This window comes from Sceloporus undulatus, chromosome 6 (genome assembly GCF_019175285.1).
Source record: "Sceloporus undulatus isolate JIND9_A2432 ecotype Alabama chromosome 6, SceUnd_v1.1, whole genome shotgun sequence".
NCBI classification, from domain to species: Eukaryota; Metazoa; Chordata; class Lepidosauria; order Squamata; family Phrynosomatidae; genus Sceloporus; species Sceloporus undulatus.
Genome location: NC_056527.1, coordinates 107,952,834 through 108,063,353, shown reverse-complemented (window position 1 = coordinate 108,063,353; position 110,520 = coordinate 107,952,834). Strand labels below are relative to the sequence as shown.

General features: G+C 42.0%; 7 protein-coding genes and 2 long non-coding RNA genes across 13 annotated transcripts in view; 5 read left to right on the top strand and 4 right to left on the bottom strand.

Annotated features, from left to right (window-relative positions):
- Positions 1-478: 478 nt before the first annotated feature.
- On the top strand, positions 479-4,688 carry LOC121932763 (crk-like protein). The gene is made up of 3 exons (XM_042471731.1): positions 479-2,411; positions 2,584-3,039; positions 3,984-4,688. The coding sequence occupies exons 1-3, from the start codon at positions 2,238-2,240 to the stop codon at positions 4,107-4,109; spliced, it is 756 nt and encodes a 251-aa protein (XP_042327665.1). The 5' UTR covers positions 479-2,237; the 3' UTR covers positions 4,110-4,688.
- A 4,000-nt stretch (positions 4,689-8,688) lies between these two features.
- ALDOA (aldolase, fructose-bisphosphate A) lies at positions 8,689-23,939 on the top strand. Of its 2 annotated transcripts, none has more exons than XM_042471676.1 (9): positions 8,689-8,845; positions 17,717-17,842; positions 17,960-18,171; positions 19,975-20,029; positions 20,153-20,313; positions 21,468-21,551; positions 21,701-21,875; positions 22,691-22,890; positions 23,484-23,939. In XM_042471676.1, the coding sequence occupies exons 2-9, from the start codon at positions 17,731-17,733 to the stop codon at positions 23,574-23,576; spliced, it is 1,092 nt and encodes a 363-aa protein (XP_042327610.1). In that variant the 5' UTR covers positions 8,689-8,845; positions 17,717-17,730; the 3' UTR covers positions 23,577-23,939. The 2 variants fall into 2 exon arrangements, with proteins under 2 accessions (XP_042327610.1, XP_042327611.1); XM_042471677.1 differs by lacking the exon at positions 8,689-8,845 and adding an exon at positions 16,724-16,748.
- Positions 23,940-27,982: 4,043 nt separating this feature from the next.
- On the top strand, positions 27,983-35,687 carry PPP4C (protein phosphatase 4 catalytic subunit). Its single transcript, XM_042471698.1, has 9 exons — positions 27,983-28,270; positions 31,254-31,359; positions 31,469-31,520; positions 31,629-31,679; positions 31,766-31,867; positions 32,591-32,764; positions 32,966-33,092; positions 33,784-33,973; positions 34,177-35,687. Exons 2-9 carry the CDS (start codon positions 31,262-31,264, stop codon positions 34,304-34,306), a joined length of 924 nt encoding a protein of 307 aa, XP_042327632.1. The 5' UTR covers positions 27,983-28,270; positions 31,254-31,261; the 3' UTR covers positions 34,307-35,687.
- Positions 35,688-36,700: 1,013 nt separating this feature from the next.
- On the bottom strand, positions 36,701-48,959 carry TBX6 (T-box transcription factor 6). The gene is made up of 7 exons (XM_042471689.1): positions 48,873-48,959; positions 47,224-47,491; positions 46,069-46,212; positions 40,144-40,214; positions 39,831-39,898; positions 39,026-39,218; positions 36,701-37,110 (listed from the first exon to the last, which is right to left on the bottom strand). Exons 1-7 carry the CDS (start codon positions 48,893-48,895, stop codon positions 36,864-36,866), a joined length of 1,014 nt encoding a protein of 337 aa, XP_042327623.1. The 5' UTR covers positions 48,896-48,959; the 3' UTR covers positions 36,701-36,863.
- On the top strand, positions 38,825-46,211 carry LOC121932781. 2 transcript variants are annotated; one of them, XR_006104415.1, is made up of 5 exons: positions 38,825-38,919; positions 39,223-39,307; positions 39,747-39,816; positions 44,049-44,186; positions 46,085-46,211. It is a non-coding gene; the product is annotated as an uncharacterized LOC121932781 (long non-coding RNA). The 2 variants fall into 2 exon arrangements; XR_006104414.1 differs by lacking the exon at positions 38,825-38,919 and having other exon boundaries at positions 39,197-39,307.
- A 7,938-nt stretch (positions 48,960-56,897) lies between the features above and the next one.
- YPEL3 (yippee like 3) lies at positions 56,898-63,968 on the bottom strand. Its single transcript, XM_042471755.1, has 5 exons — positions 63,771-63,968; positions 60,205-60,389; positions 58,446-58,489; positions 57,820-57,928; positions 56,898-57,422 (listed from the first exon to the last, which is right to left on the bottom strand). Exons 2-5 carry the CDS (start codon positions 60,319-60,321, stop codon positions 57,333-57,335), a joined length of 360 nt encoding a protein of 119 aa, XP_042327689.1. The 5' UTR covers positions 60,322-60,389; positions 63,771-63,968; the 3' UTR covers positions 56,898-57,332.
- Positions 63,969-72,764: 8,796 nt separating this feature from the next.
- Positions 72,765-82,143, bottom strand: GDPD3 (glycerophosphodiester phosphodiesterase domain containing 3). Of its 3 annotated transcripts, none has more exons than XM_042471695.1 (12): positions 81,989-82,143; positions 81,709-81,810; positions 81,039-81,287; positions 80,681-80,723; positions 80,442-80,577; positions 80,057-80,102; positions 79,801-79,919; positions 78,502-78,591; positions 77,540-77,673; positions 75,927-75,986; positions 75,412-75,463; positions 72,765-73,058 (listed from the first exon to the last, which is right to left on the bottom strand). In XM_042471695.1, the coding sequence occupies exons 3-12, from the start codon at positions 81,178-81,180 to the stop codon at positions 72,924-72,926; spliced, it is 957 nt and encodes a 318-aa protein (XP_042327629.1). In that variant the 5' UTR covers positions 81,181-81,287; positions 81,709-81,810; positions 81,989-82,143; the 3' UTR covers positions 72,765-72,923. The 3 variants fall into 3 exon arrangements, with proteins under 3 accessions (XP_042327629.1, XP_042327630.1, XP_042327631.1); XM_042471696.1 differs by having other exon boundaries at positions 81,039-81,270; XM_042471697.1 differs by lacking the exon at positions 75,412-75,463 and having other exon boundaries at positions 81,039-81,810.
- Positions 82,144-93,192: 11,049 nt separating this feature from the next.
- On the bottom strand, positions 93,193-103,122 carry MAPK3 (mitogen-activated protein kinase 3). The gene is made up of 9 exons (XM_042471673.1): positions 102,862-103,122; positions 100,416-100,598; positions 99,418-99,607; positions 99,164-99,280; positions 98,303-98,417; positions 97,956-98,087; positions 96,111-96,220; positions 95,771-95,909; positions 93,193-94,964 (listed from the first exon to the last, which is right to left on the bottom strand). Exons 1-8 carry the CDS (start codon positions 103,023-103,025, stop codon positions 95,790-95,792), a joined length of 1,131 nt encoding a protein of 376 aa, XP_042327607.1. The 5' UTR covers positions 103,026-103,122; the 3' UTR covers positions 93,193-94,964; positions 95,771-95,789.
- Positions 103,123-108,446: 5,324 nt separating this feature from the next.
- Positions 108,447-110,520, top strand: part of LOC121932782 — a 4,267-nt gene continuing 2,193 nt past the window's right edge. The window contains exon 1 of the long non-coding RNA XR_006104416.1: positions 108,447-108,910. This is a non-coding gene — a long non-coding RNA (uncharacterized LOC121932782). The remainder of the gene's footprint in view (positions 108,911-110,520) is intronic.

Genomic DNA, 110,520 nt, shown 5'->3' with positions numbered 1-110,520 from the left:
CTAAACATCCTTTATGGATTGTGGTGCCCAGAACTGGACACAGGATTCTTCCAGGCGAGGCATGACCAAGGCAGAATAGAGTGGCACTATTACGTCCCTTGATCTAGAGACATTGATGCAGCATAGAATCACATTGGCCTCTTTAGCTGCGGCATCACACTGTTGACTCATGTCCAACTTGTGGTCTACTAGGACTCCTAGATCCCTTTCATATGTTAAGCCAAGTGCCCCCCTCCCTCCCTCCCTATATCTGTGCATTTCATTTTCTTCAGCCCTAATTGCGCTACTTTCTATTTCTCTTTGAACTTGCCCAAGGCACATTATCCACCACAAAAGCAGTGTTTTACCACAGCCACAGTATCCACCACAAAACCCAAAGCAGCTTTCACAGAGTGTGTGGGTGGTGGGGGGGGGGAGAAAGAGGTAAAAAGGCCTCCATCTTGGAAACTGGGCCCAGTGCCCACAACCAAGATGGCGCTGCCGGCTTCAGCGCGGCTTCACCGCCTATTGTGCCCGGGCTCAAAATGGCCGCCGCTCCTCCGTTTGAAGGAGGAGGGGTGCGTCGTCGTCACTTTCCCATCAACCCCGCCACCTCCGCCGCCGGAGCTGCAATCAGGATTGGGGCAGTGATTTGAGAGGACGGCGGCGGCGGCGGCGAAGGGGGGGGGGAGAAGGGGAAGGAGAAGGAGGCGCTGCCGGCCATAAGTCCGGGTTTCGGATGGGCTAGAGCCGGAGGAAGGGAGCCAGGATGCCCTGGTCCCTGAGGGAAGGAGCAGGGGCTCTCCTGACTGAGGAGGGGGGGCATGGGGCTGAGGGGCGTTGTTGTGGGGCTGGGGCACACTGGCCTCATGCTGGAGAGCGCTGCTGATTTGAGGAGGGGGCTTTGTGTTCTTATTGTGAGAGCCTTTCCCATGTTGCCTCGAAGGGGCTGCAATGCAGCATTGAGGCTTTGAGGGGGCTCTTCCTTCCTGAGGATGCTAGGAAGGAGTAAGGGGTGCACATGGGAAGGGAAGGTGGGGCAGGGATTTGCAGCATGGATGGTTAGGGCTCTGGGCTGCCTAGGTCTCCCCGGAAGGTTGTAGGGAGGCTGAGCTGAGCATTTGGGGGTCTTCGTTTGTGGAGGTGTCTTTATTATTATTATTATTATTATTATTATTATTATTATTGTGCTGCTTTTTTGGGTGGGGAGGTGTGAAAAGGTGCTAGGTTTTTCTTACCTGCCTCACAGGTTGTGTGTGGGTTTTATTTTTGGGTAGCTTTGAGGGAGCAGGTTTTATTGGGATACACTAAAGCTTTCTCCAGAGGACCATAGCCTTTTCATGGCAATAGGAATTAATGGCCTCCTCTGTTTCTGGGAGATGATCCCCTCTGATTATTTTGTAGGTTAAATCGGAGTTAGGCATTTTTCTGCAAGAGCGGTTATAATGCGCAGACCGGCTGTTCGTTTTACGGTTCTGGAAAGTGACTCTCGGTTAGGAGTAAAACAATTCCCTGTGTAAGGATTCTATCTCCCAATCTTATTCTGTTACGTTTTGTGAGGTGCTGATAACCTCTGTGGGGTATTGAAGAATTCTGAAGGTACAATCATATCATATCACTTCTGTGAGCTTCTATGGACACTTTCAATTTTTCAAATGTACTTAAGGAACGTAAGGAAATGCTCTTAATTTTGTATGGACACCAGAGAACCTAAAGATCCCATATATGTGTTGCATTGTACATAGGCCTCTTACGTGGCTGTGTTGTATATTGTATGCTGATGGTTTTTTTGGTAGAATTTGTCTTTGAGCAGATAATTAACTTCTAGAAGGGTGCATTAGTTAGGAAAGTGAGCTTTAATTCCCGAAAATTAAATTAGAGCTGGGAGGGATCCCATTTATGGCATCCCTTTTATACTAAGGATTTCAGTGTCAAAGCTTTATTTGCATTCCTAAAATACTACCTTCATTAAAATAGGTATTTGTAGGAGGAGTGGGGTATTCTGAAGGGAAATCAGATTTGGATGGTTCACACTACATGTGGAAGAAGCTTATTTCTCAGTGAGGGGGGGCTGCATATAATTATTTGAAGGTCACCCTAAATTTGAAAGAGGCAAGAGCTGCTAAATGAATCTACCACATAGATTTCTAATTGGGTAACTCCCCTGTAACAAAGGTGCTTTCAGACACCAGGGCAACCGTATCGGTTTTCTTGGGGATAATCATCAGTTGGGGGTTGGTGGGTTTGCCCACCCTCTGATGCTCCCCCAAGCCATGTCAGCTTTTGGGGATGCCCATGAGTGGTATATGGGGGCACTCAGCCGGCAAGAAGCAGCTGCCTGTCTGCAGGGCCACCGGCATGGAACGTTTCTGGTACGGGACAGCACCACCTGCCCTGGGGACTATGTGCTCTCAGTCAGTGAGAACTCCAAGGTGAGTTCCAATCTCTTAGATGTCTTGGGGGAGAAATATACAGGGTAGGAGGGTCTGTGTTGGAATAGCTGAAGAACTTGGGGGAGGCCTTGATTATACATAAGTGGTTGAATTTTGGGGACCATAGAGAGCTCTGGTTTGATGTTTTTCTTTGTCCTCTTGCCTCTCTCAGGTTTCTCACTACATCATAAACAGCCTCCCTGGGCGCCTACGGATTGGGGAGCATGAGTTTGATGGCTTCCCCGCTCTGCTAGATTTCTACCGCCTTCACTACCTGGACACCACCACTCTTGTAGCTCCTGTGGGTCGGGTTGTAGCCCCTGCCTCTGCCCAGCCACCTCCTGCAGGTGAATGGGTCCGTGCCCTCTACGACTTTGTAGGCCGTGATCAAGAAGACCTCCCTTTCACCAAAGGGGAACCATTGAGGGTATTGGCCAAGCCTGAAGAACAGTGGTGGACAGCGCAGCGTGCAGATGGGCGTGTGGGCATGATACCCGTGCCCTATGTCCAGCCATGTCCATATGCTCACCCCAGCAGCCATGGTGCCCCCTGCCATGCTCCAGTAATAGCAAGAGCAGTGCAGCGACGGGTGCCTGGTGCCAGTGACAAGACAGCACTGGCCTTTGAGGCAAGTTGTGAGATAGTCTTTATTGTGGGACAACGTGGAGAATAAATGCATGTCTGACTGTTATATGAGAAAAGCATGCCCAATTCTACCCCTAAACCAAAAACTATGCAATCGGAATAAGTTTTGCAAATTAAGGGGCAGGGAGTAGTGGTGCAGTTCTCTTTGGAGCAGCTGTGAGCAACTCTGGCCCTCCAAATAGTTTTCAACTGCAATTGTCCCTCACCATTGGTTATACTGACTAGGATTAATGGAAGTTGTAGGCCAAAAATTTCTGGAGAGCAATAGTTGACCACCTCTGTTCTGCAAGATTATATAGCCCAGGGGTAGGCTGAGTGTATGGCCCTCCAGATGTTACTGGATTGCAGCTCCCATCAGCCAGCATAGCCAGTGGTGAAGGATGAGTTGAGATGCAGTCAGCAGCATCTGATGGGTAACAGGTTCCTTGTTTGTGGCTTCGCAGAGCTTTAACTAATTGTGGAGAAGCATGAGTGATAGAAGGGAAGGAGGGGAAATATTGGGATATGGAAGGTTAAGATTAACAGTGATTTCCAAATGTTGGTCTTCAAGGCGTTTTGGACTTCAGCTCCTAGAAGCCCCAGCCAGCTTGGCCAACTGTCAAGAATTATGGGAGCTGAAACCCAAAACATCTGGAGGTCCAAACTTTGGGAATCACTGGTTTAGAAGCTGTGTGGGGTGCTAAACACAACTAATGCTTTCATGGGACTCCACTATCATTATCAAGCTATTCTTTGTGACCATGAGAACAGAGACATTTTTTTAAAGTAGAGATCAGAGGTACTTGGATTATGCCATATTCTGCCATCCAGTTATTTGACATAAATATGAGCAAGTTAAGGGGGCAAACTGTATACAGAGAGAGTACAAATGATCCTATTGTCTTTGTTCTGTTCTGAATTCTGTTTGTATTTTCTGATGCTCCACAGGTTGGTGACCTCATTGCTGTCACCAAGATGAACGTCAATGGCCAATGGGAGGGTGAGCTGAATGGACGCCGTGGGCACTTTCCTTTCACCCATGTCAAGGTCCTAGATCCTGAGGAAACAAGTTGAATGTCTGATGTAACCCTTGAACTTTGACGTTACCTGTAGGGGCCACAATCCCTGGACTTTGACTTGTGAGCTCCCGGCCATCTTGAACGTTATACCTCCTTTCATGAACCTTGAAACTTTAAGCTACCCAGTGGCTGTTACTGATCATCCACTTCATTGATAGTTCAACTCCTTGGATATGGACCTCTTCTTCCACCTTGAACTCCTTGACATATGAACGTTCTCCATGACTTGCTGTTCTTAAAATGCTGTGGTACTCAAACTGTGTCAACTTAGACCCTTTATGGGCTTGTTCATATTTGCTCCCTAAGAACACAGTAATCCTTTTGGCCTTGTGGTTTTCAATTTTGATTATGTGCTACTCTGCATCCTGTGACCTGTGACCCCAGAAGCTCTTGAGCTTTAATGGTTGACCCTCTTTAGCCTTGTGTATTATTCATTTGACCCTGCTGTCATTGGGGGCAGGAGCAGTGTTTGACTTTGACTGAGTGACCAGAGTCCTGCCACCCCTAATAGGAATCCCATTCCACTTGTTGTCTGTTCCAAACCACCTTGTTAATTAAAGTTTCCTGCTGATTATTCTTTACTGCTAATTGCTCCTTCTGGGCAGGGTCCAGACAGGGTGCATATGGGGAAAGAGTGGCAATGTTGCTAGGGTAACTAGCATCACAACCTGGGGTTTGCATGTTGTCATGGTGATATGGCTCATAGCCTATTGCTCTAGGAAGGAGGAGAATGCAGGAAATCTCACACATGTTGGCTGGAGCTTCTTGGTTTCCATCTGTTGCCCATCTTACCAATCCTACCATTTTGTGTGAGGATCAGTACTGACTTCCTATGCATACCAACAGCTTTAATAGGTACAGTCTCTTTTTCCTCCTATACTAATTTACTAAAGCCCATCATACCATTTGTATCTCTTTTTGATAAAAACAACCCTGGCTCTTCTGCTTTGGTACCTTCATTGATAGCATTATGGTACCATTATGGTTCCGTTTAGCCTAGCGTTTGGAGGATGAATTTGTATAGCACTCAAAAATCACACACACACCTTCACCTTGGATTAAGATGGAAAAACAGATTTTGGCAAGGGAGAACCTATGGCCCTCTATATGTTATTGATCTAGTAGCCAGCCTGCAAGATAGCAAAGCATGATGGAAGCTGTAGCAGTTTATTAACATCCAGAGGGTTGAATGTTTCCCTGGTTGAAGAAATGGTGACAAGTTAAAGCCAAACCAGTTTAAAAGCAGTTTAAGGCAATTTAAAACCATGAACATGTGCAGATTTAGATATAATCTATTAATCCCCAAAGGCTTTTGTAAAATGCAGCATAACACTAGTGTTGGTGCCAACAGGGCCTCTGAGGATATTCCATAACTGGGGTACCATAGCAAAGGAGGCCCTCTCTCACATGTTCCAGGAGTGTATTGCCCGAAATGATGGGTTACATTTCAACAGACTTCAAACCTCAGTCAGGCATATGTAGGGAGAAGTGCTTCTTTGGGTTTCAAGATCACAAGTTTGTTAGGACTTTGAATGTCCATCACCACCACCTTGAATTCATACTGGAAGTATATTGGCAGACTGTGCAACTGCATTAGCACCAGGATTATATGATGTTTGATATGATACTCTGATCAATCTAATTGCTGCATTTTGCACTAGCTGCAGCCTCCAAGTCATCTTCAAGGGCAGCCCCACATACAGCATATTGTACTAGTCTAATCAGAAAGTTACCAACGCATTAATTACTGGGTCTAGGCTATTGCTATCCAGTTATCTATCTATCTATCTATCTACCTATCTATCTATCATCTATCTATCTATCTATCTATCTATCTATCTATCTATAAACTGTGTCTTAACCTACATATCTAGATATCTAAACACAAAGTATATTCTGTGTAAGTGAATGGTAAAAGTCATTTAGTTCTAATTTTCTGCTTAATGCAGGAAATACAATGTGGGATGCTGCTCTGGCGTTTCTGGAAGCCTTACAACTAGCCTTCAACTAGACAGCTGAATGACCGCCTACTAACCTCCCAAGGTAGCTTTCTACTATCAAACAGCTCTCATAGTTGGGAAGGTTCTCCCAGTGTTTAGCCCAAATCTACTTTTCTCTCATTCATAGAGTCATCATAAGTCAGGACTTGACAAAAGTTAACAATGACTTCCTTGTAGGTTTCCCACTTTTGGTTTTAGGCTGGTCTTCTGGAACAACTGAGAACAAACAAATCTAGTTCATCTCTTGCATCATGACCTTCAGATATTTGAAGGTGGCTATGAGATCCCCCTTTAATCTTATCCCAGGCTAAACATACCCAGATTTTTCAATGATTTTGCAGAGGATTTGATTGCAGTTACCCAAATTTTGCTACTAATTTTGCTGCTAATTCCATCCATCTGCTACAAGGAAGTCTCTTGGTCAGGTCCACACTTGCTTTGCAACACCCTGAGGTGTTACTTACACCATGCAAAATGAGAACATCTTTTTCCATCCCAAAATATTGAAGTATGTTTTTCAGTCCACCTTAGAGAGCGGGGAACGCCCAACTGCTTTACAGCTGGTGCAGTCATTTTCTAATAATAATTATTATAATAATAGGGCATGAAATAATAAGTAGGGTAATGTTTGCCTGTGAATCTGATTGTGTGTGATCAGTGTTAGGTAAGGGCATATTATGTTTATATATATCAGAGTGGCAGGATAGTCTTCAAACCTGCCTATACTCTCCCTCGTATCTGTTTCCTACAAAAAATCTGCTCCAGAGCCATTTAGTTAAAAACTGGAGCAGAGACTACCAAGAAGGAGTCTTTGTGGCAACCTTAAAGATTTTAACAGGCTTAATTTGACACACTGTGTCTCTGATATCTGGATCTAAGAAAATGACCTGGAGTTGGTGAATACTTGCGGAGAGTAAAATTTTGCTAATCTCTAAAGTCAGAGCAAGTGTGGTGCAGTGGACTGAGTGCTGGAATAGGATTGAAGATTCAGCCATGGAAGCCCATTGGGTGACCTTGGGCAACTCACACTCAGCCTCAGAAGAAAGCAAAGGCAGACCCTCTCCAAACAAATCTTGCCAAGAAAACCTTGTGATAGGTTTTACCTTTGCCTTAGGGTTGCCATAAGTTGGAAACAACTCAAAGGCACACAGCAACAACAAGGCAAACCTATTCAGGTTTTTCTTGGCGTGATTTGTTCAGAGGAGGTTTGCCTTGGCCCTGGTTACTGTATTTTAAAACATTTCCCAATCTAGTCTCAGGATCTGGAAACTGTTGAGTGTTGGACTGTAGTTTCTTCTGGGCGACAGCAGATGGCATTGAGGGACAAGGCTCTGGGGCAGGGACAGGGAAGAAGGCAAATGGAGATTAAATGGAAGCCACAAATTGCAAGCTGTTTTGGGTAGAGAAGGGGCAACAGACAAGATGGAGGGGGAAAGTCACCTCATGGTGTCTTCTTACTGGGACTGTGGAGACTGCCAGGGAAGAAGGGGGGATGAATAACTTGGGCACTGAGTCCAAAGGGGCATCATAGGGGTAACCCCAAAACATTGGTGCAATTTAATCTCCAGTGGCAGAGGGGTCTAAATAAGAAGTGTTGGCAGATGCAAGGGGAGCATGTATGGGGAAGAGAACTGTTTGGGAATGAGCCACACTGTGGCGTGCATCCCTCACAAGGTGACCAAACCGCAAAGGAGGACAAGGAACCACAAAAAGTAGGACAGGGCCAAATAAAAGCTAAAAACACTCTCCTAGAAATATCATGTTTCTTCACCATGCTTATGAGCCAGCGTGGTGTTTGAGCATTGTGGACTATATGACTGGAGACCAGGGTTCGGACCCCAACTTGGCCATGTAAACCCACTGGGTGACTTTGGGCAAGTCACATTTTCTGTCTCAGAGGATAGCCATGACAAACCCTCTCTGAAGAAACCTGCCCAGAAAAGCCCATAATAGGGTTGCCATAAATCATAAATAAATGATCAGTTTTAGTATTGCAATAGTTTAATTCCATTTTAATGATCACTTCTGTAGGTTTTTAATTGTACTGTGTTTGTAGACTGTAAGCTGCTTCAGTCCTAATTTTGGGAACTCATCTATATATATTATATTGTATATTAGAGTATTATATTATAGAGTATTATATAGCGGATATATTATAGCGTATTATATATAGAAATTCCCCAAAGGTCAAATTATATAGAGGAACTGCCCCCTCCATTTTGAGCATGGCTTTGTTGTGGTGTGTGCCTTGGAGTCCTTTCCAACTTGTGGGTGACCCTTTCGTTGTGTTTTCTGACCACCTTTATGACTTTTATTATTCATTTAGTTTATCATAGAGGAAATACCCAAAGGCCCTCCATTTTGAGCATGGCTTTGCTCTGGTGCCTTGGAGCCATTTCCGACTTATGGGCAACAACTGTCTTCCATGTATGATCTCTCTGGTTCAGGCAGAGGGCCCCGCGGCCTCTCAGGCTCCTTCCCCGTGACCGCCTGCCTTGCTCTCCGGGGAATGTCAGCGCAGGGCCTGCTCCTCGCGTTTCACATTCCGAGACCCCGGCCTCTATTTTTAGCCTGGCCCGCGAAAGGCCAGGGGTCGCGGAGAAGGTTAGCGCGGCCCTTCCCTCCCGCCTCCGCCTTTTTATAGCCCCGGCGCCGGCTTGGCTTCTGCCAGTCAGTCACCCAGCAGCGCCTCCGGAGCAGCCAGCCTCGTCGTCTCCCTCCGCACCCAACGGTAACCTCCTGGGGATGATGGGGCCTGGAGTGGAGGAGGGAAGGAAGGAAGGAGGCAGGCCTGGGCCTCTGTCTGGGGCCTTGCCTTGGGTTTAGCATTAGGAAGAACTGGAGGGAGGTTCCCTGCAGAAAAGGAAAGGGGAAAGGCTGTTTGTACACACACACACCTCTGTGTTGTGTATGTTTGTTTGTGTGTGTGTGTGTGTGTGTGTGTGTGTGTATATATATATATATATATGTATGTATGTGTGTACATATATATCTCTGTGTTGTGTATATGTTTATTTGTGTGTATGTGTATACATATATATGTGTGTGTGTAGATATATATGTGTGTGTGTGTTTGATCTTTGTGTGTGTGTGTGTGTGTGTATGTATGTAATATTTCTGGAGACCACAGTTGCCTCCACACTGCAGACAGTTTGACACCACTTGAACTGCCACATCTCAATGCTGTGGAATCCTGGGATTTGTAGTCTGTTGTGGCCCCAGCACTCTCTCTGATAGACAGCAGAAATGATCCAGTTTGACACCACTTTGACTGCCCTGGCTCATGGGAATTGTAGTTTTGTTGAGGCACCAGAGTTTTCTTTGACAGAGAAGGCGAAATGTCTCACAAAACTACAGATCCCCAAATTCCCTAGCCTTGAGCCAGGGCAGTGAAAGCAGTGTCAAACTGGATTATTTCTGCAGTGTGTTTTCGCCCTTAAAGTCTCTTTCTCTCTGGCTGCATCTGGACTGCAGAAATAGCGCAGTTTGACACCGTTCAATGCCATGGAATCCTTGGATTTGTAGGTTTTTTTAAATTGCTTTATTTATTAGCTTTATGGTGCGTAATAGTCAGTGCTATGGAGTCCTGGGATTTGTAGTTTTGTCTCTTTTGTTTTTAATTGTTTTATGTATTAGCTTTATGGTCCTTAATACCATACAACATACTGTATATAATAAATCCATACTAAATATTACCATTGTTATAGCACATACCTTTCAGCCCTCCTTTTTTCTTCCTCCCCTTAGAGGACAATAACCAAGTAATTTAGTATCCAGTACTTATAATGTGGAATATATACTTACGATGTGGAATATTTTAACAGTTTCCCTAATTTCATTGTTGGGATTTTTAATTTTGAGAGATCTTTAGCCTTCACTGAGAGCGGAGATGCCGCAACAAGCTACAAACCCTTAGATCCCATAGTATTGAGGCCGGGGCAGTTAAACCAGTGTCAGACTGCATTATTTCTGCAGTGCAGGTGCAGCCCCTCTCTCCGAAGACTAGCTTGTATTTTTAGCAGATTCCTACATGGATGGTTACAGCAAGGTCTGCCCTTTCACTTTAAGCCTGGCTTAACAAGCAGCCCCACATCAAAACCCTGTGGAGCTTTAAATATTAGTGGGAATCCATCTCCCATTTCCCTCACACTCTTTCACTTTTATTAGTCTATTGCTCTCTGCTTGATAAGGCCAATTCTGTTTGCCAGTCTCAAGGATTTGTCCATTTAAGACCATAGAGACTGTTGACTCACAGTCTTTCCTCCCAACACTCAACTTGTATGATCTAATGCTGCTGTTTCCTCCTTTGTCTGCTGCAATGACTTGCAAATGTCTTGCACAGTTGCTCTAATTGTTTGAGGAAGTTCTGTTCACATAAATGTACTGTATCTGGAAAGCAGCAAAGAGAAGAAGGTGTGCCTCTCCCTTTGTGAGATATAGTTTCCAAGTACTGTACCTAGTTAACTTAGGACAAAACAGGTGATATATTAACTGAGGAAGTAGACTGAAGTCTGCAAAAGCTCATGCTGCCAATTTCTTTCTTTCCGCTAATCCCAAAGGTGCTACACAAGATCTCTCTGCGTACTATTTCTCTCACCTTCATTCTTCTTCTGTCGCTGCTGGTTGCTCAAATTGTCCTCCTAAAGCTTGGAGATTAATGCAGAAAAATAAATTTCTAGTATAAATTACATGGACATCTGTCCATTTCATCAGATGCAACTGATGCATCAGTTCCATCTGATGAAGTAATCTGGAGTTCACAAAAGATTCTGCTATTTCTGTTTCTCAGGCCGCATCTGAACTGCAGAAATAATACAGCTTGACACCACTTTAACTGCCATGGCATACTGCTGTGTAATTCTGGGAATTGTAGTCTAGAGCTGCAACAAACTACAGTTCCCAGAATTCCATAGCATTGAGCCATGGCAATTAAAGTAGAGCAAAAACGGATTATTTCTCTAAATTTTTAAAATTAAATTTACATTTCTTTATTAACAAAAGTAAATAGACATGAATAGACAAATCAAACCAAAACAAACAAACAAACACAAAACAAATACAGAAATCTACAGCCGTACACTGATCCTCTCCCCCCCACCCATCCTTAAAAACATAGAAAAACAAATACACAAAAATTAAACTTTAGACTTCCTGCTTCCCTCCATTTGCTTTCTAAATTAACACATATTTTCTCCTCCCTAATCTTTGTACTGGATTACTTCTGCAGTGCAGATGCAGCCTCAGTCTCCAACAATGTTACAGGATTTTTCTATCTCTCTTTATTCAGGAACAGATTCAGAGTGCTATACCTTGGAATACTGGATCTATTTTTCCTTCTAACTCATGTCCTAAAATTGGTAACTCGACCACATAGGGATCTCCTTTGCTGCTTAACTCATTTTTCTTCTCTTTACATCTCTTTCTTGCCTGCCTAAGACCTTTTTTATTTTTAAAAGCAGCTCTTGCATTCCCTGCAGAGGTAACTCAAATGCAAAATCTACAGTATTTCACTGTATTGTAATAATCAAGAGTTGTTTTGTGTAAGGACTTCGAATGAGCCATCTGTAACAGATTTACTGTACAGTAGTAGACTCAGGGATTACATGTGTGTAATGCATTGTATAAAATGAATTTTAGCTAATGAAAGCTTCTGGTGTAATAAATGTGCCCCAGGGCCCTTTGCTGGGGTGGGGTGGGTGAGAAAGCAGAGGGTTTCTCTGTCTTCATTAGTTCCATGCCATGCAGAAATTTAGGATAAAGTTTCCTTAGCATGCTAATGAAATGATGAGGAAAGGGCCTCACCACCTCCATTTCTTCACCATAAGCAACAAGAAAGGGCAACTTTTGCACCAATAAAATGGCAGTGTGGCCTCTTGTCAACTCTCCCCATTCTCATATTTTGGAACCAAGTAATTAATTTTATTACTTAAAATAAAATCAATATTTTATATTAAAATATAAAATATTTTCATTTTAATATACTGTATTAACATTTAAGTAATTTAAATTTGTTAAAATAATTTTAATAATTTAAGTAAAGCTATTATTAAAAGTTAAATACAAAATTTAAAGTAATGTTTAAACAAAGCATTGGGGCATTATTAAGATTGGCTGAACTGCAGCTATAGAGGATTTTTAGGGAGGGCAGGTATGTCTGTTGTGATCAAGAAGAGACAGTTCATCTTGCAGGCCCTGGGGCGATAGGTACATTTGCCATCCCTTCTCCTTCCTGCAAAACATATCCAGGAATATCAGTGTTGACCTTATAACAAAGTATAATTACATCCAAAATCCACAAAATAGTGATATCTTTAATTCCAAAATGCACAAAATGCATGATGCAAGCTTTCAACGCTCCACTGGCTTCTTCATCAGGCAAAAGTGTTAAGAATCATACAAGAGGGGAAAAATTATATAATGGCAGTATTAGTCAGAGGCTTGCATTTTCTCACATGGTTTTTGCTGTTACTTGGAGCCTTCTCCTTCCTATAATTTTAAAATAACCACCTGATATGCAGATATCTTCTCCTTCCTGTGATTTTAAAATAACCTCCTGATATGCAGAAATCTCAGAAGGCAGTGGAGGTGGATGCGTAGTTTAACCTGTTGAATGGCTATCTTTCCTGCAAATATTACAAACAAGGTGAAGGGGGTTGAGTGGAAGAGGAGAACTATGTGGGGTAGGGGAAACGGGGAAATTGGCAAGAAATTGGGGGCAGAGGGAAAGATGTGGAGGAAGCAGGCCGTGGGGAAGGATGGAACTCATTGCATCATGAAAAGCAGTGTCACTCTGATGGTGACCTTTCTGTCCTGCAAGCAGCAGGTTCTTGTAGGGCAGCCCCCAGCCAGACTGATCCTACTTAAGGGAGCAGGGAAGACTGGATAGGGGCAAAGTGGGGGGGGGGGGGGAAGGAACCAGAGGGCATCCCTCCTTCTTGGTGGTGCTACGTGCCTTCCTGCACAAAGACCAGTGACTCAGCTCCTACCGTAATCATCCCAAGAGAAGCCCCATTTGGATTCGGCTTCAGCTGGGCAATGGAGAAGATTCTTGTGGGGTCTGGATTGCTCAAAGGGGAGGAGGGGTGTTGCATTCCCATGTTACATTGACCCCACAGGTGCCTGGCCTTTTCTCTCCTCTCATAAATCAAACAGCAGCTGCCTCTCACCTCTCAGGCGTTGAGGTGTTATGCAACCCGCCTTGCTTTCCCACACCTCTTCTTACCCCCCCTTTCCATTTGCTCCTTCATCAAACAGCCCGGCTCTGTCCAAAATGGGTGGCCACAACCCTCTTGTCAGCTTAGCCCAACAGATGCTCCCTCGAGGCTAATGTTTACCCCATCCCACACAGTGATGCATCTAGGAATATATAAATTCACAAATGTTGCTCTGGACTGATTTATTAATTTGACTACAGTACATCCTGACTTTACAGTCTTTCCTTCACTGCAAACATGCACTAAAGAAAATGTGGAAGAGATATTGATTTTAACCACCTTCTTGCAGACCTTTCAAATGTGATTAAAATGCATATATTTTGGATCTGGAGAGAGTCTTCTCTCTTTGTTCCAACAATGGTTGAGTCCAGAGAAAATCAGATAGGAGAAGCCATTCAAAAATCAGCAAAAATCAACATGTCTGGCCTTTATTCCTACAAATGCAAAGCGTTCTAATGTCCATGCTTAAAAGCACTTCTTTTTAGCTTACATCGACTTTACAGGACCAAGACAGAATGAAAGGAGATTCTGGGAAGAAACCAGTATTCAAGTTAAGATCTGGACAGAATTCAAAGGAGTTCAGTTGATATCTTCTTCTTCTTCTTCTTTTTTTAATTGGGCAGCTGGATGGACAGGGTGACATGGTCTTGAGACATATTTTCCTCCAGGTGTGATCAAGGAGGAAAAAATTGCACAAGAATTACAGAACTGGGCACTTGGGGTAATAATAAAAAAATGCAACCCTTCAGGCTTCATGCCGATAAGCCACCAGTTCTGCCTTAGTTCAGATTTTGCAGGAATTTTCTTTCTTGGCCCTTGCTTCTCATTATCTTGCACTCTGGCCCTGCATATAATAACATGAAAACCCTTGTGGGTTAAACCAAATGTGGCTCTAGACCAGCCTTCTGTTTTTGGAGTGACCAATCTGAAACCTAGTGAAGAAACCCAGAAGTAGGGCATGAAGATACCACAGGACTGTAGGGTTGGAAGAGACCACAAAGGCCATTCAGTCCAATCCCCTTCAGACACGCAGGGAGATACAATCAAAGACAGATTGCCACTGCACCTCTGTTTGAAATTAAATTAAAAGAAAAGAAAAGAAAAGAAAAGGAGAGTCCACCGCCCTCCAAGGCAGCATTTTCACTGTCAACCAGCTCTTACCATCAGAAAGTTCTTCCTAATGTTTAGGTGGAATCTCTTTTTCAGTTTCTTCTGAAAAAATACTGTATCTTCAGTAGCTTATTTACCAGCCACACATATCCAATACGGTGCTGATAACTTTAATTAGCCAAAAAGAGCACCTCCCAAACTCTTAACTAGGTAATCCTTACAGCACATTAAAACTAATAATTAGCATATTTTTTTTAAAAAAAGGCAGGAATCCATATTTTCAGTCTTTTTCTTAAATATAAGTCAGACTATGCATAATGGCACCCTCTCTAGCATCAGAGGCACAGAGGCATAGTGCCTCTAGTACTGAAAGGGTGCTACATCTATGAGGACTAGTAGGACTATCTTCTATTAATGCATCTAGTCTCTTCTTTAAGCCATCGTTGGCTGCCATTGGCATCTCTTGTGGTAGCAAATTTCCATAGCTTGACTATTCACAACATGAAGGAAGTCATAAACCCTGGAGAGTGATTTCAAGCAGAAGGTCTTTGCCTGTAGTAAGGATCATCTATCCTCTTAGATGTGGCAGGCATCTTGGTGCGTATGCATGCCTTCTCCAGTTTGAAAATGAATCCCTTCCATGACCTTTTTTATTTTTTATTTGGCCACAAAGCTGCAGTCCCACTTTTATCACTCCGGTACCACTTTGCTTTACAGTTGGGTTTCCCTCTCCACACACTCCTGGGCCAGGGGGCATCCAGAAATAGCAAGTGTGTCCTTCAGAAAAGGACAGGGGAGCCAAAGGAGGAGGGATCGGGTGTCCCCTGGAAAGGTCAGCGGTGAAACTGGAGTCTAAGAGGCAAAGAGAGAAAAGGTCTGTGGAGCCACAGCGTTGGCTTATCCCCATCATCATTCTTACAATCCATCCAGGGGAGAGGGTGCAACTATATAAGTTATTATTTTTATCCCTAGCATGAACAAACCTGTGGTTGAAGTGTGGATTTTGCTACCCACTCTTTTCAAAGCATCTAAGGGTACATCTACACTGAAGAAATAATGCCCTTTAACACCACTTTAAGTAGCCCCATCCTATGGAATCCTGGGATTTGTAGTTTTACCAGGCCTTCGGCCTTCTCTGCCAAAGAGTGGTGGTGCCTCACCAAACTACAAAACCTAGGATTCTTTAGGATGGAGCCACGGCAGGTTAAGTAGTGTCAGGGTGACCAGGCATCCTCCTTTTTCAGGACATTTCAGCCTTCTGTTTAGGAGGAATTCCAAAATATCCTCACTTTAGAGCAGGACTGAGAGGCATGAATTTACATTTTTGTAAGCATGCTTTTATTTGGGAATGTCCTACATTTTTCTGGATGGCCCTACATTTTTTGCGATGTCTTGTCCTCCTTTGTGGTTAGAACATCTGGTCACCTTGGTCCAAATACACTGCTGAAAAAATCCAGTTGGAGACAGATTTAACTGCCCTGGCTCAGTGCTAGGGAATCTTGGGAATTGTAGTTTATTGTGGTTCCAGAGCTCTCTGAGAGAGAAGGCTACACCTGAGAAAAATTGAATACATCTGAGGTAGTAGGCTTTAGTCTAGGAAAGTTCATGTTGCCAACTTCTTTCTTTCAGTTAGTCTCAAAGGTGCTACAAGATTTTTCTATGTACAAGATATCATTTCCAGAATTCCCTAGTGTTGAGTTCAAGCAGTCTCAGACTGGATATTATTTCTGCAGTGTGTTTTGGACCCATGTGTCAAAACTCCATTATTTCTAGAGCACAGATGCACCTTAGGTCAGTGGCTCCCAAACTTTGGCCCTTCAGGTGTTTTGCATTTCAGCTCCCAGAAGCCCCAGCCAGCTTGGCTAATGGTCAAGAACTCCTGGGGGCTGAAATCCAAAACATTGGGAGGACCTCAAAATTTGGGAACCACTGAACTGAAAGATTCTTTTTTAAAAATCTCTTCTTTTCCTCCTGTTTGTAACACTGAGCACCCATTACACTGGAACAGAAATGCCACATGGATTCCAAGGAAAAAGGCAAAGCACTGGGGCCAGCCTTTTTGCTTTTCTCTCCCATACCATCCATCAGAGCCTTCCAGGCCCAGTTCAGTTTGAAGGGGGAGGAAATCCATCCTATGGTGTTCCCCTCTATTTAAATAAATACTTCCTTGCTATGTAGGGGGAGGGCTTGGTCCCTTTTAAAAGTCTCCTCCCTCCTCAGTGAGTCAAATCTCACTCCCTTTTCTCCATCGGAGCAGCTGCTTGAGAAGGTCTCCCTTCCTTTTTTCCCACATTCTCTGCAGAAAAAGAGGTGAGATCTCCATCTTGGGGTACATTTTTTTTTGGGGGGGGGGCGATTGGGGACCATGATAGATCCCGTTTTTTTAAGAGAAAGCAGGAATCTGCTTTGGCTGTATCCACACTGGAGAACTAATCCAGTTTGACACCACTTTGCCTGCCAGGGCTCAATGCTATGGAATTCTGGGCATGGTCGTTTGCTACCATGCCCAGAATTCCATAGCATTGAGCCCTGGCAGTCAAAGTGGTGCAAAACTGGATTAGTTCTCCAATGTGGATGAACCACTGGAGAGGGGTAAAAGAAGAACTGGAAACTATAATAAGAAATCTGAGATGGGCACTCAAGATGGAGGTTTTTTTTTGGGGGGGGGGAGACATTAGATGAACCCACGTGGCGAGAATGTTGAAATGTGCACAACTGTTGCCTACCTAAAGGAAGGAAGAAAATTTTTCTCTTCGCTCCCCGCCCTTTAACCGGAAGGAGAAGGGTTTATAGTCATTGATAGAGAGAAAATGCTGCATTTTTAGTATCCCCTCCCCTTGTAATTCCTCTACATCAGGTTGAGAAAAGAAATGGGAGGGAGAGAAATTTGGAATATCTCCAATGAAAAGGATCAGGAAAGATGGGGTGGGAAGATAGGTCATTTACGTCCTTGAAAATGCCCTTGATTTGGGTCTCTGTTCAGTAGGAACCATCATCCCTTGTTTGTTTTTCAAAATGCACCCTAGTTGTCTTATTTGGAGGATCCCTTTAGACCTTGATCAAAGATTCCTTTGAACACTGTGGCAACAGGGAGGGAATCAGTGGTGGATTTCTTTCCTCCCTTCTCCTCTTTTGCCCTGCCCTGCTTGTACAGACACATCAAGGTCGGTGGCCTGGCATGTGGGCAATGCCAGGAGAGGCAAGCAACAACAGTGGGAGGCGGAGGAGGAAGAGAGTCACCTGGCCCAGGATGTTAACGCTTTTCTTGCCTTTCCCAGTTTAGTCATTCAAGATGCCTCACCAATACCCAGCCTTGACTCCTGAGCAGAAGAAGGAGCTGGCAGAGAATGCTCTGCGTATTGTGGCACCTGGCAAGGGCATCCTCGCTGCCGATGAATCCACTGGTAAGAGTTGGGAAGGAAGAGGAGAATGAGTGATGAGAAAGTGGTGGTGGGTTGGTGCGTATGAGTAGAGTAGCCTGTCTGCCTAATATCCATTGTGTCCTCTCCTTCACCTCCTAGGCAGCATTGCCAAGCGCCTGCAATCCATTGGCACTGAGAACACTGAGGAGAACCGCCGTTTCTACAGGCAGCTGCTTTTCACTGCAGATGACCGTGTCAACCCTTGCATCGGTGGGGTCATCCTCTTCCATGAGACTATGTACCAGAAGGCCGATGATGGCCGTCAGTTCACCAAGGTCATTAAGGACAAAGGTGCCATTGTAGGCATCAAGGTAAGTGATAACACAATAAGGGCTGATACCTGTTAATGGTAGAGTCCCTTCTCTAAATTGCTGTTGTATATGATCCATAGGAAGCAGATATGTACTGTTCAGGAGGCCTACACAACCTTGTAAAACAGACCTGGGTGACTTGCAGCCTCCAGATGTTCTTGGGCTGCAACTCCCATTATCCTTTGCTCTAGGCTCTGCTGACTAAAGCCAATGCGAGTTGCTCTCCAAGAACCTCTAGAAGGCTAGACACTTTCTATCCCTTTTGTAGAAAGGTAATGCAAGCCTGGAAAAAGGAAGCATACTGTTTAAAATGAATTTGGAGCTTGGGGACGATCAGAGCTGAAGGTGTTTTAACTTGGCTAGTTTTGTCAGTAATAGAGATGTCACCTGCTTTAAGGAAATCTTGCTTGGATTTGCATATGAATAAAGTGATTGTGAAGAAACCCTCACACACTTCTTATATGCAGATAATGCATTCATGTACCCTGGTAGACACCCTTTTAGAAGAGGCCTTCCCTTCTGGGTGAGAAAGGAGAATGCCTCTTCTAAAATGCCTCTTGAAATCTGCAGTATTTTAATGAATGAATGAATGAATGAAAATTTATTTATATACCGCTATTCCTATATAGATCATAGCAGTTTACAACATAAATGATACAATTATAACAACATATAACCCCAACAGTGTAAAGAAACTTCCCATAACCAATTAAAAGCTATACAAAATACTCTAAAAGACGATTATATTACAACCATAAAACCATACCATTAAAACCATACAACAAAATAGCTGGATCGAACAATATACGAGAGGGGAGAAGAGGATAGTATTAAGGCACATTAAGAAATAGTGTACTATTAAGAAATAGTATAACCCTTCCTCAACATCTGACCAATTGTAAGCAGGCAACTTTTTAACCACCTTGAAGAACTGACTAAATACTGAAATCCCAAAGTCCTTGAAATGTCCTTAATTTTTATATGAATGAATGATATGAATGAAAAATGAGACTCTTGGGTTCTTTGGGGTTGGAAAAGAGAGGTTTCAGCATTGTGCTACATTTGCAAGAGAAACTCTCTGTTACCTTTTTCAGCAGAATTAACTATTTTCTCTTTTCAAAATCAGCGATCATGACAGCTTCACAAAACACATTTACTCTGTCAAGGCTGTTGGGGAAATAAACCTTTACTTTGTTGTTGTGTGCCTTCAAGTTGTTTTTGACTTACACTGACCCTATCACAGGGTTTTTCTGGCAAGATTTGTTCAAAGAAGGTTTGTCTTTCCTCTTCTCTGACTTGCCCAAGGTCACCAATGAGTTTCCATGGCCAAGCAGGGATTTGAACCCCGGTCTCCAGACCAGTCCAGCATTTAAACCGCTACACTGGCTCCAAAATATCTATTTAAGAGTATAAAAATTATATTGTTTGTGACCCAAAGGACTTTTGGGAATTAGGTGGAATTATGGTGAATTATAATGAAAAATGAAAAGTAGGAGTCACTATTTTAAGAAAAACACACACCTTAAGAGACTAACTGAAAGAAAGAAATTGGCAGCATGAACTTTCGTAGATTTCAGTCTACTTCAAAAAGTATCTGAGGAAGTAGACTTATGTCTATGAAATCTCATACTGCCAATTTCTTTCTTTCAGTTAGTCTATAAGGTGCTACAAGAGCTATCTACATACAAAACCCCTGTTTCCCTACTAGTGATTTTTTTTTAATTGGATGATAAGATGGGTGGCTCAAGCAGATAAAAGTGGCTGGGGTTTGGTTTGACAAACTTTACTCTTTCCTCCTCACAGGTTGACAAAGGTGTTGTGCCCCTTGCTGGGACAAATGGAGAGACCACCACCCAGGGTGAGTGACTGGGGGATGAAACAAGTTTTGGGCAGAATCAGAAGTAAAGAAAGAAACCCAAGACGAGGGAATAGTATGGCTGTTCAGAGAACTCTGGTCCTTAACCTTCTCATGCCTGTGTAGGTCTTGATGGATTGGCTGAACGCTGTGCCCAGTACAAGAAGGATGGTGCTGACTTTGCCAAGTGGCGTTGTGTCCTGAAGATCACTCCAACCACCCCTTCCCACCTGGCAATCATTGAGAATGCCAATGTACTTGCCCGTTATGCCAGCATCTGCCAGCAGGTGGGTACAAAATGATTTTTGGATGAAGGAAGGTAGTTAACTGGAGGGTGGCTAGTTCCTGGTGGAACTTTCTTATCAGGGAAATGATGTGATGACAGAGCATGTGTACAGTGCATAGAAAAACCCAGATTTAAGCTGTGATTTGGGTAGCAGGTTTGGGAAAGATCTTGTGATTATAGAGAGCAATTGCCATTTAGCATATATGGTACCAGGCTTGCTGGGCCAACAGACTGATTCTCAGCAAGGTAGCTCCTTAAATGCATGTTACAGTTGAGTTACAGACAGTGTTGAAATGGCGGTTTTGTATGCTTCACAGAAGACTACTCTGGGAAATTTCCCAAGGACTTTCAGTGTCATTATTTTGCTAGTGGGTGGAGGCTGTTTTCTCTAACTGTAGTACCCATTCTTGCTACAAGAGGGCACCAAGTAATTTAATAAGTTGTAACATGCAATTGCAAGAGTCCTACACTATATGGAATTTCCAGCTATTGTGTACTTGACCTGAGAAGGCGTTAAGACATACAGTTGGCCCCCCGTATCCACAGATTCAACCATTACACAGCTTGGAAATATTAAGCAAACAAAAAATCCAAAAAAGCAAATCTTGATTTTGCCATTTTATATAAGAGACACATTTTACCACACCATTGTGTATAATGGGACTTGAGCATCCATGGATTTTGCTGTCCACAGGAACCCTGGATCCAAATCCCTATGGATACCAAGGGCCCGCTCTACTTAGCTTTTGATTTGTGTCTGAAAACACTGGAGATTGCCACACGACACTCTTGTAGTGCTACTATTCCACTTTTACTGCTCTAGCGGCCTTCTGTTGCATTCCCCAGATGTTCAGTGAGGCCTAAGAGCTTTCTGGCTGGAATTCTAAATGTCTCTCCTTCAGTTGAAGTGGAATAGCAGCATTTGCAGCAATCTAGCAAATGTCTAGTGATTTAGACATTTGTCTAGTAATCTAGACATTTATAATCTAGCAAAAACACCTTATAGGTGTTTAAAATATATTTGGTCAGAGGAGTTAAATTTTAGTCATGCAATTTCAGTGTTTTTCTTGCAACTTTGAATTTTTTATTTTTTATTGTCTTCTCCACTACCTGCTTGGGATTCTGTTGATCATCTGCTATCCCTTTTAATTCCAGAATGGGATTGTTCCTATTGTGGAACCTGAAATCCTCCCTGATGGTGACCACGATCTCAAACGCTGCCAATATGTGACAGAAAAGGTGAGAGATGCTGAAAAGAGGAAGCTTATTAGTATATATAGGTGGAATCTCTGTCACAATAGTGGTCTTTGTTTCCAGTATGAACTTGAAGATATGATCCTGACACATACTTTACTAGCACTGACCTCTGCCCATTACACCATGGACAGGTTCTGGCTGCAGTGTACAAGGCCCTGAGTGACCATCACATCTATCTGGAGGGGACCCTGCTCAAGCCAAACATGGTGACAGGTGGCCATGCTTGCACCCACAAATACACTCCTGAGGAAATTGCCATGGCAACGGTTACTGCCCTGCGCCGCACTGTGCCCCCAGCTGTGCCTGGTAAGAAAAGAGGGGAGGGGTGTCAAGGAATGCCTGTTTACTTTCCTGTCCAAAATAAATGTGTGATCTTGCAGATTCCTGCACTTCTTTGGCAAAGTGGTAGCCTCCTTGAGTCTCTGTACCAGGAGGAAGGTGGGATATAAATAAATAAAATAACTAAAATAAAAAAGTAATAGTCCTGCAGAACTGTATATCTGTACCAGGGTTTCTATAAACCTAGCTGTTGATGATTCATGTTATGGAAGTGGGTTTATTGTGTGAGTGGTAATATATGAATCTGGTCAGAGGACTCAGAGGACTGACTCCAACATTGTTTTTTCCCTCCCTGCTGCTGCTTGCTACCTAGAGAGCATAGTCTGGTTGGGACGTTTCCTGTTCCACTTGCTTTTAAAAAATGGGGCACAAGTTATGCTCCATTCATGTACGTGTGTGTATATATCATTATTTTTATAAGGTTTTATTAGGCATGGAACACTCAGACTGACCCTGCTTAGTTTCCAAGATGAGATGGGATCTGGTGCCTCCTTTTCCACCTACTTACTTGGAACAACTTTCTAAAGTGATAAGGCAGTGATTCAGAAGTCAGAAGGAAAACATCCGTCTGATTTCGCTTCCAAATGTTCTCCCCCATAAAGTCTTCAGTGGAAACTCTACCCCATTTCAGATTTTAAATCCACCCTTTTCTTACTGCATTTCCTCTTCTACTTGCTTTTAAAAAAAATTGGGCACAAGTTGTGCTCCATTCATGTATGTGCATATGCATATATATATATATATATATATATATCATTCTTTGTTACCTTGTATGATCACAGGAATCACCTTCCTGTCTGGTGGTCAAAGTGAGGAAGAGGCTTCTATGAACCTGAATGCCATCAACAAATGCCCCCTGCACAAGCCATGGGCCCTGACCTTCTCCTATGGCCGTGCCCTGCAAGCCTCTGCCCTCAAGGCCTGGAGTGGAAAGAAGGAGAACCTCAAGAATGCCCAGGAGGAGTACATCAAGCGTGCATTGGTATGTTTTGCTTAGGCTACTTTATCCATGGTAGTGGGATCAAAGCAAGGCCCTGAGTAGTTTCAATTCCATATGAGCTCAGGGGTTGTGACAGATAAAGCTGAGGCGAGGTTAAAAGAGACTTCAGTTCCTAAATAGCGATCATCTTTGGGAGAAACTCGTTTTTGGGAGAAATTCAAACATTTTAAATATGCTGTCATATTTAGAAAAAGAGTAAATGCAAGCAATTTGGATGGCTAGAAAAATAGAACAGTTTTGGTGGGACCAGGAGAGTGGCCTGTTATACACAGGGCCACAGTCTCTTTGGGACCCAGGCTCCCCAGTTTCTGTACTTCCAGCCATTTTGGGAGGAGAGGGCAAAGGATGGATGGCAGATGGGAAAGCTTTATTTGTACTTCTTGGTTACTTGCATTCTCTGCCTTTCCAGACAGAGAGCAGGAGTTTAATATGCCTTCACTGAGGGGAGCTGGGAACTGAAATCTCAGTTTCTCTGCTGCCTAACAAGGGAAGATATGATGATACAGGCAATGTGTGGCATGCCTTTTCTTTTTTAAGATGAAACTGATTCCAACACCTATTAATTTTTTTTACAGGCCAACAGCCTTGCCTGCCAAGGCAAATACGTTTCATCTGGCAAAAGTGGAGCTGCTGCTGAGTCCCTCTTTGTAGCCAACCATGCCTATTAAAATCAGAGGCTTGGTTGCACTGTCTGCTCTTTTGTTGTAACGTTGTGCCTGAGCTACTGTGGTGTCTGTTGTTTTTTTCTTCACTTCTGCCTCTACCCTCCACCCCACCCCTTTTCTGCCTGCTTCTCTTGTGAGGGAGAATGGAAATCTTTGCCTTGCCATGAAAGAACCCAGAGGTCTTGGCTTCTTCCTTCCCCTCACTCACTCCCCTCCCCTAACCTCAGTATGCCTTTATGTGTGATGTCCAGCTTCTCCTGGTGACTGACGACACTCCTGGTCCGTGCCCAAAACATCAAAATGTCTCCGGAGCTGTGATACTTGACTCACGGACCTCTAGAAATAAAGAGAATCTATTTAAACATTGCAATTGCCTGTTTTCTTCTTCTAAACCTGGGATGAGCAGAACGTGCATCCTAAGGTGATTTCCAGCAGATCTGGAAGGATTTCCGTTGTTCACGAAGAGCAGCAATAACCCCCCTGCTCCACCAGCTCTGCATTATATTGCTCAAATGAAAAAAATAATTAGTACTTACCCAAACTGTTATCTGCCTTCTGTCTCATAATGGAGGAGGGCAGGATATATATCAGATAATACATAAATAGATTTTTATCTGGAAGGCTGAAAACTTTCCTCAGGCTCAGAACAGATTCTTGCATTCTGAATACTTTAATCTGAAGTAGAAGTAGTTTCCATTAAGCTCTGACTGGTGCATTTCTGGGTTCTAGCAAAAAACAGATATCATTAGACTGAAGTTTGCATTGTGCCTATTCTAAAGAAGTTAAGCTTTAGCTATAAGCCTTCAGCCCTGCCTGTGCCTTGAAGCTGAGAGTTATATACCAAAAGGTGTACAAGCTGCTGTTTGTGTTGATGGAAGCCAATGGATCCCCTTGCCCATGACTTCCTTCTCCAGCTTGTAGTAGCTCTGCAGGGCCACAGGCACATATTTGTTCTCACCTTGTGTGAGGCTATAGGACCTTGAACACATACCAACCCAATGGGCTATGATCCTTCCCCTTAACTCCAAGCTAAAGTTGGACTATCTGGAGAATGCTAAAAGGCTTCACAGATGTGCTTTGGAGAATACCGGCCTCCCAAATACTTAAAACAGTTAAAGCTGGTAGCCATTCTAACACAGTATTTGTTAGTAGCATTTTTGGTAAGCATGAGGTATAGAAGTACCTGTCAATTTGACAGTGCTTGTTACATTATCTTGGGTATTCAATACCAGCAATAAATTTGCAAAGAATGACAATGTAACTCCTTATCTGAAAGAACTGTCAGGTGGGTATATCACATAAACAGGAACCATATCCCATAGCAATTACAGGATAGGCCATGAATCGGAGAGAGAAGCAAGACCATCAGTAGTTGCTTTTCAAAACCAAAGTACTGGTGCTCAGGCAGATCTAGCATGCAGGATATGAGATGTTTCTAACATATTTCTAACATCTGTATTTTTAAGTATAGAATCATAGAGTTGGAAGAGACCGCAAGGGCCATCCAATCCAACCTCCTGCCATGCAGGAAATCTAAATCAAAGCATCCATGACAGATGTCCATCCAGCCTCTGTTTAAAGACCTCTAAGGAAGCAGACTCCAGTACACTCTGAGGGAGTACGCAGACTTTATGTGATTCTTATCCCTCTCAGGCCCACATGGTGTAACCTCTCAAACATGACACTAATTCAGGTCTGTCTGGCTGAGATAAGACCCACTTTTCTCCCTAATCCTAGTTCCTTCAACAGTTTCCACCCAATTGTTAATTGCCAAAAAACCTGTTACTTTGGATGTCTGAATGAGAGGCCTCCAAGACATCCTGTTACTAATAGCCACAATAAGGTTTGCATACCTTATTATAGAAGACCATAGCTTTCTTGACCAAGGGCCTGAGCAGATAGTTCCAACCCAGGTCAGTCCCTGAGGTGGTGCAGTGACAGACACACACCCCTCACCATGGAACTGCTGCCACTGCCGTTTCATCCATCCTGAGTTCCCTGTCACAACCCATAAGGGCAGAAATGGAGCACTTGGCAACCACTATATGGCCAGATGCCCTCTTCCAATGTCAAGAGGTTGTGATGGGGGACTTTGGGATGGATGCAATGGCAGCAGCAGGTATAGAGTGTATGGAATCCTTTTAGTTTGTGGGCTGTGTCTGCGGTTTCCTGGAAACCCCAGCAGTCAGTCTTTTTGGACTGGATTAAGGCTCCTGTGGGCCAGAATCGGTCCAGGATTGCCAAATCAATGTCCAGACCCCAGACCAGTGCTAATGGCCTGCATTATCTAGACAGGACAACATGAAGCATGGGGAAGCACTGCTCTTTTGGCCTGGAGTCTATCTACCTCTTCCCTTCCACTTTACCAAGCATTATTGTCTTTCCAATGAGTCACGTTTACCTTGTGGTGTCCAAAGTAAGACAGCCTAAATTTAGTCATTTTGGCTTCTAGGGAGAGTTCAGGCTTGATTTCCTCTGGAACCTACATTTATGTGGGCTTCCACCCACATCACATGGCATCATAATATACCCACAACCTCCTTCCTTCTTTTCCTCTTAGAGGTTTTCAATATGTTTTCATTCTATATTCCTGGCCACACACACAGCTGCAAAGTACTGTACATGATGCCAAATCTATAGGTCAATTTTGATAGCATACTGCCCTGAAATGGCAGGGCCAGTCCTCAGCAATAATCTGTCCTTCCATTTTTTCAACTGCTTCGAAAAAAATCCCATTTTCTCTTTCCTCTCTTATCCTCAGTTTACTTCAATTGCAGCAGCCTGAGTTCAAAGTGCAGAAGTAGTTTGCACTCAATTAAGGCAGCAGGCGGGAGAGGAGGTGGCAGAGCCTTGCCTTTGTCTGTAGGAGCAGGCAAAAGCAAACTGCAGCAGCCTATCCCAGCTTGTCTTTTCTTCCTCATCAATAACTTTTGCCATCTTGACCAAGCTTTGATGATGCTTGGCCTCCTGTCCCCAATTATCATGTGGGAAATGTTGGAGGGTTTGCCATTTGACATCATCCAGCCTGAGAGGGAGAGAAAAGCTGGCAAGCTCCACCAGGCCTGGCCTAAAGTAAGAAGAAGAGCCCTCTTTCCAGTTCATCTGGTCCAGGCCTCAGAGGGAGAGAAGAACCACTGGGCTTATTCCCCTTCCTCACTGCTATTCCCTTCTTTTGTGTCATGTCTTTTTTAGATTGTAATCCTGAGGGCAGGAAAAGGTCTAATTAACTATGGGCCTGAACAGACAGGCCAAAATAAAGCTGCTTCAGTCACTTTAGAGGTATGCTTTTTCAATTATGCATGCGTCCTAAGAGTCTGGAAGCCATGCAAAAGCCATGCTCCAGTCCTAAGGACTAGAGTGCACCTTTGGCACAGCTTCTGGCCTCTTGATGTGTGTGTCATTTAAACAACATATCTCCAAAGTGACCCGAAACAGCTTTATTTTGGTCTGTCTGTTTGGGCTCTATCTGTAAGCTGCTCTGAGAGCCTTTTGGGCTGAAGAGCGATGTATAAATGCAGTAAATGAATACATAAATAAGAGAGCCAGGGTAGCATTTGAGTGTTGGACTACAACTCTGGAGGCCAAAGTTCAATTTCCAGCTTGGCCATGATGAAACCCGCTGGGTGACCCTGGCCAAGTCACACTCTCTCAGCCTCAGGGGAAGGCAATGGCAAACCTCCTCTAGACAAATCTTGCCAAGAAAACTTCTTCATAGGGTAGCCTTAGGGTTGCTGTAAGTCAGAAACCACTTGGATGCAGAAAACAACCCCAAAACAACCAAGCAATGTTATTTGGGAGGGGGGAAGAGGAGCTTATGCCACCAGCTGATGCAAGAGACAGAAAAAACCTAGGACAGAAGCTACGTATTATTTAACTCAGTGGCCCCCCAAACTGTGCCCTTTAAGAGATTTTGGACTCCAGAGTCCCAGAATCCTGAGCCATGATGAGCAATACTCTGGGACTCTGGGAGCTGAAGTCCAAAATCCCTTAAAGATCAGACCACTGCCTTAACACATGTTTATTTAAATCAGTGGTTCCCCCTCAAAAACTGCCCTTTAAAAGATTTTGGACTTCAGCTCCCAGAATCCTCAGCCATGTTGGCCAATAGTCTGGGATTCTGGGAGTTGAAGTCCAAAATCCCATAAAGAGCTGTTTGGAGGGGAACCACTGATTTAAACCAAGGAACATGCGCCGTAGTCCTGAAACTGTGCTCTTTAAGGGACTTTGGACTTCAACTCCCAGAATCCCACATTATTGCCCAACGTGGCTGAGGCTTCTGGGAGCTGAAGTCCAAAATCGTTTAAAGGGCACAGTTTGGGGGCGACCACTGTGTCAGGAAAAAACTTCCGTCCTTTTCGTTACGTCACTTCCGCCACCACACCTTTAAACTCCCCCTTCGCTCACAGTTCCCCTACAGCAAAGCTTTTTTGGTTGTTGTTTTCCGCAATTGGAGTTAAAAGGGAAGAAAGAAGGGACGTCACTTCCGGCGAGTCCAGGGTCACCTCCTTTACAAAGGAGAGAGAGAGAGGGGGGGGGTCCTCGGGCCTTTGGTTGAAGAGGAAAGCGGAAGTGACGTCTAGTGAGCGGAGAGCCGGAAGCAGAGAGAGGGAGCGAGCGAAGGAGGGAGAGGGGGAAGGGCCGGGCCCGGGAGCCGGAGGGAGCTGCGGAGCCGCCTCTGCCTCTCTAAGGGACCCCAGGTAGGCGGCCAGGGGAGGCCTTGGTGTGCATGCGCCTCGCCTCTTTCGCCCCCCTCGAGTTGAGGGGGTTGGTTGCTATGGAGACAGAGGAGGAATGGCGGGGACACGAGGGGTCTATGGAGGAGCCTTGAGGGGAGAGAGAAGAGAAGCGGTGGGCCTCCTCCTCCTCATCGGGGTCCAAACGGAAGAGGAATGGGCGGCTATTGTGAGGAGGGGGCTGTGGGCCTTGCTAGAGGCCCGAAAAGCCGTAGTCCAGTATAGATTGTTAGGGTTGCATCCACACTGGGGAAATAATCCGGTTTGGCACCGCTTTAACTCTGTGTCTGGCTCAAGGCTTTGGAATTCTGGGAGTTGGAGTGTAAAGAGTCAGACAAAGAATTAAAGTGGTGCCAAACCGGATTATTTCCCCAATGTGGATGCAACTCTAATGTGTGAGAGGCTGGTAGCCTTTTAGCCTTCTCCAGATAGTCCAGCTTTACCTTGGAGTTAAGGGGGGAGGACCAGATAAGCCCCATTGGATTGCTATGTATTCAAGGTCCTATGCCTTCTTAGATCAAGAAGCTTGTTTGTGTGTATACTAATAATAATATGTTCCTCGGGTGCATTAGATGCAGGAAAACCTCATGCTAGGTTGCCTTAGGGCCATCGTAAGTAAGGAACGACTTGAAGGCACACAGACTTGAGCCTGGAGTCCGCTTCCTCAGATGCATGTTTGTTTGAAGAAATAGGCTCAACTCCATGAAAGTTCATGTTGCCAGCTTTTGTTTCAGTCAGTGCTACAAGATATACTGGCAGACTGGTTTTGAGTTCAGATCCAAATAGGCTTAGAGGAGCACCGTGGCTTAGTACATAGTTTGAGCATTGGACTGTGTTACATGCATCTGAGGAAGTAGACTGAAGTCTCTGAAAGCTCATGCTGCCAATTTCTTTCTTTCATTGAGGAAAGAAGGAAAGAGGAATTCCCAGGATGTCCTCCCATTTTGAGCATGACTTCATTGTGATGTGTTCCTTCAAGTCATTCCCGACTCATGGGTGACCCTATCACTGCGAAAGCTCGTGTTACCAGCTTCTTTCTTTCGGTTAGTCTCAAAGGTGCTACGAAACCCATTTGTGTCTGGAATTTGCTTCTCTGGGAACGCTGGGTTAAGGGGATCTGGTGGATGCATTGAGGGAACTGGTGGTAGCGCTCATAGAAGGAAGGAGGGTTGGATTCGATGCTAAAATTGGTACTGGTTAGAATAGTGGGGGAGTGTGTGTGTGTGTGAAGGAGACTGGGGTGTTGTTTTGGTAATGGGAGGGAATTGGTCATTACCTCTCTCATTTTTGGCTTGACCTTATCTGTCTGTCTTTCTCCACCCTTATTTCTTCCTCATTCTTTCTGTTAGATTTCATCATGTTACTAGAATTCAAAGACATAGCTGTGTTAGTCTGGATGATCAGTATACGGAGGCTCAAGTTTATAAAAGCTCATGCTGCCAACTTCTTTCTTTCAGTTAGTCTCAAAGGTGCTACAAGATCCCTTTTCATACACGTTGGCCTGTTACAGACTGCCAAAATAAAGCTGTTTCGGGTCTCTTTGGAGGTATGCTATTTAAATGATGCATGGGTCCTTAATGTCCTGAGGTCGCACCAAAGCCACGCTCCATTCCTAAGCACTGGAGTTCAGCTTTAGTGCAGCTTCCAGATTCTTAGGATGCATACATCTTTTAAACAGCATACCTTCAAAGAGACCCAAAGCAGCTTTATTTTGGCAGTATGTAACAGGCCGTTGTTAGGCAAATGAGATAAGCTGGAGTTGAGGCCTGGATTCCTGGATGGAATGGGGAATGTGAGGCCCTCCAGATGTTCCTGGGATGCAGTTCCCATTGCTCCTAGAAAATATAGCCGATAGTGAGGGGAATTGCCATTTAGTTCAGTGGTTCTCAGATGCTGGGGCAGATCCTTGGGGAGACCACAAGAGTTGCTCAAGGAACTTGGAGGCCCTGATCCCTTCTCCTTTTCCTAAACTTTTTAATGTGCAAAACTTACACATGTATTGAGTTAAATATTGAATTTTCTTAATTAAAACTGTTCCAATCTGACCAGTGCTGTTTCCTTATAAAATGTTAATATACATGAATGTGTGAATAAAAATACGCACACTAAATATACAAAATATTTTAACTCATGTGCTATGTTGCGGGGGCATGATGTCCACACATAGATGTAAAGGGGAGTTCCAAGTGTAGAGATATGAGAGCTGGACAGTAAAGAGCACAGATGGGAAGAAAAGCAACTCATTTGAGCTGTGGTGCTGGAGAAGAGTGCTGAGGATAATGTGGATGGCCAAAAAGACAAACAAATGAATCCTTAAACAGATCAAGCCTGAATTCTCCCTGGAGGCTAAGATGATGGAATTGAGGCTGTTGTACTTTGGCCACATCATGAGAAGGCACAACTCATTGGAAAAGACAATAATGCTGGGAAAGGTAAAGGCTAGTAAAAAAGGAGTAAGATCACATGTGAGGTGGCTAGACTCAATCAGGGAGGTCACAAGCAAGGTTTTGCAGGACCTAAGCAGAGCAGTGGAAGATAGGGAGGGTTGGAGATGTCTATCCACAGGGTTGATATGAGTCGTGGTCAGCTCAAGGGCAGTGAACAGCAACCCAGGGATACAATGTTTTAAGCTGGTACAATTTGAAGGGGCACACATTCTCCATCCCTTGTATAAAGGGATGTTGGCATTGAGCATCAGGCTTGCCTCTTTTGATATTCCTTTTGTTTCTTCAGAGTGATCAGGTAATACTGAATTCAAGATATAAGACTGTCATTTGGGGTTTATCTCAGCCTAATGGAGAGATTATTTGGAGGTGTCTTTTACTTGTATTATAGTTGTATATCTTTATTATTTGTTTAGGCTTTTAGTATAGGCTTTTACCTTGGAATCTTTTTATGAAAGGCAGCTAAAGAATGTTTTTAAAACGTAATTACATAAATTCTATAGGGGGCAAGATGGCTGAAATCAGTGACCTTGACCGTCAGATTGAACAACTGCGGCGCTGTGAACTTATTAAGGAGAGTGAGGTCAAAGCCCTCTGCGCCAAGGCCAGGTGAGCTCTTGCGGACATTTTTTTTGTGTGAAAAGTATTTATTTATTGGCTATCAGACCTCCAGGTGAGAAGTAGCTGAGTGCAATGTATCTTTTTTTTCCCCCAACAGAGAGATTTTGGTGGAAGAAAGCAATGTCCAGAGAGTAGATTCCCCAGTAACAGTAAGTCAGAGTTCGCTTGGGATGTCAAGTGGTATTTTGGGACTGAAATAACAGTAGTTGTGTGAATGCTTTTATTTCTTCCCATCTCTGCTGCATTTTTCTTTCCAGGTTTGTGGGGATATCCATGGCCAGTTTTATGACCTTAAAGAGCTTTTCAGGGTGAGTACTACTACCACCCAATTCCATAGTGCCCCTCTGTAACTTTCACAGGTGATTACTTTGTGTCCTTTGTCTTCCTACTACAGGTGGGAGGTGATGTGCCTGAGACCAACTATCTCTTCATGGGAGACTTTGTTGACCGTGGCTTCTACAGTGTTGAAACATTCTTGCTACTGCTAGCGCTCAAGGTTAGGAACCCCTCTGATTAAGAACCTAAAATTTAACTTTCTTACCTCTTCCAATATATGTGCATGCCTCTTGCAGATGTCATGGGATTTAAATATAGTGTCTTGATTGAAGGAAGTAATACTACCACTGTATTTTGTTTGGTCAGACCTCACCTGGAATACTGTGTCTAGTTCTGGGCACCACAATTTAAGAAGGCTGTTGACAAGCTGGAACATGTCCAGAGGAGGGTAACGGCTGAGAGCTGGGTATGTTTAGCCTGGGAAAGAGAAGGTTAAAAGGTGACATGATAGCTATGTTTAAATATTTGAAAGGGTGCCACATTGAAGATGGAGGTGTGTTTTGTTTTGTTTTGGCTGCTCCAGTGATTAGGACATGGAGCAGTAGATTCAAACTACAGGAAAAGAGATTCTGCCTAAATGTTAGGAAGAACTTTCTGATGGTAAGAGCTGTTCGACAATGGAATATGCTTCCTTGGATTGTGGTGGAGTCTTTGGAGGTTTTAAACAGGCTGGATGGCCATCTGTCGGGAGTGCTTTTATTGTGTATTCTTGCATGGCAGGAGATTGGACTGGATGGCCCTTGTGATCTCTTTCAGCTCTATGATTCTGTATTGGAGCTTGGAGAATTGCATTTTTAGACTGAAACTCCTAGGGGTTTCCAAGCTCTGGTTTTAAAATTTCATACTCAAAGCTAAACTTTGCTTGATCCTTTTCTCCTTACAGGTCCGCTACCCTGACCGAATCACCCTGATCCGTGGCAACCACGAGAGCAGACAAATCACCCAGGTATATGGGTTTTATGATGAGTGCCTGAGGAAATATGGCTCCGTCACTGTGTGGCGCTACTGCACTGAGATATTTGACTACCTCAGCCTCTCTGCTATCATTGATGGCAAGGTGAGTACAGGTGGGAGAATACTTATGTAGCCTGACCAGTGTGTCTGTAGTGCTTTATGAAGATGGAATTTAGTTCAGGGATTAAATTAAGTAAATTACTAAAAAAAATAACATTATCAATGTGTTGTGATGGGTAAGGAAGGAACAGTGGTCTTGTCTGAGGTGCTGGTTGTCTTTCATATGCAGCTTTTTCTGTTTCAGATTTTCTGTGTCCATGGTGGTTTATCCCCATCCATTCAAACACTGGATCAGATCCGAACGATAGACCGCAAACAGGAGGTGCCTCATGATGGTCCCATGTGTGATCTTCTCTGGTCTGACCCAGAAGGTATGACTTAGGACAGTATACATATGTGTGTAAAATCTGGGTATAGGGTGTGGTGGTGTTAAGGCAGTTACAGGTTGTTTTTTTTCAGGAGAAGTATAATAAACTTACAGTATGTGTTATGACTAAAATACTGTATAATGGACATGTGTGATGTCTTTAATTGTAATGCAGAATTTGAGCCTTAAGGAACAGTGGCTGTTGCACAGATATCTTTATCTATTTGAATCTAGTGTGTGAATTGTTTGTTCAATACTAGACAAAGATCACAAGGATATAATGCAGTTCTGATTATTTTGTGGTAGTTACCTAATAAATATGTTTTGGATTTTCAGTCCTCTCTCTTGTAAGGGCATTGATGGGGCCTTTGTTACTGTGGCACAGAGGACCATCTGACATTTATAGGCCCTGTGCTTCATCACTGATACAAATAAAAAATCCTATTCTGGGTCTTCTACTAAAAGCAACCAGGTGTTCTATGTCCCTTCTCCCACCACCTTCTTTCTTCCATCCTCCAGTTATGTTTAGACTTATCACAGAATCCTGTTGGTGTAACTTTTACAATTCATTCCTTCTTGATGACTGCTGAGGAGCTTTGATTTGCAAGCTTGGGAAGTGCAGACATTACCTTCCATTGAGCATGCTTGGCAGTTGATTTTCTTTTGTCATAAATTCTGCTCTTTTGTATCTGCAGACACTACAGGTTGGGGTGTGAGCCCTCGAGGTGCTGGCTATTTATTCGGCAGTGATGTGGTGGCACAATTCAACGCAGCAAATGATATCGACATGATTTGCAGGGCACATCAGCTGGTCATGGAGGGTTACAAATGGCACTTCAATGAGACAGTTCTTACTGTGTGGTCTGCTCCCAACTACTGCTACCGGTGAGGAGACAGTAGGGATGGATGTAGGAATAGTGAATGAGTTTTACCTGCCTTGAGCTACATTCTTAATTCAACTTAGTTTCAGTATAGAAAGAATCACAGGGGATCAGGTAGCTTTTAGGCTGATCTGGTTACCCAGAGATGTGGCAGTGATAAAAATGGTAACATCTTGTTTTTATCTGTTTTCTCTGCTTCACATGTAGATGTGGGAATGTGGCAGCCATCTTGGAGCTGGATGAACACCTTCAAAAGGAATTTATCATCTTTGAAGCAGCCCCTCAAGAAACTCGAGGGATCCCATCTAAGAAACCTGTTGCGGACTACTTCCTGTGAATGCTTCTCCCATCTCCCCCTGTGCGGCTTCTGTTTTCTCTCTTGGCTGGGGTGGGCAGCCCCTCTTTCAAGTTTTGGCGGGGTTCAGGTCTCTTCTCCCCTCCCTCTCTCCTCCCCATTGCCCAATAAATCCTCAGTTCTGGACCCCTTAGGCTGAAATGGGCATATTTTTCCTCACTACTGAATCCATGCCAGTCCCATTATGGTCTTTTCAGGATTTGTATTGTCCACCTAAAATGCTGCTTGGGACTTTTGGTCATTGGAAAAACCTGAAAACTCTTGCTCTCAGATCACTCCGTGGAAAAAGAAAATTCAAACCAGAAATGGGGAGTAGATCTGTAGATCTTCAGGGTTTTGTGGAGGAGTGGCTGACAGCTTCCTTGCCCAGCTCTCTCACTCATCTGCAGTGCTTCTCTACTCTTTAGAAGGACTGGAAATTATTAGTAGAGAATGTATCTGATGGAACTGGACTTGGAAATAAAGAGGAACCAGTGGCCAAAGCATATCTAAAGCTGTTTGGAGCACCGAATTTTAGGATTATTTCTCTAATTCTGTAACAGTGAGGTGCCTCTTGGTTTATTCTTTTCTGGTCAGCTGGCCTCGGAATGCTATGGTTTTGGTGCCATTCCATAACTCTTAAGCAGAGAACAAAAAGTGCTTCAAACCTTGCTGTGTCTGGTTGCTGGAAGACCTGACATACTGGTTTCTTGGCACTTTGATTTAAAATACATGGTGTAGAGTGATCTAGATTAGGAAGTGGTTCTTTTGTGTGCCGCCACCTCTCATTACCACTTTCCTCTTCAAAGTTCCTTTTTTTTTTTTTTTTTTTGCCAGTAGAATATTTGACTGTTTCCCAGTTTACAGTACAGTACTAGAAAGTCCTGATCTTTCAAAAACTGGTAGTCCTTCAGATTATTGGATGTTCCAAATGTTCTATAGAATTCATTCAATTCTGGAGAATTTATTAAATATTTTATTGGGAGATCTGTATACTGGTTTTCCTCCTTCCTGCCCCCTTCTCTGAATTGGGGAGACTGGGACCATATCACACAAATCAATTTGACCAATAAGATACATTCTCTATGTTTTCTCCTATTGATATCTAGCCCCCCTGTGGGGATGGTGTATCCAAATCCCATCCAACCCCAGGTTCAAATGTCCCTCCTCTCTTCTGTCTGTCCTTAAGAAAGGAATATTCAATCCAGATATTTTACAATTGAAAGGGGAGGGGGGACTTCCTGCCACTTTCCCTATGTCTAGGAGGGGCTTTTCCCTCTCAACTCTGATATGTCTCTTGCTCTAATTTTATTTTGTTTTATTTTGGTTTTTTCCTATTTACAATTTTAGATAAAAAATTCTAATAAAACTCAGAAAAAACAGATACATTTTGTATTGCATATTTCTCTTGCTATGTGGTTTCTTAGTGTTTTGAGTGCTACAGAAATATCTATTCTCATGTACATATATGTTCCTCTGCACTCTTCTAATTTCTTGTGGAATTCATAACCAACTTGGTTCCTGCAGATGTCTTCGCTCCCATATATTCAGTGAAAAGAAAAGTTTTATTTTCTCTAGACTTCTGTAGGAAATCTTTGGCCTTCAGTCATGGAATCAGTGTCTTACTGTGAAACTTGGCATCTGAAGTACAGTATTATCTCATAATCTTGCCACACTTTAAACTTTTTATTTCAGGGAAGTGGTTGCTACCACACATAACCACCAGCATCAGTGCTTCTAATACAAAATAATGTGTTCTGTAAAGATAATGGAAAGCACCAACTATGAGTTAATTTGGTAAAATGTAAAATCATCAGGGTCAATTTGTTTTAAAATCATGATAGAAATTGCTTCTGAAAGACTGAATTTAATTCTATTTAATCATTTTGTGTATTATTATTTACTGTAACCTTACTATTCAGAGATGCACTAGAATGGAGGTACACAACTAATTTTTGATTGTTTTGAGAGGAATTTTCAGTTTCTCCGTTTATATCAAGACTTCTACTTCTTTAGAGATTTAGAGAGTCCAGGCCTTGTTTGAGAGAAAGTGTGTGTTTGCAGTTCATGTATACCTTCTGCATAGTAGGACTGATCATGTTATCTCCTATCTCTATAAACTTTGCTTAACATAACTATGACATATAATTAGAAGTTGTATAATAATTGCTAAGAAAAAAAATTGAAATCTGATTTACGTAATCCAATTCAATTAGAAAAACTTTTTAAAACCACTGGTTTTTATCATTCCTAAAAGTGATTACTGAAGCTTTTTAAAGTTTAACTGAAACTCACCAAGCTTTGAAGTATTTTTTTTCTCTTATAGAGGAAGAAACTGAAGCAGAAATTTAGTGCTCTAACTTCCTTACATCTATAATAGAGGAGGAGAAATAAATGTACAGAATGATACAGAGATTTAATTATAAGATAAAGCAAGACACAAACAAGTTTACCTCTACCTGGAACAATATGAACAATAATAAAAAAGGGGAAAACACCATGAAACATTACAATCAATACCTGGAAGACAGGGTTCCAAGTTTTTGTGAAGGAAGAAGAGTTAAAGCATGGGGGGCTGTGAGCCAGGATAGCCAGAAGCAGGGCCATAGACACGAGGGGGTGGTGGGTAGGGTGTGAAGCTGAATTTGAAAGGAGGGAAAGAGGAGGCATCTGGTGGCTCTGTCCCTCCGAGAAAAGGAATAATATCTAAGCCATTCCAACTTGGGAGCATTGCTCTGAAATCCGATTGCTCAGGAGGTGATTTGGCAGTGGGAGAAGATGGAGGAGCTGCCATTTCTTGGCTTGGGCTGCGGAAAAAGATAGGGTAAATCAGACACTCAAAACAGAATTTTGCATTGATAGCTGGACATTCCTACCCTCTTGAGTTTGTATACACAACTGTGCTGTCAGCGTGTCAGTCCCAGTTTTTCAGTATATTTGGTCTAGTTTCCTCATGACAGATTCTGCATGTGCAAAATCAGTGCTTGGGTGGGGGAGGCTTCTTAGACTATAGTTCCCATAATTCTCCAACCACAATGGCCCATCTTGCATACATCTATTCATTCTTGTTTTTTTTAATTCAACTGAAAATAAATGACACACTTGTGTGTGATTTCATGGTTGGAGTAAACTATACATGGCTAATCTGACTTCAGAGCAGAATAGCTTTGGCAGGAACAGCTGTAAATCTATCAAGATATCCTTGCAGTATTCAAATGGAGGCCTGGATGTATTAATAGGATACAAGCTGTTCAAACAGGTTAAAGGATCATGGACTGAGTAAGATAGCTAGCTGTTAACTAATTTGGGAATTGCCCAGTGTGATGATGCAGAAGAACTTGCAAAAGTAATTTAAAAGATGGCACTTGTATCACAGAAGTGGAAATTGTCTTGTGCATAACTGGAACATTTGTCTTGAGATGCTAGACTAGCACATACAATTTGGAAATAATAGCATTGTCCTTTTATTTGTGGACTAAGTATGAGTGAAAGAAGGCAAACAACAATCTCTAAAGACTACAGATGACTTCTTTGTGACACTTCCCACTATTCTAGGGCCGTATATGTGTACATTTTAGTGTGTATCACAATGATTTTTTCATCTGTGAAGGATCTCTGGGTTTTCAATTTGCTCTCTAAATGTATCAGTATGCTAAATGCTGGATTCGTTAGCCCTCTTGACACCTTGCTTTGCACCCAAGGTGGGCAGATGCATTTTAAAATTTATTTTAAAATGGGAGAGGAAGAAAAGATCTGGTAACATTGCCTGTGTTAGCCAGTAACACACTGTATTCCAGAAGGGCAGCTGGCAACCTACAGACTACACAAAGTTAATTTCAAAAGATACTAAAACTTAATTGCAGATGTGTTCCAGATTCCTTGTCATACCTAATATTAAATTATACTATAACTGTTGCCAGATAGAAAACCCCCACAAAATATAATTTGGAAAGTGGGCAAGTGTTTTTAAATGGAAGTTATTTAACTGAACTGAATAACTGAAAGTTATTACTGCGGATAATACCATTTTTATTATGTATAACAGTACAAAGAGAAGGTTTAAGCAACCATTGTCTGAATTATACTTTCTGAGTTGTTTTAGTTTCTTCTGGCAAACATTTTCTTACTTTTAATACATTAGGTGTGACAAGAAATTCAAGCAAATCTGCAAATAAAGAATCTTTTAGCATCTGTTTGTGTGTGACTTTTGTTCTTGAAAACCTGGAGAACTGATACCTTCAGAATCTGGCTTGATGATAAAAATATAAATTTGTATGAAACGCAGTGAGAATATGATACCTGTTTTCACCCTAGGACTGGTTTCTTTAGCCATCAAAAGAAACACCATCTCAGTCCAGAAGGGATACTACAGTCAACTCTCCGTGTTCACAGACTCCTTATCCAAGGATTCAACCATCCATGGCTTGGAAATGTTCAACAAATATATAAATCCCAACAAGCAAGCTTTGATTTTACCAGTTTATGAATGGGACACCATTTTATTGCACCATTATATTTAATGGGAACTGAGCATCCATTGATTTTGACATCCATGTGAGGTTCTGAACCAAACCCCAGTGGATACCAAGGGCTCTGTGCAAGTCCATTTTATGAAGGTACAGTAGAAGGTTACCAATAGGTATATTGGCTGGCCTACTGATTGACTGGGAATTTGTGTGTATGGGGAGGGGGGGGGAAGCAGCTAGTTAATTCTGTGCTCACCTGCTGTAGGGTGATGATGCCCCTCGTAAACCATGGAATGCAGCTGGATGTTGCACATAAGCCTCAGCGCCACTGGGATTGGTCCCTGCAGGGGGGTAGAAGGAGCAGGAGGGTTGTGAAAGCCCAGGCGGGGGCTGTGAGTCCAGAGACGTCTCCTCTGTCAGAGTGGAATCACAAGGGCCTTTCTTGCTTTCTAGGTGGGAAAGGAGAGAAGACAGAATGTCAGAACTGGAAAGGGGAACAAAACAACTACATGTGGGATGTTTATGAGTCCAGCAATTGGTATGAAAAATGTGGGGCATATGGGAATGACCCTCTGGTAGAGTACACAGCTTTTAAAAAATCCACACTAACGGCTTCTCCGGTATGTTGTTTGAAATAAAAGGAGATTTCAGTATATGCAATTGTGACCTTTCCCAGGGTAACAGCCCTTTAGTAGCGTTATATGATGAGGGTACAGTGGAATGTGACTAGAATGAAGCAAACATAGCCTCTGAAATATTATGAAATGGTGTTGTAGGACTTGGGAAAGACTAATGGGAATATATGTAGAAGGCACAATAGTGGTAAAGAAGTCGAAGGAAACAAGAGCGTTGTTCGTATGTTTCGGATGACTTTAAAATGAAAGAGAGAATTCCATAAAGCTGTGAGTAGATACCCAGAAATAGTAATGTTGAGAGTTCCAATAAGTAATCTTCAGTATGTTCAATTATGTTTGCAGAGGAATTTCATTTCTTTTGGATGAATGAAGGAGAACAGACGGAATGAGAGGTTAAATTACAAAATAAAAGGTATGTGCTTTTACCGTTTTCTCCCACGTTGGCCTCGCATTCATTTGCTTTCATCTTCCTCTTGATTCGTGCCTCACGTTCCCTGTATTTTGTAATAAGGACTATGTTGAGAGTTGGTAAACAACTGTGGAAGCTCAGTCTGCTCATTAGTTTCACATGTTTCTCTAAGCTTTATTTTTCTAGTGAGTTTAACCTCATCTGTTTATGCTTTGCCACCCCCTTGTAACTTACTATTGTTCCGACTAGCCAATACTGGAAAGAGACAGTTTGATACCAGCCAAGGTGGAAACTACAATAAGTTCCCTTGTGGTATTGACCTCTTCCTACCTTTTGCTGTTCATGCCATTCTCCCGAAATCCTTTTGCAAAAGGATTGCTCTCTATCTTCATTTGGGTGATCTGAATGAGGAAGAGGAAAGTGTTAGGGGTTAAAATGCACAGATAGCAAAATATAAAATCTAGCAAAGAAATATAAGAGTAAGCAAAATTTAAGAAAAAGCCAAATATGGATAGAGATGGTTTCTTTTGTTTAATTGAGAAAAAGTATTTAACTGTATAGACATGAAAACATTTGAGAAACAATGCAGGAAAGGTCCTATGTAGGAATTATTCTATAATGAGATAAATGAGGTACGTAGGCGGGTTACAAACCGCCATAAAATACGTATTGACTACGTATTAGGGTTAGGAAGGGGCGGTGCTTCCGCACCCCCCAACCCTAGTACGTAGTCAATACGTATAATATGGTGGTGGCCATTCCACACGGCTGCCGCCATATTGACGTAGCGGACGCTGTGCATCCGCACGTCGCGCGGCGCTTATGACGTCGTGAGTGCGCCATTGGCACCTCACAGCGTCATAACCGCGCCGCAGGAAGAAGCTCCATTTTGGAGCTTCTTTTTTGCTCAGCGAGGGAGTCGCGCGGTTTGGCTGCTGCGGCTCCGTCGTGGAGCAAACAGCAGCGCCGGCAGACCGCCACAAAACGGCGGTCTGTAACGCTCCACAGATAGCCAAATTAGAACAAAAGACATCTGGGAAATTACAAACATTAGGAAGTTATTTTTAGTGCATGAGCAAAAATGTCTGATATTAATGCAGATACAGTATACATATTAATTGGACAAGTTGTATTGTTCTATGTTTTTAAAGTAGCTTGTAATAAAATGCTAATAAAAATTAAAATTAAAAATTGCACAGATGGAATTACTGTAGTTTTATGAGTTTTGTCTTTCAAGTGTGCACAAACAGGCATTTATTCAATTGCCTGAATATCTATCTTCCCAGTTTCTGTACTAAAAATGGTCAGAAATAGAATATTGCAAACATATTTACATACAACTTATTAAGTTTGTGGAATCTTAATTTTTTTGGGGGGGGGTGTATTCAGGTCCAAAATACATATAGCTGTATTGCAGTGGCAAATCTGTTTTGAATAAATTTGCCCCCCCAAAAAATTATACAAAGGGATGTTGTAGCACCTTTGAGACTAACTGTGCAAAAGAAATTGTAGCATAACCTTTTGTACACTTGGGCGCGTTACAGACCGCCCAGAAGGGGCAGTCTCGTGCCGCTGCCAGTTGCTGCGTCCGGGAACCGCAGCAGCCAAACGGTGTGGTTCCTGGACGCTGCAAAGAAGGAGCGTGAAAATCACGCTCCTTCCTGCAACCTGGAAGAGATGCCGCAAGTGCCGAAGTGCACACTCGCGGCGTCATTTCTGCGGCGCGATGTGCAGACGCAGTGCGTCCACTACGTCAAGATGGTGGCCGTGTGGAACGGCCGTCACCATTTCGTATGGACTCAGTCCGTGCTAGGATTAGGGGCTTCTGGAAGAGACGCCCCTTTCTAACCCTAGCATGGACTGAGTCTGTCCTAGGGTGCCCGTCTGTAACGGGCCCTGGTTTACTTCCTCAGGTGCATGAAATGAACTGGTGTTCTTTCCTGGGCATAGCATCTGAGTAAATAGACCAAGTCTATAAAAGGTTATGCTACAACTTCTGTCACTCAGGTGTTCATCACACAGGTGGAAATTAGGAATTTAAACAGTAATTAACTCTTGCAAACCATGCAATTGACATTAAAATGCAATTAAAATGAGATTACCACAAGAACCATTATCTCATGAATAATCAGGGAATAACGAGGCTATAAACAGCATAGTCATTCACAGGGAAATACTGTGAATGATTTGCTATTGTTTCTTGCCTGGTTATTCACGGGATAATGGCACTTTAATCACGTTTCATCTTGTTGTCGTCTGAAAACCATTAGCGCAATTGCAGGATTATCACAGGTTATTCACAGCATAATAGCACTTCGAACATGACATTGTGTGAAAACCAACTGCGATATTATCATGGGTTAATCACTGTTTATACTTCCAATTGTCCCCCGTGTGATAAATTTCTCAGTTAGTCTCAAAGATGCTAAAGATCTATTTGCATACTGATATTCAAGACTAACATGTCTATGTCTCTGAATTCTACATTATGATACAGTTGCTTTAAGTTGGAATCAACTCAAAGGCATATAAAAAACAACAATATTCCCTAGCACTGAACCAGGGCAGTTAAAGCGGTCTCAAACTGTATTATTTCTGCAGTGTGTTTTTGAACCTTGAAAGCCTGCCCTGCCCTGAACATTTTGACAATGCCTGTATTGCCATGACAAGAAATATGCTCATACTATATTTTTGCCTTCTAGCCTGTATTATTTATCTCTTCTTCCCTGCCCTGTCACCTAGCAACATTAACTTATGTAGCCCCAAAGGAGTGGAATAGTCTTGGTGCCTATGAAAAAACAATTTTTCCTTAGAGTACAGGGAGGAGTTCTTAAATTCTCTATTCTTGAGCACCTTTCTTTCAACCCTCGCTGATACTGGTTGGAACCAAGATAGAAGATCTTGTGTGTGTATGTATACAAATGAACAATCTGATGTGGGTTTGCTGCGGCTACGTCTGGATCGAAAAAAAAACAAATTACACAATGCATTTTTTCCTAATCGCAGAAGTAACTGGTGCACCAGACTAAGCCGCTGACGAAAGGACTTAATTATAAGGGTTGGCTTGTTGTAGTAATGTTGCATCAACTCTTGGGGATTTGTCCTTGCATTAAACCTGAGCAATGCTTGCCACTAATTATGCCTTGGCAAAACAGCTAAATTGAGCGGGGTTGTACATATCCAAAGGACAGCAAAGTAATCTTAATGCCCTTCCTAGTTTAAAAGACATGATGGGTTGAAATGGTACGGTGGGACTTTGGCATCTGCTAGAGTTTGGTTCTAGGACCTCCCAAAATCAGTGGATGCTCAAGTCGCATTATATGCAATGGCATAGTAAAATGGTGCCCCTTATATAAAATGGCAAAATCAAGGTTTGCTTTTTAGTATTTAAACTATGTGTGTGTGTGTGTGTATATATTTATTTATTTATTTATTTATTTATTTATTTATTTATATTCAAGCCATGGATGGTTGAATCCGTGGTTACAGAATCTGTGGATATGAAGAGACAACTGTATAAGTAAATGCTTGAAGGGTTATATAAAGGGAAGAAGGATATGGGTGGCTAAATAGCTAAAGAGCCAATGTGAGTCTATGTGAGAACAGATTAATTGTTTTGTTAAATTGTAATTGTTGTGGCTGGTAAGGACACAAAGGCTTGTGTTGCCATGGTTAAATAGCACAGAAACACATTTGAGGACAGAAATGTGTGAAGGGATGGAGTAAGAAATGGAACAGAAAAGGCTTGCATGATCCAAGTACAGCTTGTGACTGAACAGAGTAAGGATATTTGGGTGAGGAACATGCAGGGATATTTAAAAAGTTGAAAGACACATGGTAAAGAAAAATATGAAGAATAGGATATTTATAGGTATATAATATACATGCATGCTACAGGATCATATGGAGGTGAAGCGTGAAGGATATCATTAAACCTGAGGTGAAAGAATATTTAAGGGTTATGACCAGAGGAGAAGGCCTGAGGTAATTTAGAAGTGTAAGAGTATCACTGAGGAAGGAAATAATTGTAATGGGGAAAATATATAAAGCATATATGGATTTTCACTGTTCAGTTGGATGTGACGGCAAGTGAAAAATTGCTAGAATGTGGTACAAAGAGATGCCTAACATGGAGTTGGTTTAATTGACAAATAAGAAGTGGCACATTCCTAGGAAAGGACAATGCTACTAGTCCTCACAAAGGTAAACTAAATTTTATTTGCATAATTCTACAGATGTAGAGGAAGGTGGAAAGAGACTCCCTGACATGACAGGAATTAAAGTTCAAGGGCATCATGATGTTTTACTCTTGGAAGAGGCCACTGAATATGAGGATATAAAAGAGACATGGCCAGGAAAAAGCAAAAAATGAGGTAATGAGGACGTGAAGGAATACCGAGAGAAGCTATGATATTTTAATGTTTAGATGGTGTTTTTTAGGCTGTGTTTTGATTTCTGTATTGTAAATGCTATAAAAAAGAGCCAGTGTGGCATAGTGGCTTGAATGCTGGGCTGTGATTCTGAAGACCAGGGTTTGATTGCCCATTTGGCTATGAAACCACTGGGTGACCTTAGGCAAATCACACTCTCTCAGCCTCAGAAGAAAGCAATGGTAAACCTCCTCTGAACAAATCTTGCCAAGAAACCCCCATGATGGGGTTCGCCTTGGGGTCACTATAAGTCAGAAATGACTTGAAGGCACAGAGCAACAACAAACAACTAATGCTATAAAATGAAATGACATTTCATTTTGATGATCCAGTCCTAGACATGGGAGTGATAGGTTGCATAAGAACTGGGGTATAAGTGTTCAGGCAGAAGATACAACTGTGGGACTCTGACCCATTATGGGCAAGGGCTCTTTTTTTTAGTAAAAATTGTGGTATTTGTTCTGGAATATATTGGCAATTCAGAATTGGTGCATATTCCATGGTGTCTCCAGAAAAGTGAGAGGAAAGCAGCAGTTCTCTCTGGTGCTAGTCAGAGTAAGAAGAAAAGTGAGTGGATAGCAGCATCAGAACTTCCTTCACACATGCGTGTGAGCATACACACATGCACACATACATGACACAAAAGGGACAAGTTGGATTTCTGAGGCGGGGCTGAGCTTCATCCCACAATATGTTAGATTTTTGAAAGGTAATTAGCTTAATTTAATATTATTGCTAACCTGCCATTGTGATCACACTTTACGTTCCTGACATAAAGGTGCTAAGGATGGGAACAAGGACTGCTGAATTCTTAGATAATTTGGATAGGATAGGGTGGTGTGGTGTTTGTTGCTTTAGTTGTGGGGATATTTTAAATATCCAAATGACATATCTATTGTCCCAGATTATTTTCTGTCAGTTCCCAGCACCAGCTACAACATTTTATTCCCACCTTCAACTGGACTTCTTTTTAATTCCAAGACACATTGACACAATAAGTTCTCTTCTTCTTCTAATTGAGTTAATATAGTACTACAGTGCATCAGTGCACTAGAACTCTGTACCTCTTAAATTACTTTTTTTCTTTAGAAAGAAGAACATTGCCCTTTAAACCATAGGACCATGTCAGCAAACCATGTCTCTGTTTAAAACAAAAGTAAAACCTAAAGAGCATTAGTGCAGATTAAAGAAATAGGCACCAACAGCCCATGGAAAGAATGGAACGGCTGGACGTGGAGGTGAAGGCAAAAATAATACACAAGTTATATTCTGAGAACCTATATAGAGAGCCCTTATAGCACCTTTGAGACTAACTGAAATAAAGAAGTTGCCAGCATGAGCTTTCATAGACTTCAGTCTACTTCCTCAGATATATCTGAGGAAATAGACTGAAGTCTGCAAAAGCTCATGCTGCTTCTTTCTTTCATTTTGTTTCAAAGGTGCAATAAGATCTTTCTGCATACTGTTTCTACAGACTAATACAGCTATATATTTGAATTCTACTGTTCTGAGAATCTATGCTTCTTTAAACCAATCAGAAAGAGCCCAAAATCTGAAGGCAGCACTATGGATTCTTGAAAATAAATCTCACCAAAAAGCAGACTTGGAATTGCAGCTTGAAATATCCAGTTTTCTTAGGTGTATGTAAAAAATGCCTTTTAATCAACCCACAGGAGCAGATCAGTTTGGAGCATGAGATGGGGAGGGGGAAAGCTGTTGCTCAGGAAGGTGCTTTTCCTCATCATTCTTTCCCCGTGCCCACTAGCACCACCTATGAGAATGGGCTTTTTCAAAGGAAATCTTATAATGATGGTTTTGCTCTCACCTGTGGATTTTGGTAGGCTGTGACAGTCAGAAACTGGGTCTCAGGAAAGGTGAAGGAAGCACAACCGCCGCCTGCTCCACGACGCCCTCCAGCTCCAACCACATGGACCCGTGGCTGATATCGGTGCATGGAGTGAACAATTAGCTGAAAAGAGATGTGAGAAGCAGAAGTGAGTTATACCTTTGGTATCTGTTTATCTGTACATGCAATTCTTCCTGCCTAAGGTTTCTAGACTGAAAACTGGAGAGTGCTCCTGTATCTTTAAAGGTTGAGTGGAAGGCGGAATTTCAGCAGGTATTGCTTTTCATGCAACCAGGTAAGAAGCAACACCTGCTGAAATTTCTTTTTCTAAATAGTCATGAAAGGTACAGGAGCAGTTTTCAGTTTTCACTCTGGCAACCTTATTCCTGCCATATCTCATCTTTATCCATCTTAGGGTTAGGGTGATGTATTCTATATTCTATATTTCTGCATGAGGTGCAGATTTTGATGTTAGTTACAGGATCTGCTGCCATGATAATCTTGGCTTATATCCTTATACATTAAAAGGACAAGCAAGGCTTTAGTCCTTATGGCTACAAAGGTGAACTACTGTACACCAGTTGCTGAAATGTGCTGAGTAGATTTCTAGTAATCTAGATACTGGGATTAAGTGTGCATCACAGCTTTCTTGCCTTGCCTGATGGAAGTAAAGGCCTACATCTATTCGCTAATCTCAACTAGAGTACACACATTGCTCAATGATAAATCAATGCTTGTGTAGATAGCATTGATAAAGTGGGTCTGTTCTGGTTGGATTTAAGCCAAAACAAACTATGCATAATAAAACAGTAAGCATAAATCTACTTAGTTTATGCAATCTACCTATATTATGGAATGCAGTTTGTTTGTTTCTAATGTAGCCATGAATGATTTTTATTTTATTTTAAAGAGAGAATATAAAACACTACATAGGGCTCCACTCTATAATGCACCCTATATCCATCCCCATAGTCCCTCACAAAATTGTCAGACTAAAGAATCTTCTCATATATCTGTCTGTATCCTCTTACAAATATCTATATTGATCTTAGAGCCTTTCTATAGTCATATTTCTTTCAATTTACTGTCATTTGGCTTTCACAAAATACCCTTTCCCTGTCCCACCAGTCATACATGTCCATGGGGATCCAGTGTGTTGTTGGTGAGCTTGAGCCGGTGGAAGGACACAGGCTGACGCATCCAGTGGGCACCTGATGCAGGTGAGTCAGGGTGGATGTAGACTCGGTCTGGAGGAGGTAATTCAGCCTTGCCACTGGCCTTCCACCGTTTGCCTTGCCACTTGTAACGGGAGCCACCTACTGGGACTACATCCACTAGCAGCAGGTACTTTGCCTCAGGATCCAGTCCTGTTACTGAAACTTTCAACTGTGGAAACATCCGCCTGAGAAGTTAAAGCATTAAAAACATGGGCTAGAAAATTCTTCTTATGTGGGGAACTGGTCTATGAAACATAACATAGGGAATAAAGAGCTTGCAAAGACTTTTAATTAATCTAATGACACCTTGAAGCCATCCTTAACTGAGCAGGGTTCCAGACATTTGCTATGAATTTCCTTAGCATGTCACTTGGCCTGTTACAGACAGCCAAAATAAAGCTGCTTTGAGTCACAGTGGAGGTATGGTGTTTCAATGATGCATGCGTCCTAAGAGTCCAGAAGTCGCACCAAAGCCACGCTCCAGCCTCCAGTCCTAAGACGCATGCATCATTGAAACACCATACCTCCACTGTGACTCAAGCGCTTATTTGGCTGTCTGTAACAGGCTTATTTTATTAAATGCTTTCTTCTCAACAAGACTGTCTCTTTGGGTCCAGAAGTAACTTTTCTCTGGCCCATATTTGAGCTAAAAATTTTAGAAATAAAACAGCAGAATGAGTGAATTACATCCTCACTGTGCTGTCCAGGACAAAAAAACATTTGGCTCTTTGCAATACACATCTCATTTGCTTAAACTACTTACTCTGGATTCCTTGAGGCAATGGAAGAATGTTAGAATCCCCTTTATAGCACATGGTGGTAGTCCATGGAAAGTATTTTCCAAGAAGGCAAAACACCTAAATTGAATTAACGTTGGCTGACAAACTCCCATCATCTCCAAACAGCGTAGTCAGTTGTCAGTGATATTAATGGTTGTACTCCAGCAACATCTGGGGGTCAAAGGACTAGAGAGTCCAGCAACCTGTTTTCTACAGTGGCCTAGCTGTGTGTTCTATGAAGCTTACAAGCATATTATGGAATCAACAAGCCTCTCATTCTCTGTCTATCATGGATATAGTGGCAGATAGGTTCAGTCTGTCTGAATTTGTCTGATCACATCTAAACAACAAACCTCATTGCATTCATACAGTACTTCGAGTAGTCATACTAGGATTCCCCATCTTCTGGAGAGATGTTTTTAAGGGCCTCTACCCTCATTTTAGAATCATAGAGTTGGAAGAGACCGAAGGGTCATCCAGTCCAACCCCCTGCCATTCAAGAAATCTAAATCAAAGATCCCCAACAGATGGCCATCCAGCTCTGTTTAAAGACCTCTAAGGATGGAGACTCCACTACACTCCGAGGGAGTTTGTTCTTGTATAGGCAGTGCCTCACCTTCTCAAATGAAAGAGTGGATGCTGTCTCTTTATTTTGGGGAGAAAAATGCTTTCACATAAATTCAAAAACACTGGCTTCAAATATTCTGGAAGTGATGCATGGCTAGGGAAGGGTTCCAGAGTCTAGCTAAGGTAAGTTATTTTCTCCTTATTCCCATTTGGTTCTCACCTGCCTGCCTTGGTGATGATCATCTCTGTGCCAATGCCACTGAAACGTTTCCAAGCTCACCATTCTCCAGGTTCATCCGTATTCCAGGGGGTAGACGTGGTGTTGGTGGGAGGAGGGAACAGATGGGAGCCTGGCCTGACCCTAAGGATGGGCGTGGACCTGGTGGCAGAAGGCGGCCTGGAGGTCCAGGGCAGGGAAGAAACTATCCAGCTTGGGGGTAGCATCAAGGTCTAAGGGCAAGAGAATAAATCAGAGAAATGAGTGAGTGGCATTGAGAATTATTGACTGAGCTTAAGGGGTGGGGGAAGGAGAGGGCCACAGACAACACGAGGAGCATCGTCTAGGAATTTGTCACCCTCCTGCTGTTTTCTGCCGTTTTCTCTTCTCTATCCTATTCGCCTGACCAGTTGGTCTTGGGTGTAAAAATCCAACTGGTGGGGGTAGGGGTGGTTGAGGGAAGCAAGCAATGGAATTTATGTGAATTCTAAATTCTTTCCCCCCTTTTGCTATACAATTCCTGGCCTCCCACAGGCCTGTAGAAACAGCAACTGCTTTCTCTCCTCTGGGTACCCCTGTATTCACATCCATCCTTTCGTATGCTCTGATTTAGCCCCCTGTGAACTTTCTCTTACTTTTCAAATGTGCATTTCATTTTCTCCAAATGCAAGTGATCCTTGGCTTCCTTCAGCTCATCCTCCAACCCTCTGAGAATTCAGCAGTCTAGTTCCCAGTCCTAGCCTCTCTTCCTAGCTTCCTAACAATCCTAGAACTGGAATTTGTAATCCACCCCTTACTTTAATCAAGCAGACACCATTCCTATCCTCCTCCACTTCCAAATGCTTAGAAGTCTTGCATGATATTCCATCTGTAAAGGGATTTTGATCATCTTCCATCCCTCTTGTACACATCAATATAACCATTCCTATTCTAGAAAATCTCAGGAGTTATAGTTCTGAACCTTCTGCTTTCAATAGTAGAAATTTTAGACCTCATCTTCTTGTTTACTTTAATGTGTATATAACAAATTTGTATCTGACACTTCTTGCAAAGGGAAGAAGACATATACTGTATTTCCCACACTCTTTTACTTCACAACAAACTTGTGAAATAAGTTAGAGAAATGATGCCTACTTCAAGGTCAGCCACAGAGCTTAATGGTTATAGAATATACTTTGCCCAGTGAATGCTGAAAATAAAACATCCAACATTTTGGTGCATTCACTCACCCTTCTCTCTTGTTTCAGTTCTTCAATCCCCCCCCCCCCGCTCTCCCCCACCACCATTCCCAATTTCACCTGGGTATCTGAAGGCTTCATACTGGGGGCCTGATCTGGGGGTACCCAGTTCCAGGAGGTGGGGGTGGCCGCAGAGGGTAAGAGCCCCCATACTGTGAGAACATCTCTGAGGATGGTACATGGATGTTGAGGAGCCTGGGAGCCAGAACTCTTGGATTCTTTTGGAGGGGCTGGGGTCTAGTGGATTAGAACAGGTGAAGAAAGCCAGCTAAAACAGGAAGCCAAGGCCCGTGCCTTCGTCAGTAGGAGGCAGTTTGAGGGTTAGAAAAATGGTGGCAGGACGTATGGCCCGGGAAGGAATGGAATATGGTTTTTTTGGAATAGGAAGAAGGAAAGGGAAGCCTGCTGGTTGAGGGCTGGGAGCTAGGTTTCCTTGGTTCTGTCTCATGAGCAAGTCTAGGATGCGTCCACCTCCAGCTCCTTCTCTTCCTGAGGAGCCCCTGACTGGGGCTGTATTTATGATTCTGCCAAAGCTCTTTGAAGTGAGACCCCAAATGGCACATTCACAACCTCTAGAGGGGAGGGATTTGGGGCTGAAGGCAGGGGAGTTGGAGGAGAGAAGTAGCAGGGACATACATTCTAGCCCCAGGATGTCCCATCTTTACTCACCTTCTAGCTATTTCTAGCAGTGTCCCTCTATTTATCCAACTTCCTCCTTTGTTTTTATTTCATCCTAACCTGAGTGCCCTCATACAAGAAATTGTCTTCCATGTCTGATACATTCTATCTCGACTGCTCCTCAACTATATGATATGCCAGCCCTAGCCCACCTATCCCCCCCCCCCATGTCAGGCTCCTCAACTCCATCTCAAACTTCATTAGAGTGTTGGCTGAGTCCCTTTCTGTGCCCACTACTTGAATCTTCCTAATTGCCTAATAACACTCTGACTCCAAGTTTCCTGATTGATCCTGACCTATGGGATCCTTGGTTTTACAGTAGGGGGGGTGGTGGGTGCCATGGTCATTTATCATCCAGATGTTTTCACAGCTGGGCAGGACAGCTGCAAGGGCTGCCAAATCCTGGAAGTGGAGATGGGGGTCTAGGGAGTTATAGCCACATTTGCGTCATGAGGATACCTGGTTTTCTGTAATCTCATAATGCAACAATTTTAAATGTACTTCTAATTGGTCTGCTTAGTATAATCAAGAGGTTATATTATCATATACTTGAGTCGCTATTTTCAACAGAATAGATTAGTACTGTGGTGCTTGACAAGTGTTGTACCATCTATGGGAAGGACACAGCATCACATTGAACATGTACAGTATTAAATTGGATACCTCCCATCAACCTTTAAGGCAGTGTGGTCACAATAAAAATAACAAAGATTGCACGAGCCAGCACTATTTATTTTTTTATCTTGTTTTCATCTTGCCCTTCCTGTTTATTTGTGCATAATCACAACTTGCATGTGTTACTTGTGTGTGTTGTGTTGTGTGTGTGTGTAACTTACTTCCTCCTGCTGCATCTGATAAAGTAAACAAGTCTACAAAAGCTTATGATACAACTTCTTCTACACAATTAGTCTCAAATGTGTTGCAGGATCCGCTTGTATACTGTTCTTCTTCTACTTTTATGACGAAGAGCTAGAAACTAGGTGAGGTACTGAAATCCCATTCTTGATTAGTAATCTTTCAACTCTGCCTTGGGTAGTTCACCAGGAATTCCTCTGCTTCCAGTGTTATCTCAATGGTCTTAAGGTTAGAAATGTAAACAAGAATGAGAAATGTTGACCGTACCAGTTGCTACACCTGTAAATTTTATTGTGCATGATGTGTCAAGTATTCAGCGTTTCAACCAGCATCTCTTATCACCAGGGTATACCAACTGTTGTATAAGGAGGAGGGAAACCCAGAGCAGTTGTGGCACAGATCATGAAGTGCTATATAAAAAATTGGAGTAAATTTAAAAAAAGAACACCAAACTGACCATTGTGCCAACTACAGCCTGAAGAACATCACTGTAGATGTAAAGACTATGTAAAAACTAGGGTTGTACTATTAAGGCCTAATGTTCCAAGAGCCAATAGGCTCTGGACCAAAACAAGGGACATTGTCAGGGAAGAATACGAAGTCGTATCTGCATCCAAAATGAAGAGCCTTAATGAATGACAGAAAGAACTCTTTAAATGGTTAAGCCGGTGAAAGGCAAAATAAAGGATGCAGAATACAGTCAGAATTTGAATGCAGCTATTGGGTGACTTGTGCATTGGGGCAAGAGGAACTATAATAACAATCAATGCAAAGAAACAATGACAACAAAAAGGTGGAACAAGAGACCTTTTCTACAAGTTTAGAGAATCAGAGATAAATTTTAACCAAAGAGTGGGGATGCATGTGGTCAACAGGAGAATATATTATTTATATGATCAAGGAAAAAAAAGATGATAGAAGCACTTTTTAAGATATGCAGATAACATATGCTACTATCAGAAAGTTCATAGAGGTGGGATAACTACTGAGGAAAGTAAAAAAGTCAAAGGCAGTTGAACTAAAAGAAAGCAACATAACAACAGATCATTTGCATGCTGTATACCTTCAGTCATTTCTGATTATGGCAACTTTAAGGCCAACCTATCTGGTTCGGGTTTTTTTTTTGGCAGATTTGTTCAGAGGAGGTTTGTCATTGCCTTCCCCTGAACCTGAGAACATGTGACTTGCCCAAGGTCACTTAGTGTTTCATGGCCGATGGGAAATTGAAACCTGATCTCCAGAGTCAAATCGCTATGCCACAAATCCACTGTTGAAATCACTATGCCACAATAACTTAAGTGATTGTGCTGGAGCAAAATTCTGTGGACACCATGGACTGCCAAATAAATGGTTCCCAGAGCAAACTGACACTGTCACATTTTCCAATATCATGAGAAAACATGATTCACTAGAAAAAAATAATACAGTTGTCACTCCATATCCATAGATTCTTTATCCATGGATTCACCATCCATGGCTTGAAAATATTTTAAAATATATATACATTTCAAAAAGCAAACTGTGATTTTCAATTTTATGTAGGGACACCATTTTACAATGTCATTGTATTTTGGGTCTTGAACAGCCATGGATTTTGGTATCCATGGGGAGTCCTGGCATCAAACCTTATCAGATACCAAGGATCAATGTAATGCTTGGCAATGTAGAAGGCAGTAGAAAAAGAGGAAGACCGCATTCCGGATGAATAATCAAGGAAGCCATGGCCCTGAGTTGCAAGACCTGAGCAAGGATGTTGATGACAGGATGACTTCATGGTCCCTCATTCATAAGGTTACCATAAATCAGAGTACGTTGGCAGTTAACACACAACAACAGAGCAAATCAAACCTTAACTCTCCCTAGAAGCCAACATGACTAAAAAAGAGGCTATCATACATTGACATATCATGGGTTGACATGACTCCTTAGACAGACAATATGCTCAGTAAAGTGGAATGCAATTGGAAAGACAGAGAAGAGTGTAACAAGTGGATGATTCCATTAAGGAAGCTAGTGCCTTGAGTTGGCAAAGTTTTAACAGGACTGTCAATAACAGGTGTGCTTTGAGGTCTCTTAGGATCATAAAACAACCCAGTGACTTGACAGCAGTTAACACACACCACACATGTAATGATGGCAGTTTATGGTAACATAGCATACCCCCTACATACTTAGATTACAAGATGTCTAGGGATTTATTACAATTGAGGTTTGTATGGTTTTTATCCTGCCTTGAATATCTGTTCTTGGGGTCAGCTCTTAATGGAGCCAATCCATGCCTTGGATTGAAGTGGACAACTGTGGCTTCCAGATATTTTGGCTGCAGCTTTTATATTCCTCTTCATTGCTGAACCTCATTAGCTGAGCTAGGGCTGACAGGAGCTGTAGACCAAGAGTGTTAGGACAGACACAGTCAATGCTTATTTGTAATTAATTATTTCCAGTTGCCACTCTCACCAACTGAGTGCAGAACAATAGAAGAAAACAACTTTTACATCAGAGGGCTGTTAATGGTTTCACCTGCTGCTGCTCTCCAAAGGCAATTTCTGCATAGTGAGAAGAATGTTTACTTTTGGAATCTATGGGAAATAGAATGGAAAAAATCTCTCCCCTCTTCTTTGCCTGATAGGTAGGTGCAAGCAGTCGATCTTATGGAACAAACATGTTGGAAGAAAATGTGTGAAGGTGTGACAGAAAAGGCAAAATTGTTTCGAGCAATTTACCATAGACCTGGGAAGTTCCCTTTTTATTAATTTTGATTTAGAAACTTTGTGGTTATGAATCGTGCGCGGAGGTAAATAAAGTTGGTAAATAAAGTGACATGCCCACTTCTTTTCTGTGGGCAGCTACAGGTACTCCCCACCTATGTTAATATAGCTTGGTTATCTTGGTTATGGACATGAATGCCCTCTTGTGTTGCTTTGAAGGAATGCTCCCCTTCACTTTGCTAAGCATTATAGTCTTTTCTAGTGAGTCCTTTCTTCTCATGGTATGGCCAGAATATGACTTCAATTTAGTCATCTTTGCTTCCAGGGAGAGTTCAGGCCTGATCTGCTCTAGGACCCAACCATTGGTCTTTTTAGTGGCCCACAGTATTCTCAGAACTCTTCTCCATCACCATATCTCAAATGAGTTGTTGTTGTTTTCAATCAGTATTCTTCACTGTCCAGCTTTCACAACCATAGATAGAAATGGGAAATAGGATGGCCTAGGCAATCCTAATTTTGTGAAGTCAAAGGCTTTCATGGCCGGCATCCATAGTTTCTTGTAGGTTTTTCAGGCTATGTGACCATGTTCTAGAAGAGTTTCTTCCTGACGTTTTGCCAGCATCTGTGGCTGGCATCTGTGGTTCTCTGAAGATGCCAGCCACAGATGCTGCCGAAACGTCAGGAAGAAACTCTTCTAGAACATGGCCACATAGCCCAAAAAACCCACATAATCCTAATTTTGGTGTTTAATGATATATCTTCACACTTCAGTCCTAATCTTTTCCTGAAAATTAGTTTGAAATACTTCATTCCTGTTTGCTCTGAAGTAATTGGATGCCATGATAGATTTCCCTTTCTACCTGGGAGGGCAGGAAGCAATTTCCATTTGAGTTTCTTTCATGATTCTGTCTCTGTCTTCCACCTATTTCAAAATGCCTTGCCTGTTGCTACTCTCCTTGTGTCTCTAGGCTGCAACAAAACTGTGTATGTGTTGCAATTTTTAGTTTTAAAACTTTCAGTTAGTTCCCTGAATTGGTATTGCAGAATGAGTGCATAAAATGATGTGGCAACTAATTTATATTATGTGGCCATGAGGAGTCCCTTAAAACAAGAGTGGGAATGAAGTAGCTCACTAGATTTGGTTGGACTACAAGTCCCAAAAGGCTTAGCTAGCCAGAAAAGTGAATTTAAGGAATGCTGGAAGTTGTAGTCCACCAACATGAGTCCCAATTGTGCCTTAAAGTATGAAACCAGAATTCTGATCAGTGTTAGATTTATATGCATGCCACATAAACTGCAGTTCAGATTAGGAGGGGCCTCAACCCCTAAAATCCACCCACAAAATAAAACAAAGAAACACCATAAAATCTGCTAAAATAAATGTCTTTTGGTGGCACTATGGGCCTTCAAACATGAAATAGTTTAAGGCTCCAGCATGTCTTAATCCAATCTTGATTTTAATCCACGATTATAAGATCTGCACCAACAAGGGTAGCATATTATGTATGTGGGTTAATCCATAATTAGATCTCTAATTCTATCACTGGGCAGCAGGGGGAGCCCTTCAGCAGCCCAATTTGAGACAAAAGAATTCTGACTCACTGAGCTTTTGGGGGACAAAAATGGGAACAAGTGCTCTTGAGTGCCTGGAAAATGAAAATTTGAATTGCATGAGCTAGCTCCCTAGCTCCTTGCCCTCAGTATTCTTCTGTTGTTGAATTCTCTAGGACTCCAGAGTTCTACATTCCTTGAATTTACTGGAGTTATGGCTGTTGAAGATGGGGTAGATTAATTGATTGATAGTATTTCTATATTGCCTCCCAGCCCACAACATGCAAGATGGGAGAGGTATGATGTGAATATCATATAGCTGGAGCTAATTGTGTCTCACTGTAAGCTTGGGAAGCACTGGAATTTACATGAAAATATGGCTGAGGCAATAGCCACTGATGCTTGCTTTTAATGTATTTGTTTTGCCCTTGCTGTTGTGCCTTCAAGTCACTTCTGACTTGTGGCGACCCTAAAACAAACCTACAATTGGGTTTCCTTAGCAGAGGTTTGCCCTTGCCTTCCTCTGAGAGTGAGAAAGTGTGACTTGCCCAAGGACATCCAGTGGGTTTCCATGGCTGAGGGGGATTTGAACCTTGGTCTCCCAGGGTCCTAGTCCAGCACTCAAACCACTACACCATGCTGGTTCTCTCATATTTGTTTTGCTATTGCTCATATTTTCATCTAAAAAGTCTTGAATGTACCATTTAGAGATGGGTTTGAGTGTTGGACTACAACCAGGGTTCGATTCCCCAACCATGTAAGCCCACTGGGTGACCTTGGGCATATCACCTACATTGAGCCTCAGAAAATCCTGTGATATGGTCACCATAAGTCTGAAACGACTTCAATGCACAAAACAAGGAAATTCCAAAAATAATTAAAATGGTCACAGACAAGGCCCTGTTTGGACTACCCAAGGCTAGAGTAAACTTTACCTCCAATGTACACAGTCTACTCTCTTTCAACCTTCAGAGCCCCCACTGTAGGAAAATCTCAAATCACTTCATTGCTTTTATTTATATAATACATTTAGTCACACAAACTCACAAATACTGTACAACCCAACCCTTTCCCTCCCCTCTCCACTGTACATTTGCCCTCTTTTTTTTCCTTTTTTTTTTTTAATGCAGGCTCCCTCTATACAACACAACCCACACTGTTCCCCCCTCCCCTAAACCCTGCTTGCACACTGCCCCTGGCCTAGGTGTCTTCTTATGCACTGCCACATGGTGGTGACATATCTGAGCCATGGGTGTTGCCTCCTGGTAGAAGCTCTGCCTCCTCCTTCACAACTCAGATGCAACATCTAGAGGTGATTTGGATGGCAGACAGTTGGTTGGAAAGGCAGAGGCAGGTTTTGTGTAAATTGTCATTTCTTATGTGCCACCCCTACAGGTAGTGTCCAACGGTGGTGGGATTCCTTTGTGTTTGTTTCAATCCCAGCCATTATCTTTGATCATGTGGTTGAGTTCAATGATGTATTTTCCTTCCTTGTATTTCTGGCTGGTCTCAAAAGCTTGTTCCTGCAGAATGAAAGAAAACAAGGGGTTGTGGAGGAAGTGCTGTGAACCTGCTTAAAGCAATGCATTGTTTCAGGCAGGGATATGGGGAAGGTGTGACTTGTGGGCCATTTTGCAACCCTTGGAAATACCCCCCACCCGCCAAGACCACTGGTCTCCAAAACATTAAAAAACTGACCAAATAAATGGTTTCGCAGCCAACAAAAAAGACATAAACTGCCACAAAACATGGCTGTCTGGCTGTTCTTGCCTCCAATATACTGCCCCCACTATATGGAAATTGTCCATATTTTGGCATATTCTAGGAATAAGGAGTAGCTGTGCAATCTGATGGTGTGCGCTCCCATTCCCCTACAAATGCCATTTCTGCTAAGGAGAGGGAGACCAAGTAAAGACTCACATATTTCCATCCCAGCGTGGTCTTGCAGTTCTCACAGTATATGTCAGCTACAGCATGTAGACCTGTCAGCAGAACCCGTTCTTCTGCTGGACCACATCCAACATTCACTCTATATGAAACAAGAAAAAAGTGAATAGAGGAGACATGTATCACTTGCCTCTGACAATGTCCAGCATTTTTAATCCACAGCCTTGCTATTCTGAGTTCCATGCATGTAAATCATTTGAGTCGGTAGGTCTGGTGTTGTATGGTAATGTTCAGACATAGTATTACCACCTCAATGAGGACTAGGCTGTAGTTCTAATATCTAGAGCAGAAGTTCCTAGCCTGAGGATAATGGATTCCTGGGAGCCCCGGTCAGGCTTCAAGGGGCTCACAAACTAGATATAATACACACAGACACACACCTCTGATCACTCCTCTTTTAGTTTACTTGCTATTACTTTAAAAATTCTGTCTAAGTGTATTTTTCTGGGAAGGGAGCTTTCATCAGATTCCTGGGCCAAAAATGATTAAGAACCACTGAGCTAGAACTCACAGTGGGTTAGGATAGACTGCAGGTGCTGCAGTTTCAATCTGCTGTGTAAACAAAGTCTGACACCCCCAGCACCCCTTATGATACTCACACAGAGTTGAATAAATATGCCCGCCCTTGGCTTCCTTGAAAAGACTGTAATGATAAGGAGACAAGAAACAATTTTTTAAAGAAGAACCTTTTCAGAGCACTGTTAAGCTATCACAGCAAATACACAAAGAATCTTTGTGGCACTTTAAAGACAAATAGACCTATTGCAGCATAGCCACAAGGTGCCTCAAGAAAAAGAAACCAAATCTTGAATGCTTCCTTACCAAGAGTTTTTATCTCAGCTATAGGATTCCTTGTCTCATAACATCTTGACCAGATGAATTCAGTCCTATCCGAACACGTTTTCTTCTCTTTATTGACACCCCCTCTCGATCCTTTGCCCCAGATGATAGTCCTCATGCCCTGGCGTTTCAGCTGCCTTCTGCATTTCCTTGTTTATTCTCTGGCTCACTTTCAGACACACCCCATCTATACAAGCTGAACACTATTTAATGATTAATCAACTAGGAACTCTAACTTGTTGACCTTGCAGTATCTCTAACATCAGGGTGTAGATTGCAAGGCAAGAACTGGCAGGCCCCTTAAAAAGAAATATTGGGCCTCAGAAAGCTTGTTCACCAGAGGAGTATATATATATATATATATATGAGTAGTTATAGTAGATAAGGACATTCCCCCAAATAAGAATTTTATCACCCAAATGAAATTTTCTATCAGTTTCCAAATTTCTAGCATTGCAGAGAACGAGACCCTGAAAATTGTTCACCACTCCAATTCCCTTTTGCTGAGAAACCCTATGATAGTTCCTCTCTACTTAGTTGTAACCCCTCCTCTGAGTAACAAAGCCAGTTTTGTACTTTCCTTTCTTTTCTGAGCTTTGAACTTTGGCTGCATCCACACTGCAGAAATAATCTAGTCTGACCCTTTAACTGCCAAGGCTCAATGCTTTGGAAATCTGGGAATTGTAGTTTATTGTAGCACCAGAGCTCTCTGACAGAGAGCTACACAACTCACAAAACTACAGTTCCCAGAATTCCATAGCATTGAGTCCTGGATTATTTCTGCAGTGTGGCTGCAGCCTGAGTTTGTCATCAAGGGAAAACTCCCACGTCAGTATTATAGCCCACCTGGGACGTAAATCTTGATGATTTTCTTGATATACCCTGTCTTCCCCCAGTGATTTAAGCAGTGGCAAGGATGAGCTGGAGTTTAGGATTGAAATCCATCATGTAGAAATGGTGGCAATGCCAAAAATATTCAGGGACCCCATCCCATGTCACTTGGGTTTATGGATTTCTCACCTTTGCAGCCTCCTGGTCCTTCTAAAAACATTAATATTAATTTGTCTACATTTAAAACATTTTATTCTTGTCTTTTGATTATAGTCTTTAAAAGGTTATCAAGTGATTTGCCTGACAGGGTTGCAGTGAGTAAAGCAAAGGTTAAACATTGCAAAAGTGTACTGAAAATGCTAGCTACACAATAAGAATCTTATGAGTGAGGCTGGGTAAAATTCAGGAAAACAAGTACTGATTTGTGAAGTTGAAGGCTTTCATGGCCGGCATCCAGTTTTTTGTGGGTTTTTCAGGCTATGTGTTTCTGCTAGAACATGGCCACATAGCCCAAAAAACCCACAAAAACTAAGTACTGCTTTGTTTTGCTTCCTCTTTACACATTTTGCTTTTTCCTTCCCCTTTTTAAAAACCATCTGTGTAGGAAAAAGCATCAGCCTCTTCCCTCAAATGCCGTAAGCATCTCTACAGCAGTTTGCCTGGGACGTCCCATTCCCTGCCATTTACCTTGGAGATGAGATCGTCGTGGTTGGCCAGGTGGGCCCTGCAGTGCACGCAGCTATAGCGTCGATGGCAGTTGTCCAGATAGGCTTGGAAGGTTTTGGGTTTGGACAGCCTCACCATTGTGGTGGGGTTGCACAAGGGGGAGAAGCCACAGGACAAGTGTGAAGAACCAGACAGTCCCCAAAAACCTAAGAGAGAACAAGTCAAGAGAGAAGAGTTACCAAAGCATGGACAAGCTGGGAGGAGTGGGGGATGTTAGCATAGGAGTTAAGGGTTTTGTTTTTAGTCCTGGGAGCTAGCCAAGTTCTGTCTAACCGGTCTGGTATCTAAACAAAAACAGTGCCACGTGCTTTCCCTCCCTACGCAATTTCTCAGAGGTTCAACCTGTAATTAACCCCTAGATGTAGGTCAGGGCTGCTGGTCTTGTGATGAAGCAGCCTTACCAGGAATAGAACCCAAGCCTCCTAGCTCTTCCACAACATCCCTTCTGAAGAAGTTTCTGCCAATGACCTCTTCCCCTTTCTAACAGATCTGGAGCTGTGGACGCCATCTGTCACAACAGCTAGCTATTTATTATGGGAGAACACAGGAACTCTAGGCTTTCTATTATTTTCATTTCTCCCACTACCAAAGCATCCAAGAGGCTGTGGTAGATGGTCAACAATGTAAAAACAAAACATCTACTCATTGCCAGAGTTCCCTTTTGCCTGTATCTATTGTGTCTGTTTAGAACTAAATACCACCCACCTTGTCTAGTTGATCTCTCCTTAGCAGACAGGACTTAAATGCTATGATTTTAGGTTCAGAATGCCTTGGGTTGAAGATGGGGGGAAGGATGAATATGATAGGAGGTAAAAATGTGCATTAGGAATACTTAAGTTTGGGAGGGGAGAGAGATACAGCCGAACAATGAATGTTAGAGAGCACGCAGAGTTGTGGGAAGATGGCGGGAGTAACAGATGGATATAATGCAACGAAAATAGAAGTAGTGTAGGGAAATAGCTATTACAGGATGGATAAGTGGGATAGGGAGTGTTCAAAAAGGATTGAGAGCATAAAAGGGCATGCCTAAATGCAGACAGGAGGGAGTTGTGCAGTAGACGGCACATATGTGTGCAGATTTGAAGGCAAAGAAACCTGTACATGCCAGCTGGATGTGGAAGGAGGAGACAGACACAAAGCAGCCTGCAGATGAGCGGAGAGGGAAGACGGGAGGGGACAGAAACACTGCAGAGGAAATATAGTTGCTTCGACAAATGCACTAGGAAGGATTTCTTGTGGAGAGGGGGGTCGATACACAAATGGAGAGCCCTTGGCAAGGAAGGAGAGATGGAGCCTTGCTTTGTAAAAGGAAGTGCGGACAGTGGGGGAAGGGGGAAAACAGTGTCTTGAAAGGGAAACAAACCCGCCAGCCCTACAGGCAGGAGAGTGCTAGAGAAAATGGAGGCTGAGACTCCATACATCTGCAAATAAAAAATACAGGAAGCTGAATTTGGGGGGGGGGGGGGAGCATTTGAGGGTGCACTCTCATGCAAAATACCTAATACCCTACATATTTTATATGTTCTCATCCCTTTAAATATTTGCAGTATATTTTTTCCTGTAGACATTGGTAAGAGAGCACCAGCTGTAGGAAAGATAAAGGTTGAGAGGAAATTGGGGTGGGGGGGCATTTAACAGGAAAGGGGAAGGAAGGTGAGGAAGGACAAGTTAAAGGAGGTCAGGTAAAAAAAAGACGCTTTTGTAAAGATCTGTAATACAACAATCTTATTCCTCATTCCGGCAGCTTGAGCAAAATGATTGTGAAAAATGCCAGACAACTATTGAGCAATTCTATGACCAATAATGATCATCTCCTTATCAGACAACATCATTTTAGTGTGTATCCATGGCAACTTAGATCCACTTCTGTGCAAAATACAGGATTGCCTAACAGACAATGGAAACACACTGGCCACTAGCCTACTTAACATGGAGGCATTTTATTTATCAGAGAGATCATGGCTGCATAGTCTAGTGTATAATAAGCCTAAGAAATAAATCTAAATTCTTTCTGGACACTATATGCTTCAAGGCAAGAAGGAAGACACACCTTCCACAATAATGTGCTTTAAACACTAATTCCATGAGATGGTAGGGTCTTTCTTTCATATGATGGGAAATATACCAGATTGGCACCCCATAGTCCACAATGTGAGAAGGGATTCTGTTAAAATGCTTTTAACATTTGAGTGCTGTGCAATGGATATTCAATTCCATTGTGAGGCTGTGGAATATATTTTGACTTGAGCCTCTTGGTTTTTAGAACAAATATGGCTGTGCTCATATGAACATGCTGCAGAATTCATACTTTACACACAGCATGGCCCTATTTTACAGAAAACATGAATACAAGTTACCAGTCTGATTCTGCAGATTCTGTAGAAACTAAGAAATGACCATAGGGGGATAGGATATTTAAGAGACTTAGATTACAGATTGTTACTACAATTAGTTCTCAATAAAATACAGTATGGTCTACATTATGCTACTGTTTCTGTTGTCGTGTGATATGTATGTATATGGGTTAACAGATTGCTGGGGAAGGAGCCCCTGAGAGAGATGGATCATGAAAGAAAAGTAAGCTAAGCTACATAATACATCTTTGTTTTCTCCTCTTTTTGCAAAATTTATTGTGCATATTTCATAATCTCTAATCCTTAACTATTAAATATGAAACCTTTAGGGGGCCATTAGAGGAAAAGGAGGAGGATGTTAGATATTTGGTTGACATTCTTTTGAAAGATTTTTAAAGATTTTTGTAAATGTAGATTCTCTGTCAAATAAATAAGACTTGTTGGATACCAAAACTTGTAAACTAGAAAAACCACAATTATCTTCCATTAGCTCTAAGCACATAATCCTCAGTCCCTGGATTCTGGGAGATATAGTGGCTGTACGGTATTTATTGTCACAGACTATAAAGATATGGTCACCCTCCTTTTATAAGCCATAGTTATGATTCATGTGGTTTGGCTCAGTGCCTCCAATCCGTATTGAGACAAAACAACACTGGATACTCGAGACATAAGGAGCCCAATATTATTTTGAAGAAGAGGAACTGGAATTCACAGCCTTTGTCCAGATCTTTTCTTCTCTGGTGAAGTAAATGTGGGTTTTTCTGTGGGAAAGAGGAGCCCTGTGGAATCACATGAGAAGGAGCATATTGTTACATTTGGTGAAATATCCTGCCTTGAGCCTTAGACATTAAGGATCATGAATGTTGGTGGGTCCTAGTACATGCAAGCATTGCTTAAGCAGGGCATGGCTGTCAGAAAGAACAAAATAATTGCTGGGGCTGGAATGCATCCCATCCCTTGTTGTTCACCAAACCCATTGGTCACCTGGTGAGTAAATTGGATTATGTTTTGTGGCTACAATTAGCTACCCAGTTGCCCAATGCAGTCATTCCTTAATGTTGGAAATCTTACAAGAGGCATCCCTCCTCCTTCTTTAAGTCTTGTGACACTTTATAGACTATTTTGTGGCATGGATTTGAGCCCACTTCCTCACACCCCCCCTGCAATCTCACCTGGCAGAAGAGCAAGGTCGAAGGTGTGCCTCTTCTTAGGATGGAGTCTCTTAGCTCTCCTAAAACCCGAGGAGATGCCCTTCGTGGAGGTGGGGAGGCTCCCCACAGAGAGACTGCTGGTGGCCCCCCAGGAAAGCTCCAGCTGGGAGTCTAGACTGCCTCTTGTTTACAAACCAAAGCTGAGAAACAAAGGTGTCTCCACCCCTTTTTTCTCTCCCTCCTCCTTGCTGCAGGCTTTCCCTCTTTGCTCCTTCCTCTTTCTTGCCAGCCAATGAAGGGGCAGTATGCAAATAAACTGCAGAATTTTGGAAATGGGAGGGGGGAAGGGAGAGGAGGAGGAAGCACAGCATCATCATCTTCTGGCACGTGGGAAGGAGTCCTAGTGCACATGGGCAGCAGCAGGGCTCTCTGGGGCAGGCAAGGCTCAGCCCCAACAGGCACTTTGCAGACTGCTTGGCCCTCACTGGAGCAGAACAGGAGCTTAGGGCTCCCAGGTCAGAGGATGTGACAGCTAGAGAACTCTGCATTTTAAGACTGACTAAAGGAACAAGTTGGCAGCATGATCTTTTGTAGACTTAGGCTGCATCCACACTGGAGAAAATACCTGGTTTGGCACTGCTTTACCTTGTTGTCTGGCTCAAGACTATGGAATTCTGGGAGTTGGAGTTTGTTGTGGGGCTGGGCCCACAACAAACTCCAACTCCCAGAATTCCATAGCCTTGAGCCAGAAAGAGTTAAAGCAGTGCCAAACCAGGTTATTTCTCCAGTGTGGATGCAGCCTTAAATCTACTTCCTCAGATGCATTTGCAAACTACAGGCGGTTACGACTAGACATTCATGTCAAGGGATTACCTTTACCTTTAAAGAAAGAAACTGGCAGCATGAGCTTTTGTAGACTTATGTCTACTTCCTCAGATGTATTTGCAGACTAGTCAATTACAACTAGATATTCATTTCAAGGGACTACCTTTTACCTTTAAATAAGCTGGCAGCATGACTTTTTGTAGACGTAAGTCTACTTCCTCAGATGCATTTGCAAATGCATCTGAGGAAGTAGACTTAAGTCTATGAAAACTTATGCTGCCAACTTGTTTCTTTAGTTAGTTTAAAAGGTGCTACAAGATCTCTCTACATACTGATTTTGCAGACTAACATGGCTATATCTTTGAATTCTGCATTTCAAGTTTACAGAAGGTTAACCTTATTTTCTGTTTACAGAAAGTTAATCTGTTTGCAGAACGTTAACCACAAGTAGATGAAACACTGATGCTGTGGATAAGAATCTGTGTGTGTGTTTGTTGTGTGCCTTCAAGCCGTTTCTAACTTATGGTGACCCTAAGGCGAATCTCTCATGGGGTTTTCTTGGCAAGTTTTGTTCAGAGGAGGTTTGCCATTGCCTTCCCCTGAGGTTGAGAGCATGTGACTTGCCCAGTGGATAAGAATAGATGTATTTTAAAAGCAAGACTAGCTTTCATTGTAGGTTTGTGTGTCAGACAAAAATATCAAGCTCTGAACAAATACATCTCCTACTGTTAATCTTTCTATATACAGTATTTTTATTGTTACTATTACTACTAGGTTTTAATGTATCCTTCCTTCAGAGTGCTCAAGATAGTGCATGGGAACCCATGCTAAGAATGGGCAAAGTGCGGCCCACATGTCACATGGCACCCTCTGGAGGTGCATGATACAGCCCCAGAACCCCCCCTTGAAACCCTCAGACCCCTCAAAAATGTTAATATTTATCAAAAATGCAGTCCAAAATCGAACCTCCCCAAACTATTATAAAATGTGGTGGTTTGGGTCTCCTTGGCCACTGCTACCCCTCACAACCCCATACCCTTCAACTCTCCCAATGTGGCAGGGGCCTTTCCAATTAATCTTCTGTCGTCCCACTTTTTCTGCTGCTTTTAAAATGTCACAGCTTTTCTGTTCTACCACTTTCCCTCTTTTCCCTCAGCTTACATCAGTTCCTGCAAACTGAATTCAGGAGCAGGACAGAATTGTGCCCTTTCCTGTAGTCTCAGGCAAAAGCAAACTGTTGCAACATCTCCAGCATGTCTATTCTTCCGTATTAATAACTTCCACCATTTTGACCACACTTTGCCGTTGCTTACTAGCATGTGTCCTAGTTTTCATTTTTGAAATGCTAGAAGATCTGCAACCCACCCCCTAACACTTGAATCTGGCTGTATTTTGGCCATTTACCTGGAATCAGAGGTGACATAATGTCACTTTAGTGCACATTGGTAGCAACAGTGTTTGTGTGTGTGGCAACAGTGTTTGTGAGTGTGTGTAATGGCTCCCTCTGCAGTACCATCCGTCCCACACATATAGTTTATATTCTTGTTACGCACACATATAATGTGAGATCATATATTTTGTATGTGTGCAATGGATAACCAGATAAGTGTTTGTATTTTATAAGATGTCAAAAAATAAAAATAAAAAATATCCAAGCAATGTATGTAATAGAAATCATTGTGTCTCAGTACTGACCCACTCCCAATTCTTGACTGCTAGTGAAAGGATAACAAGGTTGATACTATATATAAATGTTTCAGAAAGAGCCGTTGCCTTATAATTCTCAGAACCTCCAAAAGAGTAGATTCTGTGGAGATGAATTTGCCAGTGAGTTCCAGTTACTTAGGTTTGACACTGATTATAGTTTTTCTTTGTCATTTTTGTTCTGTTTAGTTTATTGTAGAAAAAAGGCCGAGAATTCTGAAATATGTTGGAGCTTCACTGATTTCTTGTAGCAAGAGCTTTTGTGGACAGCTATGGGAAAATCTAATGTAAAAGATGATGCAATGGGGATATAATGGTAGCTGTACTGTATACTGTTATATGCCTACTGCATCATCTTTCATAACAGACTCTCAAATGAAGCTTATACCATATATGAGTCAAAATGCCCCAAAGACACCAGATCCTGTCTGATCTTGGAAGCTAAGCAGGATCAGTCCTGGTTAGTACTTGGATGGGAGACTGCCAACAAATGTTAGCTGCTGTAGTCCATATTTCAGAGGAAGGAGCTGGCAAAACCACTTCTGAGTATTCCTTGCCAAAGAAAACCCTATAAAATTCATGGAGTCGCCATAAGTCAACATGCGATTTGAAGGCACACACAAATCATATGCACTTGGGTAGAGTTAGAGTGATGAACAATTAATTTTGAGTTTAAGGCTGAACATATGACCCTATTTTGCATTGAATCAGATCATTTGTCTACTTAACCCATTATTGTCTACCCTTCATTGTTCCAAGAGACTTTCCAGATTCTTTTGCCTTCTCTTGTAATTTTTAAAAAAGTTATTATTATTATTATTATTATTATTATTAAGATTCATACATTGCATATTGAATATTATACAACACATAATTCTGTGTGTGTGTGTGTGTGTGTGTATATATATATATATATATATATATATATATTCCTACATTCTATTACAATTTGTCTAACTATCTTTAATATCCCACCTCTGTGCTCCCCTTCCCTGGAGCCATTATTTAACTCAGAGAAATGGGGGAAAAAGAAGAAAATGATTTGGTAACAAATTTGATTAAAGCAGCGAGATTAATTATAGCAAGATGTTGGAAAATGAAAATAACTGTAGAATTGGAGGACTGGTATAAAGAGGTATGGAAATTAGTGATTAATGATAAATTGACATGTACATTGAAAGTAAAAAAGGGAATATGGAAAAGAAGTGATTTTGGTTGAATTTGGAAATTCATGTGAAAGGGGGTGGGGGGGGTCTGTCATTTCCTATTCTCTGGGTTGTTAACTTTCTATATATTTTGGCAACATAGTATTGCTTGATAGGGCAATAAAATGTCTGTAAAGTATCTAGCAGAGCGCAGAAGGAGCAGCTAGAGAATATGCTTTGTATATTGAATTAATGACTAGCATATGTAGTGAAACAAATGAATAATGGTGACAGGTATGGGACGCTTTGGCCATTCCATTAATTAATTTGAATCAAGGCTTGGCTGGGGAAACCTCTTTTTCAGTGTTGGGATTGAGTACTGGAATATATAAACTCATAGAGGGTATCTTTGAGCTTATGTCAACTATACTACATTTTGTAATGGCAGCTGAGGCTTGCACATCTAGAACTAGAACCTGGGCCTTACAAATCAGAAGCTCTGACAGCTGGGCTGGCCACTAATTAAAATAGCATTGCTTGTGAGGATCATGCAGTCCTCCAGAAGCTGAAGGGCTGCAAGTCCTAGCAGCTCTTGGCAGCATAGCTAAATGTGGGGAGTGCTGAGTATTACAGTCCAACAATATCTAGAGGACCACATCATCATCTGTGATGTTTGTGACTCATACAAATAGGTTTGTGCCAGTACAGTGCCATATTTGGAACCTTCTAGTAGCTATTGACCAGGAACCCTACTCCCATCTTCTATTGCGTATACTCCAGTGTGCCAAGCTACTGTCCTCAGTTATCTTTCAGCTACAGTGAACCCTTGTTATACCCTGGAGTTTGGTTCCAAGATCCCCCGTGAATAACAAAATCGGTGGATGCTCAAGTCCCATTAAATATAATGACATAGAAAAATGGTGTCCCTTATAAAAAATGGAAAATCAAGGTTTGATATTTTAAATATTGGTTATTACCTATAAAGCCCTAAATGGCTTGGGCCCAGGATTTCTGAAGGACCGCCTCTCTCCGTACATTCCGCCTCGCACCCTCAGAACATCTGGGCAGCAACTCCTGAAGGTGCCTGGGGCCAGGTTAGCTTCTACTGTAAGAAGGACCCTTTCCACGGCTGCCCCAGCCCTTTGGAATACGCTGCCCATGGAACTCCGCTCATCTACCACCCTGGCCCAATTTAGGAAGGGTCTCAAAACCTTCCTATTCAATCAGGCATTCCCCGATTAAATATCCTGTGGGCCTCCCTCCTCTCTCGTGGCCGTGAGGTTGGGCTAAGGGGCTTTTTATTGTTTTTAAGATGTGATGTATCTGTTTGTTTTTAACCTTGTTTGTTATTTGCACACTGGTGCACTCTGTAAGCCGCCCTGATCGCTTGGAAGGGCGGGATACAAATAAAAATTTTATTTATTTATTTATTATTAAATGTATACCTTTTTTTTAACATTTTCAAACCGTGGATGCTTGAATCCGTGTATAAAAAAATCAGTGTATAAGAAGGGCCGATTGTACTGTGCAGGAATCAGCATTAGGAACCATTGCTTCCTCTGTCTTTGGAGCTGAACATCTCTTACTAATTTTTTCTTTGGTTTTTGCTTGCTATTAAGGTTAAAGCGGTTCTTTTGGATATTCAATTGATCTTTGTTTAAAGTATTTTTTCCTTTTTTTAATGGTCTCTTATTTTATTCATTTATTTATTTCATTTTTATGCCACCTTTCTCCCAGAAAAGGACCGAAGGCGGCTCACAGTTAAAAATATTTAGAAAAAAAACTTTACAATAAAAGTTTTAAAACAATAAAAGCATTGAAGTAAAAATTATATTATATATGTTAAAAACAAAAACAAAACCCAGTAATAAAATTAACACCCTGTCATGATTATCTATTGAAAGCCTGCCTGAATAAAAATGATTTTGCTTGTGGGTGAAAGGGACTGGGAAGAAGCCTTCCCCTGAGGATCTTAAGGCTCTGGCAGGTTTACATGGGGAGATGTGATGGGTCCGAACGAACAGGCCAAAATAAAGCTGCTTCAGGTCACTTTGGAGGTACAGTATACTGTTTAAATGACACACACATCTTAAGAGGCCAGAAGCTATGCCAAAGTTGTGCTCCAGTCCTTAGGACTGGAGCATGGCTTTAGCACGGTTTCTGGCCTCTTAGGACGCATGGATCATTTAAACAGCATACTTCCAAAGTGGCCCAACACAGCTCTATTTTGGCCTGTCTATTTGGGCCCATGGTCTCTCAAATAGTCTGGACCTAAGCCATATTTTGGATGTGTGTCAAAATTGCCCTTCCAGATGGGAATAGTTTTTTGACTTTTAAGAGGGTCACAAAACCCAATCTTGCTCCATCTGCAGAGTACTCCCACCTGTGAGATAGAATTTGAGATTAGACAAGGAGGCCATTTTTGAGAAAAAGAGCTGTAGAAATGGTTACTACTGTATACCTAATTTTTACTTTTTTCCAAATACAGCATATTGTTATGCCATATTAAAAAAACTAATAGAGGCCAGATGCTTTGTCAGTTTCAGTCCTAGGAACTTTTGTTTAAAATTATCTGGGAGAACCCATTCTAAGTTAGCGTTTTTCAGTATCACGAATATATTGATTTGTTGTATTAATGATCTAAATTCTGTAATCACCTGTTTGGAAACTAATTTTACCCATCCTTTTCTGACCTTAAAGATTTAAGACAGAAATTGATGGAACGTAGATTGGGATCTATTGCAATAAATTGGTATATTTCTGTCTCTTGGTTGCCTACAATTGCAACAGATAAGAAACTTTGCCTGTGAAATTAGATTGTTGGAAAAGGTTCTTTGCAGGAAGCCAGAAATGAATTTTGTTACGAAGACACTTGCTGTGAGCTTGGTTCCAGTGCTGACTGCAAATTCCTGGGCAGAGCAGAGGCACTCTATTCTTTAGCTTACAGGATGTGATGTCTGTCTGCCTTAACCACTGTTTTGCAGCTGGCTTTGTTTGGATTCTAATAAAAAAATTAAGTAGATTGTGCAATCCTCAAAGTTGCCTACATTATCCCAAGAGAGCATAGGAGTGAGAGCATAGTGATGTAAGAAATTCAGCACAGTATTTGGAAGCAAATGTACCTTGTGAACACTCTTCAAGGGAAGTCCCATTCATTTAATTTGTTTTATTTATATACCGCTATTCCAAAGATCATAGCGGTGAACAGCAAGTAAGCTAATTAGCAAGTAAGCTAATTTGCCCCCAACAGTCTGGGTACTCATTTTAGCGACCTCGGAAGGATGCAAGCCTGAGTCGAGCTTGGGCCCTTTTGCTGGTCTTGAACTCGCAACCTTGTGGTCTTGAGTAAATGGCTGCAGTACAGGCATTTAACCACTGCGCCACCAGGGCACAGTAATTCTCCTGTAATTACCATAATGATTAATTACCGTAATTTTGGATGTGAAGTTTTAGTGACATCATTTAGTCATAGGTGCCTTGGCATGAGGGCATCATGTTTGAGAGCAGCTTGCACAAGAATAATGCTTTAAAGTAGGCAATTATATAGAGACTGGGAGCAGCAAAGATAGGGGCCCAGATTATTTTGTAGAACAGAGATGTGCCAAGCTTCAGTTTCTGTTTCAGGCTGCTTCTGTACCATTGTTCTGTAAGAATCTAAGCATTCACTTGAGTTTCCTGGCTCTGTTTGCTTCTTACTTTGGGGGAGATGGTAATATAAACAAATGAAGATGAAACTCAACTCATGTTTGGAAACTTGTCTTATCATTTGTTGGTAGTGCCAAGAATGTGCTCAGGGAAGGGTGGAGACTACATACCTACCTGGGAAAACACATTGATTCCCTTCTCAATTGCATTCAGCCTCTGCTGACACCAAAAATCACGGAGGATGAAGAAAACAGGCCCTATGAATAACAGCTTAGGCTTCTGATATTGCCGCAAATAATTTATAGTTTGAATTTAATAGTGAAATTGGTCTGTAATTCTTTAATTCTGTTAAATCTTTTTCTTCCTTTGGTGTTAATATTATATTGGATTGAGTCCATGTTTGGGGTATTTTACAATTTGAGATCTCATTAATTGTTTGTAATAATGGGTCAATTAATTGTTCTTCACAAATTTTATAGTATTCATTACTAAATCCATCAGGGTCAGGGGATTTCCCTAGTTTACGTTTGGCTATTGCATCTGACAATTCCTTTTTTGTTATCGGGTTGTTTAATTGATCTTTCTGTTCTTTTGTTAATTTCGTTATTTTTTGCTTATCCAAATATTGTGCTATTTTCAAATTATCTATCATTGATTTTTGAAATAATTCTGTATAGTATTTTAAGAATGGTATTTAAATTTGATTCTGATTTGTAATTAATTTGTCTGCATCCTTAATTGCTGTTGAAATTGATATTTGTTTTTGCAAATGTTTTATATCCTGTAGAACCTCCTTCTTCCTTGTATCTCTCTTTAAAATATTCTCCTTCTTTTCCAATTCATTTTTCAGTTTTTCCAATTTCTCACTTCTTATTCTTTTTCTCTCTGGCTTTTCCTTTTTGACAAGTCACTTGAGAATGTTATTTCTTGGTGTTTCTTATTTGTTGTCAAAGGTTTCCTGTGGCTGAGGGTTGGAGATCTGTTCTTCTAAACTGTTTTGCTGTGGACTTGGAAAAACGTTTGAGAGAGCTGTACAATTTGGCTTGATGATCTTCAGCTGAACAGCACAAAGGAGAGTTAAATGCTAAATGAAGCTGTAGCACTCCCTTGACAACTGAAAGCCTCTGCCAGAGCAGTGGTGACAGCACCAACTCAGACCACTTTTTTCCCCTTTAGCTATAACCACTAAGGTCTACAAACCTAAGACTAAAGATAACATTTTCAGGATTTTAGAAGCAGGATTGTAACTGAATGTTGTGATTAAAGCATTGCTACTTAACATGGCGGCCCATCGATTGGTATCTGTCTGTGAACAATTGGCTGCTCTGGGCTGTGGAGAGTTTCTAGGAAGGAAAGAATCAGTTGTGCATAATGGGCACAAATATGATAATGGTCCCTGACACATTGCGGGGGGGAAACTCTGGTAGTCCCTTGCATCAGATAGCTGACAAAGCACTGATTTATCACATACGGCATCTCTTTCAAACTCTTTGCTTATAACAACTATCCAAGATACAGCTGTATCAAACTATTTTAGTATAAAAAAAGGAAGTTGTAAGACTAAGCTAATTATTTCAGCTTATTCAAAAATAAACAGGTTACTGTTAAAGATTTCACAAGACTCCTTTTGTCCTTCTTCCCATTTTTTAAATTATCAGTCGCAAAAAATGCTACTCAGTACTAGTAACAGTCAAGTTTATTTATTTCATAACATTACTATATCTTTTCACCATACAAAATGTAGCTCAGGGTTTCTTTCTTTTCCTTCTGATGCTACGCATCTCTCTTCTTTTCCCAGTCAGGTATCTAAATATTAAGCAGCTTCTCCCGCAGTGCATTCTCAGTCATGGTAATTATTCATTGAAAAGAGGTGGGTGAGTGTCTAGATATGTCCGGAGACGTGTGGGATAATCAGTCATGACTCCAGAAATCCCATAACTGAAGGCATCCTCAAAATCTTTATCCTCATTCAAGACCCAAAGAAGAACCTACATAAGAGAAAAGACAATGCTGAGTTAGTATTGACTCCTTGCAATTCTTCTGAAAACTAGATTTTTTTAATGGCTTTCTAGTGAGTGACTTATTTATTCAGGTATTAACTCAAACAGTGCAGAATGTTGCTGGAGGAAAAATCACAGTCACTACTTTACAATCACCATAATGTTGTTGCTGCTGGAAAAAAAGCACTTCCTGAAGATGAAAAGTCACTCTGATTGTGTTACAGATTGACATTTACAAGATAGATGCAGCTAGCACCACAGACACCTAGGAACCAATACAGAGCTTGAGACAGGAAGCTGTTGGTTTAGATTTCATCTCAGATATGAACTGAACATAGTGTTTGCATTAGTGTACTTACTCAGATGTAAGTACCGTTGAAATGAGGGCCAGTGCAAATGGACAAGAAGAAATGGCTCGATCCTGCTTTTTCCAAAAGTGAGCCGAAACCCCGCTGTCTGCATAGCTTACTCCCAAGGTGGGCTGAATCCGCATGGCCTGATCATTTGGTGCAGCATCAAGTTGTGATGCTGGGTAATTTTTTTGTTGCCTCCCCCCAACAATGCACACTGTTGCATAAACACACCACCTGCAACCTCCAAGTACCTCCCATGGCAGCCCAGATGCCATTCCATTGGATGGCTGCCCCTTTGATTGACCAGGACTTGAATCCTGCTGAGCCATGAAAACCCACTGGTTGACCCTGGGCAAGTCACACTCTCTCAGCATCAAAGGAAGACAAAAGCAAACTCCCTCTGAACAAATGTTGCCAAGAAAAAAAACATGATAGGTTTGCCTTTAGGTTGCAGTAAATCAGAAATGATTTGAAGGCACATCACCAGTGCAACAATACTGCAAAGGAGATCTATGTAGTGTCTATCAGGAAGTATAAATCTTATAATACTGAGAAGACTGGAAACTATTTTCTGGCAATGTTTTGTGGGTTAGACAAAAGAACTTTCCACACTAGCTCTTTTCTCTATTTTTGTCCTAGATTTGCTCTTAATGGGGGGGGGGATGCAAATCTCTTCCTTCAGTTTGGTAAGTGTGAATGACCCCTTATTGTGATGCATCTGGGCATTGTTGTTGCTAATCTATTCTGTTTCAATGTAATTTAACATCCTTTCAATATCCAACCCCTGATTTGTAGTAACTTAAAAAACCCCTTCTAATACAATTATAGGGCTGGCTGGTCCACTATGGGCAAGCAACTGATCTTTGTCGACATAGCTTTCAGATATGTCAGATATTGAGAGGTCTGCAACCAAGCCAGTTTAAAAAAAAGAAGTTGATTCTGTATCATTCACAATGTCATTTCTGAAATGTATGAGTTCTGGCCTCACAAAAGCTTATGTCACACTGTATTAGTTTAAGATGTTACGTTTTTTCATGAGGATGAGAGTGATACATTTAAATCTGACCCTTTCCTAAAGGCTTGAAGTCAAGAAGCAGCACTCAAACAATAGAATGAGGAAAGCTTGGAATTTCCTGGTTTACAAATTAACTAGTAATAAACATCCATATTCACACTCTCCTACCCTTTTCAAAAGGATTGAAAGGCCAGATAAAACTGAGAACAAACTTCTCTGCAGATTGTTCCAGGTTTGCATAAAGAAGTATGACTTCTCACACAGTTCCTGGGTTTTTACAGTGTTGTTAGCACTTCAATGTCCACTTGTTCCATTATTTGGTGAGGTGTGTGTGTGTGTCTTGGTACAATTTAATAGATCTGTTGAGGTTCCAAGGGATTTTTAAAATTAGAGAGTGGTTTGCTGAGGTGATCAGGTAGTTTGAAGAGCAAATGTTCTCCTCTCTAAAGTTGTTTTTTAAAAATGTCTCCAAGTTACAGAATTATATATAGTACAAAAGTGTCATTTTACTGGTGCACTGTGGCACTACAGTTCAGAAAGAAAGAAGCAATATAGTTTTTTGTTCTAATAACTTTTGTATGTTTTTAATCTTAATTTTAAACTGTTTTAACTAGATTATTTTATTTTTTTAATTTGTAGTTTTTAAAATGTTTGATCTTGTGAGCTGCCTTGGGTCCCTTTTTGGGAGAAAGGCATCATAAAAATGAAATAAATAAATAAACAAATAAATAAAATGCCTTGGCATTAAAAAGCAACCCACTCAAGAATGGGAATATTACGTTGGCAGCTGGTTCTGGGAAATGCCTGAAAATAGTTGAAGGCTGCAGAAACATTATGTGGGTAGTTTTAAAATACTGTAACCTAAGCATTATAGCAACAAATACGAACAATATTCACCAAGTTCCCAACACATTTGCACACTATAGAGGCTACAGTTGCCCAAGTCCTGACTTCTCAGCTGTCTCCAATTTACCTGTATTCCTCTGTCTTCCAGATGCTTGAAAAGATTTTTCCTCATTGTCACTCTGTTTGAGGGAGAATGGACAGGACAGGGAAGGTTACAAGATACTTATTATGGGCAGAAAATAAATAAATAAATAAATATTATTATTATTATTATTATTATTAACCTTTATTTATAAAGCACTGTTGTAAACTGCTCGGATTCCCAGTGATTGGGCGGTATATAAATAAATCCTATTATTATTATTATTATTATTATTATTATAAAAATAACAAGCCGAAAAAATACAGTGGGATGGAATAAAGCTGGGTAGTTCCATTGTGTTTAAATTTAAGGGGTGTGCTTTCGTGATGTTTAAATTGTTATTTTTAGAAGGCTACAGATGGGGGGGGGGTTTACACACATGATTTGGGTAAAACCCAGAGGAATCGAGTGATAAAATTTGCAGATTTTGTTAAGTCCACCCCATGGACTCTGTGTTGCCAAGAGCTGAGCAGATAAAGCTTTTGTTTGTTGTTACTCACTTGTAAGCAAATTTTGCCAGCAGTGCTCCAAACATGCCCTTTTCCACTGGAAAATATGTCCTATGGTTAGAAAAAACAAGCAAGCAGTGAGGATATATTACCAGTAAGAAAGTCACTTTCTGTCATTCTTCCTCTAAGCTGCTAGATTCTCTGTCTCTTTGAACAACCCTAAAGTCACCTTCCTCCCTTGCTACACAAACACAGGGCACAAAACTTTTCAGTTAATGAATTTTATGTCATTCCATTTCTCCACCCCCCAAAAATCTAAAGTTTTAGAAAGTACAAAATAAAACACATCAGGAGGGGCAGCACAACCATACCAGCAAAGACCTGTCTTGCTCACCTCTCATTGTGATTGTATACTTCGCTGTAGATTATTACAGTCACTAAAAGTTGCTTGGTCTATTTATTTATTCTTAATTTCACAATTGGTTTATTGCTTTATAATTGCAGTGGCAGCCTGAACAATACTCTTCACGTGTTCCCAGTACCTATTAAGCCAGTGTGAAACGGATGGTACTTTAGTGGCTCTCTCCAGTGTGGAGAAATATTTATCTTGGCAGTAGCAAGAAAATCTTGAGTCTCTTTTAAGTTTGAAAGAGGCACTAATTCTAGAGGGTTTATTTTTGTGCAGAGAATGTTTTTGAATAAAATAGCACAGTTATCACTGCATACTGAAGTGGTAACAACTCAAGAAGAGTTCTGAGAAGCCCTAGACTCTTATCTATGAATTCATCAGGGCCTTAGTTTTCTCTCACAGAAGTCATTCTTTCCCATAATTTCTTTCCCACAGTAGTAGTTCTTTCCTTTCCCAAAACTGCTAGTCCCAGTTGCAAAACTGCCTCTTTATAAATGATTACCAGCCTATGAAAGCCAATGTTCTATCACTCAATGAGATCAATTTAGCTTCATTTACAAATCTTTGCCAAGCGAATCCCATGATAGGATCACCATAAGTCAGAAATGACTTTAAGGTACAAAACAGCAACAAACTAGGTTGCATAAGAAAAATCAGATTAGATTAGGTGAGTGTTAGGGACAATGCAGCCCATAGGTTGCATGTATTCTGTGGGACTAATTTTTGCAGCCCCAAAGCCTCTAGTCCAACATCCCAGAAGCCAGTATGCAGAATTACACTACATTTCATTTTGTTTCTGATTATCAGATCTGTGTGCACTTATAATTATGAAGCCAAAGCAGTAGCACCCTTACAAATGGGTAGCAGCAGGCTTAGTGGAGCCTGGAGGTTTGCAGAGGTAAAAAGTGATCTAGTGGCTTCAGAAAGCTTCCTGGGTGATAGAAAACATGGATGGGAAGGAGACTGGTTTGGAATTTATTGGGGGAAGGCATGACTGACTGACCCACTCCAACATTTGTTGCCGGTTGCAGTTGTCATGGCTACTATCCATAGACAGACTGGTTGCTCATGAACTCTTACTCTTACCTACCTGCACCACCAGCCTAGAGTTCAAGGACTGGTCAGCAGAAAGAGCACATTGAGATTGAGGTAGAAGGTGGTTGGCCATTTCATTCATTTTTTACCCAGTGTGAACTGACAGTCACACTAGGAATAATGTATTACTTCCCATCCCATTTTGCTCATCCCTTGTCACCTGTTCATGATGGAGGGCAGCACAAACTCGAGGAAGGATTCCTTCAGAGGCAAAAAAGGCAGGAGTCCCACGTAATAAAGGAGGAGTATCATAATGCCACGTTTCAGAGAAAAGATATAGGGCATCTCTGTGTTCTATGGGATAGATAAGAAAGATAAAATAATTGCATGTCATATATAGTAAGGGCTGTCCAACTTCCAGATTTAACAGCTGGGAACCGGAATTGGTCCTGGTCATTCCACAGATCTCTGCAGGTCATTATTGCTTTCTGAGTGTTGTGAGGTCTGACTTTCAACCATAAGTATGATGGTGTCCCAGGAAAAAACAGGTCTCTGTGGTTGTTTTTTTCTTGTGGGGAGATCAAAGAGAGTCTTACATCTAGGTTACACATTTAAACCAGTTTGATAATTGTACTTTCCACAAATATACATAGAAATTGTAGGCATAGCTTGGAAGTATTATTTTTTCAGACTACCATTCCCAGACTCTCACAAACACTATGGATATTGTCAATGCTGGCTGGAGGATTCTGGGAACTGTAGTCCAAAAAGCAACACTTCCAAGGTCTTATGGGCTGGGCTGGGCTGTGCAAATTCTTTGTGGGACTTCCCTAATGCTTTCACACACAAAATTAGGTTGGAGAACATGACAGCTTAACAAGTTTGAAATTGTTAAATATGCAGTACAAATAAGGCTGAAGAAACCAACTGAAAGAGAGCAGGAAGCTTGGACATGTCTTAGTTTGTTGTTTGTAATAATAATAATAATTTTATTTGTAACCCGCTTTTCCAACTTGTATGATCAAAGCAGCATGCATCATCTTTTTTTTCCTACAAGAAGAGTCCTGTGTAGCCTGAAATCCTACATATTCTTCTACAGTCAAAAAGTTGGTCTGCTAAAATATTGCTTTGTTTATTAGACTCTTTTAACTGTGAAAGTAGTAAAAGATAATTGATACATACAGCTGCACAGCATTTCTTCAGTACTTCCCCTTCAAATGTAGCCCAAATACTTATGTGGCAGCGCTCATATTGCCGAACAAGATTGGCTACCTGTGTATAAGAGCAGAAGGTAAAGCAGGGCAGAGTCAGCATATTATTTTAACAGAAGGAGATGTGACTTTTCAGAGCCACCTAGGTTGTGTAAAAGGAGCAGAAACTTATCATCTGAAGGGATTCAACAGATGGTATCTGCACATTTGATGCAGGCCAACATTTTGTCCTCCTGTAGATTATCACATGAAGTGGAACCTTTTACAGTCAACATTTGAATTTCCACTAGACAGTGATTTTAAGTAACAACAGTGTTTGAATCTGTAAACCCTAGTTCATTTATTTCCCCTTCATTGTTGCCAGCTTCCTTCTCACAAAAACTCAAGAGTTGTGGATGCACTGAAGAGACATATAATGCCAAGTTAAAAGGTTTTTTAAGCATTGTGTATAGAATGTTCCGAAGTGAGATGATCAGTTTTTTAAAAGGCTTAGAATATGTGAGATGATTCTAGAAAGGGTGTTGGACCAAGGTGGGTGAAGAGACACATTTACCTAGCTCTTCTGGATCCTTGTGAATGTGGCTGCATTACATGAGGGAAAATCTGGGGGCTGGGGTAGTGGCCAAATTAGTTTGTTTCAGCAAAATGAAAAAGGAGCCTTATGCCACCTGAAACACTTGACAGATTTATTGTGGCATGTACTCTTGGATACCAGAGCCCACTTTATAATAGTCAGCCTTCCATATCCACAGATTTTTATCCATGGATTAAATCATCCATGACTTGAAAATATTTTTAAAATACAGTATATAAATTCCAAAAAGCAAATTTCCATTTTTCCATTTTATGTAAGGGACACTATTTTCCTATGCCTTTGTATTTAATGGGACTCAACATCCATGGATTTTGGTTTCCACAAGGAGACCTGCAACCAAACCCCAGCGGATACCAAAGCTCCATTGTATATTGGCCACATGTATCTAGTACTTCAAATCCATTACACCATCTGTTAGCTTTTTCAGTATCAAAAGATTCCTTTTTATTAGTGGGAGACTGGAAATGCAGAGGTGGAGGAGAAGCAATTCTGAGTGGTTAGAGTCCATTGCAAGATGCAAAAGTGGTTAGAATTCATTGTAGGTGCAAAAGAGAATCTCTGTATCTTATTATAGAAAGCAGCAATGTTGCTGGGGACTGAATGCTGAAAAGGGAAAGCAACTAACATCTAGATCTAGTATATTAATGAAATGGGCAAAAGAAAACTGACCCTTACCTTCTGTATGAGTTCATCATTGTCCTGTTTAATTTCAATATTGATAGGTACTCCAGGGAATTTCTGGAAGACTTCTTCCAGCCTTGGAATCCTATGGTCTTCACCATGGGAGAAAGAACCTGTTAGGAAGGAGTAGGTAGGAGAATCTGAGGAGGGCTTAGAGCATCCTTTGCCAGGGCAAAACATCTCCAAGTTTTTACACATATGCCATCCACCAGAGCACCCCTCACCCAGAACAGCTCTTGGTCCTACTTACCTGGTGAAAATGTCACCTCCAGAGAATCCTTATAGGGTGGCAGATCCTATGGGACACAATGAGGGTAAGGACTAAGCAGCCAGGACACTTTGGTTTTCTTGCAGAGATGTAGGTTTGAGTGGCTTGTAGGATGTATATGAGTCTGCGCGTATGCGTGTGTGTAGATGTTCAGATGGTTTAAAAAAAAGTATAGATGGATTTTAAAAAAGGGTAAGGACATTATGCAGCCCTCTTGCTGAAATCAACATCTTTGACCCTGGTCAGTGCCTGGATGTGAACTCCACATGCACTGAGTTCCATCACAGATGGAAAGCAAGGTATTACTGTAACCATAGATAATAACAGGAGCAAGTTGATTTGAGAGCTAGAATCCTAGAGTCCTTACCGCATAGTCTGTCTCACTGATCTTGATGTTGTGTCCTGTCTGGCGCTCAAGATTATTATCATGGGACACAACCACAACTCCATCTCTTGTCATATGGCAGTCAAGTTCCAGCAGGTTTGTCCCCTGGCTCAAGGCACTGCGAAAGTGGAGAGAGAGAGAGGTCACTGTTAGAAGCTGCATGGCATCAGTAGTGGTGCAAGCAAAGAGAGGACAAAGTAGGATGAGATGGCATCACTCACTGGCTAAAGGCTCCCAAAGTGTTCTCAATCCGTTCACCGGAGCCTGGGAAGGAAAGGGGGATGTTGAGAAAGTAGGCACTGAAACTCCGAATGTCTGATTTTACCCTACACCCTGCCCAGGGACACCAACTGCCTGTACTTTGGGCTTTAGGAATGTGGCAATACAAGTCTAGAGAACTGGAGCAGAAAGAAATGTGAACACCCCACCTGGCAGAAGGGAAGGAGGATCAGGTATTTGTGACTGATTTCTCCTCTGTGCTCTACTCTATCAGCTCTGAATTGCAGTACAGCACCCCTCTTTTCCAGGTTCTGCAAGTGCCCCCCAACCAAATTTCCAAATGGCTTGGCAAAAACTCACCACCCCTGTGGGAGACATGGCGGCATCGGACAGGAAACCTTTTTGCTTTGTGGAGCAGATGTGGCTTCTTTCTGAGGCAGTGAGATGCCAGGGCATAAATCCCAAGAGCAGGCAATCCAAAGAGAAGTAAATGGGAGCCCATGGTACTGGAGGAGGCAATGAAACTAGAGGTCCTGGGTTTGGTAGGTTAAAGCTGGAAAGCGTAGTGAAGAGCCCAGAATCCCTGGGTCCTCTGGAGAACAAGTGATGCTCATAGAGGAGGAAAAAGCAGGAAGAAGAAGAATTACTGGTGAATTAAGTAGTCTGAGATCCTCAAAATCCTAGGTCCCTGGTCAGGTACAGTGAGTGATGTTGGACATCATGGCCAAGAGTGGCTGGATCAGCAGGTTCATGTGGTTTTTAAGGCACAGTAGCAGGAAGAAGGGTGTGTGGAAGGGAGTAGAGGAGATAGGAACTTACCCCTCCCCTTGGTTTGCCAGAACCTCCCCAGTCTTCACCTTGCACCTGTTCCTTCACATGAATGACTATATATGTCACAGGCACACAGCAGTCATGCTCCTGCCCCTCCCCTCCTGCCAACCTGTACTCTTTGCAGTCTTGCCACTCCCAGGGATAAAGAGCAATTTTCTTGGCAGCAAAAAAACCCAGGGGTGAGTGCTCTCAGTCCTACCTGCTTTGAGCCATTTGACCTCATTCCTCTTCCAGAGAGACCTAGGACCTTAAACTGAATTCCAGAGTGCTCTTAAGGTCACCAAACCATCAGGTCTCATGCCTGAAATTAAATGAAAACCAAACCAGGTATCAGTACAGAATTTCCTTCCATTGCTAATAATAATCTCAGGAAGGGGACTTTCCTTTGGATAGCAGCTGGGGAAGAAAGGGTTAAATTCCTTCTGTGTCTGCTCTGATCCCACCTGGTATGACTAATAATAATAATAATAACAACTTACCTACAGTGCTGTCCTTTGGCCCCCAAAGAGATGGGATACTGTTTAGCTTTCGTAGCTTGTGATTGTGCCACCCGTTTGGTAGCACCCTGAGAAATATTTTAGTCTGTCAGACATAAGATAGAGAGAGATCCTTGTATCTGATTAATGGCCCAGGCTTTTTGCAGGCTCAGAAATAAATGACTTATTTCCCCCCCTCCCGCAACAGATCTTTTCCTGCCAAATCTATGTATATATGCGCATGTGCACTTAAGTGATCAATGCATCATTATCAGAAGGGCATGTACCTTCCTCCTTAAAGGAGGCGATGGTTGTCCATTTAAAATAAACTATTATTAGAGCCTGCTATAAGCCATTCTTGAGTTTGCAATGGGGGAGCAGGGTTAGTAAGATGGTGAAAAATTAGTAGCTGAAGATGCATTCACAGGCAAACCTGATTCCCACTGTCTGTTGCAGCTCACTTCCAGGCTTGGTTTGGAGACAGACAGTGTTCTGATGCTTTATGTATTAATTTCGTTTGTTTTATGCATATATATTTTGCTCTTTAGTAAATTGTTGCAAGGTTGGTTCACAGCAAGCTAAATAACTATGCGCGAAGCATCAGATCAGAAAAAAATAAAAATGGCCAGCTGTTAAACGTGGCAAATTATAGTCAGCCCTCCTTATCTACAGAATCATATTAATAGATTCAACCTTGTTTTTGTCAATTTATATAAGGGACACTATTTTACTATCCATCGTATTTAATGAGACTTGAACATCCATGGATTTTGGTATCCTTGCTGGTGGACACCAAGAACCCACTGTAATTCTTGTAAGGTTCCAAATGTAAAAGGCACAGCAGAACCAAAGGTGTTTGCCTGGTGTCAAGAAAAGCACCAACAAAGAAAGCACTAGGGAACAAACAAGAGAGAGAATAGTAGTGACTGCATGACCAAGTTGGCATCCCTCAACATCTTAGCCGTTTTTGAGACCATTTCAACTATTGGTGGTATTAATTTGGAGTGCCTCTCAAATTTGGGATGGAATTTGTGTATGTGTGTGTCACTTTCCACTTCCTCCTAATGGGGACTGCTATGCAATATGATCTTCCTGAGGGATCAGGTTTGTCTCTGATACTTTTAAACATCTAGATGAAACTCCTGGATGAGTTCACCTGAGAGTGATGCTGTGTGGAAACACATCAATGTGCTGATGACATCCAGTTTTCCCTTTGATCAGATGCAAATGAACTATGACTGAACTGATGACCAGTCTTCTGGATAAATATTCTTTTAGGGTGGAATTACACTCCCCAAAATGGTTAGGCCCACAGTTTAGGAATATTCAGCTCTGCTCCCAGAGCCCCAAAAGTGAAGAAAGTGTTATTTTCCAGCTTAGTTTGATTCTCCAACTGTGCCCTCTACTGAAAAGCAGATATTCATCTGATGCCTCTCATAAATTGGTAGCTTAAGTAGAGCTGCCACTGGAGACTCTTTAGAACAAAATGGTGCTTAGGGTACTATATTTAGGTGGATGTAAGTCAACCATTGAAAATGATCAATATACATTCCAATCCCCAAGAAAGGGGACACCAAAGAGTGCAGTAACCATAGCATTAGCATTAATCTCCCATGCAAGCACAGTGATGCTCACAATTCTACAACTAGACTTTTACCATGTATGGAGTGAGAAGTGCCAGATGCCCAAGCTGTGCTCAGGAAAAGAAGAGGCAATAGGGATTGTATTGCAGACACTGGATAATGAAGCACACCAAACAATTTCGGGGGGGGGGGATCACATTATGTTTTATAAACTATAACAAGCCTTTGATTGTGTAGATCATGAAAAGCCTCAGAAGAAACTTAAGAAATTGCTTAAAGAATGTCTGTGCCACAGCATTTAATTGTCCTGATATATAACCTGTACAGTACTCAGGACAAGAAGCTACCATCAGGACAGAATATGGAGAAACTGATCCTCTTTCCAATTGGAAAGGCTGCATTTAGCAACCTATGTTTAACTTGTACATTGAAAATATAATACATAAAGCAGGATTACACTTGGAGGAAGGAGGCATGAAAACCAGAGGAAGAAACATCAACAGTACAAGAGATGCAATGACACCATACAACTAGCAGAAAATAGCAAAGACTTGGAACCGCTACTGAAGAAAGTCAAGGAAGAAAGTGTAAAAGCAGATTTACAGCTGAACAGAAGATAAAAATAATGTCCACGGATAATTTAAAGTAAACAATGAAGAAATTGAAATAGTTAAATGTTTTCCATACTTTGGCTCAGTCATTATTCAAAATGGAAACTGCAGTCAAGAGATCAGAAGAGGAATGCAACTGGAAGGGCAGCTATAGATGAATTAGATAAGATCTTGAAGTATCACTGAATACTAAAGTTAGGATTGTCTATGTCTTCGTATTTCCATTTTCTATGTATGGTTGTGAAAGCTGGACAGTGAAGAAAGCTAATAGGAAGAACATCAACTCATTAAAAACATGGTAGTATGTCATTAGAAAAAACAATAATGTTTCGTAAGGTAGAAGACAAGAGGGAAAGAAGAACAACACATTCTGGATGGATAGATTCAATCAAGGAAGCCCTGGGGCTGCAGGTTGGTGCCAGGCTGGCTTGGAGGTCTGTCATTCATAGGGTCGCCATAATTTCAAAGGAAGGAACAAGCACAACCAGCTCTGAGTGGCATTTGCCCAAGAATACCCATGAAATTCATGGGCTCCCCCTATGTCAACAGGCTTCTTCAAAGCGTGCAACGCGCGCACGCACACACACACAAACACATGTGGAAGTTGTTTTTTTGACAGTTAACAAGTCTTGCATTTAGTGAGATCGAGACCTTGTCAGATAACCATCTCCATGCTGTGGATCATTCTCAGCCAGGATGTTTGTTTCTCCCCAACAACTGCTGAGAGATATGCTTGTTGTTGTTGTGTCAGGAGTTGGAAACTGAGCCCCTCCCTGCTTTCTTGAATTGTTTTAGATTACAGTCATTTTATTAATTTTAATGAATTGTGGTTTGTTTTTAATGTTCTGAACTGCATTGTAGATTAGTATGCAAGGGAGGAAAGCTCTTCTCCAAGTCTGTGTTTCAAGCTGTGCCCAAATGAAGAAAGGGCTATTCTTGTCCAGGTTTACATCTTGTAGTAAAAAATTCTAAACAGATTCTATTATCATCTCTCTCCTTCTGCAGCTCTTGTTACTCCCCACATATATATTAGCCACATATATATATATATATATAGGTGGTCAGGTGAATCCAGTTGTTTCTTAGATGCTCTTACCTAGCAACTGTGGCACACATACTTGCCTTCATCTACTTAACCTGGCCAAGCCCTGAGTGCCAGGGCTTCCCAGTGGCAATGGGAAAGGAACCAGTAATGGGTATACCCCAAACCAGTAGACATGTTGGCCTTATTCCTGTCAATCTTTGCAGATATACTGTCTGTCTGAGGTATGTGTGTATGTGTACATTTGCTTGTTTTCTTTGTCAAGCAACTTGTAATAGGCACAGGAGGAAGCGAAGTGTGAAGGAGATACTTGTTAGATATCTTGTTGCTGTGACATTTGTTGCTTGGCTACAGCTCCATTATCTGAATAGGCTGAGCTTTCCTAACAATGGAATACATTGGTGAAAACGTGTTCTTGTTATACACATTTTGTCAGCTATTTTAGATTGTGAGGAATCAGAAAATAATATTTTAGGAGAGCATAGCAATTGCTTTGCTTCATCCTTCACAGAAAAGCTTCACTTTAACTTTGTCTCCATGTTGTCCATATAGCAAATCCAATAACATCCAAACAATGATACCTTTATTTTGGTTGTCCCAATAAAGGTATCATTGTTTGGATGTTATTGGACTTGTCTCTTAATAACACCTTCCCAGTTACCCCAGGAACTATAGGAATAGGGCAAATTTGAGACAACTACCCCCTGTGGTTTAGATCAGCATTTGATATTTAAAAGCAAACAGCCTCTGGACATGGAAGCCCGATTTTTGTTGTTAAAGTCTAATTGTTTCTGCAATCCTTTTTTACAGGCCCTTCTGCAGCGATGCTTGTGATGTCGCTGCATCTTCTTTGTTATCTTACTATATCATGACAAAATAATTTATTTGGGGTTTTATTGATACACCTCAGTAGTGACCTAGTGACCTGCCTTGCAGGATGCTTGTAAAAATTACAACATAATATATGGGAAGCATATTTTAAAGTTTAAAATATGCTGTGTATGTGCTGTAATTGTAATTTTTATGAACATCTGTAGAGCAAGTAATTTCAGATGGTTAGCCTGGACAAAGCTGAGCGCATACAACACCTAGCCTATTTAGGCAAAGGCAGGAGTTGTTCCAGGAACCTCCTGATTATTTTCTAAGCCACTGCACCACAACAGCTCTCTAGTGTAGCAATGATTTCCCTAAAATAATAGAGGAGGGAGGAATGGGCGTAGTGAGTTGCAACCCTCTGGAGGATTTGGGCAGGATTCAGGAGATTTTACATTTAAAAAACTATGTATCTAATTATCAGAGAATAAGGACAAGCACCATCTTCTACTCATTTGGATGCCTGACTGACCACTGTTGGAACTGAGACTGCTGTGCTAGACGAAGCTTTAGCTGGATCTTGCATGACAGTTCTTATATTCCTAGATGCTAGATTATTTGTTGTTGCTGTGTGCCTCTAAGTCGTTTTTGATTTATGACAACCCTAAGGCGAACTTCTTTCTTGGGAAGTTTCTTCAGAGGGGGGTTGCCACTGCCATCCCGAGAGAGTGTGGCTTGCCCAGCTGCAAACCTAAAACTCTTCCTTATCCTGTATTAGTTCATTTGCTGTTGCCTTTTATTAAATGTTGATTGCTCACTCTGGATTAGTCACCCATCACACATTTTAATTTTCAAACATGAAGAACACAGTTAAAATGTGATTAAAGGGTGACTTTTCCTTCACTTTTAATTCATTTCCGCAGGTAGTGACAGTACCATGTATTCCATGACTTAGTGAATTTGGGAACTGCCCTTCCTTTACCATTCTGTCTTGAAACACATTTATCTTGAAGACATGAAGATGGATTGGAATTCCTATTGATCTCAATTGCTAAATTAGTTCCAGGCACATTGTAAGACAGGGCTAATCATGTGGGGCCCTCCAAATACTGTTGGACATCACCTTCCCTGAGTCCCAGACAGGATAACCAATGGTGAAGGATGGAAGATTCGTGTTCCAACATTTGGAGGGCTGCATATGCTCCATTAATTTGCTCTAGGCTTTCAAATACCAATTGTAGATGAGGAAACTATAGTCAGTCAAGGTATTTGAAATAAAATGAGCAGAGAAATAAAATTACTATATTTTTTTTCTTAGAAATCTGATATCTATCTTGTGACAATTCCAGTTCACTTTTATGAACAATGTTGTCTGACCAAGATCTTTGCATGAAGTTACATAAAACCTCAAACAAGTATATACATGACTTCCTTGGTTTTAAATGTCTTTCTTTTAAACTTTAACTGTTTCCCTCCCTACCTGTATGGTTTTGTATGAATCAGTGCCTGTTCACTATTGTGGATAAGATCACATGTAAATGTGTGAAAGATAATAGATATGGACAAACTGAGTAACTTAGTTTAATATTTTTGTCTCCTGAAAGCAAAATTAGAATATTCAGAGATTTTTTCAAATAGTCTCTGAGTTGATGTTACCCCATTCACTACTGTGACTATAGAGCCCTTTAGATTGTTGAGAGCTTAATAGATATCCCAATTATCCTTGCCGCAACCCTATTACCACTCATAGGAGCCCTTGCACAATTTAGCTTAGTATTGTCAACACTTACTGGGAGTGACTTTCCAAAGTTTCAGACATTTGTCTTCAACAGTCCTACTGGGAGATGCCAAGGATCACATCTGGGACTTTTTCATAGTGTACATGATCTAACATTGAACCTATACCACTTCTTTCAGCATTAGCATCCATGAATAGTGCATATGCAGGCCGAGAGAAGAATAACTTATCTTGCTGTTGTTAATTGCTATCAAGTTAATGATGACATATGATGACCCTGTGAATAAGAGACTTCCAAGTCTTCTTGTTATCAACGACCCTCCTCAGTCTTGCAGACTCGGAGCTCTGGCTTCCTTGTTGAGCCTATCTACCTGCAATATGGTCTTACTCTTTTTTTCTACATTACATTACCAAGCATTATTGTCTTTTCTCACGAATCACATCTTCTCATGATATGTTCAAAGTATGACAGTCTCGCTTTAGTCATCTTGCTTTCTAGGGAGAGCTTAGGCTTCATTTGGACCCTTTCATCTGTCTTTTTAGCAATCCATCATATCCATAGAACTCTCCTCAATCACCACATTGCAAATATGTTGACTCTCTTCCTATCAGCTTTCTTCACTGTCCAGCTTTCACAACCCTACACAGAGAATGGAAATACAATGACATGGGCAATCTGGCCTTGGTATTTATTGTTATGTATCTTTACACTTGATCTTGTCTAGTTCCTTCATTGCTGCCCTTCCATCCCCTAGTCTTCTCCTAACTACAGTCTCCATTCTGATTGATGAATGAGTCAAGGTATGAAAAATCTTTAAGTATTTAAATGTCTTAATTGTCTGCTTTAAGTGTATGTAAATCATATGTGATTATCATTATTTTATTTGTTTTCTTTCATAGCTTATGTAAGAATGCCTAATAAGTTCATGACAGAAGTGAGATTTGACCTCTCAGCTATTATCATGCATACTAAGCCACTACTATCTACTGAGGAGAAAATGGCTTTTAAAATCATCTTTCTGTTGAAGCATTCACTTGATAGTCATAGGCAACAGGTGAATGAAGATGCCTCAACAGGTTAAGGGATGGAATGGGCCAGTCTGAAACCTACCTCCTTTGCATGCAGCAATGAAATGCAGTGAGGTGATAGTGAAGTTTTCCACCTCTTCTTTGCCAACCTCCAGCAGTTAGTTTTTTCCCTCCCTGCTACTAATATTTGAAGGCTTACTTACAAAATCACAATACATGTTTCTTGTAGTCCGTGAAAGCAGAGACAAAATGATGTCTTTCTGTGTGTTCAACCATTCATATGCATGCATACATACACTTTTTGTAGGAGTGAGTCATGCAAACCTCAAGGTCTAATTTCAGATGCCCTATAAACAGTTGCATCCTTGTTTTCTCCAAGGGTTTTGAGGAACTCTTATGGTAAAGAACTATTAGGCCATTATGCTGCATACATATTAGGATGGCTGTGTGTATGTTTTGTCCACCACCACCTCCCCTACTGAAGGCTTGGGGGAGGTGCCAACAGGCATTGCACACCTAAAGTGTCCTTCCTAAGGGCTTGTTTACCTAACTATGACTAGGAACTGGTCTGTAGAAGAGTGCCATGGTAGTAATAGGGACCTGATTGTTTCAAACTGCTGGTTAGAGTGCCATTTTTAAAGCCTCCTATATAAACATACCAATATTTTTCTAAAATCAAAATACTAGCACATGGGGAGTAGACTGGGATAGAATCTCTCTCTCTGTTATACCTTTTACTTAAAGGTTTATGTTTTGTTTTTTTGTTTAACTATGTGAAGCATTCAAAAAGGACATCTCTTCCATTGCTGTCTAAATTGGCAGGGTCCATTGTTCCAACTCATTCTTCATGTTTACATCAAGTTTCAGATTATCAGTAAGGAAGTACTTACAGGGTGTTTCAGGTACATAACACTTCCTGATTCACCCTTTCATACACAGCATAGAGTTATGAATCCCATCCACCCATGTCAAGGGAGCAAGTTGAAAATTAGGTATTCAAAAGGAAAGCATCCCAAAAGGCCACTAGTCCAGAAGATAACTTGGCCAGCTAAACCTGAAGCCCATCAACTTCACACACGCACATTAATACCATACACACACACACACACACACATCGTATCAACACATGAGATTTAACCCACCTAAGATAGGTGGGGAAACAACTGAACTAGTTATGTGAGGACAAGACCCAATAGTTGGGCAAGAAAGGTGAGAAGAGCATAACACTGCGTGGGAGACAGCATGCCTCAGTATACCCTCTTGTATTCCCAGTTAGCTAACATGCTTAAGGCTAAAGTGATAGATGATTGGATTCTTTCAACCATGTCATGATACCAACACATGGGGTAATTCTTGGAGGATATCTGTGTACCAGTAGGTAGAGTTGTTAAGGTTGATTTGAGAAACAAAAAAATATTTCTTAACGATCAAACTGCTGTCAGGGCCCTGATGAGTGATGATCACGAGCTAATTCCTATTTCCACAGCATGGTGAACACTCTTAAGTACAATTATGTACCTCCTGTGGGTGGCATTTCAGAGGAGCTGTGGTGACAATGGAAGAGACAGTCCCTGAATGTCTTCCAGCTCAGACTTAATCATGCAGGTTGTCTCAGAGGAATAGTTGCTTCTGACTTCAGAGATAACATACTTGGCACAGTATTGGGCCACTAGTTGGTTCATAGGGTTGCAAGACAGGAGGCTTGGTCTGGTTTGTTAGGTTTTCTCCATACAAGCCTGCCCACGTATGTCAGTCCTCGGAGCAGCTTTGGGATAGATCCCATCTCTTCCCAACTATGTCATAGAATTAAGGACAGGGCCTTCTCTGTGGTGATGCCCTACTGTGGAACATTTTCGGGGGGGGGGGTGGTATCCTGTTTGAGGTGCAAAATAAAAAATTAATTTAGGCCATTTTTCACAACAGAACCCATTTTGCATGTTTATTGTTAGCTGTCCATGTTATCTTGACTCATGGCGACCCTGTGTGAGACATTTCCAAGCCCCCTTATCTACCACTGCTCTGCTTAGGTCCACTGAAGAAAGCATTGAAGTAGATGGACCTGAAATCAGATTAGTGAAAATGTAGTTTCCTATGGCCTAATATGTGCTTTCATTTTATTGGCCATGATAGTTACTGCTTGCTTTTTAATTACTTGTTTATCTTATTGGGCCTGTATTTTATGGCTGTTAGCCACTTTGGGAGTCTCCACTGAGGAGCCAAGACACAGGATGTAAATGTTTTATTAATAAAGACAGAAAAGGGTTTGATCTTGCTTTTTCCCAGAGAATACTGTAGTACCTAAATGTGTTTTCAATACCTTTGGTAGTTTCTTTATATAATTATTTATTTTACAAAACAATTCCGATTCTGGGAATCTACTCAGTTTGACGTTTCCTTATTTCTGAACTTCTAAATTCATTTAAAACTGTGCTTTAATGGAGACAGCTGTAAAAATTATCAAGCTGTCCCCCCTCTCAGCCTGCTGCTTCTTATCATCCTTCTTTTGCATTGCTGTGCTGGCCTGCCATCAGGCTTATAATCTGATTAAAACAGGACACAAAAGGAAAAGGGGATGGCAATGTAAGAGGGGATTAGGTTCAGCAGATACTGCTTGTCTCCCTCACTTGGTATGGAGGGAAGACCTTTCATCTGCTTCTGGACCTAGGCATGATGGATAAGTTGTATAAGTTTGTACAAAGTTGTTTAAGTTTAATGTGCTGTGATAAGAGCAGCTAAACATAACAAACAAGGAAAGCTCCAGCCAACTCTATTTTCTTGTGGCCTAGACTGATATCTTAATCTTGCCTGACAAGCTCATCAAGGAAATAAGGCCTGCCAAATAAAGGTAAATCATGCCAGGATACAAGGCAGTGAATTCTAGAGGGTTTGTTGTACTCTAACAAAGGGTGTGTGTTGAACGTCTCTTAATTTTGTAATGCGGTACTAATTCTGACTTGTCAAATATGGAATGACAATTGATGTTTTCATAATCCTGGAAGTATTTAACTTTTTATGTGTACTAGTCTTCATAGTCACATGATAATCTCTACAATCTTTGAGGTAGGGCAGAGAAGACAGTAATTTTCCTGTCATTTAACTATACACGTATTTTCTATCAGCATTTCAGTTTCTGAACAGCCAGTGCAGTGACATGGTTTCAGTGATGGAATAGGTTTCTGGAAGGCCGGACTCCAAATCTTTAGATTAGGCACAGAAACTCACTGGGTGACCTTGGTCGGGTCACACACTCTCAGCCTCAGAGGCAACAGCAAACCTCTGAACAAATCTTGACAAGAAATCCCCCTGATAGGGTCACAAAAAGTTAGAAATAACTTGAAGGCACACAACAACCAATACCAGTTTCTGACGCCCCCCTTTTTTACTCTTACAACACAGGCAGTTTCCTTCCTTTTACTGTGAAGGACAACAATCTTTTTTAAGCTACTGAAGGTAAAAGAAATAAACAGTCTTTGTTGCAAAAGTAGTTAGTTGCCCTTAATTAAATCTGCTAGTAAAACTTGGTTGTTTTTTTAAAACTATATACTAGTTCTGAAACATGTAAAGTCTCTAGGCCAAAATTCCACTTGGCTGTAAATAAGAACTCAGTTGAAGGTTTTAAAAAGAACCCACCTCCACCCCCACATTTCTACTAAACAATTTGATATTGTGTGCCTTCAAGTTGTTTCCAACTCATGGTGACCCCAAGACAACAAAGGTTTTCCTTGGCAAGATTTGTTCAGAGGGGGTTTGCCTTCCTTTGAGGCTAAGAGTGTATCTTGCCCAAGATCGCCCAGTAGGTTTCTATGGCCAAGCGGGAATTCAAACTGTGTACACCAGAGTCCTACTCCAGTGCTAAAACCATTACACCACATGGAATACAACAAAAGGTCTGGAATCCAAAGCCTACGTCAGAGATGGTCAAAGTGTAGCTTTCCAGATGCTATTAGACTGCAACTTCCAGTAGTGAGGAATGCTGAGAGTTATGGTTCAGCAACATTTGGGGTGCCACACTTTGTCCACAGCTATCTTCTGTGAAAAGGCTGAAGGGGATGGCTATGTTTAGAAGAGAAACGTAACAGGTGATATACCAGTGTTCAAATATTTGGATAATGGAACAAATATTTTTCTGTCACTCCAGAAAGAAGGATCTGAACTGATGGGTTTATAATAAGAGAAGAATGGTTTTTACTGAACATTAAGAAGAATTTCCATTGGTAGTGCAACAGGATACCCTTGTTTGCTAGTTGGCTTTTTTTTTAGTAGAGATTGGATTACTTGTCAGGAGCATAGTAGTGGGAGATTTCCTATAGTGATGGAAATTTTGATGTCCCTTCCAAATTGACAATCCTTTTCCCCCTCCCCACCAACTCAAAAGTAAAACATTAAGCATGGAAGGAATAAAGGAATGATTTATTTCAGGGTCTTTATACAATTCAAAGCAGGAGGAGATGGGGAGGCATTAAGTCCCTTCAATCCGGATTCCCTCAAAATATAACACCCCACAAAGGAAGCCCATCCCATGCCACCATGACTACGTTCTAGTTTAGCCTTCTCCAACTGGACACCCTCCAGATACATTGTATTACAACTCCTGCCATCACTGACATAGTGGCTGGGGATGGCAAGAGAAGTAATCTAACACACTGGAGGACACTGGGATGGGGAAGAAGAGTGTAGACAAAAAGGCAATGCTGTCTGAGCAGAGATGCTTCCTTCTTACTCAGCCAGAAAGCTAAGGAAACAAAAAGACTTTACACTTTTTCTTTTTACAGAATTTTTATCTTTGGGAACCAAAAGGTTCCAGCAGTCTTAATTCACCCAAAGTGGCACACGTATGTAGAGAGGACTTAGGAGGTTAGTCCATCTGGTAAGTGGCACTCCTTTTAAGGGCTCACTTTCAAATAAGGTGGCTTCATTCCCACTTACAGTGGATGCCAAAACAAATCAACTACTCCTTTTAGTGCTCACGTATCTGAAATGCCTCCTCCACCCACAACCTGCATAGTTGTTACAGGGTAGCTGGGCTGTCTCCTCAGGACACACAGATGTGATCATCCTTCATCTTCCCAGTCTTTCCCTCCCTTTTAAATTAATGTTTCCTGATCATTGCAGGGTCCATTCTTTTTGGAATTTGTTCTGCATGACAGAGACTGAGAGTTAAAAATACATATAGTTTTAAAAATGTCAAGGAGTGGAGAATTAGAGGGCAGCCATGTTAGTTCATAGCAGCAAGAAGACAAAGTGCCATGTTGCAGAGGCCTATTGATTTCTTGAGTCATGTAAGAGTTTACATACCCAGCTGTCCAATTTATCAGATGCAGGTAGGAGTGAGAAGTGAGGCAGACATCCACAAACTCTGTCCTCCCCAATTAGAGGAAGCAGAGGATTCTTTTCCAGCTGCAGTTTTTCAAACAACACATTAAAAGCAGAAGGATGAGACATCTGCCCTTCTTCAAACCAAGCACACTTTTCAGCATCTGATGGTGGATCTTAGCTTGCATTTTATACCAGATGTCACCCACAGTGATTATAGTCAGATGTGCACTGCAGGCTTTTCAAAATGGCACTAACCCAAGGACAAAAGCCAGCACAGACATGCCCTCCATTTGCACAAGGAGGAACTAAGACCCCTGTGTTTTTGAGGAATTTTGTGCAAAGCTGAGGTGCCAGAATCTTTGGGTTCTGTTCCCAGCTTTAAAAGGGAAGTGAGGTTCAAGTGGATTGCTGGAGCCCGGATTTTATATGCAACTCCCCTTGATAGTAATGCCCAAGGGATCAAAAAATGGCCCTGCTAAACTCAGCATTAGTTTATTAACTCATTAACAAAGACAATAAAATGCCAAAAAAGGAGATGACACCCCCTCTTCAATTTCTCTGAAGCGGGGTAAAGGGTCGGGGCAACTGATTTCCCTTCCCTCCTGCAGGGGAGAGGAGCAGCCTCTCCCCCTCCCCAACCTGGGCACCAGGGTCTCACCCCAACACATCACATTAAGGGGGACCAGAGATGGGTTACCAGGGTTCACAGCCACGTAGCAAAGCGCAGTTGTACAGCAAGTCAACAGGGGTGTTCCCAAATTGGTACCCCCTGAATCCTGTGCTCCCCTCAAAAATCCAGTAGGGGAGCTGGGTACAGTCCCAAATCATCTCCTGGTGAAGCAGAGACCTGTAAGAACAAGGGATCCAGTGAAGATTACGTCTACTGACAAACAGTGCAGACTAAAAATCAGTTGGTTATGACACAACATTGATCATTTAAACCAGGTCTTTTTTGTAATTTATGCTGTTGGAAGTGGGTGTGGGGCTTCCACCAGTGTAACTACTCTTTCTTGCACTACATATGCAATGGTTTTCAGACTGTAACAGCTAAGCCACTTCTAGATATGCAAATGGTTCTAAAATTTGTATTAGCATAAATATACGTCCTGCCGAAACCTGAGTTCCTGTGAACACCAAGAGGTGTTTTCTGTTTGTTCCCTTTCAGAAATTATAGCAACAAGTGGAATATATATTTGAGGGAAAATAACACAAACTTCTCTATATCACATTCATCAGAGAAGTTCACATAAAACTCTCCCTCAAGGCCTCTTTGTGTGTTGTGCATACACAGGAAGCATGGCAAGTATTCCATGTATATTTTATAACCTGTCTTAAGTGACTTGCCATGTGAATCAGACCCATTATGTAGGACCTCTTCAGTATGACATTCCCATGGCTCTGCAGACAATGGGAAAGGAAGGCATCACCCACTTGTTTGAGGCAATGAATCATATTTTTATTATCCCAAAATAACTGGTTGGAGGAACCATCTTTTACTCAGGAACAAACCACTGCAGAATTATGAAGCCATGTTAGTCTCTGGTCATCTGGATGTAGGTTATATCCACATATTTCTTAATCTCATGGCACCCCTAGGCAGTCTCTAAAGAACCTCTATCCCACTGTTCCCAAAAAAGCCCAAGCTGTACTCACCAGCGGTCCAAATAACCCCTCAGGGACCTTGATAGCCAGGCTGGAAGCGTGCTGTCTCCTCAAATATCAGTTCTTTCAGCTTCTCTTTGGGAAGGTCATCCAGCTCCATATCAAAAGTGAATGGCTCCTCAGCAATTGGCTAGTGGGGGCAAAGAGAGAAACAGATAAAACTCAAATCCTGATTCCCAAATGTCTTCCTTCCAAGCCCACTAGCTATGCTGGTTGGGAAATTCTGGGAGTTGTAGTTCAAGAGGCTGAATTTTTATGAGCTCTGGCCTTTCTTTTTCTTCCTTTTGCTTCCCTAACTCCCAATCCCTTCACACCCCAAGAAGCGAAGTACCTCATCTGAAGGGTCGTAGTACTGCTCTAGGTAAGGATGGGCCAAAGACTCCTCCACTGTGATGCGTTTGTTGGGGTTAAAGGTCAACATTTTGTCCAGCAGGTCTAGAGCTGAAAAAGAGAGGAGGCATGTAAGAGACTGTACTATTAACAACCAAACAGCAGATGGCAACAGAAGCAACATGCTATTTCTTATATTATACTGTATGTTGACAAACATATGCTTATAATGAAACGTAGCCAGAGGGGGCAGCAAAGAGCAGCCTAGGATGGCAACTGCAGGTCTTTAAGGCAATGGGTCAGAACTCCCAACTTGGCTGAATGCCAGAGCAAGGCTGTTTCAAGCAAAACCAGGACAAAGCAACACCCTGACTAGACCTGAGTGGGGCTCACCTAAGCTAAGTATTCTGCTTCCAACAGTGATCAGCCAGAAAACCCCAGGAAGCCCACAAGCAGAAGACAAAACGTAACACTCCTACAAAGTATGTCTAATGTTCAGAAACATATTGCCTCCAAAGTAGAGGCCTCAGCAAGTTATCACCCTGTATTAGCTTGTCTAGCCCTTTACAACATGACCCAAGCTAATGGTTACTGCCATTTCACTCTACAGATACTATAGACTGTTGCATGAAAGTGGTTTTTCTTTTATCTATTCTGAACCTATTGCTGTTTTATTTAATTGGCTGTCTGCAAGTACTAACATTAGGAAAAACAATTAACTTCATATAATTCAAGAGTGTGTATACCTTTTGGTCCCTTCCCACTTAAGTTACACTTTCTGCACTAAAAATCCTCAAGACTTAACCATTTTGGCTGCCTCTTAGCTTCTTCAACTGTCTTCCTAAGAGGAGGCAGCACAGTATTCAGAATGTGGCTAAACTACAGATGACATAAACATTAAAAAACTGACAGCTTTCTTCATTTCCAGTCATTCCTAACATCCAAAAGATTTTTCCCCATTCCTGTGGTGAACTGAGTTCATATTTTCAGTGAACTAGCCAAAAGCAAGATAATAATAATAATAATAATAATAATAATAATAATAATAATATTTATTTCTATACCGCTTTTCCTGGGAGATCAAAGCGGTTTACAAGTTCAAAGGGAATATACATTTTAAACATGTTACAATATAATATACAGTCAAGAATACTGTCTCTTCAGGCCAGCCCATTCTCTCCCTCACAGGCCCAAGGATGACAGTTACGGAGGGAGATCTCTTTGCTAAGTAGTTGCAGCTAATTCAGACCCCATCAGCCTGTATATGAAGTCAACATCTTACAATCCCCAAAACATTCAGGACCACACTTCTGATGAAATTGATAGGGAGCAAAACCTTAAACAAAACACTTTCACTTTAAAATGAGGTTTGCAGAAAATATGTACTTTGTTTAGAAGTTGATTAGTTTTTGACTCCATAAACCTGAGTCATCACAGATCATTTTACTGGCAGGGCACAGCACACTGTTTTCAAAGCCAAAGTTAAAAAGACTAGCAAGTCTTCCCTTCTCCCTAAGAAATCCACTCCATATTTTTATTCTTGTCCTGCACCAATGCACCAATCAGTAAGTGGGTTGCTTGTCTGACATTATATTTAAACAGTGAGTTGAAGACAGCACATTGAGCAGTTACTACCAAGCATGGACAGCAAAGACTGAGAAAAATATACAGAAAAAGAGCATATCATCAGGGTCATACTGAGACTGAAGATGGGCTCCAGACTGGAAAACACAAGAATTCTAGCACAGGTAACTGTCATTATCCAGCCATACAGAGGCATTCTAGGATGCACACTGTGGGTCACATATTTTTGATCATGTGCTTCTGTGTTTTGTCACTCCCTTACCTTTGGGATCTGCCTTTGGGAACAGTTTGTTCCAGGGAACTTTGGGCTTTTGGGGCAGTGACTGGAGATAGTTGCGAGCCTTCATATTGATGATGCAGTTCAGGTCATCTTGAGATGGGGAACCCAGAATACCTGTTGAGATGGATAGACAGAGCCCTGTTTGGTATCTAGGATGGGGCAAGTCCTAGAGAAGAAACAGGCATCAAACCTGTAACAAAGGAGGTCTCTGGCATTAAAAAGAGTGCAGCCAGAAACCAGGAGGGAGGTAAAGCCAACTATTGAACAGCAAACTACAAAAATCTTATATGAACTTGCTCAAAGTTTTGTTCTCCCCTTTCCCCCCTTACCCAGGATATGGTTGAGCTGGTCCAGGTAGTGCTTGCCAGGAAAGATGGGTCGGTTCGACAACATCTCGGCCAGGATGCAGCCCACAGACCATATATCAATGGACTTGGTGTAGCCCTAAGAAGGGGGAAAAGACATGGAAAGAGAACCCCAGATGTGGGACCCCTTAGTCCTTCCCTGTTCTCATCTCCTGTTAGGGCCATGTATAGCAATTGATCTGTGAATGCTACTCCCCCCCCTCCAATTACAGAAACATTTAGATAGATAGAGAACTCAAACTTTCAATCCTTCATATATAAAAGCATCTTAAACTGCAGAGTCAGCAAAAGAACAGTAGTCAGGAATACTTTTTTCTTCTAGCCAAGCATATAAAAAGGTGAAGTGCAAAAAACAGAAAACCCCTGTTTCATACAGAAACAAGATGATAGCTTAAGAAACTTAGAGAGATGGGAAAAAACAAAACAGGCAATAGGAAGGAGGGGGTCTGATGACACAAAACACTAGGGCCTGAAGGAAATGACAGAGTAAGTGTGGATAGGCTTAGTCATGTGAATCCAAGCAGATAAGGGGCAGGAAACCTAAAGAAATTTGGTAATTGTATTGTGGTTTTTTGCTGTCACTTCAGTGCTGCGAGCAATACAGATAAATGATAAGATCCTTCTGAGATGTAAGAGACATGCTGGGTTTATCAACGTCTCACAGTTAGAAACTGTCTTCATTGTGAAGGCCACACTAGATCTTACTTTTCTTTCCAGGGAAGTCAGGACGCCACATTTACACATATTTAAACAGGCTTGGTATTACCATTGTCTTTAGTTTAGGATCCTTGGCTTCTAAGCTCCTTCTATCTCAAAGCAACTTACCTTGGAATTGAGCATAATCTCAGGGGCTCGGTACCAGCGAGTGGCAACATATTCTGTCAAGAACCCTGTGTGGTCATGGTCTGGATCAGCAATTCGGGCCAAGCCGAAATCACAGATCTGTAAGCAGATAGAGAAAAATGGGATATGCAAGAGTGGCAAACCCAAGGTGAGCAAAGATCTAATCAGAATGCAATAGAAGAGAGGTGGGTGTCAGATGGAAAAAGCAGGTTGTAGCAAAAGCCACTGAATGCCACCTTCAGGTCACACGTGGTATTGATGAGAAGATTGCTGGGCTTCAGATCCCGATGAAGCACATTGGCAGAGTGTATGTATTTCAGCCCTCGGAGAATCTGATAGAGGAAGTAGCAGATGTGGTCATTGCTGAGTTGCTGGGTCTTTAGCAGCTTATACAGATCTGTCTCCATCAGATCCTGAACAATGTATCTACAAAGACAGAAATCATGCCCCCTCCAACAAAGGGGAGGCAAAGGGGAAAGTCAAGGGAAGTAACAATATGCAGACTCGTTGTGGCAAAGTGTTAAGCACATGCCCAATCAAATGAAGATATGGCACTAGCCACAATATCCCTACTCCGCAAACTGGGGTGGCTTTCGGAAGTTGGATTTAACCCAGACAGAAAGGGTTTACAACTTTGATGAGTCTCCATCTGAAAATATCTTAATCAGCATAAGAAAGCTAAGACTCTTTACACATCCATGATGTAAAGACACGCACAGGATTGATACTGAAAAAACATTTTTAGGGGCCAACCTGAGGGAATAGCCAGGTTTTTTAGACCCAAACTATTAACAGCATAACACCTGAAACTTGCCAGAAGGCAACAATGAGCCGATACGAAGCGGCTTCCTAGTATAATTAATTTCCAGCAATCCTAGTACAGTCTGCTCTTGCCATACATGGACTTCCTGCACACAGCTTTGAGCGTACGCGTACGGGAAGCGGCAAGAGAAAATGGCATGTGCTCCGGAGGGAGCGCGCACCATACAAACAAATGGGACTTGAGCATAGGTGTTTTTTCTCATACACAGGGGGGTCCGAAATGAATCCTCTGAGAAGGACAGACTGTAAAAATCTTTAAGCTTTGGACCAGCTGAAGCTTCCAAGGTGCATATTTGCTTCAAAGACAGACTAGATGAACAGAGATTGTGATGGAGTGTCTACATTCCCGGTACATATAAACATCTATTCATGTAGATATACTTCCACACTTGGAAGGGATTTGCAAGGATACACATCACGCATCTGATCAATGGTAGGTGCACGCAGAATGTCATTGATACCAATGACATTCTCATGCTTGAAGCGCAAGAGGATCTTGATCTCTCGCAGTGTGCGTTGGCAGTAGGTCTGATGCTCAAAGGGACTGATCTTTTTGATGGCAGCTCGGATCTTGTTGACATGGTCATAGGCAGAACTGTGAAGAAAGACAAGAACAGATCAGGATCTCCTGTGCACATACCCAAGTTGTCGCCTCAATATACTGTATTTGCAATACTTTCATTCCTGAAATTAACCAGTGCCATTCCAGTGGAAGAGAGCAATTTGATATTCTACAAGAGAACTGGATCCAAGAGCTTGTTGGATAGCCAAGTGCATGCCCTGTTTCTGCACCTCAGTCAATGGAACTGAATAGAAATAAGGAAGCACTGAGAAAACAAGTATAGCAATATGATAATGAGGTACAAGTGCAATTATTCACAGAATCCAACTGTTCAGCACTGTGAATTCAAACGTGGCAAAATAAGCGCCTGTTGGCAAGACTGCTAGAGTTGACAGAACGGAGACCTGACAAGTGATGACACCCAATGACATGGTGACATGTTCCTGAGACAAGTTTGCGAGAAAAGCCCAGAGGCATGATGCTTAGAAAGATGATCATTAATACTTCAGCGGAGAAAGGATTTAGACTCTGAAAACTACAGGTATTGGAACCACATACCGAACCCTGGGTACTTAACCCAAGCTGTAGATTCAATAGGCTTCGTGCAGTGTGCTAGAATATTCTGAAAAGTATCCTGGCCCAGAGAACTATACTAGAAACAACGTGTATGCCAGTCTAGAAAGCTCAAGAGTGCTATGGGCTAACATTAACATGCAAGACTTCAGTGCAGAAACCACTATGCCTGTGCGTGTTGTGTGCCTTCAAGTTGTTTCTGACTTATGTCCACCTGAAAGTGAACCCATCATGGGGTTTTCTTGGCAAGGTTTAGAGGAGATTTGCCATTGCCTTCCCGAGGCTGAGAGCATGTGACTTGCAAAAAACCAGTATGCATCATCAGAAAATAGAACCCCAGAGCCACACTTAGCAGAGAAACCATCTGCCCTGCAGATCTGAAGTGGTCTCAAACAGGCCAAGCACTAAGTGGGGCTGACACCTTGGTGTGGTGCTTAATGACTACTTGGCAATGAAAGATAAGGTAAACAAGTTAGCAAACTCTGCTGGGTTCTTGCTGTGGCAATCTCTGCAAGTCAAGTGTTATCAAACGCAACTGCTTTACTGACAGCTGCAATGGCTATGGATCAGGAAACTGCAGCCCCAGACTTCTTGACACCCCAGAGTCAAATGCACTAAAGGGCTCTTCCAGGCCCAGGGGTGGCACTCCACCAAGAGAGAGAGCCTTGGCACTCTGAGCATTAGCCAGGAGCCTGGCAAATATTGGCACAAAGAGATAGCAGACATTAGGGCCGATCCCTGGGAGGGGCTTCGGCTGCAGCTGCAACTTTACAGGGATCCTCTGCAAGGACTGAGGCAACTGGGATCTCAAGAGGAGCATTTCTTTTTGTCTCGACAATGGAAGTCAGAGTTTTTCAATATCTGTTTTTAATGCCCAGGAGAGGAGTGTCTGCATGAACTTCCCTCCAATACACTTGAACTGAGAACCACCACCTCTTGACAAAATGCACACTTGTCACTAACATCGCCATTCCCCCCCTTGTGAATTTTAACAGCTTCGCCTGATGAAGAAGCCAGTGGAGCTTCGAAAGCTTGCAATGTATCATAGAATCATAGAGTGGAAGAAATTGCAAAGGGCCTTCCAGTCCAGCCCCCTTCTGCCATGCAGGAACTCATAATCAGATGGCCATCCAGCCAAGGTTTAAGGACTTCCTCCACTCTCTGAGGGAGTGTGTTCCACTGTGTCCTATTCTCTGGAGCTGCAGAAAACAAGCTTGCTCCATCCTCAATGTGACATCCCTTCAAATCCTTAGAATCACAGAGGGCCATCCAGTGCTTACACAGGGCTGTCATATCACCTCGTAACCGTCTCCTCTCCAGGCTAAACACCCCCAGCTCCCCAAGTCTCAACATCCAGAAGCCAGTGGCGCTCGAAAGCCTTGCATTACCAATTCTGTGCATTTCGGTTGGCCCCATGAGGGTATCCATCCCTGAGCTGGGGATTTGGGCTGTTGTGTTTCAATGCGTTTCTGGCTCCGAGGGCCCTTGGACAGACCTGAGCCTGCGACGGAGGGAGGCAAGAGAGCCCTTTCGAGGCGAAAGAGGCGCCACTCTCCCCTCAGCAGCTGAGAGACAACATGGCGGAAGCCCGTTTGTGGGACTACGGCGGCCGCGCGGGGCCAAGCTTGGAAGGCTTCGAACGGTTCGCGCTGCTGGCCAGGCTACGGCGCCCGGGGAGGGCCAAAAAGGCGCGCCGTCCACGCTCGCTCCCTCCCTGACTCACCAGACCATGCCGTACGCCCCTTCGCCGATGTACTGCAGGTCCGTGTAGCGCGGCCCCACGTCGAACACCTGCCCCTTCACCGTCTCCACGCCCAGCCTCGGCGCCCCCGGTATCGGCACGGCTCCCGCCCCGCCTGGGGCTGCTGTCGCCGCCGCTGCCGCCATGGCCGATCCGCTCGAGAATCTCCCGCAGCCGCTGATAGCGCTGCTGCCTTACCCGGAACCGACACCGCCCGACCACACTGCGCATGCGCTCGCCTGGGGAAACAGAGGGACGGCCACTGCGCATGCGCCCCACCGAAGCTGCGGTTTCAAGGCTTTCCCTATTCCCCCCCTTTCTCTTTGGGGCGCATGCGCAGAGCCCGCCCGCTAGCGTTCTGCAGGCCGTAGCGCGCCTGGGACGTCACGGACTCAACCCGGAAACGCCGCGCCCAAAACATTCCACGCTTAGAGTGAGGCCACGCCCTCCCGCGCGAGGCCACGCCCCTTGGCTCAGCGCGCCTCCAATTAGAGGCTCAAAGCCACGCGCGCGCTCTGGCTCCACGCCCCGCCCCTTGGTCCTTTTTTCCCCTCCTCCCCGGAGTCACGTGTTCGAGACCCAGCTTGGATCATAGAAAGCGTTTATGCAGATTTTAATGGTTTAGGTTCCTGATTCATTGCGCTCTGCATAGAGCTCTCCAAGGCCTTTCCTATTGGATTTCTGGTTATTGTGCAACAAGAGGAGTTTTTCATTGCCTGCTTTAATTTAAAATATATAATATCAATAATAATAATAATAAAATAAATTAAATAATATAATTTAATATATGTGTTAAAATTCAGAATAATTTTGAATATTATCTGTTCTAGAAATGGAGAAAGGCATTCAGGTTTCCCCAATGAAAATGTGAATACTTGATAGTACCTAACAGGGGTCTGTAAATAATAATAATAATAATAACAATAATATATTTATTTATATGCCACCTCAGACCTTACATTTATTTCTACAAATGTATTTCATTGTTCACAATATTTTATATCGTTCAGTATTGGAAAGGCATTTAGACACTAATAGGGAAAACCCAAACCTTTTAATCTCAGAACTAGATTAAACCGCTTTAAGTGTTTTGGCTCAAGGCTATGGCATTCTGGGAGTTGGAGATTGCAATCCATGCCTAGATCAGCTCCTGTCCTCCAAGGCCCATTTGCCGGCCTCTTAGTGTCCCAAAGGGACCCTCGGAGGATGGCAAACTCCGGAGGACGGCGACCGGTGGCTCCTGCCGCTGGATCCCGTCCTCCAAGGTATATAAAAACATGCATGTATTCGAATGGGATGTTGTGTCGAAATTTAAAAGCAATCGGTGAAGAACTTTCGGAGATTTAAGATTTTGAACGAACGGATATTGACATTTTTTATTCATATAGAAGATGAGCTGCCTTTTAGTCATGCAGTTGGTAGCATAAAGGTTTGGACTCCAGTCCGAAAATAAATGTAGATGCTATTAGGCAAGCTGTCTCAGGGCCAAAACGTACTGCAGAAATAGTCCAGTTTGAGACCACTTTAACTGCCCTGGCTCAATGCCAGGGAATTGGAGTTTATTGAGGCACCAGAGTTCTCTGATAGAGAAGGCTAAATGTCTCACAAAACTACAATTCCCAGGATTCCCTAGCATTGAGCCAGGGCAGTTAAAGTGATCTCAGACTGGATTATCCCTGCAGTGTGTTTTGGACCTCAGCTATCCGCGGCTTTAAAATATTCAGAAAATATTTAAATTCCAAAAGGCAAACTTGTATTTCGCTGTTTTAAATAAAGGATACAATTTTACTACACCATTGTATTTAATGGGACTTGCGCATCCATGGGAGGCGGGGGTCCTCAAACCAAACACCAGCGGATACCAAGGCCCCACTCTATCAGCTACTTAGAATTAATGAAGCAGGGAATCAGAATAAAGACAACAGCCAAAACAGAGATAAGTTGATGCATTTGTTGTTAGGTACCCTCGTTCTCAGCTCATGGGAAACCCTGTGGATATCTCCAAGATTCCGTATCTTTTACTGCTATGCTCAGGCCCTACAGGCTCAGTCCAATGCGGTTGAGTCTATCCATCTGGTGCCCTGGAGGCGCAGTGGTTAAAGGCCTGTACTGCAGCCACTCACTCACCAACTGCAAGGTTGCGAGTTCAATACCAGCCAAGGGCTCAAGCTCAACTCAGGCTTGCATCCTTCCATAGGTTGCTAAAATGAATACCCAGCTTGTTGGGGGCAACTAGCTTACACATTGTAAACTGTTTAGGGAGTGCTTAAGTGCACTGATATGCAGCATACAAATCTACTTGCTATTGCTATCTGGTGTGAGGTCTTCCTCTCTTTCTGTTGCCTTCTATCTTTGCTAGCATTATTGTCTTTTCCAGTGATTCATGCCTTCTCATGATGTGGCCAAAGTATGACAGCCTCACCTGAATCATCTTGGCTTCCAGGGAGAGTTCCAACTCGATCTGTTCAAAGACCCATTTGTTTGTCTTATCGGCTGTCCACGCTATCCTAAGTACTCGACTCCAGTATCACATTTTAGATGAATTGATTTTCTTTTTATCCGCTTTCTTCACTGTCCAGGTTTCACAGTCATACATGGTGATGGGGAATACAATGGATTGTATGGTTCTAACTTCAGTGCTCAATTGTATATCTTTATGCTTTAGGTTCTTTTCCTTAGCCAGTGGCATCACCAGACTTGGTGACACCCATTTTGGGGGGTGGGGTGTCAGCTGCTGAAGGGGAATGGCAGCCTGCCCTGCCTGTCCTCCCGCTGCTTGCCCTTTGTGGCTTTGTCACTGGGATGGCTCCCTTCCCAGGAGAGAACCAGGCGAGCAATGAAGCCATGAGGGAAGCACTCACCCCACTGAGTGTCTTCCTCTGGGGTGTCACCTGGTGCAGCTCATATCCCCCCCAGTTGCCCAGTGATGCCACCGCCATCAGCACTCTTCTCCAGCACCACATCTCAAAGTGAGTTTATTTTCTTCCTATCCACTTTCTTCGCTGTCCAGCTCTCACATCTGTACATGGTGATAGGAAATACAATGGCTTAGAACGATCCTCAATTTAGTGCTCAGAGTTGCACTTTAGACTTTTATCCAGTTCTTTCACACTTGCTCTTCCCAATCTTAGCCTTCTTTTAATTTCTTGACTGCAGTCTCCATTCTGATTAATGTTTGATCCAAGGTATGGGGAATCTTTCACTATTTCAATTTTCTCATTACCTAGGATGAATTCTTGTAGGTCTTCTGTGGTCATTATTTTTGTTTTCTTAATGTTCAACATCAAGCCTACCTTGGCACTTTCCTCCTTAACCCTCTTCAATAATTGCTCTGGGTCTTTGTTGGTTTCTGCTAGTAGTATTGTGTCGTCTGTATATCAACTCAGAAATGGAACTAGGATTTCCCGAGTGAAAACTGAAAGGGCTCCTGTACCTTTAACAGTTGTGTACAAGAGGGATTTTAGCAAGTGTTGCTTGTTGTGCAACCAGATAAGCAACGTTTGCTGAAATTTCCTATTCTATGTAGTACAGGACTCCTGCCCAATATTTAGTCTGCCAACCCTAAATGGAGCTATTCTCAGTTAAGACAATATACAATTGTAGCCCAGTTGATAATGATAAAACAGGAAAATATGAAGCATCTGTTCCCTTGAAAGAGAAAGAGTTGCATAGCTTGATGCTCCTGTGGAGCCTCTGTTTTGTTGTATAATATAGAGATGAAAGGGGCATTTGACAGAGCGCCATCTTCCACAGTGTAGACCTGGTGCTTTGAGGAGATGGAGGCAATGAAATAGCCTAAGAGATTACCACCCGTAGTGAATATAACCAATCAAACAACAGTTCATGACCGGACCTGCTTGTGGCAGTGACCGCAGCAAATCATTTCTTTGCTGCTGTTTCATCCTCAAGGCACCATCTCTCAGAGCACTTCCTTCTAAGAGGGGAAAGATTTCTTACAATGAGTCCCTTGTGAGAGATATGCGACATCCTTTGAAGTCTGCTCTGATAATTTGCGTTGTGCATGTCTGACCGTATCTTGACATTTCTGTTAAAAGCTTGGAAAAAATATTTTTGAACTGAAAGTCACAGAATTTTCCCATCAGTTTTCAAATGTTGGTTGAGGGATTCTGGGATTTTAATATTTTTTAAGCATGAAATGTTACCACAACAAGGTGAAATCAAGTATGTTGTTGCAGTGGTGGTGGTATGCCTTCAGGTTATTTCCCAGTTATGCCAACCCTAAGGTTTTCCTTGGCAAGATTTGTTCAGAGGGAGTTTGCTTTCCTCTGAGGCTGGGAGAGTGGGACTTGCCCAAATCACTCAGTGGGTTTCCATGGCTGAGCATGAATTTGAACCCTAGTCTCCAGTCATAACCCAACACTCAAAACACTATACCACACTGGCTCTCCAAAATAAAATGTACAACCCAGAAAACTGATACATCATGTACAACTATATTTATGTTTAAAATAATTTCTGAAGAGTGTCATAGTGAGATCAATTGATGGTGACATCAAGATCATCACTAAAAGGGGTTATTTCATCAGACTGCGTCATCCCAAAAATGTCAGTGTGTTCTTGGGGCTCCTTCTCTGTGCCATTTATCCTTATAACCAAGTCAACAAATGGCAGCCTGTCTCTTTCAAATGTATTTTTCATAATGTGATTCTTAGGTTTGTTTATACAATTAGTAAATTTTTCAAGTGTCACCAAATCTGAAATCTAATCCTACCATTTAGGCTATTAAGGTGCATCCTCATCCTTCCAACTACAGGCTGTAGCCTGTCAGGCTGCAAGCCATAGACAAGACAGCGTTTTTTTAATGGGGCAGATTGGCATTGCTTCCTTTAAATATGCTTAAGAGTGCCAGTGCAAAACTTAAGATAACAGGAGATTTCATTTTTCACTTGCATCCAGAATGGGCACAGAGCTTGGCAGCTGCACCACTGATGAAAGTAGAATCCCTCTAGTCACTGTACCCTCTTTAACATTTAGCAAAGATGTTTCCAGATATATGTGTCAGCTTCCTGGGTTAAATACCATCTCTATAACATCTTAGTGTGCTCTCCCTAGTGCAACCTGAGATTATTGTATACAATATTCATTGTTACCAAGCTTGTACCCCAAATTCTGCTGCCAAGCTACCTGAAGGCCCTGTAAATTTTGATTAGATTAATCTATAAGAGCTGTACATAGTTACGTAACTATACCTTTACAGCTTAGATTGTTTTGTCCCATTAAAGTTTTAAGAAGTGCAAATTCCAGTGACTGCTTGTGTAACAGTATTTCTAAGAAATAAAGGATTTGATGCATTTATATTTGAGTGGAGTAGCTCTTCTGACATTTTTTTGCCCAATTAACCCCTTCCCTTTTGGGAATAAACTTGATGAGTCCTTGACACTCCCTCCGCCGCCCACCACTCTGGATTCTGGAAATTGTAATTCAAATAACATCTCCAACCACTGGTTCCTATGGAAACATCCAGAGCATGGCACGTTAAGGTTTTATGGTCTTGTTTTCCATTGCTATGGTTTGAAGATACAGACAAAAAACCTCTATGTGTATGTGTAGGTGGCTAAGTATATGTGTTCTCAACCTTTGCCTTTTATGGCTAATCAAATTTACTTGAAGAGGATTTAATGGATGGGCCCAAGAGATCTTCAATGCTTTGATGGAAGTGGGAGTTGTCCTAGTTGCTCTGAAGGAAATTGTATGGCCACTCCTCCAGAAACTGTCTCTGTCTCTGGATTATTACGCAAACGATTACCTGCTTACCATTGTCTCCTTTTCAGGCTAAGTATTTCTACATTTTGGTTTTCTTGTGGATGAGGAAATGATCTGGATCTACAAATTCCAAACCTAGCTTTGGAACTGAAACAACTTGGGTCACTGTAGTGGGCAACCTCTGTTGTGAAAAGAAAAGAAGCACCTTTCTTGATGTCTCAGTGGCTTTTGACTCCACCAACCATGGTTGCCTTCTGGACTGTGCTTTGAGAGTGGGAGATACAGTGGTTTTGATCTTAACTATAGGGTTAGTTTCAGAGGGTGTGATTGCGGGATTACAGTTTGACTCTATGGACTTCATGCTATTCAATATTTATATGAAGCCAGCAGGGACGTTCATCTATGGATTTGGAATGAGGTTTCATCAATATATTTCCTCAGTCAGCTCCGATTATTGACAACAGGTTCAAGTTGATTTCAGAGACATAGCCATGTTAGTCTGGAATATCAGTATTCAAAGGGATCTTATAGCACTTTTGAGAGTAACTGAGTGGAAGAAGTTGGAGCATGGAGTGCACTGGTGCCCAGGAAAGACCTTTATAATCAGACTATGTGAATAGTCATAGAAATGCAAAACTTGTAGTTATGGTGATGCTGTTGCAAGATCAGTTTTAAGATGTTGCCTAAGGCCAGGGTGAGTGGATGACTATATGAATGGTAGAGGAAGGTTTTGAATGTGGTGTGTGCAGGCTGGGAACTGGAAAGGAGATGTGACAAACTAGCCAAGAGTGTCTTCACGAGGCCAGAATGTTAACCAGTGTTAAAGTATGTGTACAGTGCCAGGAAGCCATTGCCTCTGTTCATTCCACTGTTGATGGATTGGAGTTTGGGGATGTACTCCATTTCAGCTGTTTCTCGTTCCAGTCTTCTCTTGTAGTTTTGTTGTTCAAACATTGCTGTCCTGAAGTCAGAGATAGAATACCCAGGAAGCTTGAAGTGTTCTGCAGCAGGCTTTTGTGTATTCCTATTCCTAATATCATGTCCATTTATCCTCTGGCACAGAGGCTGGCCAGCTTGTCCAGTGTAGAGTGCTGACGGGCATTATTTTAGAATGTAGAGGACAGCATAGATCACATTAGACTAGGATGAAAATGTCTCTGATATTGTGGGTTATGTGATTAGGTCCTGTGATGACATTTCCTGAGTAGATGTGTTGGCAGAGTTGGCATCTGGGTTTGTGGCAAGGTTTTGTACCCAGTTCCCCATCTATGTTGTGCATTTTCCTGTAAGTAAGTGACTGTTTAAGACTGGGATGCTGTCTGTAAGCAATTAAAGGCTTGCCACTAAGAGCCTTTGAGAGGGCAGTGTCCAAAATAGGCTTAAGTTCAGTGATGATCCATCTGTGTCATCTCAATCTGAGGAAGTAGATCAAATCTATGATGGTTTATGGCACAACTTCTTTCATTCAGTTAATCGCAAAGATGCTACAAGAATCCTTTGCATGTGAAAATCCATCAGTTATACCTTTATTGACCAACAAAAATGCACAATATACTTGTTGCAAGTTTTCAAAGTTCAATGGGCTTCTTCATCAGACAAAATGTTACAAAGCAAACAGGAGGAAAAAAACAATTGGAGATGTTAGTCAGATGCCTGCATGTTGTTTCAGTCCTTAGTAAAGATGGCATACTGGAGAGGATATAGTGTGCATTTTGCTTGTCCAGTAAGGGTTTCACTGATGGATTTTTGTCTGCATTTGTTAAATGGCCAACACAGCCACCACCACATGTTTCCTTTGCATATGGTTCAGATTGAGTCTGTGGAAGTGATTAACCAGTGTCTGAACTCAGTAATGTGTTGGATGAAAGTCAATAAAGGAGCCCTGGTGGCGCAGTGGGTAAATGCCTGTACTGCAGC

Bases quoted from the DNA above. Each gene is read 5' to 3' on its own strand.
- LOC121932763 (XM_042471731.1), top strand. From the start codon at position 2,238: ATGCTCCCCCAAGCCATGTCAGCTTTTGGGGATGCCCATGAGTGGTAT. The intron at 2,412-2,583 runs GTGAGTTCCAAT...TGCCTCTCTCAG, and splicing joins CAGTCAGTGAGAACTCCAAG to GTTTCTCACTACATCATAAA. The intron at 3,040-3,983 runs GCAAGTTGTGAG...GATGCTCCACAG, and splicing joins AGACAGCACTGGCCTTTGAG to GTTGGTGACCTCATTGCTGT.
- ALDOA (XM_042471676.1), top strand. From the start codon at position 17,731: ATGCCTCACCAATACCCAGCCTTGACTCCTGAGCAGAAGAAGGAGCTG. The intron at 17,843-17,959 runs GTAAGAGTTGGG...TTCACCTCCTAG, and splicing joins CGCTGCCGATGAATCCACTG to GCAGCATTGCCAAGCGCCTG. The intron at 21,876-22,690 runs GTAAGAAAAGAG...GTATGATCACAG, and splicing joins TGTGCCCCCAGCTGTGCCTG to GAATCACCTTCCTGTCTGGT.
- PPP4C (XM_042471698.1), top strand. From the start codon at position 31,262: ATGGCTGAAATCAGTGACCTTGACCGTCAGATTGAACAACTGCGGCGC. The intron at 31,521-31,628 runs GTAAGTCAGAGT...TTTTCTTTCCAG, and splicing joins GAGTAGATTCCCCAGTAACA to GTTTGTGGGGATATCCATGG. The intron at 33,093-33,783 runs GTATGACTTAGG...TTGTATCTGCAG, and splicing joins TCTCTGGTCTGACCCAGAAG to ACACTACAGGTTGGGGTGTG.
- TBX6 (XM_042471689.1), bottom strand. From the start codon at position 48,895: ATGATCATCACCAAGGCAGGCAG. The intron at 40,215-46,068 runs GTGAGAGCAAAA...TTCCTCATTCAG, and splicing joins CAGCCTACCAAAATCCACAG to ATCACCCAAATGAAGATAGA. The intron at 37,111-39,025 runs GTGAGCACAGAA...CTTTTTCCGCAG, and splicing joins GCATCATCACCCTACAGCAG to CCCAAGCCAAGAAATGGCAG.
- YPEL3 (XM_042471755.1), bottom strand. From the start codon at position 60,321: ATGGTGAGGCTGTCCAAACCCAAAACCTTCCAAGCCTATCTGGACAAC. The intron at 57,929-58,445 runs GTGAGTATCATA...TGTTTCATATAG, and splicing joins GCATATTTATTCAACTCTGT to AGTGAATGTTGGATGTGGTC. The intron at 57,423-57,819 runs GTGAGTCTTTAC...TTCATTCTGCAG, and splicing joins CCACGCTGGGATGGAAATAT to GAACAAGCTTTTGAGACCAG.
- GDPD3 (XM_042471695.1), bottom strand. From the start codon at position 81,180: ATGGGCTCCCATTTACTTCTCTTTGGATTGCCTGCTCTTGGGATTTAT. The intron at 80,578-80,680 runs GTGAGTGATGCC...CCACTTTCGCAG, and splicing joins ACTTTGGGAGCCTTTAGCCA to TGCCTTGAGCCAGGGGACAA. The intron at 75,464-75,926 runs GTGAGTAACAAC...TCCCTCAAACAG, and splicing joins CTGGCAAAATTTGCTTACAA to AGTGACAATGAGGAAAAATC.
- MAPK3 (XM_042471673.1), bottom strand. From the start codon at position 103,025: ATGGCGGCAGCGGCGGCGACAGCAGCCCCAGGCGGGGCGGGAGCCGTG. The intron at 99,608-100,415 runs GTATCCTTGCAA...CTGTCTTTGTAG, and splicing joins ATTGATCAGATGCGTGATGT to ATACATTGTTCAGGATCTGA. The intron at 95,910-96,110 runs GTACTTCGCTTC...TGCCCCCACTAG, and splicing joins ACTACGACCCTTCAGATGAG to CCAATTGCTGAGGAGCCATT.